The 138,803-nt window shown below is 38.5% G+C and overlaps 5 protein-coding genes across 5 annotated transcripts; 4 read left to right on the forward strand and 1 right to left on the reverse strand.

The window, feature by feature from the left end:
* Positions 1-12,660: 12,660 nt before the first annotated feature.
* On the reverse strand, positions 12,661-91,364 carry LOC140161139 (uncharacterized). Its single transcript, XM_072184570.1, has 17 exons — positions 91,329-91,364; positions 89,135-89,402; positions 55,297-55,413; positions 51,001-51,155; positions 45,498-45,600; positions 43,897-44,056; positions 37,211-37,321; positions 36,152-36,283; positions 35,389-35,508; positions 33,780-33,916; positions 32,499-32,625; positions 27,793-27,885; positions 26,689-26,895; positions 26,043-26,181; positions 24,626-24,812; positions 17,921-23,009; positions 12,661-16,898 (listed from the first exon to the last, which is right to left on the reverse strand). Exons 2-17 carry the CDS (start codon positions 89,230-89,232, stop codon positions 16,734-16,736), a joined length of 7,140 nt encoding a protein of 2,379 aa, XP_072040671.1. The 5' UTR covers positions 89,233-89,402; positions 91,329-91,364; the 3' UTR covers positions 12,661-16,733.
* Positions 91,365-93,300: 1,936 nt separating this feature from the next.
* On the forward strand, positions 93,301-98,820 carry LOC140160356 (fatty acid hydroxylase domain-containing protein 2-like). The gene is made up of 5 exons (XM_072183602.1): positions 93,301-93,403; positions 95,502-95,614; positions 96,240-96,442; positions 97,635-97,907; positions 98,623-98,820. The coding sequence occupies exons 1-5, from the start codon at positions 93,301-93,303 to the stop codon at positions 98,783-98,785; spliced, it is 855 nt and encodes a 284-aa protein (XP_072039703.1). The 3' UTR covers positions 98,786-98,820.
* A 2,029-nt stretch (positions 98,821-100,849) lies between these two features.
* Positions 100,850-106,334, forward strand: LOC140160355 (fatty acid hydroxylase domain-containing protein 2-like). Its single transcript, XM_072183601.1, has 5 exons — positions 100,850-100,958; positions 102,628-102,743; positions 103,225-103,427; positions 105,360-105,632; positions 106,153-106,334. Exons 1-5 carry the CDS (start codon positions 100,856-100,858, stop codon positions 106,313-106,315), a joined length of 858 nt encoding a protein of 285 aa, XP_072039702.1. The 5' UTR covers positions 100,850-100,855; the 3' UTR covers positions 106,316-106,334.
* A 2,125-nt stretch (positions 106,335-108,459) lies between these two features.
* LOC140161140 (fatty acid hydroxylase domain-containing protein 2-like) lies at positions 108,460-117,585 on the forward strand. The gene is made up of 5 exons (XM_072184572.1): positions 108,460-108,803; positions 113,439-113,551; positions 114,629-114,831; positions 115,522-115,794; positions 116,340-117,585. Exons 1-5 carry the CDS (start codon positions 108,701-108,703, stop codon positions 116,500-116,502), a joined length of 855 nt encoding a protein of 284 aa, XP_072040673.1. The 5' UTR covers positions 108,460-108,700; the 3' UTR covers positions 116,503-117,585.
* A 2,117-nt stretch (positions 117,586-119,702) lies between these two features.
* LOC140160357 (fatty acid hydroxylase domain-containing protein 2-like) lies at positions 119,703-122,727 on the forward strand. The gene is made up of 5 exons (XM_072183603.1): positions 119,703-119,871; positions 120,286-120,398; positions 121,176-121,378; positions 121,708-121,980; positions 122,436-122,727. Exons 1-5 carry the CDS (start codon positions 119,766-119,768, stop codon positions 122,593-122,595), a joined length of 855 nt encoding a protein of 284 aa, XP_072039704.1. The 5' UTR covers positions 119,703-119,765; the 3' UTR covers positions 122,596-122,727.
* The last annotated feature ends 16,076 nt before the right edge of the window (positions 122,728-138,803 follow it).

Here is a 138,803-nt window from a genome sequence, read left to right on the forward strand (position 1 = left end):
TCGACATGGCAACACTGCCAGGAAGAAGAAAAAACCTCCGTAGTTTGTAGTCATTCGCCTGATGATCGTTTAGCAACGTGAAACACAGTGTAGCGAGTCCAATACATACTGTATTGATATACGTGTAATATATATATATATATATCACTAGTTTGCATTTTACTGTCTATTGAAGATAGCACTAGTTTGCATTTATACTGTCTACTGAAAATAACACTAGTTTGTATTTAGACTGTCTAGTGAAGATAGCACTAGTATGCATTTTACTGTCCACTGAAGATAGCACTAGTTTGCATTGATACTGCCTACTGAAGATAGTACTAGTTATGGTTCAAACTGTCTACTGAAGGTAGCAATAGTTTGGATTTAGACTGTCTACTGAAGATAGCCCTTGTTTACATTGATACTGTCTACTGAAGATTGCACTAGTTTGTATTTTTACTATCTACTGAAGCTAGCACTAGATTGCATTTATACTGTCTACTGAAGATAGCACTAGATTGTATTTGTACTGTCTACTAAAGATAGCACTAGTTTACATTTATACTGTCTACTGAAGATAGCACTAGTTTACATTTTTACTGTCTACTGAAGATAGCACCAGATTGCATTTATACTATCTACTGAAGTTAGTACTGTGTTAGTTTACGTTAGTACTGTCTACTGAAGATAACACTAATTTGCTTTAAAAGTGTATACTGAAGATAGTACTAGTTAACTGTCTACTGAATATAGCACTATTTAGATTTTTTACTGTCTACTGAAGATAACACTAGTTTGCCTTAAAAGTGTATACTGAAGATAGTACTAGTTAACTGTCTACTGAATATAGCACTAGATTGCATTTATACTATCTACTGAAGATAGTACTCAGTGCTAGCTTATGTTAGTACTGTCTACTGACGATAGCACTATAGTTACATTATACTGAATATTGAAGACAGCACTAGCATTTATACTGAATGTTGATATAGCACAAGTTAACCTTCAAACTGTCTACCGAATATAGCATTAGTTTGCATTATTTCTGGCTACTGAAGATAGCACTAGCTTGTATTTATACTATATACTGAAGATAGCACTAGGTTGCCTTATATTGTCTACTGAAGATAGCACTTGTTTGCATTTTTACTGTCTACTGAAGATAGCACTAGTTTGCATTTTTACTGTCTACTGAAGATAGCACTTGTTTGCATTTTTACTGTCTACTGAAAATAGCATCGGTTTGCATTTTTACTGTCTACTGAATATAACACTAGTATGCATTTATAGTTGTGGATTTTGTGAAATTAACTGCACAATGTCAGGAACTTGTTTGTGGGTTTGGGATATTCTGATTAGAACCGATTGATGAAAACACACTGGTTGTTCAAAATCGATTCTGGTTTTTTAATAACGATACGGCTTTCAAAGTATATTGAATACAATATTATTATTTCCACTGAGGTTTTCTTCAGAATTAACTACCGTTTCTTTTTGGATTATATTTGATTGAATTCAGGAATCAATGACATGTCAGGATAATATAGCATTTGTGTATTCGAACTCGGCGCAGCAGGAAAGTGCACACTTATTGCCATAAAAATAGTCTTCATCGAGTACTCAGCTTCTAATATTGGCCTTCAGAATTTACTAATTGGGTCATTCTATTTGAAATTCACACCCCCACTGAGGACAAATTTGGAATTACAACCATATTCAACAGTTGAAGTAAGTCTAAATCCAACCATTTCCATCCATTTAAATTGGAAAAGGTGTTGAAGACTTTGGAATTCAAAACAAAATTAGGTAATTTGAGGCCAAATGGTGCACAAAATAATTCAAACGGATAATTTCTAACTGAAATTTAACATAAAAGGAGCAAAGATTTCCAGCTGTATTGACCATAACATGCAACTGGAATTGGCAGTGAAATCTTCCACAGGGGGTGTGTAGATTTTAAAAGGAAGAGCCTAAATGCAGAGGAGGTCAGTAATGGAAATGAATGACACGAGTTCACTAAATACATGTACAGTCTTATACTCATTTTGTCCTGTAAAGTAGAAATTTTTAATAATGGCACACAAAATAAGACATTAAATCCCTTTCAAAATATGAAGCAATTTATACACATGGTCATTACATCTGGACGGAAATATACATACTCAATACCATATTCCACAATAACTACTATTTACACATTTTCTTGCATTCTGTACATATTTTTTAAATGACTATATTACATAAATTATATTTTGGTTCTTATTTCATTTTAAATATTAGATACATTCATTGGTAGTAATTCTTAAAACATGATCTAACATGATATTTTGGTTACATAATAACAAACATACAAAAGATAAAATTACAAAACAATTACATGATAATTTGTTAAAATTATTTTGTCTGCAATGTTAGGAACAAAGAACAAATCAATATTTATTCCTGGGAGGATGAGGAACACAACATTCTGTATACTTCCCCTGCCTTGCATATCTTAAATGTTTTTTCCTCTCATTTTACCTCACATTTCTGTACTTTATTTAAAAAAATTGTGTAATCTCCAGTTTCCTGAAACAAATGGGTTTCTCTTCAATTCTGAAAAAGAAATGTGATCCCCACAAAAACTTACATTTCTCCCTGCATAAAAACTGATAAGCCCATTAAAATGGTAGTTTCTCTAACTTCTTACAGTTTAGAAACACCACTAAACAAGCCTCAACCATTGTTTAGTCCAATTTACGCATCTTAAGGCCATATAAAATATATGTTTTGGTTCTCGTCCAGAGGATTTTCTTGAATTGATGAGGAAAGGAGGGTTTTTGTTTTGTTTTCCCTATGTAAAATTAGCATTGTTAGTATATTTCAGTCTTTTCCAACAGTGCTCAAGGAAAGGAGGATGCCCTCCTTTTTTTAATGTGGGATTCTGAGTTATTAACCCCCTAGAGTACCACAACAAATCTAGGAAGTGATCCAAGTATTCCAAAGTCTAATCAATTTTGAAAAATCTGAAAAAAATCAAAATCTGACAAATTGAGGGAGGGGACAAAAACCAAACCATAAATTTTATACGGCTTGATATACCAATTTGAAATTCATTTCTTGAAGTCGCTTTTGCATCCACTTTTTTATGACTGGTTATTACAAAGAGTTAATTGTAATACAAAAAGAATGTTACTTTAACACATCTGTTTATCAAATCACTATGATAAAAGACTTACATTAATGATGTAGAAATACAAATAGAAATTGAAATTGTATGTGATAACATACTGTAAAAGTAGAAATTTTCGCGAGGTTTTTATTTTCGCAAATTTCGCAAGTGGACATAAAATCGCGAAAATAAAAACTCGCGAAAATAACCTTTTGCATTAGGTTTCTATTGTATCAATATCAAAACCACGAAATTTAATTCTCGCGCAATTGAAAATATTGACTTTTACAGTACAGTTGAAACTCATAAAAGACATACTATGCAACAGTGAGCCGCATCATATTTGGAGAAACATTTCATTACTCATGGTGACTATGATAGAACGGGCTTAATATTACTTTCCCTCTTTGATCTATTCCAGTTGAAATCCATACACCCCCCATGGAAGACATGACCTTAATCTCCATACAGGGGGTGTAGATTTCAAATGGGGTTACCTGAATGGGTGACTCCATTTGAAATCTACTCCAATTGAAATCTACACCCTGTGTGGGAGATAAGGTCATGTCTTCCATGGGGGTGTGTGGATTTAATCTAGAATAACCCAATCCATCTGATTTTATTGTATGTGTCATCTAAGTGATGTGGGCAATCAACTGTTCAGCCATACTCATGCCAAACATTAATGTTACACACTGACATTAAAGAATCACCTTACATTTTGTTCATTATGACTGTTATCTGTTTATTATGCGATACCAAACCTTAATTTTCTAATTCTTTTTTGACATCAGCAGGCCGAAGCAGGAAGGACCCAAATAAGCTGACTCCCATGAGCATTTCTATTCACTTATACAGAAACTTGACACCACTTAAGCTACGGTTTAGTGGGATATTTTTGCTGGGTAATTTTTGTGATTTTATACATTCTAGACAGTTTAGTGGGTGTTTAGTTTGTGTTTCCAAATATATTCACAGTAAATACTATGAGTAATAAATAATTTTGCTGGGGCTAAAAATATGTGGATGACTGTTCGACCGTGAAAATTAAACCTCCGTGAAAATTTCCCACTTTACAGTACTGTATTCTAGCTGGAAATTTTCCCAAGGTGTTTATTTTCATGCTTTTCATGATTAAATTTAGACCACAAATTTAAAAACCAACAAAAATTTGTTTAACCCATTCTCTTCAACTACAGCTTCTGAAACGAAAAAAAAAAGGAACTGCAAATCTGTTCCGAACATTAAAAATCATAAACATTTAATAATGATTAAAAGGTTCAAAAACACACAACTGCTTCAACAATACGAATAAATTTCACTAAAATTGTATAAAAGATCTGAGTGAGAGCTATCAAAACATCACTTTGACTACCAAGGCCATGTTTGCTCTTAGTTCAAATAAATTGGCTACTGAGGTTATGTTTGCTATCAGCAGGTATTCAAGTATTCATGACTATATCATCAAAAGAGGAGCCCATTGCCAGATACGACACCTCAAAGCATTTTTATTGACTTTGTAAGTCAAAAATTGGTATTTTTCATCCAATTGCAGATTTTCTTGATTGTGATAATTACAAATGGTGGACTTGTTTTCACAACATTTCAATCTCCTTCGCCGGGCCCCCTGGTTATCCTCGAAATGGCCCCTTTAAAATCAGTGATCTGTGCCATCATAACATACACACTGTATATATTTGCACCGACTTTGTCTTCTGTAAGGAGATACATCACACTACATCACACTTCTGGCATAGTCCAAACTGCAATAAATTACACTCACTTTTCACAACATAAAAAAATCTCAGTTAAATTTGCACAATTCTTGTATTGCTTTATCCTCCAAGGATAATATTTTAACAATTTTGGTCATATCTCCATGGGCTGGTGAGTGACCCTAAAAAGTGTTAAAATAAACCACACTGAACATGCACTTTTAAAGTTTATTTTCAAGATATAAATATTTGCTTGTATTTAATGTGTTTTTCTAAATGTTTGACATGTTTTTAAAGTGCAATATATATTCTTGCACCAGGGAGGCTGGGAAGTAAGTGGAATGTATCTGTACATGTGCCTAGCTGTGAGTATTTTTGGTGTGATTTATTAGGCGACTGCTTACTGCATCAAGTATGCTTGTGAGTGCACAGATTCATTCTATAAGGCTAATGTAATGAAATTATTAGTTTCCCATCACCCACCCACCATCACCTTTTCAATTTGACCAAAACTTTCATTATTTTCATAAAAAAGTCAATTATCTGAAAATTGAGATGGAAATAATCAAAATTGAAACTCTCAAAATGTCTGACATCCCCTGCTGATCATAAATCAGCAGTTTTTCTTAGTTGTAGGGGTAGAGGATGTGATAAATAATGAAAATTTAAGGATAACCTCTTCATGTCTCTAGTGATTACAAAAATTACAAATTTCTTTTCATTTTAATAAAAACAAATTCAAATCTTTACTCAATCTGTTGCAAAATGTCTGTAATGATTATCTAAGCATTAATACCTGTTTTGAGATGGTCTTTCATCAACAATATAGGTAACAGCCATGTAAATGAAAGTTTTGACAATAATCAAATTGTCCAGAATAATGAAATCATGACCTCATATTTCACTGACAAAAAAGTGACGGGAAACTAATCATTTCATTTCATTAGCCTAATCTGTGGTGAGTGTAATTATGTATGTTGCTCGTTTGCCTGTAGGTAGTAGTGCTTGAGTTATGTAAGTGAGGATTTCTAATTTTTTTTTTTTTTTGCGGCGTGAATAATTTTAAATAGTTAGGTGTTGCGGCAATTATAGTGCTTGAGTCTTGTGCAATATCTTTTTTTATTTATGTTATAAGTAAGTGTTTTTCTATTCCCGTTGTAATTTTGTATGTTTTATAGCATGTAAAAGAATACGCAATTCGGCCTTAGGGCCACAAGGTTATTCTTAATTAAATTGAATTGAAAATGTTCTCAGGAAAATAAAATCTATTGTTGTCTGCTGTTAGATTGTATTTTAATTTAGCCAAAGTTCAAGACCAGATCTGCATATAACCATGGATTTACAAGCTGCATAAGTGCTTTCAAATAAGCATACCTTAAAGTAACACAAAAGTTTAATAGACCCGCAAATGTCTACAAGTATGCAATTCATTAAGTGATTACACTAAGCAAAGTCCTACCAAAGACCACTCATTACATTCTTAGGGAGAGCTGGCTGGGCTAAATATATTTCAATTTAATAGGGGCCTACATCAATGTGATTTTTACTTCATCTGGCTCAGTACCAATGAGAGAAGGTCAGTTTGGTTAATTATATAAAAATAGTTTCATTGAATGGGTTTCACTGATCTTTGGATTGCCCCTAATCCAACCAAACACACCTAAATGAAGCTATGCGAGCAAAAATCTCAAAAATTTCTCAATTAAATAACTTAAAATTGGTAGACTATTACTTCCATACGGTTTTTCCCTTTTCTTTTAGCATTGTGGATTTTATTTGATACATATGAAAATATATTTTTTGAAATATTCTACATTAGGCATTTAACCCTTGTTCAACAAGTTTGTTCACATATCAAAATGAAATTGCAGCATTGTGCTTCATTTACTTATGCTTGGTTCCAAATCTTTGCATGTTATTTGTATCAGACTCAAGATCATTACCAACATTTAGTAACATATTCATTTCAATGAACACAGCTGCCCTTTGTTTGTTATTTGACACATACTTATGTTTAAACATCAAATGCCCCCATGGGTTTTGTGACAAAAGTGTCTTGAGTGAATTATTTTCCTAAGTCAGGCACTTTTTGAAATCTCTTTGCTGTCTATGGTTCAGTCATCACTAACAAGCGTAACATACATGTATTAATAACATGAGCAGTTGACAAAGGGTGCAACCTAGCATGCATCACCGTACGTGATATTATGTGTGTGTTTAAAGTAACAATTTGAATAAACAGATATGGAAATGCGAGTATAAACCAACCAATAGTAGATACCAGTTATAGTCCTACTAATGCATGGCATATTGGATGGTCTAGGGGAAAGCTAGCCTATAACCCAGCCTATAAAGACTATCTAAGCCTTCAAAGTTAAATAAACCTACTCATGTTACTATCTGGCCATGGTCATGCCTGCTGTTTTCCTGGGTAACAATGATTTTCAATGTGTGGCTTTAAGTAAAAACAGTATTTCTCTATTGACATTCTGCAAAACAATTTTAAATAAATATATCATCAATATGGCTCTACAATGTATACCATGCCCATACAATGCCAACTCTAGTGTAGTATATCACAATGGGATCCCATTAATTCTAATTCTAAGGCCGTATAAAATTAATGTTTTGGTTCTAGTCCAGAGCATTTTCATGAAATGACGAGGGAGGAAAGTTTTTTTTCAATGTAATATGTGCCCATCCACCACAAACTGGTCGTAAAGTCGGCATTATCCATTTTGAGATACAATCAAAAACAGTATATGGATTTATATGTAAAATATACAAGAAAGTTGATGTTTGATGAACCATAACTTCACTTCCATATGTCTGATGAAGCTGGTTGAGGTGTCATTTTAAAGCTGAAAGTGCATTCTTTCAAAATCTGCAATGAACAGAAAATGATCTAGAGCCGACTTTACTACCACTTCGTGGTGGATGGTCACATATTAGCATTGTTAATAGTTTTCAGTCCAATGTGCTTAAGAAAAAAGAAGCGACCCTCTTTCTTTTCTTTTTAATGTGAGATTCTGAGGGATAAACCCCCTAGAGTACCACAAAAAGACTTAGATGTGATCTTTGATCTATAACCTTATTTATCTCTATTAAGTTTTCCTAAAGCATTTTTGACAAATCTATAAAAAAAAACCTCAAAAATCCCAGGGGACGAGAACCAAAACATTAATTTTATCGGGCCTAATGGTAAAATTACAGTCTGAAACAGATGGTGGAAATGTACCCTAATTACACCCAAGATGAATCTCCCTAGTAGGGTTCACCTATTAACTTCACCAGCATTAGGCTAATAAAAAGCATGTTTCTGGTAGGCTGTGCCCATTTAGGTTGAATTTTATCCCATTTTATTTTTTTATTTAAGTTGAGAAATCCAGAAAAAAAACCATATTTTGATTTTTTTCTTGTACATTTTATTTTACAATTACCGTAAGCAATATAAGAATCTCTAAAAATCAATCTCTCGTTTTGATTTTCAGGTCACCCCCCAGAAACATAATTATCTGGTTTTTTTAATAGCCTTCTATAATAAGACGGTAAAAGGAATGGTAATGCAGCTTTCCTCTAATACCAATATTGTGGTTACTCAAGGTCATAGCAGTGTTTAATGAGATTTTGCGGAGAGTAAAATTGTACAATTGATTTGTTGGGAGTGGCCTTTCTTTTTCCTCAATCCTGTTTTTTTTCTCTTCATAGGGCCAGCATGCTTGTATAAGTTTTTAAGGCTTGGCTTGAGCATTTTGCTTGAGCCTGGTCCCATCAGGACCCAAGTGTGTGTCCACCCGAACTGACCGGTTAAACAGACAAATACAAATTGAATGATAAATCAATACAAAGTGGATGTTTTTCACAAAAATATGGACAAAGACAGCATACATAAATCTCAACTTCTAACCCAATGATTATATTGTCATTGCCAAAATACCAGTAAACATTGATTCATTCACTACTTTGTCCTTTTTATAAACTCTATGACAGTGGTGACAATACTAAGTGTATTAAACTTTGTCCCTTATTCTAAACTCTACAACAGTGGGGTTGTGATGAATTACAGACCATTCCCCAACAGGCTATGTCAGTAAGCATGGTGCAGCTTTAATCATACACCTTGATGTTTTGAGATACAGAAAAAGAAAATGTGGAAGGGGGAATGATTTGTATAGATTTCCGAAAGGCATTCGATACAATTAAAAGAGATTTTTATTAAATTTACACTTGAGAAATTTATTTTTGGTTTGCAATTAAGAAATGGATAACTACTAAGTTGACAAAAATTACAATGTTAAAATGAAAACCACACAAGAAGATGTTATTTTTTGCTATTACCATGCAGGAAAAATTCACCAAAATGACTTGGAATACATATATTTATTAGGATCACTTCTTTTTTACATGTGAAGGCATGTTTATGCATAAATAGCATGAAAAATATGGACAGGGCGTATGAAATTATATTAGAGGTTAATGGATGGAGCCATGTTCTAGTTCTACTAGACAGATAGTAATTTTTGCCAACATTAATAATGCTATGTAGGCAGTGACAAAGAGTTTCCCTTGCGCTACCTTTTAGTGGCTAATCAGTCCGAGTAGGCTCAATACATTAAAATGTTTTGATAGAGAACCATTCAATAATTACGCCAGGGGGAGTAGAGTTTTCCCACAAAAAAATCAACAACAAATTTAGCATTCCCCATTGCATCTGTAAAAAATTTTCGGATTTCCCCTTGTTTTCCATTTTTCTCCATCCCCCCTCATCAAGTAGAAAATTCAGATTCTCCCCTCAAGACTAAAAAAAAATTGGCGTAAATATTGTAAAGCCTCCCAAAAAGTGACATTTTACTAGATAAAAATAATACTGACTAGAAGGTACAAAATAGAAGTGAATACATACTAGACAGTCATGTTCACATGGTGGTTATATCTTAAGATTTAAAATGATTTCAGATTTCTTTTTGGGTGTAGGATCATGAAGTACATTACACCAGTACAATATCTATTACACCAACTCATCTCATCTAAAACAGGGAATCCATCATCCTCTATTTATTTGTTTGTTTAAACCAGTGGCGTAGCGTCATAGGGGCACTGAGGAATGTGCCCCCCAATTGCAAAATTTAGAAAACCCCATAGGAAAATTGCCAAAACACGGCTTGTGCCCCCAATCAGACCCGGTGCCCCCCAATCATGGTCGGTGCCCCTCCCCCCACCCCAATATGATGGCCCACGCTAAGCCACTGGTTTAACGGTCGCTCCGTGAGGAGACACGTTTGGGTCCTGGGTTATCACCATAATCTTAAATTTGGTGAAATCTCAAGATATGGCACCCCTATGAACATGGCTAGTCTGATATCAAGGTGAAATATTGAAAAAGAGGCACCAATAAATATTGCATTGAAAGAACTACAATAAAATTTATCAAACAAATTAAAAAACCGAATATATACATAAATAACAAATATTTGGATTATTTAATTTTACATGAACAGGTGAATGTTTTGCCATAAGATATCTGTACATATATATTGGTATTTTTATACAAAAATAGTTTACCTAAGCAGAAGACAGTATATGGCCTAAGGAACTGTTGATTTGATGGTACTGTCAATATTTATTTTCACTCCTGTGCTTATTTTCATGCTTTTAACACTCTTCTCAATAAATGTGAAATTACTCATTTACCATATCAATCTATTATGCAAGAAACTGATATTAACAACATTGAAAACAAGTAAAGTTTGACACTTGTCACAACGTGAAAATAAATTACATAAAAAATTACCACTTTTACAAAATTGAATGCAATCATGGAAAATATGTTAAATATCATGAACATCTATTTCAGATAGAGCCAAGCAAAGTGCATATTGCTTGGCTGCTCCACATGTACACATCTCAAAACAGTCTAAAATTAAGCATACCACATAAATTTAATAATTGCATCATATATTATGCTGAACATGAGAAAAAAAATCTCACAATTTTTAAATAAAATTATATTGACTAAGCTTCCCTATGAATCAAGCAACTTGAACCACATGATATACACTGTATATTGTAAATGCTGCATGCAAATCACATCTGGGATTACCTATTTGAGGTCCAATACAGAAGCACTTATTGTTTGGCTCAAAAACAACATGGCATAACAGGTTGATACAATTGAATTAAGTCAAAGCCAAAATGTTGAAATACTACCCAGATGACATATGGCTAACAAAATCACAAAAAACAAGGATTTCTTTTGTGTAAAACACAATATCTCACAATGGCATAACAGGTCACCTTCATTAAAATTGAATTTACAAAGCCAATTGTTGGTTATAGTCCAAGTGACACCTGACACAATTTACATGTTAAAAAAGCAAGCTATTTTTAACTTAAACGATTTACATATTCAAGGCAATTCATTTATAATTCTTGTCCATTAAGGCTACAATATGCTGCAAACCTTGCTAATGTTAGATCTGGGGCTCCTGAGATAACAATAATATAGGCCCAACTGAAAACATTAAAATGCGGGAACAAATTAATTTATCATTTGGGATTTATTTCAAAATTAAATTTGATTCAGTTTGCTTCATTGCATCTCATATCTGGTTCCATTGTATTATACACTACCAAAAGTAATAATATAGGCCTATATAGGAAATGAGGGAATAAATTTATGTTAATTTTTATGATTCCTTTCTCCAGCTGTCATCCCATATGGCCGGCTGACACACCAGATTTTGGGCTTGGGAGGGCAACACAACAATTATTTTTTTGGTTTAATACGACCAATATTCCTTTTGTTACTACATGCAAGTAATTTTTATTGTAATTGTCTCATATATGAAATGAATGAATAAATTTGTTTTAATTTTATGATTTCTTTCTCCAGCTGTTTAAGTAAATGTTCACAAAATTATACAATTCTCAGACATTCATCATATTTGTCAGAATTAAAAACAGAAATGCAAAAATAAATCCATCTCACTAATGACCAGATATTCTATTTCAATAGTAAGAATGGTTCTATATTTAGAAGAATCAATGCATCTTGCAACTTATTAGATTTTGATCACAGCCCCTTTTTTTCTGGGATCTGTGTTTTGATGGATTACAGCAAAGTCAATTCTAAAAAGGAAAGCTTGGATGTAATGAGTTGACAATAACCATTGTATAACATGTAGCTAATGGGTTACGTTTTTTTCTTCCAAGCACGCTGTTCCAGTTGAAATTCATACACCCTATGAAAGACACAACCTTAATCTCCCACTATTACATGGGGTGTAGATTTAAAATGATGTCACCCATTCAGGTATTAAACCCAATGAAATTCATGTATGGATTCTAACTGGAATAGCCTCAGATTTTGACCTATGATAATTTTAAAAATCCATCAATACATAAGGACATGGAAAAAACCTCAATTTGGAGCATATTTACAATTTTTTCAAAAAATGAGTATATAATTTTTTAAGATTAAAAACATCTTGTTATTGCATTAAATTGCCTATGCGATCAAGCTAAGTGAGTCTGATGTCCATCAAAATTAAAATTCAGTTTTCAATTTCATTACACATTTACATGAGTCATTCATTCTCAGAGCTGTATTTTGCTGAAAATCTCATTATGGTTAGACTTGCATGCAGTTCCACAGATATATGGACATTTTAGTGTTGCTCAGAACATTAAAATACAAAGTTGAATACTATTATTGGCTAAATTCAGTGGCGGTACCACAGGGGGATGCCCCAGTCAGAACTCTTTCCCCTGAAATTCACTTTTCCCCCTAATGCCCCCCGAAAATTTTTTCCTAAATTTCAAAATCAATATTCCCGACATCCGACTCATTTTGCCTGATCACAGCACTATAATTACTAGTGTCATTTGTGGTACTTAATTTTTTTTAAATACGTACACCTAATTGTGTGATTTTTGACATTTTAATTTCACTTTTGCTAAATTAACTGTCCAACTATAGTCTGCTACCAATTAGATGAATTTTGACATGTTAATTTCTTTTTTGCTATTGTCACTCCAAATTTGAGGGGGCTGTTTGCATGTTTGGACTAGAACATACCTGGGAGAACATATGGAGGTGTATCAAATTTACTAAAATCAGGGCCTTTTCCTTTGTCTGCTGTGTAATTGAATTAGATTATATTGGAACTTTCAAATGCTCACAAAATCACAACACAAAGTAGTATGTAAATAAATGATGTTATTACAATCTAAAACTATTGGGTTTGACAATGAACCCCACTAACTTGGCTTCATATGAATTCAATATGATAAGAATGTTAATTATTACACGTTAAATGATGCTTTAGCAGTTTTCCTAAGCAGTCGTTTCAAAATTTGATTGAATATTGAATACGGGGTAAACACAATCAAGGGCAAATTCAGAGTTAATTCTTGTAATTCTATTCTGAAATGGACTTAAATTTGTGTTTCATCTGAACAGGAAAGTATTTTTGTTCTATATATTCTGCATTTAAATTTGAATAAATTTCTGAGCATCTGATATCACAAAGATTTAACATTTTTGGATTTTGCATCAAATTCTATCCCTAAATGAACACATTTGATTACATCAACCACAATGAGGATGGAACTTTCCACGATTGCTGTTTATGTTGTAAATGAACCCGCATCTTGGCCTTGTAATATGCAAGCATTAGTGGAGTGGCCAGGATGGACGTTATTATTGTTTGTGGCACACTGCCTGGACTATAAGTAGAAGCAAGGCTCTACTTATATAGCTGCCGGATGCCACAACACGTTCCAAGTCAACCACACTGTACTTAATAATACAGTAGCAGCACTTATATACAAATGTTTGCTCTAGGCATACTAGCCTGTTTGTCATATGCAGAGTGACATTCACAAATCCGACAGCTTATTTGATTTTGGATTTTTCAATTCATTGGGTCAGTCGCACGGTCGCACCATACTATTGAAATGAAAATGAGGTCTCTTGCCTAAGTAGAGAGACTTGGTTTCCCAACATGCTTTCATCTAGTGTTTCTAGAAACTAGTGTATAACAAGTAATTTTGATAAATTAAGGGCTCTGCTAGCAATGTTTGGACACTTTTTATGGGACATGGAAGCAAATCAGACATCAAATTGCATTCTGAATATGACGTATGACGAAAATAATTTTCATTTTTTGAAATTCGCGATATAATTTATACATTTTATGGCAAATGATTAAAAATTGATATTTTTGATATTATTTTAACAGATATTTTTTCCTCAAAACATCAAAAAAATATAGGTCTTATATGACAGATTTTGCATTTTGGGAGATTAAAAAAAAATTGTGCTAGAATCATGTAAAATCAGCCATTTTTTGGCCAAAATTGATAGATTTTGGCTTAATTTTTTTTTTTAAAATCATCAACTTTTTGCCAGGATTTTCAAGCTTTCGGTGATATTTTAGGGTTATTTTGACCTTCAGCAAAAATCCAGACCAACCAAACCATATTGAAAGTCCATCCACCCATAAAACAGAGTTTTTTGTCACCTAAGGTCATTTTTGAAAGTCAATACACACATATGCTAATTTCATACATGAGTGCACTCCCAAGGTAATGACCATCCTATTCCTTGTATGATTCAGCATAATTCAACAATGCATCATGGGAAGGCTAAATTCCACTGTAGTCTCTTGCAAACAGTTTGCCTGCCAAACAGTAGATCCAGGTCAGGTGTCTGTGTTACTTTCCATTTGCATTCAAGGCACATTCTCTGAATTTTTTGGACAAATTTTACTTTACATAATACGTACTAATACCTCCCTCTTATAAACAACCTCATCACTCAAATAAAACACCACTGATGAATTTATTGATATTTACATGCCATAGCATATAAGAATGGTAAGTATAAGCTTAAAACTGCACAAATTTACAGTTATTATTATTTCATGAATATTCATAAGCTATGATTCTTTGAGAGGGTGGTGCATCGATTGACAATACTAGACAAGAATACTATCAAGGCGTATAATATTATTACTTGGAAGTGCTTTTTCTGCAGTCCAAAACCTTTAAATCAAGTTTCACTTTTCACACAAAAGATTACATAAACTTCTTTTTTTAGATTTCTTTGAATTTGCTTCTGATAAAAAAATCAGGGGAACAGCTACACAAGATTGCAAATTGACTTAGTGTTCTTGGTTGCAAATGTAGGTCATGCTGATGAAATCAATAGATTCTTATCAACATTTTTTATAGAAGATTTTTTATAGTCAATGTAGAACTATAGAGGGAGTACTTATAGATTTCTGGCAGAACTCTATTACTTTCCTGTAATTTAGTGCAGGCAATAAAATGCATATTTGGTTGCATAGGCTCTGCATACTGGAGGGTATTCAATACAATGCCATAATGATGTTAGAAATATAGTAAGTAAACAGGTGTATACTTTTTATCTTAAACAGATTTGTGAAAATAGATACAAAGTTTAAAAAGGTGTGATACAACACATAAAACATTGACACAGAACCACAATATATTCATAGGATGCATATCTCTGGGCCTAAGATCACCACATATATGATAAAGTGTAAAACTGATGGTTTGAACCCAAAATACAAATATACAGTATTCAACATTCAGTACAATTATATACTCTTTCCCCTTTTTTGGATAATACATAATGCAATATATATATAGATCTCTAGCAGAATATTTGTAAATCATTTGAACAAAGAAAGCACAGTACAACAAAGAAAAAATACATTTTACAGATGGTTTACACAGAGCCTGGAGTCAACTTTAAACTTGACTCTCTTTGTGTGTAAACAGGGTCGCCGCATTTTGAACTTGACTTCAGAAGCCGACTTCTGATGACGACTCATAACAACTTTTGCCGAATTCAAACTTGACTTCAAACTTGACTTTTGCAGTGTAAACGAACACGCAATTAAAAGTCGACTTCATAATGGTTATTTGAAGCATGAGCAAATGATGGCATACAAGTCATATTCACAATTTGTTTTGAAGTCAACTACCATGTAAACACCCTGTCAAGAAATAATTTATGCTAATCCTTACTTGTAACCTGAATTTGATGTCGCAATTGAAGTCCGACTTTTCTCTGTGTAAACAGGGTCTAAGTCTTTCATAGCTCAAATCAACTTAAAACAATATCAGTGGTTCAATCAAACTCTGTGATTAATGTACATTTCATTGTGGTTCATAATGCCAAGTATAATAAGATGCAAATAAAATGTCAAGTTTCAAATGAAACTGTTTAAAATAATTGAAACTGTTTAAAATAATTGAAACTTATTATGTTCAAACATTTCAAAAGAATACATTTTTAGGGTCTTGTGCAGGGTTCAATTTTTCATTTACATACCAATTTTTAGCCAAAATATTATTTAGGTGATGTTCTTACGATACCAGCATGTTTACATTTTAAAAAATTGCTATACAATTTGATATTGGTGCAGCAGGTGGTCCAAAATGGGGAGCATTTTGCTCTGCTACACCAGGTAAATCGAATGCTGGATTCCTGTGTATTTTTCTATGGACTTTTTCCAGTGACATTACTGTATATTGATTAATAACTTCAATACTGAACATACAAACTATTTTATTGTTATTCCTATGTCACAATACCTTCCCACAATGCAATTCCAAGTGAACCATCAACAGTGTAGGATCCTGAATGTTGTCGTAAGGGCAGATAGCATGATAGTCTGAGCTTGCCAAAGTAACAATATCTTGGGAAGACGTCAATCCATTTCAAGAATACCATCAACTGCATAATATCATTAATGTTCTCATAAGGGCAGACAACATGATAGCCATACTCTGTGCTTGTTGTAGTAACAAATGCATCTTGGGAAGACGTCAATCCATTTCCAAATACACCATCAACAGTGTAATATCCTTAATGTTCTCATAAGTGCAGACAACATGATAGCCATAGTCTGAGCTTGCCGTAGTAACAACTGCATCTTGGCATCTTGTAAGACCTTCCCATGAGCCTCTGCTGCAACCTGTAGTGTTATGCTGAAGTTTGATGCAATTTCCTTGATCTGTTAAATGACAAATGTTGAAGGGAAATTATGACAACAAAAAACAAAATAAAATGAAAAATTTCTAGAAATTTACCTCAAATGTTCTATTCAGTTACCAATTTGACTTGATATGATAAAGGGTCACTCAATATCGTGGTTAGATTATTTGTTCCCAATTAAGGGTCCGTTTTGGCTATTTCAACACTAGCAGTCTTGTTTTTAACCATAAGCACCCAAGCTGAAGCTTTGTCATTTAAGTTAACACAATTTAGGGTATAGTTATGCCATTTAGGGTTGCAAAGTTGGTACCATCAGTTACGTCATTTACTGCCTCTTGTGAGGGTTGATTATTGATCATGAGTAGCACTTTTATATTTGAGTGACCTTCCCTCTGAGGTTACGTCTTCCTGTAAATCTACCATTACAATAAAAGTAACCTTTGTGTTATAAAAGATTTCATTGAAACAAAACCAAAAGTAAACTCACTATTGACGGTTTCGCCTATCATGGTCGGTAGGCATCATCAGAATGATGGTTGCAGATCCATACTTCCGGTTGGACGTATCCCGACTGAAGAGGGTGTTTTATCAGCCAGGAGAGGATCATACATGTGACTAAGGAAGTGGGCCCCCTTGTCTCTGTTCATAACGTTCGGACCTTGTCTCCTGATCCAAATGCATTCTTTAATTCTTCTTGTGTTGGCCCACTTCCTTAGTCACGTGTATGATCCTCTCCTGGCTGATAAAACACCCTCTTCAGTCGGGATACGTCCAACCGGAAGTATGGATCTACAACCATCATTCTGATGATGCCTACCGACCATGATAGGCGAAACCGTCAATAGTGAGTTTACTTTTGGTTTTGTTTCAATGAAATCTTTTATAATGTTTATCTACAAACCTGATGAATTTATTTAGTAACCTTTGTGTTTTCGTTCAATATTTTAATCAAGAATGGAATTGCACATACAGGTTTGTGCACATATCTGGCTACATCAAAACTCAAGATAGCTAAATCAAACTTTGTAAATTCAAACCTACCTTGTTTCCTAAGTTCTTGGCTTGGTTGATAGATGGAATAGCTCTCATAAACTGCTGTGTAGCTGAACATAACCTAGCCAAAGTGTGCATGCTGCTGTTCAGACAGCTAACGAGTTGCTCGGCTGACTGCCCCGCACTACTCACAAACATCTTTGTATTACTTGTGAACTCTCTTGCTTCTGACAACACTAACTGCTTACACTGTCTGAATTGAGCTATGCTTGGGGTAGATGGCTTAAGCTTTACCATTGATTCTTCGAGTTCACTTAAAATTGTGTCAATGTCAGCTGCTGCATTCAGAATGCTTTTATTTCCAGCATACTCTTTGCTTTCAATTTCAAGAGTTAAATTTGGAGAGTGTCTTTGATTATTAGTAATTTGTGCAACAAATTCTGTTTCTGCTGTGGACGATGTAGTGGATGGTTCTACAGGAGTAGTGGATGGTATACCAGGAGGAAGTGATGATGGAAGAGGAGGTGCAGAAGTGGGTAATGGAGGAGGAGATGTTACATCGGAACAGATGGAAGAATCTATGTCATCTGGCGGAACAGGACTTGGCAGTGGAATTGGAGATAATGCATCACGAAGATCTTCTTCAGAACTGATCATGGGTGGAGAACCAAGGTCAAATCTTCGCTCAGCTCGTGGTGTTGGTGGAGTCCGGGTTCCAGATGAATCTGATGATATTGATCCACTAAATGAGTTGACTCTTTGGATGGGCCTTGGTTCTTCTGCTCTTGGTGTTGGGGGTGTGTTAGGTTGGGATGATATAGATCCTCTTGGAGGGGCTCTTGGTCTGGGAGGAGGTGGTCTTTTGGGAAGCTCTATATGATTGTGAGATGGAGAGCAAGGCATAGATTGTGGTCTCTCCTTATGTGACTGAATTGGTCCTTCTCGTGGTGATGGTGATGAAATATCTACGCTTTGAGTTCTATGCACAGCAGGTGGACTAGTAATTTGCCCTGAATGTCTTGGAGAATAAACTACTGAAGTTCTTGGAAGAGTTCTAGGTGATCTTAAAGATATTGATCTATTAACTGCTTTTGATGAATCTGGGGATGAATCATTTGCACTACTAGCTTGTTGCATTCTCTCTGCTAGGTCTAGGACTGATGGTCTTTTCAGACCTGATACAGCGCGCAATGATGGGGGATCAATCACTTTTTTATTTCCACGAGGAGAATCACCCCGTCCAAGGGAATGTTTTGCTTTACTAGCTTCCTTACGAGTCCAAGTATAGAACATTTTATGAGGCAAACTTGTTTTCCTTTCTTTGGTTGGTGATTTCACATCTGGTTCTGGATTGAACTCCTTCTCTTTATCTTTACGAGCAAAAGGTAATGGTCCCCTTGTCCATGGCTTAGAGCGAGTTGGTGACAGTACCTTACGAATCGATGGTGGGTTGGCTGAGGCCGGTAGGGTGGTACTTCTCGCTGACCAAGTACCTGAAACTCCCATTCGAATATTCTTAAGTTTTGGTTTCGGCATAGGTGGTGGAGGCGCTTTTCGTGCAGGGTACAATACACCAGCTTCTCGTTCTGAAGGCGGGACAGATATTGTGTTGCTCCTTTTGACAGGACTACGTTGCTTCTCTTGCTCGTTTCTTGTTGATTCATCATCTGTAGTCTGCAAGTCTTCAGTTGAAGTTTGACTATTGTCAATAGCTTTGGATCTCACTAAAGGATGCCTAGATGATATAGACATTGCGGAACGTATCACAGGCTTGTGAGAATCAGCAAGATCATTAGAACTATAAACTTGCATTGATTCCGACCTGTGTAAATTCATTGTTTCTGACTCAAGTTTATTGACAGACGAAGAGGAATCATCTACCATTTTGGGTGGAGGTCCTGGTGCCGGATATTTCTTCTCATTTGAATTCAGTTTAACAGCTCCTAGTCTTGAGTCAAGACTCTGTCTCCTGTTAAACATAAATGGCCTGGCTGGCTTAGGAGGGACTACTGGTTTAGGCTTCATTAGTTTGGGTTTCTCAATGGTCCTATCATCTTTGATAGAGCTTCTGCTCTCAGATGATTTGGTTGAGCTAATACTCTCTATTGAAAGACTTGATGCAATTGACACATTATCCAGCGATATTGTGAGGGCATCTAACAGTTCCACAGCTTCAGCCTCTTGGTTTCTAATAACAGCATCACTATTCACTTTAGTCTCCTCTATACACACAGGTTCAACATCACAACCGCCCTCTCTGGACATAGAATGAGTAATTTCCGCAGTGTTTGACACATCAGGTATTTCTGCATCGATTTTCAACATTGCCACATGAGTCGATTGCTCCGTATCACTCTCTACATTATGTTCTACTATTGCTTTAGTTTCTTTATTACACATTTCTTGGTCTTCTTTGGTTATCTCAATATTTAGTATTGAAGCAGCTGCTGATGGTTCTTCCTGATATGATCCATCATCAAGTTCTTCTGTCTTTGCACACTCAACACCACTGACTGTCTTTTCTTTTATAAACTGTCCTTCCTGAAGTGAATTGAAACATGAGGACAGACTATCAAGATCACAGCTATCCGACTGATGAAATCCACTATCTAAACTTTCTCCTACGCTCCCTGCGGATACACGGAATTTGCGCGGACTAATTCTTGTTACTCCGTCATGTTTAATGTCAAGATGATTTGATACATTTTGTTGGGATGCACCATCGTTTTCTTTTGTGAGAGCTTTTAATGAATTAATATATTTTGTGAGTGGTGATTCAGGCTCAGTCACAGTAGCCTCAATTGACACACTAACTGTTTCAGGTTCTTCTGGTGCTAGACCATCTATAACACAATCTGGCATTTCTTCTGAATCATGTGAAGTCAATTCAACTGGTGCATCATCTTTGATGTCGACTATTTCATGGTCAGTCTGGTCTTCATCTAGATTCTCAACATCAACATCGTCAACAGATCCAAAATCAAAATCATCCACAGGAGGTGGAGGAATAATCGTTCCAAGGAGCTCCTCATCGACATGTGATACCAAAGGAGGAGGAGCAGTTATCAATGATGCTATTAGCTCATCAATAGCATCATTTGTTTCCCCTTCATTATCATCCGTCATGGAGAAGTCTGCACTTGGATCCTCTGAAAGTTCTTCAGTTGACTCCAGAGAGGTCAAATTGGACACACTTCCTCGCAGTGTGGATGTACAACTATCGCTATCAGATCCATGAGTTACTGATAGACTGCTTGTGGGAGTCTGTCTTTGATCTTCACCTGCAACTTTGATTTCAATATTTTCATTTATGTCACATTCATTTATCTCATCTATGTCACAAGTAACATCAACTTGGTCCTCTATTTCTCTTGAACTTAAATTCAAATCTTCAACATCTGCAAGCTCATCATCACTCATATCCGGTATGATGGAAACATTTTGTGTACTATCAAGAGCAAAAAGTTCATCTAAATCTTGATCAGTTATTTGAACTTCATCATCCTGCTTTGTATATTCTTCTACACATTCACTCACTTCATCTACTGATTCATCAGCGGCACTTGTTACTGAAATATTTTGGACGGATTCAGATATTGCTGTCTTCCCGCAGGGTGAATCTTCTTTAAAAAGTCTATTTAATGTTGTGTTACCGACGGATTCAAAGGAAGAATCTACATGATTGTCATCGTTATTATTATTATTTGTATATTTGGTTTCTTGCATTGCACTATCATATGTAGTTGGATCATGATGGTCTTCTGAGTCATCAAGCAATGACCCAACAAGAGTAGAAGTATCTAGTGTGGAGTCACTTGTGGTGTTATCACCATCATCTGATGATCTTCTGGAGTCATTTGTCGTGTTATCACCACCATCATCTGATGATCTTCTGGGCGATGTCTTATGAATATGGAAGTAATCTGTAGGAGAATGGCTAAAACCAACTTGGTCAATTGGATTTTCAATTGTCTCTGATGATATTGTTTCATTTCCAGAATCAGATTCACATTCTGGTTCAGGTCTTGCATCATGATTTGCTGCTGCTTCATCAACAGCTATACTTGCATTGAGGGCATCTATTGCTGCCATTTGGATGCCGTAAGCTTGATCTGATAATTCTTGAGATTCCTCTGAATCTGGAGAAGGCATATCTATCATAGACACTGGGAGTTCTTCCTCTTCTTCCTGTTTTAAGTCTTCAACATTTTCTTCTGGTGATGTAGAAGTATCACGCTCTTGTGCTCTTTCGGTGAGCATTAGACCATCTTCTCCATCTTCCAACAAGCCAACATCATTCAAGTCAAAATCAATTGATATATCAATATCCGCTACAGAGGCATCATTGGGGTGTACAGTTAAATCAATGATATCACTTTCAGCACCGTTCACAATTGAATCTTGGAGTGCTTCCTTAACTGGTGAATTACAAGTTGTGTCTCGCATTCCTTGAGCACTACTATCCAAATCATAATCCTCATCACTGCTATATTGCTCTGGGTTAGGACTATAACGACCGCTATAGTTCACTTTAGACCGTATCAGATATATTGAATCTCTGGATTTTAGTGCTGCCTTAATATTGTTCCCGGTTTTCTTTCTCCTTGGAACAGAATCCATGATAAAGTCGCCATGACCATCACTGTCGGAAGAGTCTGAATCTTGTTTGGCATTGTTACGGAGCATGTCCTCATGGAAACTTGAATAATGCACCAGTTTCACACTTCCATGGATATCATCGTTACTTGTTGCAAGTGAATCGCTTGCATTATATTTCATGCTCCTCAGCGAAATTTTTCTCTTTGGTCGGACAGCTCCGCTAAAAGAAAACCTCTTCTTTTCAGTAGACTGTTTCTTTGCCCCCTTTGAGGATGAACTCTTGGTGTCAGTTTCATCAGTTGGTCTCTCAGGGGTTGTGTTAAACATTGAGTCAACCAAATCAGTGAGTGCATTCAAGTCCATCAACGATCCTCCCTTTTTGCTACTGTCAGAACTTGTGTCCAGGAATGAGTTGTTGAAATTCCTGTTAGGGGTCACTTCAGAGTCGGACTCAGATTCAGACTCGGACTCAAAGCTCTGAGCACCATCCGTCTGATCGAGATTTTCCTTAGAATGAAAACGTTTCTCGTCCTTTAACCTGGAACAAGAAACAAAAATAAAAGGAAAAATTCATTAGCATGTGATATTTGTAGAAGTTTTGAAAAGTTGTATCATTTATTTCAAAAAGGTGAATTTTGATCCAAGTATGTTCTTGGATTGTAATACTCCACTAAAATTATTCATCAATATATGTGTTACAATACCTTAAGTTGACCATGAAATTCACATTCTGTTGTTTGGGCCATTAAAAATATTTTAATCATACCATAAATCCTAAATTAGAAATGGATTATTGGGCTATTCCAGAAATTAATGGCACCTACCCTAAATAAGACATGGGATTCCCATGTCTTCTTTAGGGGTAAATGTCGTTAGCAATTACGAGCACCAACATGCTATATAGGGGGGTCTACACCTCCAAAAATCAAACTTTTGAACATGAGTACTCTACATACTGCTGGTTACATTTTTTTTTGTCTTATGATTTACGAGGTCAGATGTGTCAAATCTGTCTCCTTTAGGGGTAGGGGCAAAAATTCTGGAAGCGCCCATAATCCGAGACCAAATTAAAAAGACTAGTTTGCGAATGACGTCCTGTCACCTAAACCGAAAATGTTGTACTGCGCAGATCAGCAACCAATCACGTCACGCCTAGTCTTTTTAATTCAGTCTTATAGGTTGGACCTAATTCTTGAAATGTTGCATCTTTGAATTTTTGCCTTGCCTACACCTACTGGGGTGGTAATTTGAAAAGTGCAGCATTTTGCCCCAGTTATATATATGAATATATGAATACAAAAGCCACCCAAGTCCATACTTTGGCCAAATTGAGTTTAGCATGGGAAATTGTTGCTATACATAGGCCTGTCATATGTTTGAAAGAACAACTCAAATTCATCCTCTGTCTATTGAGCATGTGAAAAATAGCATGTATGAAAGAATCAACCCAAGTCCATGATTTGAGTCTTGTAACACATTGATTGAAATCCAGTATGTATAAAAGTCCATTTGTAACATCTTTATTGCTGGAGAGTGACTTTTGAAAAAAAATGGGTTTAATCAAAGAAAGTGTGTGGTTTATATTACATGGCAGAATGCTTATCAACATTATACATAACTGTGCTTTATTTTGTATTATCTTACTAGTGGTAATATCATTCCAACATTATTGTCTTTGTATATGATTCAAAAAACCACCAGAATTTAAAATGAACCCCACGAAGTCCTTGAAATGCTAATCGTCATACCTAATACAGTTTAACCCACCCATCTGCACGTACAACTTACCATATTGACCAGGTAAATCTAACTGAAGGAATTAAAATGATACACAGGTTTTTTTCTCAAAATCACTTCCCATGGACTTGGGTGGGTTTTGGATTCATGTATTCATATGCCTGTTACTTGTTGCAAATAGCTACTACAACAATAGCAACCAAACTTAATGTCAACCAAAGTATAGGTATTGCATGGTACTTTTGGTAATAATTGAAATCTAATTATAATTGAAAAAGAAAATACTGATATTGAGAAACAAAATTGTATCAAATTATAAAAGAGTATACTGTTTCTTAATAAATTTTGGTAGTTTTAAAATGGAAAAAAATAACACAAACGAAAAGGCAAAACAAAGCATATAACATGTTAACGTACTTTGAAATAAAAGCAGCATCATACACATATGCCGGTGGCCCTGATGATAGATCTACTATATGCTCGCCATCCTGCATAAGACGCCCTCCTGTGTCAAGATTTTCTGTTGCAACTATCTCGGATACAAGGTCTGCTGGGTAATTCCATCCTTCTGCTATCACTCTATGCTTGCCCCTGTATGTGGGAGCTATGACATAAAAACACAAATACACAGTGAATTATTGGAAACTGACTGAATTATGAAAGACTCTCCTATCAAAACCAGCAGAGTATCAGTCTCTATTAAGACTGTATAAAGTTTGTAACTTGAGCTGAAATATAATTGAATACCTGAGTGGAAGAAGGGCCCAACTCCATCAAAACTGTTTTTGAGATATTAAGAAAAAACTTAATATTTGGAAAAGTTTTATAGACAGAATGTTTTCATCTTCAGGGGACCTTTAATACAGGAACATACAATATTACATACATTCGAAATTATGTATGATGTTTCCATGGCAACGGTACAGGTCTTAATACGAGATGGAGTTTGGGCCCTTCTTCCACTAATATACTGCAAGTGCTAGTTCCGTAAGCAGATGTGTTATAAATAACTACAGAAATTTGGTAATTATCCATTAATTGCGCCAAGTAGAAGCATGTAATATGTTAGGATTTTTTTTTTATTGTAGTGAAAAGCAGATTTCATGGATGAACAAATTTCCTCTTTAACCCAATTTTGTGGAAGAAGGGCCCAACTCCATGGAGTTAGGCCTTTCTTCCATGAAAACCATGATTAAGTGTACGTGGAAGACTATTTAGAGAGTGGATTTTGGCTCATCTTTCACACACAAGGAAGAACAGTCTGCTGGCAATAAAATGGTGGGTCTAACTCATTTTTGTAAAAAATTGGGAGTTGGGCCCTTCTTCCACTCAGGTATTCAATTACTTACTGAGACACCTTAATAAAAGCTAAGATTCTCATGTGCGATATTGCAGACCCATGTGGCACAGCTCACAACCCTGCTGGACACTGGTGCATGATGGTACAATTTTGTTTGAGCCTCTATTGTATTATTAGTGTGCTCTTGTGACAAAAAAGCTAGCTTGGAATTCTTCAGGACAATGAACTTACTGCTAAAGTGATAGTGTATCTTGTATGATACTCAGGGAGCTGACTGCAAAGATTTATTGTGGTATGTGTAGGGTGTGTGCAAATCCCTAAATTGATAATGGTTTATGATGTGATTTGAGGTCACTGTGGTCACTGACAATATGTATAGTGTGCACAGACCTTGTTGCTTTGGTACAGCACACTAAATTGTGTTTTCTTGTTCAGATTAGTTAATGAAAGTACCATATAGTTGGACTAACACCATTTTAGTCCAGGTCTCATCCATGTTCGTGAATGTTAGTCTAAGTCTAACATCTGACCTACCTTCAGTGTTCATAAGAAAGGTGCGTGTCTCATCATCTGGCAGCAAGGAATGATTGGGATCCTCAAACAGTCTGTAGTATCCATTGATGAGAGTTGCCATGTCTTGTGCATCTTCAGTGTGAAGTAGAAACACTAAAGACTGTAAAACAAAAGAGGAGATTCATTTTGATTGAAACTTTTTCATATGAATGGCAGCATATACTTATTTAGAGAATATACAATAGGAATTTGTGTTTTTATTATCCTCTACCATGTGATAGATGACAGGTAGGTCCAATATTTTATCGTAGTGGACACGTAGAGGATAGTACAAACAAAAATTCCTATTGTTTATTCCTATTATTAGTCTGTTAAAATATTTATTTTAAAAACTAAACACTGTTTTATTATGCAAAAATTAAGTTACCATCATGAAAGCTCCCCTTTTACTGAAATAAACGAAACTTGTTTAATGTTTTAGTTGCGCGTACTGCGATCTCGTTTGCCTATTATTATAGAACATGCTACATACTCGTGGCTTGACAAGTGTCTTCCGTGACAATGAGGTTGCTGCCGTCTACCGCGTGATAGATGGCATGCAGAAACCAATGAAATTCAGTGCTAACAAGCTGAGCCTCAGCCACTGACTAAGAATCCTAATTCTTACCTTATTTTCTTTCCTGCACATCTCCAGCCTGTATATATCATCACAGATTGGTCCTTTACGATGCAGTTTTAATCTACTCAGCTCACTGAAGTTTACTAACGTAGAAAAGGTAGCCTTACTTCTACTAGGGTTTATTACTTGGCTGACAGAACACTTAGGGCCGACAAGAACAGTCATTTGGGTACCAAAATTGCCCTCTGACTCACCCTGTAAGTAAAAGGATAACAACATAATACAAATGTTACTCAATTTGTAAAATTGCTGATTAGAGGGGGAAGTAATCAAACTAATGTTACTCAATTTGTAAAATTGCTGATTAGAGGGGGAAGTAATCAAACTGAAAAATATTACTGATGATTAGAGGTAGGAATGCAATCAAAAAGTCATTGCTACAAAAATATATGAAATGATAATTATGACACCTTGATGTATAATAGGACTTTTAACATTTCTGAGGATAAAGAGTAATTAAATATGTGCACTCTAACAACACGCTGTGCAAAAAATAGAAGGAAAAAAAGTGTGTTGTTTGACTATACATTGGTTCACCTGAAGTTCTGTAGTGATGTAGTTGCATATTCCGCTGGTTGCAGTATCGAATCATGCACATAATTATGTTAATCACACAGAACATAAATGCGCACGTGCAAGTGCAACCACGAAAAAAATTGATGTCATTTCTGAACTTGAGGTGAACCAAAGAATAGCAGCTAAACCCCATCAACAATAGATGCTATAGTGTCCTCAATGGCCACCATCTCCATTGACTTTTAAATAAAACACTTTTTTTACAAAACAGGGCACAACTAAAAATCGCACCTAAATTATTTCATAAAATTTGCACTTGATTTTCAAACATACAAGTATATCGTTAAATAATTGACCTTTTCGGTAAATCCCATAATTCCTTGCGGTTAGACCCAAAATATCATCATTTGACGTCACACCGGCTTGCAATGTGCAGGAACGATATTCACTAAATGATGTGCGCATGGGCGTGACATCAAATGACGACATCTTGGATCTAACCCCACTAATCAGTGGTTTTCTTTTCAAAACTAAAATGTCCGCTCTGTAAACAAAGGTGTTGAATTTGTTACTTACAAAGAGTGTCCCACTGTAGAATTTGCTACCAAATGATTTCAGTTCACTTATCACTTTTAAATAATGTAGCTTTGCCTGGAGTTCAGTCAAGTGCTATAAAAATGAAAAAATAAAAGAAATTTGTAAGTCAAAATTAAAAAGAAAAGATGCGGAAAAAAAAGGAAAACAATACAATATATTCTATTACCTCCACAGTCCATTATTTAAAATTGCACTGTGATTTGTTCAATCACCTCATGTGAAGGCACATTATTCTGCAATAATATGGCCTGATTGCATCTAAAACATAGTAATGCATAACACATTCTACAAATACCATTACGCTTGGTTACACATACAATTTTTCAGTGATACGCGCTGCTACTTAGGCTATGGATAGTTGCAAGTGATCCACCTTGAAGTAAACAACTTTCAAATATTAAGACAAAAGTGATATTTTCTCTAAAAATCACACTCTTTTGTAGTAATAGAATAGTAAATAAAAATGAAAATAATGTGTGTCCTTGGCTATAAAAATATTCAAATAATTGTGCCTCATCAATATTTACATTTTCACTGCTTTGGACACATAATTTATATATAATGGTTACATTAAAATGAAATATGTGCCCAGATTAAGGATTGCTACGAATTTGAGCTCTAAAAAGATTATGTAAATATGATATTAATGGTATATATATATATAGATGTAGATGTATAAATAAAGCCACAAATACTAGTGTTTTATTTGAAATAGTAAATAAGCCTAAACAAAGCATTGTACACTATAATTAAAGACAGAATTAAAAAAGACTAGTTTGCATCGGACATCACTGTCAATCAACCTCCCTACAACCCTTGATTGATTAATAGTGCGTAAAAAGAAGGTCGATTAATCTGGTGCCGATCAGAGAAAAGGAACTGCAGAAAATGGTGAAAAATTAAGTACTTTTACAAGGCAAAAAGCAACTTTTCTAGGCATTGTTGACATGGTGCCTTCACCAAAGAAAGTTTCCTACTATGAATGAAGACCTAACTTTTGAGATGGTTTGTATATTTCAAGGTGCATAATTAACTATAAGGTGCCCTGTTTTACAGCCACATTCAGCAACTCATCATCACGACACTTGTAAACAAACCATGCTCAAGTTTGATTGACAGATAATGTCAGATGCAAACTAGTCTTTTTAATTCTGTCTTTGATTATAGAGTCTATATGAAATATGGTATGTAGATATAAATATAGGTAAAAATACAGCAATGTACAATAAAGCTGGCATAAAGCCATGATACGCATCAGTGCTTTATTTGAAATGGTATAGATCATGTGTATCCTATGCAAACAAACAAATTATTATATACAAACAATTAGCATATTTGAACATTGAGTAAACCCTATTGTAATTAGTAATCAGCAGTAAATCCCTCATCCACTAATTAGTTTTCAGGGAAAAAAGAAAAGAGAAAAATTAAAAAAGAAATCCCTTGCCCACTTTCCATTTTGATCAGAGGAAAAATTACAAGATATAGTAATATTTTACAATTAAAATTAAAAGAAGAAATAATTTATGATACATATGTTTGTAATAGGCAAAGGAAATAGTGATGGTTATGAATGAGGTTCATGACTTTGTAAGCATTTTGCTTTGAACTTGGAATCTATCCCTTTTAATATGGTTGCATCCTCCAGCATATTTCTTGGTGCTAGAAACTAGTTTACTAGTCTGATAACCTATTCATAAGGCCACCAGCTCCTGCTGATAAATGGCAGTAAAACTAGATACCAATGTAGGTAATAGGGGTATACAATACACACTCCGGACGTTACACAAGGACACTAGAACAGGAGACCAGAGACCAGGGTCGAAACAGGCTGTTTTCCTGTTGACCATTAGTTTCTACCAGGCCAGATTTATCACAGGGCCAGATGGGCCCTAGCCCATGGTCCAGCCAAGATCCAGGGGCTCCCAAATTAAGGATACAAAAAGTAAGGTTAGTGAAGCACTGGTTTGGAATGAGAAATAGGTTATAGGTATGGGGTGGGGTAGGGATGTAACTCTTGGATCCGGTTAGCCATAGGCTCTAAGCTGCTCTACATTTTAGCCTGGCACAAGGTCCTGAAAATGGTTAACATGGCATTGGTTTCTCAGGGATGCAAGCTGACCTGAAGGAAAAGGGGCTGAAAATAAAGAAAAGTGCAGGAATTTGGACTTCTTCATGAAAGCAGGAATTCCTGCAAAATCAGGAAATCTTGTATCCCTGTTTCTATAGACCAAGGAATAGCAATCTAAAGTAACAAAGTTAGACTAACAACTTGCTTATTAGTAATAATGTACTAATAGGTTTTATAGTAATCTGTAAGCTTACTGGAAGCCAATTACAGCCCCTCAGAATTTGAAATCCTGGATACACCAATGCATAATCGACTTGTTTAACAACTTATATAGCACTGAGCTATTGTATCAAAAGGATGCATTTGTAGGCAATAACAGGTAGGCCTGCATCCTTTTGTTACTGCCAACCAAAATACTTTCAATCACTGTCATAGCGCATGTTAGAATATGACCTTTGCTAGGTCAACTGGCTCATGCTTTCTTTGTTACGAACCACTAATTGAAATGATTACACCACAAAGCCTATGGCATATCAAAATTTGGAACAGGTGTGAGCCCATGCTTGGAGCAGTAACCAATGGTTACTAACATGCACTACGACAGCGAATAGAATGGGATTATAACCTAAAATCTTGTTAAGTATTTTAAAAGCATGGTGTTTTGTCTCAATAACCACACAAACTATTATATCTGTCCCAATTGTATGGCATTCTGCCAAACAAATGCATCCTCTTTATATGTAATGTGTACATATCACAGAATTATGATATACATAATGCAGCAAATATGCTATGCAATATAGTATTAATCTGCTTTTTTGATTCAAATATTAGCTCTTGATAAGGTGGGCAATCTATGTTGAATAAATTTTCTATTTGATTGATCAAATACATGACAGGAAAGTAGAATGACTGCCATATTTACTCTATTAAACACTACCGCTAGACCAAATGTCTCCTCACACATAAATTTTTCCATGAAAAAGTGACCAAAATACCAAAAATTTCCATGCCATATCATGTGACAAAGCTTAAATCTGTTTGCTGGACATCCAAATTGCAAAATTACATGGACAAAACTTCAACGTAAATCCATTTTTATCCAAATTATAGTAGAATTTTCATTTGAAGCACTATTCTTGAATGAAAGTCACTTACAATTGCAATTTTGGAACGATAATGTGCCACATCCTACCGATAAACCACTTTGAACAAACACTGTTAACAGTCTTTTCATTTTTTGGCATTACAAATTTGTCTGCAATAAATGCCTCCCATCAGTGTTCAATACAGTAAATACGGTCAGTATGTTATGAACTAACTATTTATATATCTGCTAACAACTGAAAGAAAGAGTTTCTACAACAGATTTACAAAAGATTGTATTAATAGTACCACATGTTATGCCTGTGACTGTAAGAAATAGAAAAGGAGCCTATTTATATGTGGTTAAATACAAAGTTATGACTGCAGTAACTGGTGGGAAGCTGTAGCTTATATATGTCTGCTACTATATGGCAGTAGTCTTACCACTTTTTTATGTGACAATGATAATCTCTTTCGCTGAAATAAGTGTGAGAAACAATAACTTTTCAGAAACATCAGTTATGTAACTAGCAAATAATTATATTCACCAAATTACACATCTCTCTTACATTTCTATAAAACCCAATCACTGGTGTCCTGGCACAGCTGGAAGGATTAAAGGAGTATTTTGTGATCCTAGCATCCTCTTTTTATGACATTTTTCAGTACATATCCACGAAAAAAGTATATTCCCAAAATTTCAGTTGATTCCGATATTGCGTTTGCGAGTTATGCATGATTATGTGTATTACACTGCTCCATAGACAATACGTTGTAATTTTGTTCTGGTGCACCAGAACAAAATTCAAATTTCATGATATCTTTGCTAAACGAATTAATCGGCAAGAAATATTTTGTACATAAACATTATGTAGCCAGAGGTTTCCAGTGATATAAAAATCTCAACTTTTTTTGAGAAAAGTGGGGGGGATGAGGCTGTGGATCACGATATGCCCTTTTAACCATGCTCTATTGTTCTAAACAATAGAAACAAGATCCAACTACCAGTCCTGCATAAGTGTCAACAGTCAAACAGCAGTTGGATTTTGGAGATATCCCTTATTGTAAATGTTCAATGCAGATATAATTTGGTTCACCTCAAGTTTGGTAGTGACGTATGTGCATATTTTGCTCGCCACAGTATCGAATCGCGCACGGAAAGTTAAGCGCACGGAAAGTTAAACGCGCTGAGTGAACACACGCGTGCAGAGGCGGCTTGTTGTCACGCTTACGACGCAACCGCGAAAAAGCATTGATGTCACTACCAAACTTGAGGTCAACCAAAATATAGATAGATAGATAGATACTCAAATGGAGGATAACCAGTGAAACCATTCATTTTCCACAATATAAGTTCAGAGGTATGTGTGATTTGATCAATATAAGCATAAATATAAGTTGTAAATAGTTTTAAAATTATACACAACTCTAATACACTGTTTCTGCTTCAAGACTTAAACACAGGTAATGATCACATTAAAACCTTGAAACAATTAAAACACAAAACAATCAAACAAATAAACACTACCTTTTGTCCCGGTGCAGTAAGATGCTGGTTCTGTTTGATGTGTTGACCAATAATCTTTCTCAATTCTTTGCTTTTGTATTTTTCAGTGATACATTTAGGAAGGAATCTCTCCAATCCATCATCTTTCCTGTTACAAAAATTAAAAACAAACAAATCAAATTGAGTACAATATTGACTAAGTGTATTTGTAGCAGTCAAGTTAGCTCAATCGATAAGGCGTTCGACTATGGTGCAAGAGGTTGCGAGTTCGAACCCTGGTGGTGCCTAGTATGCTCTCGTGGAAAAATTGAGTTAGCTTGAAATTCCCTTGGACAAGGAACTCACTGCTAATTTGTCTCGTTGTAACCCGTACGAAACTCGGGGAGCTGATCCTGGTTGCGGTGGGGATTTGTGGAATGTCTTAGGGGGTGCGCTCTTGAAGCAGCAAAGTCCCTGAATTGTTGTTTAATGGTTTATGGAATGATGTGGGGCTATAGTGGTCAGCGACAACCTGTAAAGTGTGCTGAGGCTTGTGGATTAACGTCTAGGCATTGTGCCTGTGCGTAGCGCACTATAAATCACTGCACTTTTTTTAAATTTAACATACAGCCATGTAGCTTTCACATGCTTGCTCCTTCCAGGGATATCATAAGAGTAGGGTGAAAAGGAGACAAATTGCTGGGGGTCAGTCAAATCCAGGAAGCAGTTGTACATATTATGCCAACTATACTATGATCAGCTCTTAATAAGCAGGAATTATTCGGTTTTTGTTACTGTGAGAGTCAATAAAGTTCCAACTTATGTACGCGTAAATTCACAAAAGCACACATCATTCACGCAATATGCAAATTAGTGCAGTTTGCGTAGTTGCTGCGCCCCCAGTTGTGTGTACGCCATTATATATCAATCCACGAATCTACGATGTGATGACTCCGACTGATTACGAGCTGATCAGAGTATATGACTGTCTCTTAGATCAGTTGTGGCCAAGATTTATTTGGCCATGGGCTAGGGCCCATCTGGCCCTGTGATAAATCTGGCCTGGTAGAAACTAATGGTCAACAGGAAAACAGTGACTTTTCGACCCTGGTCTCTGGTCTCCTGTTCTAGTGTCCTTGTGTAACGTCCGTCCGAAGTGTGTATTGTATACCCCTATTACCTACATTGGTATCTAGTTTTACTGCCATTTTTCAGCAGGAGCTGGTGGCCTTATGAATATGAATATACAGACATGTACATGCTAGAACACTTGGAAGTCATGCCAGTCGTTGTAATATTTGAAGAAAAAAAATAGCCACTTACTGCACAGCTTTGATTGACACCTTTGCCTTGTGTTTATTGCATAATACATGTTGTTGTATGTGTAATGCTGCAAGTTTTATCGCCATATCATCCTTGAGTTCATCGCCAAATCTTCCAGTAGTGACATCATTGCAACACTGTTAAAGAAAAAGAGGATTTGATTTGATTAAGTTTAAGCATGAACAGTTGTATACAGGTTATCTCAGGTAAGTCTTGTTTAGTACTAAAATGGCCAGCTACTTGCAACAAGTTTTGATTCACACCTGTAAAACATATATGTTTTTCTACAAATCTAAAAAAGGGTTTATAATGGGAGAGTGTGTGTGACCTAGGTTAGAGTAATCGCTTCTGGTGTATGAGGATCAGGGTTCAATAGAGGTTATCCGTGTTCTATAAGTTGCATATCCTATCAGGGACTGCTATACCTTGTTTAGGTCTTTCAAAAGAAGTACCTGCATGTGCAACCATGACTGCTTCAAAATACCCCCCAAAGTCATGCAGGTAATTCTGAAGTCGTGCATTGAATTGGTTTGAATGAGGAATACTACGGGAACCAGCGCTTTTTGTTAGAAGTCGCACATGAGTAAACTAGATAACCTCTATTTCTGGTAGCTTGCTGGGTATTAACTTGGGAACAAATTTGAATTTAATCACCAACATCTGTAAATTAAATTCAGACTTTTTCTCTCCAAACAATGCATTCAGAATTGAGTAAATGAATCATGAGAGTACTCTGTTCTTCGGAGGGGATGTTACGCTGTCGGTCCTGTATATAAAGGGCTATACCTGCACATGTATCACAAGTCATTTTGTTTAGATTTTTGTGTGACAAATCCAATAAAATATACTCACTGACTTGAGCTTTCGCCATCCAGGCTGATGGCTTGATCACAAGCCATCTTGATCCTTCATGATATAAGGGCCATTACGTGCCTGGATGGCGAAAGCTCAAGTCAGTGAGTATATTTTACTGGATTTGTCACACAAAAATCTAAACAATTTGATCTACAATCCTACCGATGCATCTGTTTACGGTATCACAAGTCAGTTTCAAAAAGAGTAGGGTGTTAACCCCTGACTGTCTCAATCTATCCTGGTGCTGTTTGGATATTCACAATCTAAGTACACGTGTGACATGATCAAAGGGAATGAGTCAGATGTCGATAATATTGTTTTTGAGATGTTTATAAAAACAGTTTTCAAATTCTTTTGATTTATATTGTTTTCAGCCATTGATAAATTGCTCATAACTCAGTAACCAGATGTCAGATTTTGATGGAGTTTGCAACAAAATGCAGCAATCGTAAACTGCCAGAAAATGATGTTAAAAACTTCTATTTGAAAATTGCTGACATGTGACTCTATCATTCCCCTTGATCATGTCACATATGTGCACCTTTGGGCCTTACTGAGGCTGTCGATTTGTGGAAGAAGTGAACTGATTTGATGTCCACCATAAACAGGAGCACTTTTAGACTGGTAAAAAAGGCCTTTAAAATCAAATTATGTACATTATGTACAATGCAACACATGACCTATCCTGGCCTGAAAATTGATTTATGCCCCTGTTTAATAAAATCCTTTCTCAGTGCTGCAGACCATTGTTTACCTGAAGATAGAAGTAGTCAAATGCAGTTGGGTCTCTACTAAGAAGATCATAGGCATCCTTAGGCACAAAGGTTACACGAAGAAGACATTTCAAATGTTGACTTCCTGGTCTTGCTGCAGTCTAAATGAGAGAAAAAGGATGCCATTATTAGTATTAATATTTACCAGCACCAAATAACATAAAACAACAAACAGTTTCATTCATAATTTGATTCTTTGGAATTTAAAAGTGAAGCACACATAAACCAAGGATTTCCAGAATGGTGACTATTGATCGCTTTATCCACGTGAGCAGAACCCCACCAAAGGGTATAGACCACTTGACATTGGACGTCATTGCCCGGTAGTATGCGCACGAAATATGACAATTTCCATTTTTCTTTGCCCTGCAGTGTGCGTATGCATCATAGTTTGCCACCACATTTTATATAGTACAAGAAAGCCATTGAACAATGTAGCGGTTCGTTCAAGCATATTGATAGATCAGTCCCTCACACAATGATGCCAAGTGGTCTATAGAAGGTAATGTAACATCACTCTAGATAATCTACTGGATAAACAAAAGAGGACTTAACACACAAAACCATATGGCCCATGAACCTGCTCAGATGCTTTTTATGATCCTTTTATGGCTGACAGTAAAGCATTCTCTACAACAGGGATTTGTAATCTTCATTCTGGGGATACTTTTAGCACATAAATAAGTATTTATGAAAAATCTTCTTTCCCATGAAATGATTCTGAACATATTTCTCACAACCCACCTGCCTAACAAGCTCATCATCCTGTAGTATGGTTAACTGTTGGTTAGTTGGGCTGCGTATGTCATGTACTCCTAGTGAGAAATATTCCATGCATTTGATGCCTAGCTTCTCCTGTATATTATGCAGCACATCCTATGGAATAATTAACATATGAATAAAGTGAGTTGAAAGTTGAAGTTATATGCCAATCGCTGGCATTAGGTGGCTAAGATTTGTCATTATTCGCTGTCGTAGTGCACGTTAGTAACCACTGGTTACTGCTCCAAGCCTGAGCTCATACACCTGTTCCGAAATTTGATATGCCATAGGCTTTGTGTTGTGATCATTTCGATCAGTGGGTCGTAAAAAATAAAGCGTGATCCATTTGGTTGACCTAGCACCAGTCATATTCTAACATGCACTACGACAGCGAATTATAACTTAATTGGTAAGCATTACCCTGTTCACTACTCAAAAAGTTAACAATTATCATGTCAGATCATTAAACTGGATATGTGTATCATTAACAACTTTAACAAAGCAGTTACGGTTAATTAGCCTAAATTGTAATAATGCCATTGAATTATGCAAATACAAAACTTTGTCAAATCCGATTCAAAATTTTAACATGTTACCAAGAAATTTTTTCTCATTCTAAACCTGTTCTGAAATGTTTTGCATGGCATTAAAGTCAAAATACATAACCATCACGATCTTAGATGTTGCCACATTGACTAGGGCTGCCGGCTTGGCCTACATAGTCTATACTGTGTCTTGTCTCAAGTTGAGAGTATCGCCATCTTGGATTTTGTAGTGGCAGACTCGAATCAGTGCTTTTACGTGGTTGTGTCGCCAGCGTATGGACAAATCACTCGTCTACAAATGTGTATATGCCCCATGGGATAAGGTTAGCATGCACAATTTGAATCTGTCACTACGAAATCTAACATGGCGTTACTCTCAGCTTGAGATGAGACACAGTATACATGTTTGGCATGGCTTCAGAACCAAGGATGCAACCACATGTTTTTAAAATAGGTGATTTAGGTTCTTAAAAACCTTACTCATTTTTTCTTTTACCTTAACAGTGGTCTTGTTGTCAAATTTGAAGGATTTGGTCTGTCCATTTTCAAGGTAGACTTTCAGTACATTTGGAAGATACACAAGGCTTGGAGGCACTTTTGTATTTTGCTGTTTAAAATAGAAATAAAACAAAAACATCAAACAATAAGTATTTTGTTGATTTACATCATTTATAAGGTACATAAATAGAATCTGGATATCAAAGTGACTGTAAAAAGTGGTTATTTCCACATGTGTAATTTCCTGCAATTTGCAACTGCTTTGCTTGTTTTTAATTTCACCAAGTTTCTTACATTGGCCTGTACATAAAAGAACATTATTTGCCCTTTTATTTTCATGGTAGCTTTGTTGAGCATAAAAAGCACTAAAATTAATGTTCTGTGAAAAATTCCACCTTTACACTACATTTTTTTTAAAATTATTCCTTATTAAAGTTGACTTACAAGTCATGGACAGAACAGACAGGTGGAAATTATAAAAGATGTTATTAAAGTTATTACACTTCAGAAATAATGAAGTCAGAAAAGATTCATGTTCTCTTCCATTTCTCTGCCCTTAAAGTCTTGAAGTGCAAGCAAGGTCATACATATATGAAAAACCTTGGTTATCACTTGCTAACAAAATGAACAAAACACAGGCCACCTATAATAGATGTATATTTTTTATATTACATAAAATGAAAAAATAATGCTTGTTGCATAAGAAGAGTGATGGAGTGTACGCAAAGCCGTCCACCTCTATACTGCCTCAAGACAAGGATGTGCATGATATCTATGGGAGGAAAGGGAAGGGGACTGGAACAAAACACACCCCTCTATATGCCCTCAAGACAAGGATGAACAGGATATCTATGGGAGAAAAGGGAAGAAGAAGAAGAGGAACAAACCACACCTTGCATTCCTATCCACAGGCAGTTCTCGCTCCACGGGAGGCTGTTATGCAAGATTTATTTCCTGTACTTCATAAATATTTATTTATTTATTGATACCATTTACTAACATGGATTTCCCATTATCTGATTCATTTTAACATTGTCTTTATTAATAATAAAGAAACAATTTTGTCATGCAATCATTTAAACCATCAAAAAAGAATAAATAAATCATGGATTTATTTGTTGCTGTTGCAATTTGTTTCCAGCACATTAATTTCCACCTGCTTATCAAGGATATTTATAAAGGTTGATACAATATACAAGAGGTATGTAATATTGATTGCAATGCTTTATATCAACTAGACAGAGAGATATTATCTTTGCATTTGAATGCAGCAAAGATGTACATATTAAGATATGCAATGGCTGCTATTTATAATAGATCATGCTTTTTATAAATTTCACATAAGCAAAAATTCAAATAAATGGTATATTCTCCCTCCAGTCTTATGCAAAATGCTATGGGATGTCTGCTATATTGGATTGTCATTCTGGCAGCTTTTGATATGGAATAATATTTGGTGTATAAACTTAAAATATAATAAAAATAATAAATTTTAGATTTATATCTAGCACCTTTTTATCAGATCTAAGAGGATTCAAAGCACTGTAATTTTGCTGCACTGGTGACATCACAATCAGATCACATCAACTAGGCCGGTTGCAGCCAAACCTTGCGGAAGCCTATACGCACTTAGATTGTAACATCTATCATTTATGCAGCTCCCTAAATCCCATTAGGTGAAGGATGTTTTTGATAACCCAACAACTAATCACTGATTTTTGAAAGCAGGAGGAAACCAGAGAAAACCTGTGAGAGCGAGCATTGATCTGGATAAACCAAGTGCACATACAGGGAACAACCTTTGCGCCAACTCGAAAAGTGCTCATTGGATCACAATCCTATCCTAAGTAGAGTGGTGTTGTTTCCACATGCATTGACTCTTTAATTTGATTGCCTCACCCAACTCAGGTGTAATAGGGAGCTGTTGAGGAAATCAAAATGATGAGGACTAATGTCATTTGTAGTCAACTGACTATAAATCAATCTTCCTTTTACGCACTACTAACCAATCAAGGATCATAGGGAATTTACTTGACAGTGACATCCGATGCACACTAGTCTTTTTTAAGGTTAGCAACTATTTTAAACTGTTGTGATTTGGTAGTTCACAGCGTCTTGCGAATGATAGTGAGCTTTGGCAAAAATTACATTGATCATTTCATAGCGATTGTGTAGAAGAATTCAAATATCACAGATTTACTTACAACACTTTTGTAAAACGTACATAACTCATTAAAAACAATAAATTAAGCAAGTTTTCAAAGTACCGTATATGATTGGTAAAATGAACTTATGCAAAACATGAAAGTGATATTTTTCAATAATATATTGATTTAGACTACCCTTAAAAGACTAGTTTAATTAAAATTAAAATTAATTTTTAATTAAAATTCTGTCTCAGATTATAGTAGTCAGTTGTAAAGAAAGTTTTCCACATGCCAAGGAACATTTACTTCAAATCATTTCCCACACATAGCCAATCATCAATGACATGAAATCAAGTTACTCCCATCTAATTAATCTGGCAAACAATGAAAAAAAGACAATTTGGTGTTGATTGAGAGAAAGCAGTGTAAATGAGTACAAATGTATCGCATCTAGTCAATTAAGTAAATATGCCTCATTAAAGACAAGCCTCCAATAATTGTCTCATTAGAGGCAAGTCTCCAATAATTGTCTCATTAAAAGCAAGTCTCCAGTCTCACAGCTATTATTACCACTGTTACATACATGTTTTTTATAATGTAAATTATTACCAGTTTATTTTGGCCTCTGATGAAAAATGAAAGTTTGACAATTTGGCATTGATTGGGATAAAGAGCAAAGTAGATGCTATCAAGTAACATGTTTACCTCATAGTCTTTAAAAAATACATGTTTATACCATGACATATCAAGATTTGAACTTGGCTTCATTTAAGGTAATTTCAACATTGAGTCAAAAATTGAGCTGAATAATTACAAATCCAAGGCAAGGTCATAGCTAGACTTGACAAAGATGCTCCAAATCTACTCAAAGTAAATAATTAGAGTTTATGCCATCAATGCCATACCACTAACAGACACATTTGCCAAATATAGATCAAGACCTTCATAGCACATTTTATCACTCTAAAAGGTTCTTGACCCGACCATCAGCCTCATCCCCCATTTTTCTTCATCAAATTGGAATTTTGGTATCAGAAGAAAGGTCATAGTGATTTGGGGAAACCCATACCCAAACATGTACTATCTTATGGGCATTGTTATACCTGTTTTTGCTTCCCATATCAAAACTGCAGGAGCAACACAACTCAAAATTTGTTTTAATGGTAGGCCTCAATCTAAGATACAAAAACATGAAACATGCACACTACGCCTCTTTAATTGTCAAAAACATCAATCCCGCTGGATCTGGATCTGAGTAGTAATTGAAGATGAGGTTGTTTCATTTACTAGTGATAGCAATTACAGTTATTGTCATTATGTGACAGCAATGTTGCCTGATTGAACATTAAGAACATTCATCCACAAATATGTATCTCTGCTGATAAGCTAAGAATTTTTACATGCACTTGAATCAAGCAAGTTACATCCCATCCTTTCATTTGGCAAAAGACTAATAATATTCCCTTTTACCTCAAATTTGGCCCAAAAACATGCCTATTCAGTTACAACCTTGAGTAAACTAAATGACAAGTATGATATTGAAACCTATAACAATGCCAAATCAAAGCAAATGGGACCGAGTCAATCTTCTTCAAAAATATGATTAAGAAAGAGTCGCAATAGAGGTGTATGGTGAGTGAGAGAGGCAGCCCAGGGAAGAGGCCACTGGGGTAGTGACAGCTTTGAATATTTCAGCAGATGAAGAGGCCCATATGCTTAATTCCACCAAGTTTTGCTACCATATGCATTACCATTTCAGAGAAATCATGCTCACAAGTTTTGATTTATACAAATGAGCTACTTAATTATAGCATATTCAACCCAACGTTGGATGTTTTTCAAACAAATCCAGGCTACCTGGTGATCATGTATATCACGCTATGCATGACTGACAGATGATTGACCGGCAGCATGGATTTGTTGGAAAAATATCCAATGATGGGTTGAATATGCTATACCATATTTTGTAATAAAAATGCAATGGAATTTGAAGACCAATTGCCACCCCTAAACCAAGTCACACTACCACACACCTTAGTAGTTCTGAGAAATCACTCTCACAAGCTGAAACGGACAGTTAGTAGCATAAAGGCATTAAAAATGATGAAAGTGGAGTGGAGGGTCTGTGATGGTATCCTGAATAGTAAAGGCATTTGTTAAGAAGAATAGCCACATTGATTCTTGTTATGAAACAATAACATATTGTCAAGGACAAGTTCACAGTCTCCAACTTCCTTAACCCACCCACAGGAGATGATTCTTGTGCAGGCCTACATGTAGCATGTGACTAATTGCTATCTACTATGCCAAGGCCAATTATAAAATGTCCTCTAGTTAAGTCAATACCTATATATTATTTATGACAAACAACTAATACACAAGAAAGTAACAACTTGCAGATTATTTTTTTTTCCTTCAAAAATTGCCACTGGCTAGCCACTGTATAACACATCAATTATTATAGACAAGGTATTCAGAATGCTATTCCAATTGAAATTCATACACCCCCTGTGGAAAACATGACCTTAATCTCCCACATACTGGGGGTAGATTTCAAATGAAGTGACATCACCATTCAGGTAACCCCATTTGATATTCATATACTCCCTAGATGGAAGATTAAGGTCGTGTCTTCAAATGAGGGTGTATGGATTTTAACTACAATAGCCCAATTTAGGGGTGAAATCTTGATGGAAATAACAACTTATAATTGATCTTTCAGGTGGCATGTAGATCAGGAACCTACTAAAGAATGAGTCTGTCCATAGTCTATGGTCTGTCTATGTGCAGACAAATTGCTGTAAGGTATATCACTACCAGGTGTTTATGTTATATAGACTTGCCATTGGCAAGTGCAATACTCATGAATCAAGTATCAAGGACAATATATTCACAACTTCTGATTAACACTTATTAAGACATGAATGATGGCAAAATCAGTGCACGGGGATGCTACTAGTAACTTGAGGCCCTGTTGGGATATTCGAAATGTGCAGAATCAGCTTTGCAGAATCGTTTGGCCATCGTGTGATTGCTTTGAAGCACCAAGTGGAAAGTCCACTAGGATCTCCTGATCTTACACCTATGGATTTCTTCTTGTGGGGCTATCTGAAATCAAGGGTTTTCAAAAGTCCTCCTGCAGACCTTGATGAACTCCAGAGACACATAATTGCACAAGTTGACATCCAAGAAGGACAGACCTCTCATAAGACATGGTGTGAATGCCACATTGAGGAGAGTTGAAATCTGCATAGAGAGGAACGGTGGCCATATCCAGGTGGCCATGTGGAAGACCAAGATTTTCAATTACTATAAATAAAGTGGTCAAACATGGGATTTTCTTGTTGCTTTGATTTAAATTGACTTTGCGCAACTGCATTTTCACTCAGCTCACAAAAATAGCTACTGACTCCTTATTAATGGTCACACACCAGTGATTTTACAGTTGTGGGAGGACAAAATTTGCCAACACTACCAACATGTAGTGTTGGGTCAATTGCAAACAAAGTTTATGGAAAAAGGTTCCCCTGAAATAAAATGTCAAGGGTTTGGAAAAGAATGAAAAAGTATCACAATACCAATCAATCAATCAATCAATACATGTTGTCAATGAAGACATACATTTTGCCACACCCAACCTTTTTCCTAAACTCCCATTCTGTCATCTAGTCATTATCATGATCGAGACACAATTCCAGATAATATCCATACACCCCATATGGAAGACCTGACCTTAATTTCCCACACAGGGAGTGCAGATATCAAATGTAGTCACCCATTCAGGTAACCCCAATTTGGAATTCACACTCCCTGTGTGGAATATTAGGTCTAAGGTCATGCCTCCCATACAGGGTGTATGGACTTCAACTAGAATAGCACAGTATGTAACAGGATCAAGTAAAAATGAGACCAATGTTAACCATATTATATTAGACTTATACGCTATCAATTGACACATTTTCAACTCGCCATTTTGCTGTACAGTGCATCATAATTGAATTAGTGTATGTAGTTACTAAGATACAATGAATTATAACCGGTAGTTTTCCTATACAATAGAAGTTTAAGTGGGAGGGGGAACCTGTCATTATCATATTTCAATTTTGATTTTTACATCATTGCATTCATTTTTGCTGGTATGCATAACAATTTTCATGTATGCAAACATTTCATGGTTTATAGTAACACTAAAATCAAAGTTTGCAGATGGCATGGTGATGCAATGCAGAGATTGCACTATTTTCCCTTCTATCTCTATGTGCAACATGCAAACATGATGGAGTTGGCCTTTCCTGATATCATTTATATTCTATTATCAAGCCCGAACATGGGTCCAGATGCATCCATACTTAAGTAGATAGGATTCAACATTATACTATAATAGCCATTTACATTTATAAATATTCATGATGATCATTATTATTTGCACTTACTGGTGATTATAGTTGAAATTCTCATTCTCAGCCAACCTTAACATTATACTAGCCATTACATAAATATTCATGAGGCTCATGTATATATTCGCAATTCCACTTACTGGTGATATAGTTGCAATACTCTCATTCTCAGCAAATCTAACCCTGGTAGGCTTGGCTTTTAATTTCTGTTTCTTGGTAGCACTTAAAAAGGAAGACTTGAGTCCGGTTTTATCGATGTACGGTTGAATTACTGTCAGACGTATCAACTCCTGAGATTGTCTAAGACAAATAATAGGAAAAAACAATATAACTAATCATTAGAGTGCATGCATGACTTGATTTCAATTTGTTTTTCTGATTCTGTTAATTGATTTACCCAATTTACATAAGGCTATAAGCTGAATTTATACTATGAGTGATGGGTTTCTAGCCAATGAAGTAAAATGCTGTTAGTTTGGGTTGGGGAAAGCGTACTACCTCATTGATCAAATTGGTACCAATCACTAGTCGCTCTCATCAATGGGGGTAATAATAAGTTCAGCTTAATGCTCTGCAACCATCACTAGCTATGTGATTGATGATCATGAACGCTTATTTGCAATCAGGATTATATGAGCCTTTCACTTTTTAAAACAGCAATGGCAGGGCATTTTATCTGCAATTATCAAAAATTACAAATTCATTTTTGTCAAAACGAAGTGAGCAATTTATATTATGTATATGTTAATTTGTTGAAATCATCAATTTATTTGCAAATTCAAATAACAGAATTATATGTGTGTTGGGTTGAAATATTAAACTTGAACACTTGAACTGCTTCCAGCCATTTATAAATTCAAAATCTGGACATGATACTCAATTGTTTATTATAATTTACCAGCTAGGTCTAGATAAAGAATATATATTTTTTTTCCAAACCATAATACATTTTCTGTAAAAAATAACTATTATCTGTAATTATGTGTCTGTCGCTTTGCAACATGCAAGTGCACACACTGAATATAAGTAATAAAACTTTATTATGATGATGACATATTTGCAGAGTGCTCTAACGAAAGTGCCTAAAAGCAATATATAACAGCTTTTAGGTTGCATAACTGTTGAAATTTGCACACAATTTGCTCAATAATATGAGCCTGATTACACCCAGACTTGCAATAAATGACAACACATATTGATATAGCACTTTACCATAGTCCAAATCATTTGCTGTGTTTCCACATTCAGCTTACATTATCATGGTTATAATCCAGATATTTTAAGTTCTTTAAAACAAACATTGTGAATTACATGAAATTTCTTGGATATTTTATATTTTTTGGATATGATGTGAAAATCATTAAAAATATTTTTCATTAAACTTAATTAGATGCAGAGTAGCCAGGAGTTCAAATTTGGACCCTTTTAACCAAAAAAAACACTTTAAAATACCTTGTTTTGTTTGCTTGAAACACTCGCAAAGTGGACCTTGTTGGGCTTTCATGAATTTTTTTTGGGGGGGTAAATTGCTCCAGCAGTGTGGTTTCTAGAAGCCAACATGTGTATCAGTGACCCATACAACAGTACATAACTTTGGGTGGGACACCACCAAACTACCATGTTTTTATTCAAACGAAACATATATCAGGCCTAAAATGTCACTAGGATTATGAGAAAAATATGAACTTTCATCTGATACTAAAATCTGCATTTTGATGGTAAAGTGTGTTTTGATTGTCACCTTATTCTTTCAATGATGAACTGTCCTTCCTTTTTAGACACATCTTCACCATTTATCTTCAAGATCTTGTCACCTGGAAGCAGCTTCCCAATGGATGGCCCACCTAAGAATGAAGAAAATAGAAAGAAAATCTATAGAGACTGACAAGTACTAAAATATATGTAGCATAACAAATTGAGAGAGGGCATTTCCATTAGTAAGATTAAAACACATGCAGAGTTACATGACTTGATTGACTGCCGCATTCTCACTCTCACTGATGAAAGACAATTTTTGTGTGCTTGATGCAAAAACATTAATTCCAAACATGCAGAATCGGTTTATTTATGAATGTGGAAAAGGAGAAATAAAAAGTGAAGATGCTAATGCTACACAGAAGAACTGGTAATTCTTGTGGCGCAACCATCAGCTGTGAGGGCGCCCCTCCCCCTTATGGCGCAACCATCAGCTGTGAGGGCGCCCTTCCCCTCCTTATGATTTCAGACAAGATCAGATCCTATTTTAATCTCTTGATTTTTGGTTTCTGAACAAAAGAGAACTAAAACTACTCAGAATTATCTTAATTAATTTTGTTCCTGTATATTACCACCTAATTGGCCTACCTCAAACTACTGCTGTATTCAGATTTAAAAAATCTACAATCTATCTTCACCATTTGGCAAAGCAATTTGAAAATTTCAGCTGGAAATAGGCTTGTCTCATGGGTCAATGTATACACAGTTCAGTATCAAAGGAGAAAAGAAGTCACTTACATCACAGAAATGATGGGCTAATGATAAGAGCAAATATCAAATCACATAATTATAAAAAGACTGGCATCTTATCTCAAGGGTCTCTGATACGGTTACTTGGTATATCAGATAGTGCCACTTGATAGGTACGTGCTTCATATCAATTTATGTAAGCTTACTTTTCAAGAGGCCTACGATGCTTTTCTATACTGGTACGTGGAATTTGCTCTTTTAGAGTTAGTGATAACCAGAGATTATGCCAAAGTTTCCCTACTCAGATTTGCCCTGTGTTTAATGCTATGGTAAATCCGACATTGGATTGTCACGAATGGAGACTAAAATTGTGTACCTCTAGGCATTTATCAGTAAAAGCCTGAGATCGAACGATAATTTGTGTCTTCAACTTTGAGCATTACATAGGTTTGCTCACATAGCAGTTAGCACTGCCAACAGCACAACACATAATACACACAAATGCAATCAAGTCTGTACTCTTATTGGAATGAGTAACACAAACATATCCAAGATGGTACTGTTTGGGACTAATCCCTATCTTAATAACAGACATACATTCCTTCTTACCAGCTGTACTAGCATTTGAAAGTACACATTTCGCATTTCTACATCTGTACTTTATATTTTTTGCAAATGGAGGGTAGGGATGTATTCAAGTTTGATTTGGATGGGGATGTGCCTCTGAGAATCTGCAAGAAAATCCATATTTTTCAGGAAAATGTATCCATTTTTATACTTGTGGCCCTGATTTTTGGCCAATTTTTAGCACAATTTTTACAAAATTTCAAATAAAAAAAATTAAAATTTTGGCACCACTTCAAAGGTATATTCCAAATTACCCAATTTAAAAACAAAACTGACCTACAACAGGGGGCTATTATACCAGAGTCCCAAAGAGGCACCTTGTTTTGAGATATCTGCCTTTCTCTTTCTCTAACTCATTTTATTTTAAATTTCTCACTTTACTGTTTATCTCTCTTTCTCATCATCTCGAACGTGCTTCCTCCTCCCTCTCATCATCTATATAACTCCCACCTTCCACCCACGTGTGTAAATCACATTACAGAAAAACATTCCCATTAGGATGGAAAAAAATTAGAACTTTGTTTTTCATTAAGTTCTATTCATGCCACTTTTAGACAGCAATCATACATGTCACAACATGTAAAAGGACATCCTGGTTAATAAGCCTAGAAAATCATAAATTCTCCTTTTTCATTTTTGCCGCACATGATTAAATCCGCTAGGACTCAAAACTATTATTCATAGTCACATTTCATGGATTCACAACACTGCGCAAATGATTGTTACCCTTTCCCTGACAATGCAAGCATCTCACATGCGCCAACTTAAAGGAACTAGAAGTGATTCTCTTGAAAGTATCACATGTTTTTGATAGTTTCGGACGGGTCTGTAACCAGGGGGGCTGGGGGCTGTAACCAGGGGGAGTGGATGCCCCCTCCCCCAATAAGTCCCCTTTTTTGATCCAAAAAATCCCATTTGCAAGTGTAGCGAGCAAAACAAAAGGGTTTTTTATGCTTTTTTGGTTAAAAAAGGTCCAAATTTGGCGAAACAAACTCCACTTTTAAAAAATCCGACCTAGTCCAAAAAGGTCCAAATTTTGGAAAAAGGTCGACTTTTTCAAAATCAGCCCCCCTCCCAATAAATCCTGGTTATGGGCCTGGTTTCGGAATAGCTTAAAAGTGAAGGACAAATTGGAAGAAAATCTCATTATGCACTCTTTCATCTAATAAATGCCCCCTTTTGGAAATGCAAAGCACCTGGGGCATTTCAATGAAGATACCATATACCCCTTATTTGGTGGATTCCTGATACTTGTATTTGGCCACAGGTATAAATAGCCTATACTGTGACATACCTCAAAGGTCCATTCACTGAGTGAATATGTTTACAAAGCCCAACACAAGGATCATTATAGGGGGTTAAGTCAATTCTGACATGCTTGCCATTTTTAAGACCATAATTTTGGAAATCCAAAACCATCAAAGTATACCTTTTTGGTTTACAAAATTGTAAACCAGAAATGCTAAAGGACATATGTGACGTGTCATGTCAAAAGGAGACACTTTTGGGCAGGTTATCAATTTTGAGGTTTTTACATATTTGAAATATGGAGATATTTTGCTCCACAACGCCATTTACCGCAATGAAATCAGACATTCCTAAGCGAATATAGTGAGTTCGTAAGTTATGGTATTATAAAATTGGAAATTGAGATATCAGCCTTTAAAATTATTATTGACAATGTTGAGAGTAGGAATTACCTCGAAAAATATCTCAAAAAAAACAAGATGCCAGTTATATTCCGGTCTGAAACTATCAGACAATATTTTTAACATTAATAACATTACAAATTCGCAACAAATTCAAATAGTGAAAAAATCACACTGGGGAGATTTTTGGCTATTTCTCCATTTATGATCCTGCCCAAAAGTGTCTCCTTTTGACATGACGCGTCACATATTATAATGTAACACTTAAATGCTGTGTTAAATTTCTTTCACAAATTTCATGAATATACACATTCTTTTATAACACCCACTTACATTATTTTTTATATTGTAATCAAACATTTCTTTAAAAAAAATTTATTTGCAAAATGACTTTACTTGTAAGTTTCACATTCCTTTCATTAAAAGTTGACATTCAAATTGATTCATATCCTTGCAACATTTTTACTCTTTTCATTACAACATATGGATTCCCAATATTGAGCAAAATATCAATTTAACTGCACTTTATAAGCGCAATTATTAAATCATAGGAGAAGCATTTTATATTAACACTTACATAGCAACCGTTTATCAAATATTGAGTTCAAATTGAAATAGCGGGCTGAGTTAAGATGATGATCGAATGCATTTATTTCCACATGAACACCATCGCTTAGTTTTATTATGGAGCATTTTTCCATTTTCAACAACATCTTACTACCAATTAACTGGTTTATACAGTTCATATCAGAAAAAAGTTTGAACTTCACAGGTACCATGACAGTATTTGAAAACTTGTAATGTCAAGGTGATATGCCGGCTTCAAGCCAGTGAATTGAAAATGAAGCAATTGTATTGCATGACACATGTATAATGATATTAATTACTAATTGTTGCAAGTCGCATACTAATTAAACTAATTAATGTACCCTTCAAATTACCAGCTTGTGTGAGTTGTGTTGAAGTAATAATGCAACAAGGAAGCAGGCAACATTTTAGATTAATTTGCAAAATTAGTCAATTACAAATGTAACTTGTTTCATTTTTATCTTTAGTTTCTTGGTAACATTTTTGAACATTTAGGCCAACATGGTGTCAACAAATTTGACTCCTGTGGGTGCCTGAAGACCTAATTTATGCTAAATGCATTTTGTCTTTAATTTTTAGAATCATAACGTATGGTAACGATAACAATATGCCTCAAATTACTCAGTGCAGAGTATAATAGATATGAAAATTGATAGTTTTAGGAAAATTATAGACTGATTTACATAAGATATTAAGTGATTTCATATTACTTGTAAACCACAAAGTTATCTTAGTCATCATTTTTTGCTTGAAAATATCATTTTTCTGGATTTCTCAAATAAAAAAATGAAATGTGGTAAAATGTGTGCTTTTTTTAGCCTTATGTTTACACATGCTGAAATAGGCTGACATTTTGATTCAATAGGACTTCTAATAATTCTCCAGATATGATCAAGTTGCAGAAACTGGTGAAATTTAAAATTACAAGGTGACCATGGCAACACAACACTTATTTTGCTCAATCATGCAACAAATATCCAATATATACTGATTTTTTTGACAATGAATTTTAATAACTGTACCAGTATCATTACTGCTAAGTACAGGAGCGAGTTTCCAATTAATTTTTCCAACATACTCTGTAGAAATGGAGCAAACACTGTTATATAAACCTTTTTGGAAGTGACCTTTTCCTTTCCTCGATGTGACGACCAACTACGTGGTCATCTCCCTCTCTAAGTTAATTATCTGCTAATTGTGACCACAAACGCTCTGTCAAACGTGGAAGAAAGAAGTGATCACCATGTTATTTTGGTGCTGTCACAATTTTTGTTAGATATACAACAATTTGATTGCATTTTGAGCCTGAGTTTGATATCAGTGACAGATCGTAATCACAAAAACTGCTATAATCGATATTGGCATAAAGGGCATGTTATTTACTGTATGAAATTGGTCTGTAAAAATATGAATATAATATTATTGAAATTTGATCACTTTTCAGTATTGTAAAAGCTTCTTTGTTACTTTTATGAAGGCAAATGCAAAGCTGTCAATTTTTACATCTTTGTCAAATTTACAGCAATTTGTAAAAAATAACTGCTTTTGCTGTATCTACATTTCATACACTTCTACATGTACATAGCAAGCAATCAAAACAATAGCACAAAAATACATGGAGTGTATTGATAGTGTATAATTGCACTTCTGCATACTCTGCATACTATGCAGTACTTTGGAATGTGTTCAGGCCACATAGGATGGATATATTTTCCTTGCAGTTGGATGTATTTATAGAGCTTACATACAAGCAAACAAATATACATTACCTCTATCTTCTAGATCAGAAAAAATAATCATGTTTCTCATGGCTGACTGGAATGCCAAACCTAAGCGGAGACTGAAGCAAGCAAGCAAGCAAGCAAGCAAGCAAGCAAGCAAACAAGCAAACAAACAAACAAGGAAACAAACAAACAACTTTTTATCATCATATACCTTCTGTTACAGAGCGAATGACAACAGGTTTCTCACTACCAGCGATAAAGCCAAACCCAAGCACAGAATCTCTGGCGAGAACCACATCTCTCTCCACTGGAGGGACATCTTCAATTTCAAATGGATCTTCACGAGTTGTTGTACTAGTTATATGACTGAAATAAAAAAATAAAACACACACAAATTTGAGACTCAATGGCTGTTATTCACAATAGGAAATGATTGCTGCGGTCACGTGGCAGATTTGACATTGTGTGTCAAATGTGGTGCTACAGGTGAATTCTTGGAGAGTGTCTTGGCAAAATAGAAGGACTAACATATGGGTGTTGGAAAAATTGTATCAGATCTGATATTAGAGACAAAAAGTTTGCTATTTCAGTCACACAATTAAGGAAACAGGACAGCATTGAAATATAGATTATTTAGTAGGGTGGGGGACTCTTGTGTTACCTCATTCTGTGGTTTTTATGATTGACATCAAATTTGGTTTAGCCCTCATAATTTCCCCAAGTAAGACCCTTCTTGTTGGTCTACACACATTACTGACACACTTCTGCTGTTTAGTTTGCCTGTTTATACATCAGATCATTTCCAGAAACGAGGTTCCCCTGACCTATCATGGTGGTAATGGGTCCCCTAGTGGTTTACCCATAGAAGCATCTTGCTGTGTAGAGAGCTTGACAGTATCGAATGATCAATCTGTTCAGTCCTGGGTTGAGATGTGATATACTGAATGATAACATCCCTGGAATATCACTTAGGACCTATTAAGATATAATGTCTGTCATTTCACCTCATCGTCTAATACTTTTCTTGTATCCTGTTACAGAAAGTACAAATAGAGAAAGTGCTTTAATAGCCACAATACTTTGTGACATGATGTAGAGGTTGGGATATAGACATCTGTTCTGAACACTGGAGTAGATTTCTTTTTGACATTGGGTGGTGGGTTGGAAAAAAATTCTTGAAATATAGTGAATCTAGCACCTTATGGCAACAGAATAAGTTTATCGCATGCCAATTTCTTTTCCACATTGAAGCTAAAAATGGTGAAATATAGTGCAAAATTGGAACAAATGGGCACAAAAAGTGCAAAAATGAATACTTTTTAGGCTAAAATAGCCAAATATGAAGTTAATTTGGTCAGAAACCCACATATAAGCATTAACGTGGGGGGATTGTATGGACCATTGGGGGGGGTACTCATTCATTCCCCATCCCTGGGATCTATGCCCATGGCTCTAAATCAGTTTTCTAAGACCCTTCTCATTTCTAATTGGATTACCTCTTTGCAGTTTCAATACCCGAGGGGATCTTCGAAAAATTTTGTACGGGGATGTGCTACGCAGACTTTCAGATGCCAACTTTCTCCATACCTAATATTTGCTGTTTTTTCCACCCATCAGTGTGCCAATTTTTCACAAAAAGCACCCAAATTTGCCCGAATTGAGCGCAGTTAAGGACACTTTTGCCCAATGGGTGCATTGGTCTCCACTGAAAACCCACCCATCATTATACCAAAATCGCTGAAAAGGTACCTCAAAACAGTAGCACATACCCGTATACCTGCAACCCCCTCCCCCAGGGTTTCAAGTCAGAATCCCTTGGATTCGGTGCCTCCTCTACCAAACACCCAGAGGGTAGCGTGAAATATTATTGAGGGGTTGGTGCCAAAGGCCTCATCTGCAATAGCTGCCAGCAGTCATATGTACAAAATATAGAAATGAAGAAATTGGCCTTTTTGGTCATTTCACGTCACACTGTAGTGCACATCGTTCAGCGAACATCGTTACGGCGCATTTCAAAGCCATGAAGTGCGCAGTACTGATGTGCGCATCGGCGAGCTGACATCTGAGGTCTACCCGCAAAAGGTTATGGAATTTACCGATAAGGTCAACTGTCAAATGTTTAAGGCAGCTATAGTTTGATCAGCTTATAATTGGTGGGAAGTGTTAGGCTTTTACCACTATGCCGAATGTAGACCCATGTTAAGAGTGATATACAGTAAGCCAAAAAATTAAGGTACCAGTTGTGTTCACCCCTGTATATCCTAAATAAAAACAAGCAGTTGATGCCTGTACTCTTTAGCTCTAATTCAAGACCTTATTTGTTGAAATTGGTTGAGAATTAAAGAAACGGTAGACCAAAACCTGATGAAGATACAAAATAAAAAGTTGGCACTTTTGTGTTCTAATCAATGAAAGCACGTCGCTCGTTTTTCGTGCTAATCAATGAAAGCACAGCGCTAGTTATCTTGTTCGCAAACGCTTTGGGTACAAATCAATAGGGCATGCAATGTGGCAAACTGCAACTTTTAAATTAGCATCTTCCTTGGGTTTTTGGATCGTTGTGTCTTTATTTTTTAAACAATGTCAACAAATGAGGTCTTAAATTCGAGCTAAAAGATGTAGCTATTGGCTGTTGGTTCCAATTATTACATATCTGCCTTTCTTTAGGATATACAGGGGGTGAACGTAACTGGTACCTTAATTTTTTGGCTTACTGTAGTTGGCCTATCTGATCTATTTTGTGCGTATAAAAATAAAGTAGATAGAGTATGGACTTCAAATTAATAATTTGTGATACTTCTGGCCATGTTATACGCGCTGATCAAATTATATTACAGATATCCTTTGATTTATAGCTTATATGAAAATTATAGGGAAACTGCAAGAATATTAGGTCCAGGAAATTGGAACTGCTGAAGCATATATTTTCTGCCTCATGGTTTGAGTAAAATGGGGAGGATAGTAAACAAGCACATTTTTTCCATTTTTTAGAATGAAAAATATGATAAATTGTATTCTGGAAATTATTCCAGGGGCATGAGAGGCCACAGACCAAAAAAGAGGGAAATTACTAAAAACGCTGAAGAACACGTAAAATCGGGCTAAAAACACCAAATATAGGCTGAAAATAAAAGAAAAGGCGTCAATTTTGGCAACAAAAAAAGAGGAAATCAGCTAAAAAGAGCAACTCTCACACCCTGTTATTCAGAAAATAATGTCCACACTTTTTCATATGTTTTAAACCAATGGCTGTCACCAATAATAATTTGGTATAAATTGCACCATTTTAACCTGTCACCGTGGACACACAGAAAGTGTTAAACTGCAAATTGGACTTTGAGATTGATTTACAAAGATGAAATGACTTCATGATCTCTGCATTGAGTGCATTGCCACATACCCGATGTCATAAGCAGTTTTTTGCTTTGAAAAAAAGCCATTAGACTTTGATCGGAAAGGGATTGACATATCTAATTTCTTCCCATACATGAGACAGAGGTTCAATCAAAAAAAAAAGAAGAGGAAAAGCACCAAAAAGGAAGAAAACTAATTAATCTCCTATACTTTTGTACAGGGAAGAAAAACTCAAAATGGAGGGATTCCTCTAATCAGAGGAAGAATCCCATCTCTGTCTTCCTTTTAATTTAACAAAATGCCTCTGGTGGAACTGCTTTGCCTTGACAACCTTTTGACATAAAAGAAAGGAATTTTGCATTTTTATGAATTGGTCAGTGTGGTCTTGTAAAAATCCTTTGTAAGTTGTCTGATGTGAAGATAAAGAATTCCTGGTGGGCATTGGGCAACATTTTGGATGTGATAAACTGTGTGCGAAGCACAGATTGTTCACTATTTTAGCCCAATTGTTAAGGTGAAATTTTGTGTTTACCAAGCTAATTTTCGATTTTACACTATTTTTGCCCAAAATCAGTAAAGGCATAATTTTGTGTTTAGGCGACAAAAAACCCTGTTCTACGTGCCCAACCGACCCAGAATTTGCATTTTGGGGATTTCTTTTTAATTTTGCTAAATCATGTAAAATCAGCTGTTTGGGGACCAAAATTGATTAATTTTGGCTGAACATTTTTAGGAAATACCGTACTGACGCGAGTATAGTCCCACCCCGTTTTTGGGTGAACATTTTTTATTTTTTCGGTTTTGTAGGGTCCCTGGACCTAGACCTAAATGCTAGGATCATTCATGGTTGACCTAAAAAAAATTTCTGAAATTTTTCGAAAATTTGGGGGTGGGACTTTACTCGAAGGTGGGACTATACTCGCGTCAGTACGGTATATTTGCAGATTTGTTTTCAGATTTTTGTGAAATTTTAGGATAATTTTAGTGTCCCGATCCTACTTGAAAGGTCCGTCCGCCCGTAGAACAGGGTTGGGTGGTTGAAATTTGTTTTCTTTTGGTGGGGTGGTTTTAGGGGGGGTTGGGCCTTTTTTTGGGGGGGGGAGTGAGTTAGCAAACCATCTCATGGGGTGGGGCACAACCCACATGCACCTACTTGATGTAATAAGGTTTTCCATTCTTATCCATAGCACCTTCCCATCCATACGGCAAGTCGGCTTTATCAGACCAGCTGGTTGGTGGCGGTAACCAATGAGATGTCTTGGTGTTGTGACTAGAATCAAGAAAAATAGAGAAAGAATCAAGTTACTTTCCATTACAAACTTAACATCAAACATCATAAGGCATGATCACACGGGAGCTTACCTCCGTGTTACCGTAACACGGAGGTAGTGCAAGGTCATAACTTAACACGGATACTTGTCCACACGATCCTTCCTCGTGGTCTTTAACTCTAAGCACTCCGTGTTAGCTGCACGGCTCGGTCTTTACTTCGTGGTAAATATAGGAATTTCCTGGAAGTTATAGGGCCGTTTGCTATACTGCAAGTACACTGTGGAAGCCGATGTTTCAGGGCAATTATGCATCCTACACATGTTTTTAGCTGTTATTTTCTTCTCCACTCAATTTCTTTGTCTTTCAAGACACTTATCAGCTCTTCCGTTTCTTCTTTTGACCAGTTTAATGTTTTGTTTTGTTAGTTTGTTTTTTTCGTTCATGTTCATTCTCGGTGAGAAACGGAGATAAATTATTGTGAATTTATGCTACAGAAATTTAAAATACTGCGAAATTGTAAGTGTTGTATCCATAAGGTCAAGCTTACCCCGGAGCTTACCCCGGAATCTTGTTCATACGGGCACTAACACGGAACGATCGGTTCGTGTTAGCGCGCTACCACAGAGATTTCTCTGTGGTAAATATTCCGTGTTAAGCTTCGAGGTAGTTAACACGATACTTGTTCAGACGGGCGCTAACACGAAGCTACCTCAGAGGTAGCTTCGTGTTAGCTTAACACGAACTTACCCCAAAGCCCGTCTGAACACGGCTATAGATATTTGAATCCAGATATATATATAGTGGCTACATGGCCTGAGGTGTAAAGAGAACAGTTTATAGCAACCCCACAAAGTTTCACCTCAAAGTCCTTTATCTCCCAATACCGTAAGCGTTCGCCCAGATCTTTCAAGATGGATATTTTGGAAATGTGGCAACATATTGATACAGATCAGTATTTAGTGTTTATAATACGGACACAATCTAAAAGTGCCCTCCCATAAAAATCCCACCAGCAAATAACGGCATGTACCCTTAATTCTTATTGGGATTTTCAGAGGCAAAGGAGCACATGTGCGCCATTAGGTGAACGTTTACGGTAACTATGAGAATTCATGCACAGTTTATAACACCAATGGCTGGGCTAAATGGAGAAAACATGGATACGTAAGTTTCCCTCTAATTCCCTCTACATGTATGTAAAAGAGTGAAAACTCGCTCTCCAAAAGAGTGAGAAGAGTGACAATCACACCAAAAGAGTAAAAATCACTCTTTTTCTAATAATGTCCCTTCTGTGATACTTTAAAAGAGTGGTTTTCACTCAATAGGAGGAGTCATTTTCACTCTTTTTAGGAGTGATTGGAAATTGAAATATCGTGGGTAAAAAGCTGAAAAGACAAATAAAACCAGAACAGAACAATTTAGAGAACAATAATGAATTAATAATAATGAACAATAATGAATTAAAGAGTTGACAGGAGATTAGGAGTTAATGTTTTCTGCAGTTTCAGTTTACATCTTCTCACCGTTGATGGTTTGGTGGACTGTCATGTAACATGGATGTAGTAAGTCGTGATCCTAAAAATGCCTTTCACATTGACCAAAACTAATTACAAGACCTCTTCTACATTGAGGCTGGCTTTCCCTTTTAGAGGGAATTTTTATTAGGAGTTATTTTCATTCTTCTCACTCCTTTGGAGTGTGTTATTCACCCATTTTGCAGCACAGACAGATGGTTGCAGACGTCACTACAATGTCCTAAATTATATACATTGTATTCTATCTAATGCATAATGCACAATATTATAGATGTAAATTTAAACTCAGTGCACAAATTGTGCACATGGAATTCTACCATGATTGCAATTATCAATACTCAATCCTTGACCTGAAATTTTCACATCAATAGTAGCAATTTAACTGTCATGATCGTCAGGTAAGACTAATATACTTGTCCTGATAGGAAGGTTTAAAGTATTGGATTTCTTTATATCCCTAAATGCCAGGAGAAAGTTCGTTAATGACAGTCAGATACTGGTAATTAAGTACCTTGAGTGGGGATGAATTACAATTTCTTGTTAGACTCTTGACATACCACATACACATAAACCATCCACATAAACCAACAACAGCAAAAACTGGGCAAAGACTTTAAAAGTTTTTATAATTTTAATTTCTAGGATTAGTAAGATTATTTTTTTAATTTTTCAAAACTTTTAAGATTTTGGAATGCTTTAGGAAAACTTTATACTGCTAAATAAGTTTTAGAGAACAAGGATCACTTTCACATCTTTTTGTGATAAAAGCACCTCCTTGTTTTCCTCAAGCATAAAGACCAAAAACTACTAACAATGCTGATTTTACATAAATTTGATGTGGCCTTACAAAGAAACTATATGTACGTATTCCATAAAACTTTTAAACCCAATTAAATCTTTGTATTCCACAAAACTTTTAAAACCCCATTAAAATGTACCTTGCTTGTATTTGACAGTTGTGCTCAATATACTGCCCCTTGATACCTCTGCCTTGATACCAAAGAGCTTTTAATAGAAATAGAGTCGCAATATAAAATGCTTTGTTCCTTTGATGCCGATTAGAAGTTGCGAAATGTGAGATTCATTTTATGTCTGCGTTCAATAATTCTCAAATTAATAAGACAACATTAATTCACTTGGTTATACAGATACACACTACTGTACACCTGTTCACATTTTATATCTAGTGCATAGAGTGTGTTAAAACTTACAAGTACACCATTGTAAAACAACTGACAAATTTATGTCCTTCATTTAATTTTGCAAATCAAAAATTCCATGTTACTTTCAAACTTGTCAAAATACCTATTTTGTATAAATTTCAATTTGCAAAACTCTGCATGAAATTTGGCAAATTAAATACCGTACAAAATTAAAGTACTTGCACAGTTTGGAATTGGTTAAATTTTCATGCAAGTTCACATGATTCCATGTTCAAATGTGTTCACAGCATCAGGCTGGCAGCAGGCATAAAGAAATTTTGACACCTCAATAAGTTGTATGTGACAAATCAACTCGCTTCAATGACGTCAAGTTTACATTGTTCATGAGGTTGCCTGACATACGAAAATCTAATCATCAATATTTTGTCTGCTAAATTTGCTTTGTGCTAACTTATGCTTACAGCATTTTATATTGATTGGGTATTGATTGAAAATAAATAATACAATGTAAAGTCCTGATTATTATTACTGACCAAGGTAAATAACAGTACATGTAAGAGTACACTGTATGCTAACTAATGTTGTTACCAAAATCTTACAACACTTGCTTTAATACAATATAGCATAACCTTATTGATACTTTTTTTTAAAGCACACAACATAAATGGTAATTAACGGTGACTGACAAGTACCAAAAAAGTCAAAATAAGAGTGCATACTTAGTCAGAATAACAGCATAAATACATGTAGAGTGCCAACTCCATTAGGCGACAAAAAAACTAGTCCCAAACAGAAATGTTTGGTAGACTCATAACCGGTGCGATCTTACCTTTCCGATGTTGATTAAGATACTTCTTGCATCGATCCCGAGATGCGGAAAAAACCAATAGTCATTTTGTCCCACATAAATGAATAAATAACAAAAGCCCCCCGATCCCCCTGTGGACCACCCAACAGGTGACGTCACACCATATGATCGTCCCTTATCCGACTTGGGATCCCCTACTCGGACCAAACTTGTAGGGGTGGCGGGGTCTGGGATAATCAACATCGGAAAGGTAAGATCGCATCGGTTATGAGTCTACCAAACATTTCTGTTTGGGACTAGACTCAGTACACCGGTCGATCTTACCGTTCCGATGTTGATTGCGATGCTCCTTGCGGCAACATCTGAGCGATCGATCTAGCCAGTAACCGACGGATGGAGGTACAAGATTGGTCAGCATCTGATCAGGGATCGGGAGCGGTAACGATGGTTTCGCGAGGTCAGAAAATATTTTCCCCAGCGGTCGGAAACAAAAAGACCACGCGATCACAGACATAAACCTCCTTACTTAATAAGTTTGGTGGTTAAGAATAGCGACACTGGTTCTTACCATGCTGAGTATTCTGTATAGTCTGAAAACCTGGTACCCGTACACCACCGTATTATGATCGCCGAACAATGTCCCGGTAAACCTCCCGCCCGTCTCTGATTACTAACGTAAACGGAAGTATCGAGAGAAGGCGAAGGTGGCTTCCGGGACACCGCCTGCTAGATCTCCTCAAGGGACAACCGAACGGTATACCCAAGATGATGAGATAGCTTCGTGTCGAGTGGGTCGTGGGACGCGAAACCCGCGATCCCCCGGACCCCACCAACACCTGGACCAGCCATTGCGACAGCGGCTGGACCGAAAGGCGCTGTAAGGGTGATGAATGCGGTCGTGAGTCCTCGCAAGGCTTGTGTTCGGAAGAAATAGTGCTGCAGCGCCTTATCGGACACCCCAGCCTATCTTTGGCTTCAGCGAACCTTGCCCAACCCTGGGGATTGGAGAGGGACGAATGTCGGTATGCACGCGCCCGTTCAGTAGTCACGAGAACAGAGCGCCGAAACAGTGTCGCTCCAGTGTTTGTGAACACGGAAGCTAACCTCGAGACCGTGTGCAACTCAGCACCGCCGTCCCGAAGCCAACGCCAAACCGGAAAGCCATCTTGAGAGTTACGTATTTAAGCGTCGCTTTTGACGGAAGGTCAAAAGGGTGACCCTTAAAGTAATCTAAGACTGTGTTGGGATCCCTTAGGAGGATCACTTTCCTTTTTGTAGAGACACTCGTTGAACATACCGTCGAGGCGAGACTAATAAGGTAACCATCGGCTATGATAGTCTAACCGCCTCGAAACCTCGGTGAATGGAGAGGACAGCTGACTTATAGCTGGCCCCAGTGGCCCGCTGAAGTCTTGCTTGGAACTTTTCTGTCAGAAACTCCGGAACTAGCAGCACAGAGGTTCTAGCGGGAGAGCTATTTGTCTCATTGCACCAAGCGTAGTATGGAGCCAGACTCTGGCTATACGTGCACGGAGGGTAGACTTCCGTCTAGCCCGGCGATGAGAAAAACAGCTTCTGATGAAAAGTATCCCTCCGCTGCGTGTTCCTGGTAAGGGCCATGCAGCTAACTGCAGGTGCTCTAGTGATAGACTGGGTACCTCCGCTCCGGGCATCCGGAGTAGATCTGGTACCTCGGGGAGTGCCAGCGGCCTTGCCGCTAGCAGAATGACAATGCAGTCCTCCCACCCGATCTTGGCCACCACCCTCATGAGTAGTGAGATCGGAGGGACTGCATAAGCTGTCATCCTCCCCAGTCTATGGACAGAGCGTCCACAGTGAATGCTTGGGGTCCGCGACCCTTGAGCAGTACACCGGCAGTGGATGATTGCGATGAGATGCTGCGAACAGATCTTTCGAGGGTGGTACATCCCCTTGAAGATCGTCTGAGCGACCTGCGAGCAAGGGACCATTCTGCTGGTCCCGACACCCTTCCTCGTGACAGATTGTGCGGCGAGGATGCTGGTGACGCCCGCGCGATGTGTATCGCTCTCATCGTAATCTGCCTGAACTTGCACCACCCTATCAGGTGTCGTGCATGCAGGCTCAATCGTGGTGGCCCGGAGTCCCCTTGTCTGTTGGGGTAGGCTACCACGGTTGTGTTATCCGTCAGGACAACGGTATGTGATTCCACGATCACCTCCTCGTAAGCGAGGGAGGTTGATGTGAAACCCTGTCTCTATGGCCCCATAGGCCGAGACGGAGTCTCGTGGATGTGGACCCCCAGCCCCGTTTGGCTATGGTCGTCACTACGTGACATACCGGGGTGCAGGAAACCTGACACCCTGGGTCAAATTGGGCTGATGGGTCCACCACCAGAGTTCCTCTCGCGCGATCTCCGACAACGGAACCGCGAGGGATAGTGGGTGACGACTGGGCCTGCAAGCAGGCTAGAAGGTGTAGTTGGGTAAGCCCTAACGTAGAAACGGCAGTACAGTACGCGGTCTACCATACTGGCCATTAGGCCTACCACCCTCATCCATGCCACAGCGGGTTTTGCCCGCGACTCGGCCAAGAGTCAGGCACACCGCACCATGTTAAATCACCCGCCGGGTGAGAGCACCCGAACCCCTCCGTGAGGGTGATCTGGGCCCCTACAAATAGTGGTGTGTGCGTCGGGACCACGCTGGACTTTTTTGAGCTGATCAAAAAATCCAGGGTCCCGCACCCTACGGACTATCAACCCCATGAGACCCGTAGTCTTCAGTGGAGTGCGTCCGTATATGAGCCAAACGTCCAGGTAGCAACTGATGTTGACACCCCTGTGCTTCAGGTACGCTGCCACCGCTCTGACCAAGAGTGTTAAACACCCTGGGAGAGATGGACAGGCGGATGGCGGTATCAAAACTGGTCATTTTGATCCTGTACCTAGAAGCGCAGATGCCTCCGATCTTGAGAGGCGATTGGCATATGCAGATAGGCGTCCGAGAGATCTAGCGATGGTGTTCCCATGCCCCTGATGGGGCAGGCTAGCACCGAGGCGAGAGTCCCCATTCTGAACCTCTTGGGCCTGAAGAACGTGTTCAACAGCCTGCGGTTCCGGATGGGGCTCCCTGTCGCCGGTCTTCCTTGGAGCCAATGGCTCCAAGATCACCCGTAGAACGGGGGGGGCACCGGGACAATCGCCCGCTTCGTGAGAAGCTGTGTGATCCCTGTCAGTAGTGCCCGACGCTGGGGGCCGTCTGACGGCACTACTGTGGACCTCTGAAATGTGCAGACGAATGTGGGGAGACTGGGTTGCCAGTCTGTAACCCCACTCACCACTGACCATACCCAGGCGCTCAAAGAGATGGTTTCCCACCTCTGGGTGAAAGCCATAAGCGGTCGTCCACTGGGAGATCCTCCTGTGGAAAAACCGCTGAGCCCCTCAGGAATGCTCTGCCTAGCTTCCCTTGGAAGAGCGCTTGCTCTTCTTCGGGGCTTGCCAGCTGTTCCTGTGCTACCCTTGCGCCTCCCAGAAATGGGTGCTGCAGAGGTAGTGGGCTCGGGTACTGTTGGTGGTGCACGGCCTGCTGAAGTCGGAGCTCCTACCCATGGTAAGGGCAGTTTCCGACCTCTTCAGAGTGCTCCCGTTGGTAGCTTCTTTGCACGGTCCTCCACCGTAGCGCAGAAGCATCCAAAGAGAGAAAGGACCCTGCCTTTCCATCGCGTTGAGCGATTGGAGTGGCAGGCCCCTCCCCCCGGCACTGAGTGGACACCCTATGGGCTAGGCCCATGGAGCTCTCGTTGAGGCTAGCTGTTAGCACCGCTAATAGGCTCACCTCGCGGAAGAGCTCAGATGTTGTCTGAGCGTGATACGCTTGCGACATCTGGGTCCCTCTCGGATCCCCTCAGGTAGGTCCGTGGTCCTCCCGCGTTACACGCAGAGAAGCGTGCAAGCACGCAGCGGCGTCATAGCTCTACTGAGCTCGACAGCCCCACGATATCTACCCGTGAGGTTTGCGGGAATGAGAGTGCAGGCGCCCCTGTGAGGAAGCAGCAGCTGAGCATCCTACTGAAAGGATCCCTGGTCCTCCTCCATGGACTCCCCCTTAGGGGGTGTCCGGAGGAAGATCAGTGCTGTTGCTCCCCTCGGCGGGGCAGCGGGGAAGGAGATTGTAGTGATGTCACTACCGGACTCAGCTTCCGACTCCTTTCCCTCGCCCACAGTATCCGTGATCATGCTCCGATGATGACGGTAACTGAGGACGGGCATCTGAAAGCGGGTAAGAAGGCATAACCACTGTGTGGCTCGCCGACTACCTGCCAGCAGAAGAGGGAGTACTCCCGCAAGACCCTGAGGTATCCGCCATGGCACCACTGGGTCCGCATGCTCTCGCAGCCGCCGCCCTAGCGCTAGCCGCACGGGGCCTACCCTGATCAAGATCGGGGTTAGCCCCATGCCGGCGGGCCTGGTCAACAGCTGATGTTGGTACTGCGTGGCCATCGCTAGGCGACACTTGCCACGGTGCTAGGGCGTGGAAGAAACACCCTGCGGCGGGTACCACGGGGCATACCCAGCCGGCAGCTGACCCTGAAAGGATCCGCCACCAGGGTAACCCCATGGTACTGCAGTACCAGCACCGCCTCCCCTTGTTGCCACAGAGACTGTGGCGACTAAAGCGGTGCTGCGGTACCGGTGCGGTATCAGCGTGGGTACCCGTGAGGGTTCCCAACTGTGGACCGCTGTACCCTCGCCACACTGCGTTCCCTGTTTGGGGATCAAGTTGTGTGCTGGCGTGGTACAGGGGTGGTACTAGCATGGGTACCCGTGAGGGTTCCCGGTTGTGCACCGCTGTATGCGTGGTTCCAGCGTAGGTGCCCGTGAGGGCTCCCGGCTGTGTACCACTGTACCCATGCCTCACCGCGTTCCCCGCAAGGGATCAAGCCGTGTGTATGGGTACCCGCTATACCGCTGTCCCTTGGCTAGAGGGAGCTTGCCTAGTACCACGGGTAGCTGAGCGTGCATACGCCCGATCAATCACCTCGCCACCTGAATAGGCAGCGTCAATCAATGGAGCTATGCCCTGTTGATTTGACAGTGATCGATCAAGAGAGGGTAATTGACCCATTGACGGTAATGGATCACCCACGCTCCGCTGGCTCTCGAGGACATAAGTGGGTTGTTGATCAGCTAGGCTGTTCAAGCTACTTACTGTACCCTCTAGAGCTTCGCCCAAGGTCGCTGTGTGTGGCGGACCACTCACGGCAGCTATGGCGGGTGCATAGCGGCTACCACTGAAGTCAAGCCGTAGCTCGTCTTTGTAGCTGCCACCGAATGCACCTGGGTCGCTGTCCCGTGAGAGACTGCGAGCCCAACCCCTGAATAATCGCCAGCCAGTCCCTGTGGACAGCCAGCAGCTATTCTAGGGACCAGGGTATCACTCGGCGGTCCCGCAATGGAACGCTGCCGTGTGACAACCCCAGTTGGTTCTGCTAAGACTACACCCACAGCGTTAGCCGCGGTATCGTCTCTGCTGAACCCATGCATGCTAGGGTTCAACCCAGGCAAGCCCGGGGAACCTTGTATGCTGCCCGTCGCGGGCTACTACTGTGGCTGTTTGAGCCCGTAGATATGCCTGCAACAGACGGGTGTCCTCCGGCTAAAAACCCGTGAGGATTTTCGCTAGAGGACTGGTATCCTCCTGCTACAAAACCGCTAGGGTTTTCGCTGGTGGTTACCGCTCTGCTGCCTGCTACTTTGCTCCGGACGTATAGTCAGTGCTTTTCGCTGGCTGCTGAGCCTTTGGACGCGCTTAGCAGTCCCGAAGGAACCGCCTGCTTGTCCGGGGACGGAGCCCCTTAAGCAGACCTGCCATGACCCATAGGGGCTGTCACAGCAGAATCTACCGTGTCGACTGGTATCCTCCTGCTGCAAAACCCGCTAGGGTTTTCGCTGGTGGTTACCGCTCTGCTGCCTGCTACTTTGCTCCGACGTATAGTCAGTGCTTTCGCTGGCTGCTGAGCCTTTGGACGCGCTTAGCAGTCCCGAAGGAACCGCCTGCTTGTCCGGGGACCGAGCCCCTTAAGCAGACCTGCCATGACCCATAGGGGCTGTCACAGCAGAATCCACCGATCGACCTTACCAGTGCCCTTGGTAGATTTCTTCTTCGTCTTATGGCGATGACGGAGCCTATCCCAATCGTCAAGCTGGAACTCGGAGAGTCCTAAGCAAAAGAAAGACATCTAGAAGATCGTGAGCACTCCCTGTGGGTGAAACAGAGCGGGTGTGGGTCCCGCTCCGTCACCAGGGAAGGGCAAGCCCGACAGGGCAGGCGAAGCGAGGAGAAAGGGGGGCACTACCCCCAACACGCGACTCAAGCCCAGTAAGCAAACCTGAGCACGGAGGCTGGTCGCTAACGTTAGTGGTAAAAGTAAGGACTGGCTAACTTTATTACTAAAATGTCAGACGGTCCCTACCAATCCCCACCGTATGAATATCTGATTAACTCCGTCTTTATTGGACGGTAATGAAGACATAACGATAGAGTAATCACCCTAACATAGCAACAATAACCTACCGTACATGAAATACAATGTGTATGTACAAACATCTATTGTAACTTACAGGCTGCAATGGTTGTTTTACGTGGGAAACAAAATGAATGGCGCCAACGAAAGCGGCCATTTTGAATTGCTCGTGTGTCCCGTATACAAACGGAGGCACGATATGTAGCTAAGTTTTGGATCGCGTTTTTTGTCACTTTTTCGCCAGAAAATGCCGTCAAAACTATCCTCAGCCGAACAATACCGGTTTGGTTTTACCTAAGGTGTGAAACTACAACCGTATATATCTCGCCTTTGGTCGAGAAATTGATACACAGTGCTATGAACAATCGATAGGCACGCGTCTGTGTCAGTCGGAGACCAAGGAGGATAAGGGACGATCATATGGTGTGACGTCACCTTTTGGGTGAGTCCACCGGGGATCGGGGTTTTTGTTATTTATTCATTTATGTGGGACAAAATGACTATTGGTTTTTTCCGCATCTCGGGATCGATGCAAGAAGTATCTTAATCAACATCGGAAACGGTAAGATCGACCGGTGTACTGAGTCAATACTGTTCTACAGGCCCGACCAACCCAGAACTTGCGTTTGAGATTTTTTGGAAAAATTTAGCTAAAATCATATTAAAATTAGCCCTTTGGGCGCTAAAATTTATCAATTTTGGCTGAACATTTTAAGAATATGTTTGCAAATCAGATTTTGGTGAAATTTTAGGGTAATTTTAGCCTGGAAGAAAAAATAAACACCACACAGACCAACCCTATTTGAAAGGTCCATCCACCCATAGAACATGGTTTTTTTTTTTTGTTCATTGATGAGTCCCAATTGGTTTCTATGGGGTAGGAAACTACAGAAAGTCACCCAATTTCCATGGGACAAAAAGTGGTCAAAATGGCACTGAAAGTCAGCCAACAAATTTAGCAACCAAATAAGTGGTTTGGTGAGCCTGGAGAAAACTACAGGAAAACTACCATGCTAAAACTCATCAGTCAGATTAGTCATACCAAAATAGCAAAAAAAAAGCAACCAATAAAATTTTAGAACTTTCATCGAAACTGAAGGCAATAAATATTTACAATGTACCTGCTTATATTTTCAGCAACTATACTATCCTCAGGCAGTAATGACAAGCTGACTGTCTTCTTCACACTTGGATAATTTAGGAGGTGTTTCAAGAAGCCAGTTGTAAATTCTCAGAAGATCCCGGCCCCGTCTCTGTTTAGCTTGACTTATTTCTCCTGTCTGATGCTATGGACTCCTGTATCTTCCTATTGAGGAACTTGTTTTCCTTCTTTACTATCTTAATATTGTCCAATTTGTGACCACTGTTCTTGAGATGCATGCAACAACAGAACTCCTCTGAAAATATGTATACAACTGTCTTCTAGAAACACCATTCAAGTGTGAAGCCACACTTTGATTTTAAGACAATGTCTGTCAATCATTCTCTTAAGCACTTTTAAGCAATTTTATTAAGCACTTTTGATATCACTTACAGCTGTCACTTATAGTTTTTCCCTCCTACTAGGTATTCAGGATTGGCAGAAATATAAACTAATATATAAATTAAGAGGCCAAAAGTGGTCCATCTTTTGTCCACTCATCATTTATTTTGATCTAATTTGATGTTATAACTGTCCACATCACCAGTTCCCTCCATGGGTTATTGATTTTCAATCAATACATCCAGTACTGTATTTTCTCATTTCATTCAATTATGTTTATGAAAATTGCCTGTATTCCATGTTCATACTTCATTGATCAGCATGGTGGTTATATTAGCTTGTAAATGGAATTCAATTGGCCATGCACTGTTCCTAAGTAACCAATGCTCTAGTCATTTTAATATTAACTCCTCAGTTCTAAATAGAAGACACATTACCATGATTACCATTAGTACCAGTGAATATATCACATACATTACACTTGGAAAAATGATCTAGTGTGTACTGCATGTTTAGTATTACCAGAGAAGATCTCTGGTATTACCAATGGCATAACCAGGATAAGTGGGGAAGTAAATGTATTTCAAGTTTCAGGGGAGAAACATTTGGTGAAAATGGGCAAAAAAATCTAAAATATCCTGGTGGTTAGGATCCCCATTGAGTAGACAAAAAACTGGTGTTGTTTTTTAACATTTTTTTCCAAATAAAGTGCAGATTTGTCACTGTTTTTTATCTAAATTTACAGACAGAAATTTACCATACTTCTGAACATAAATAATTCAAAATTAGTATAATTTGGGGTCTCCTTTTGGTCAATTTGGTATATTATTGGAGTATGTTTTCAGAATCCCAGCTGCACATAAAATCTATACCTCCCGGTCACAAACAACACAATTCTTAACATTCAAATGTTTGATATTTTGTTTATGTTTTTGCAATATGGTGTATCAACCATACTGTTATTTCAAGACAAAATATAACTATCTTTGCTCTATATGCAGACAGAGAAGTGAGAGTTCTATTAAAATGTACCCATGCATAGCTCAGTAATCAACAATTGACTATACCTATTGTAATCCATTGTACTTCAGTGTGCCAAATGAAGCAAAATCATAGGCCACACACAATGGGATCGCGAGTAAAGGAAAGTTCAACTCTAGTAGTGCAGAAAAAAGTTTTGCTATTGTTTAGGTAAGGTGGCCCATGGGAGCACATTGATAGCATGTATGAATCGTTGCTGGGCTACCTATTATTACTATGTACATAGTGTGATATTATTGCCAAAACATTACATTATGTTACAACGGTTTCTGCTGTACAGTGCCAGACTGCTGTATCTCCTTCAACAACTGAATCATTATTATTTTATAGTAAAAAAAATCAAGCTCTGTATTAGTATATTTAATGTGATCATATTTTATACACAATAAAATGACTAAAAATTTGATTTATCTTGAATCATTCCGATATCATACGATTGTGGATTGCACCCAGGGCACACCCGTAGCTTTCATAGTAATAGTATCAAATTGCAGACCTCCACTAGGAGTTTAATAAAAGGGAAACAATGTTTATTTTAGAGCATAAACAGTATACCAACTTGATGTGGGGAAGTTCCAGGAAAGAAGTAAAACAGAGAGTATGTAGAGTGGTAAAAGTAACAAGAAATGTTGGCACAGAAGTAGGTAAAGTGGCTGTGATGGCCAAAAAATGTTGTTTCCTGTACATTTGTTGTTTCTTGTCCCCCTCTGTATACTGCTTGTGTTTTTAAAAATAAAAACAAAGGTTTCGGGCATTATCCCACCCCTTCTCCTTCATAACAGAACCCATACCATTCCTCTTGTGTGTCAGATTTATTTGTCTCAATATTCATGTGCAAACATCGGTAAGTCATGCTCCCCTCCGAACTCTCCTAAAGAAATGGAATGCCCATTTATGGGCTTCTTTTTCATGTTAACAATCAATTTTTAAAATGCTTTAAAAGTAAGTCAAGAAAGGGCAACAAAAGTTGACCATGGCTGGCCTTAAAATTGAAATTCATAAGAGAGCCATATTTTTACCACTTGTATTAACTAAGGCTTGGTGGCGGTAAAAATTTAGACAGACTTATCACCAGCGATGCAATAAAGGGACACCGTCCGTCCACATAAAGCAAATTGACAACCACTTGACTGAGTAGTGTGAAATGATTATATTCTAATCTACGCTTTGTGTACATTTATCATTGTCATGTTTGCTTACTTGATAGTGGGTAAATCAATTGTGGATTGTACATTTGGCAAAGAGAATTTCATTTCAATTTATTCAATAATAGTCCCAAACAAAAATGTTTGGTAGACTCATAACCGGTGCGATCTTACCTTTCCGATGTTGATTAAGATACTTCTTGCATCGATAAAAAAAAAAAAAAAAACCAATAGTCATTTTGTCCCACATAAATGAATAAATAACAAAACCCCGATCCCCGGTGGACTCACCCAAAAGGTGACGTCACACCATATGATAAATCCCTTATCCGACTTGGGATCCCCTACCGGACCAAACTTGTAGGGGTGGCGGGGTCGGGATAATCAACATCGGAAAGGTAAGATCGCATCGGTTATGAGTCTACCAAACATTTTTTGTTTGGGACTAGACTCAGTACACCGGTCGATCTTACCGCTTCGATGTTGATTAAGATACTTCTTGCATCAACATCTGAAAGATCGATCTAGCAAGTAACCGACGGATGGAGGTACAAGATTGGTCAGCATCTGATCAGGGATCGGGAGCGGGTAACGATGGTTTTCGCGAGGTCAGAAATATTTTCCCCCAACGGTCTGGAAAACAAAAAAGACCACGCGATCACAGACATAAACCTCCTTACTTAATAAGTTTGGTGGTTAAGAATAGCGACACTGGTTCTTACCATGCTGAGTATTCTGTATAGTCTGAAAACCTGGTACCCGTACACCACCGTATTATGATCGCCGAACAATGTCCCGGTAAACCTCCCGCCCGTCTCTGATTACTAACGTAAGCGGAAGTATCGTAGAGAAGGCGAAGGTGGCTTCCGGGACACCGCCTGCTAGATCTCCTCAAGGGACAACCGACGGTATACCCAAGATGATGAGATAGCTCGTGTCGAGTGGGTCGTGGGACGCGAAACCTTGGAGATCCCCCGGACCCCACCAACACCTGGACCAGCCATTGCGACAGCGGCTGGACCGAAAGGCTCTGTAAGGGTGATGAATGCGGTCGTGAGTCCCTCGCAAGGCTTGTGTTCGGAAGAAAAAGTGCTGCAGCGCCTTATCGGACACCCCAGCCTATCTTTGGCTTCAGCCGAACCTTGCCCAACCCTGGGGATTGGAGAGGGACGAATGTCGGTATGCACCGCGCCCGTTCGTAGTCACGAGAACAGAGCGCCGAAACAGTGTCGCTCCAGTGTTTGTGAACACGGAAGCTAACCTCGAGACCGTGTGCAACTCAGCACCGCCGTCGAAGCCAACGCCAAACCGGAAAGCCATCTTGAGAGTTACGTATTTAAGCCGCTTTTGACGGAAGGTCAAAAGGGTGACCCTTAAAGTAATCTAAGACTGTGTTGGGATCCCTTAGGAGGATCACTTTCCTTTATGGTAGACACTCGTTGAACATACCGTCGAAGCGTAGACTAATAAGGTAACCATCGGTTATGATAGTCGCCCCGTCTCGAAACCTCGGTGAATGGAGAGGACAGCTGACTTATAGCTGGCCCCAGTGGCCCGCTGAAGTCTTGCTTGGAACTTTTCTGTCAGAAACTCCGGAACTAGCAGCACAGAGGCTCTAGCGGGAGAGCTATTTGTCTCATTGCACCAAGCGTAGTATGGAGCCAGACTCTGGCTATACGTCACGGAGGGTAGACTTCCGTCTAGCCCGGCGATGAGAAAAACAGCTTCTGATGAAAAGTATCCCTCCGCTGCGCGTTCCTGGTAAGGGCCATGCAGCTAACTGCAGGTGCTCTAGTGATAGACTGGTACCTCCGCTCCGGGCATCCGGAGTAGATCTGGTACCTCGGGGAGCGCCAGCGGCCTTGCCGCTAGCAGAATGACAATGCAGTCTTCCCACCCGATCTTGGTCACCACCCTCATGAGTAGTGAGATCGGAGGACTGCATAAGCTGTCATCCTCCCCAGTCTATGGACAGAGCGCCCACGGTGAATGCTTGGGGTCCGCGACCCTTGAGCAGTACACCGGCAGTGGATGATTGCGATGAGATGCGAACAGATCTTTCGAGGGTGGTACATCCCTTGAAGATCGTCTGAGCAACCTGCGAACAAGGGACCATTCTGCTGGTCCCGACACCCTTCCTCGTGACAGATTGTGCGCGAGGATGCTGGTGACGCCAGCGATGTGTATCGCTCTCATCGTAATCTGCCTGAACTTGCACCACCCTATCAGGTGTCGTGCATGCAGGCTCAATCGTGGTGGCCCGGAGTCCCCTTGTCTGTTGGGGTAGGCTACCACGGTTGTGTTATCCGTCAGGGCAGCGGTATGTGATTCCACGATCACCTCCTCGTGAGCGAGGGAGGTTGATGTGAAACTCTGTCTCTATGGCCCCATAGGCCGAGACAGAGTCTCCGTCAGGATGTGGACCCCCAGCCCCGTTTTGGCGCTATGGTCGTCACTACGTGACATACCGGGGTGCAGGAAACCTGACACCCTGGGTCAAATTGGGCTGATGGGTCCACCACCAGAGTTCCTCTCGCGCGATCTCCGACAACGGAACCGCGAGGGATATTGGTGACGACTGGGCCTGCAAGCAGGCTAGAAGGTGTAGTTGGGTAAGCCCTAGCGTAGAAAGCGGCAGTACAGTACGAGGTCTACCATACTGGCCATTAGGCCTACCACCTTCATCCATGCCACAGCGGGTTTTGCCGAGACTCGGCCAAGAGTCAGGCACACCGCACCATGTTAAATCACCCGCTCGGGTGAGAGCACCGCGAACCCCTCCGTGAGGGTGATCTGGGCCCCTACAAATAGTGGTGTCTGCGTCGGGACCACGCTGGACTTTTTTGAGCTGATCAAAAAATCCAGGGTCCCGCACCCTACGGACTATCAACCCCATGAGACCCGTAGTCTTCAGTGGAGTGCGTCCGTATATGAGCCAAACGTCCAGGTAGCAACTGATGTTGACACCCCTGTGCTTCAGGTGCGCTGCCACCGCTCTGACCAAGAGTGTTAAGCACCCTGGGAGAGATGGACAGGCGGATGGCGGTATCAAAACTGGTAATTTTGATCCTGTACCTAGAAGCGCAGATGCCTCTGATCTTGAGAGGCGATTGGCATATGCAGATAGGCGTCCGAGAGATCTAGCGATGCTGTTCCCATGCCCCTGATGGGGCAGGCGAGCACCGAGGCGAGAGTCCCCATTCTGAACCTCTTGGGCCTGAAGAACGTGTTCAACAGCCTGCGGTTCCGGATGGGGCTCCCGTCGCCGGTCTTCCTTGGAGCCAATGGCTCCAAGATCACCCGTAGAACGGGGGTAGACCGGGACAATCGCCCGCTTCGTGAGAAGCTGTGTGATCCCTGTCAGTAGTGCCCGACGCTGGGGGCCGTCTGGCGGCACTACTGTGGACCTCTGAAATGTGCAGGCAGAATGTGGGGAGACTGGGTTGCCAGTCTGTAACCCCCACTCACCACTGACCATACCCAGGCGCTCAAAGAGATGGTTTCCCACCTCTGGGTGAAAGCCAATAAGCGGTCGTCCACTGGGAGATCCCCTGTGGAAAAACGCTGAGCCCCCCAGGAATGCTCTGCCTAGCTTCCCTTGGAAGAGCGCTTGCTCTTCTTTGGGGCTTGCCAGCTGTTCCTGTGCTACCCTTGCGCCTCCCAGAAATGGGTGCTACAGAGGTAGTGGGCTCGGGTACTGTTGGTGGTGGACGGCCTGCGGAAGTCGGAGCTCCTACCCATGGTGAGGGCGGTTTCCGACTTCTTCAGAGTGATCCCGTTGGTAACTTCTTTGCACGGTCCTCCACCGTAGCGCAGAAGCATCCAAAGAGAAAAAGGACCCTGCCTTTCCATCGCGTTGAGCGATTGGAGTGGCAGGCCCCGCCCCCCGGCGCTGAGTGGACACCCTATGGGCTAGGCCCATGGAGCTCTCGTTGAGGCTAGCTGTTAGCACCGCTAATAGGCTCACCTCGGAAGAGCTCAGATGTTGTCTGGCGTGATACGCTTGCGACATCTGGGTCCCTCTCGGATCCCCTCAGGTAGGTCCGTGGTCCTCCGCGTTACACGCAGAGGAAGCGTGCAACGCGGGAGGACCACGGGACCTACGATATGAGTGGGTTTCCGGGAATGAGAGTGCAGGCGTCCCCTGTGAGGAAGCAGCAGCTGAGCATCCTACTGAAAGGATCCCCTGGTCCTCCTCCATGGACTCCCGTAGAAGTGTCCGGAGGAAGATCAGTGCTGTTGCTCCCCTCGCGGGGCAGCGGGGGAAGGAGATTGTAGTGATGTCACTACCGGACTCAGCTTCCGACTCCTTTCCCTCGCCCACAGTATCCGTATCATGCTCCGATGATGACGGTAACTGAGGACGGGCATCTGACAGCGGGTAAGAAGGCATAACCACTGTGTGGCTCGCCGACTACCTGCCAGCAGAAGAGGGCGTACTCCCGCAAGACCCTGAGGTATCCGCCATGGCACCACTGGGTCCGCATGCTCTCGCAGCCGTCGTCCTAGCGCTAGCAGCACGGGGCCTACCCTGATCAAGATCTGGGTTAGCCCCATGCCGGCTGGCCATGTCAACAGCTGATGTTGGTACTGCGTGGCCATCGCTAGGCGACACTTGCCACGGTGCTAGGCCGTGGAAGAAACACGCTGCGGCGGGTACCACGGGGCATACCCGCCGGCAGCGGACCCTGAAAGGATCCGCCACCAGGGTAACCCCATGGTACTGCAGTACCAGCACCGCCTCCCCCTTGTTGCCACAGAGACTGTGGCGACTAAAGCGGAGTGCTGCGGTACCGGTCGCGGTATCAGCGTGGGTACCCTTGAGGGTTCCCAACTGTGGACCGCTGTACCCTCGCACACTGCGTTCCCTGTTGGGGGATCAAGCTGTGTGCTGGCGTGGTACCGGCGCGGTACTAGCATGGGTACCCGTGAGGGTTCCGGCTGTGTACCGCTGGCGCGTGGTTCCAGCGTAGGTGCCCGTGAGGGCTCCGGTTGTGTACCACTGTACCCATGCCCGCAAGATCAACCGTGTGTATGGGTACCCGCTATACCGGCTGTCCCTTGGCTAGAGGGAGCTTGCCTAGTACCACGGGTAGCTGGCGTGCATACCCCGATCAATCACCTGCGCCACCTGAATAGGCAGGCGGCGTCAATCAATGGAGCTATGCCCTGTTGATTTGACAGTGATCGATCAAGAGAGGGTAATTGACCCATTGACGATAATGGATCACCCACGCTCCGCTGGCTCTCGAGGACATAAGTGGGTTGTTGATCAGCTAGGCTGTTCAAGCTACTTACTGTACCCTCTAGAGCTTCGCCCAAGGTCGCTGTGTGTGGCGGACCACTCACGGCAGCTATGGGCGGGTGCATAGCGGCTACCACTGAAGTCAAGCCGTAGCTGTTCTTTGTAGCTGCCACCGAATGCACCTGGGTCGCTGTCCCGTGAGAGACTGCGAGCCCAACCCCTGAATAATCGCCAGCCAGTCCCTGTGGACAGCCAGCAGCTATTCTAGGGCCCAGGGTATCACTCGGCGGTCCCGCCATGGGCGCTGCCGTGTGACAACCCCAGTTGGTTCTGCTAAGACTACACCCACAGCGTTAGCCGCGGTATCGTCTCTGCTGAACCCATGCATGCTAGGGTTCACCCCAGGCAAGCCCGGGGTACCCTTGCATGCTGCCCGTCGCTGGCTACTACTGTGGCTGTTTGAGCCCGTAGATATGCCTGCAACAGACGGGTGTCCTCCTGCTAAAAACCCGTGAGGATTTTTGGCTAGAGGACTGGTATCCTCCTGCTACAAAACCCGCTAGGGTTTTCGCTGGTGGTTACCGCTCTGCTGCCTGCTACTTTGCTCCGGACGTATAGTCAGTGCTTTCGCTGGCTGCTGAGCCTTTGGACGCGCTTAGCAGTCCCGAAGGAACCGCCTGCTTGTCCGGGGACGGAGCCCCTTAAGCAGACCTGCCATGACCCATAGGGGCTGTCACAGCAGAATCTACCGTGTCGACTGGTATCCTCCTGCTGCAAAACCCGCTAGGGTTCTGCGCTGGTGGTTACCGCTCTGCTGCCTGCTACTTTGCTCCGACGTATAGTCAGTGCTTTCGCTGGCTGCTGAGCCTTTGGACGCGCTAGCAGTCCCGAAGTAACCGCCTGCTTGTCCGGGGACCGGAGCCCCTTAAGCAGACCTGCCATGACCCATAGGGGCTGTCACAGCAGAATCCACCGTGTCGACCTTACCAGTGCCCTTGGTAGATTTCTTCTTCGTCTTATGGCGATGATGGAGCCTATCCCAATCGTCAAGCTGGAACTCGGAGAGTCCTAATAGTTGAATCATTTTTTTACGATCCGTGACCATTCATAGCATACCTTTGTTTCTCTGTGGATTTGACTAAATGGACATATTCTAAGAAAAAAGAGCTCCTATGTCCCTCCCAAAAATGGCGGGAAAATCTATTTATAGCTCATTTTTCAAAATGGCCGCCGGTGACATTTTGAAAAACATGAATATCTATATACCATGTTCTGGATAGGCTATAATGACAAATAATATGTCCTTTTCGACTATCTTTGGCATGCCCAACCTTATAAGATAAAATTCAAAGTGTTGAGAGGTCATTTTGACCCCTAAATCCAAGATGGCCGCCAGTTCCATATTGAAAAACATGAAAATCGATATATCATGATTGAGATCATTAAGGACAAATTTTTACAATGGAAGGGCCTTGATAAATTTCAACATGTCAATACAACAGTTGAATGGGATAAAGGCCCTAAGGGTTATCATATGCATGTTACTTGTTGTACCACAATGTCTAACACACACGCTCACTGCCAAGCCACAAAACGCAAGCACAAATCTGAGAAATAAAAAAAAAGGCTGGGATGTCCGGTCAGCAATCATCTTTCTCAGGACCTCCTCCCAAGAAACTTCGTTCAAGTATAGGTGTTCTGCATGATATGGCATTGTGCGTCCACAAAAGTCTGGTAACCGGGACAAAACACTGTTGTTACTTTTGACACAAGATGCATGGAGAAAATTCAAGGCACACACTGCAGATGAGGATACAAGAGAGCGGTTAGATACGTTTATAACGTCAATCCCAGACAGGCAAACAGCCTTTGGCTTGGAAATCAGATACCACGGTCATTGCTGGCGTCAATATGTCAGCAATCAAGCGAGAGATAATCTCAGTAAAAATGCAGAGCATCTACAGCATGTTAACGGGAGGCTCAAGCTTTGTTTTTTCAACATATCCAACAAGTCATATTTAAAGATCGTGAAATACGCACCCTTGAAGGACTGCTCCAAGATTACATTCGCATTACATCAAACTACGGGCACTTTTCCCAATTAAGGTCCAGCTACCTCAGAGAACTTCTGATCAAAGAATTTGGAAAAGGCATAGGATTTCACGTACGTATTCAGTTAGTGAGCTTATGTATGATACAAGCACTTCCGATACATACATCGAGGCCCCGCTGTTATCACTGGAAGTAACAGATGACCAGTTGGTCAACAATGTCGCAACACGACTTAGAGAACAGGTCATCAAAACAACCACTGTTCCTTGGCCTCCGTAAATACATGAGGTGGAGCAAGCTGAAAACTTGAGTGAGCTCCAACTAAAGTTCATTACCTGGTTGAAAAAACCTAACACAGGTCTAACTGATGACAACCCAAAGGTCCCATCGATTGCGTCAATCTTAGGGAGAGATCGATCGTTATTTCGACAGGGGAATGGGCATTTTGAGGGGAACCGATTTTTTTTTTTTTTTTTTTTTGATCTTGAGGTGCAAACGAAAAATTGTTTGTTGAACCAGGAGAGTTGTTAAGTTTAAAGGGGAATCTGACAATTTTGAGTGGGCCAGCGAGAGAAAGCAAATTTTCAAATTCATGCCCTTGTTTTCACTGAATTTCTCCATTTAAAACTTAACAATCCCCCTCCTAGTTCAACCAAAAATTTGACCCCTTCAATATAAAAAAATATCAGGTTCCCCCTTCAAAATGCCCATTCCCCATTCCCTTGATTGCTCTCTAAGATTGACGAAATTGATCAGACCTTTGAGTTGTCATCAGCTGAACCTAGTTTAGGAAGTAATGATGTAGGAGCTCACTAAAGTTTTCATCTGGAGCAGTTGTCAAGCGAATCAGCGATCTTTAAATATGACTGGTTGATATGTTGAAAGAACAAAGCTTGAGCCTCATACACAAGGTTCTTCATGCTGTAGATGCTCTGCATTTTCACTGAGATTATTTCGCTTGATTACTGACATATTGACGCCAGCAATGACTGTGGTATCTGATTTCCAAGAAAAAGGCTGTTTGCCTGTTCTGGGATTGACGTTATAAACGTATTAACCGCCTCTTGTATCCTCATCTGCAATGTAGATACTGATCTTTTCCATGCATCTTGTGTCAAAAGTAACAACAGTGTGTGTATCTGATTTCCGTAAAGATCTTTAAAATCTTTCCATGCATCTTGTGTCAAAAGTAACATAGTGTGTGTTTTTCCATGCATCTTGTGTCAGTAACAACTTTTTGTCCGTTACCAGACTTTGTGGCGCACAATGCATTATCATGCAGAACACCTATAATACTTAAACAAAGTTTCTTGGGAGGAGGTCCTGAGAAAGATGATTGCTGACCGGACATCCCAGCCTTTTTTTTTTTTTGTTTTTTTTTTTATTTCTCAGATTTGTGCTTGCGTTTTGTGGCTTGGCAGTGAGCGTGTGTGTTAGACATCGTGGTACAACAAGTAGCATGCATATGACAACCCTTAGGTCTTTATCCCATTCCACTGTTGTATTGAGATGTTGAAATTTATCAAGGCCCTTCCATTGTAAAAATTTGTCCTTAATGTTCTCCCATTTCTCTACTTTTCTAAACTGTCTTTTACAGGGCAATGATCATTCAGCATGCATTCTAGTTTATCAGTCTCTTGGTTGGTCTGTAGCTCTTCAGTGTCTGTTCTGTTCTCCATCACATGCTCTTAACGTGCAACTTTTCTGAAAGAACAAAGGTAACACTTTCAAAATCTATAGTATAAGTAATTGAGTAAAAATAAGCATTGGCCTCCTGTGTGTCACATCTTAAATATCGATGTTCATGTTTTTCGACATGGCTTAGACAGTCATCTTGGATTTAGGGGTCAAGATGCCCCCAAACACTTTGAATACGACATGAAAAGGTTTGGCATGCCAAAAATAGTGGAATATTTGTCAGTATAGACTATCCACTTCATGTTTTGTCAATATGGTGCTGGCGGCCATCTTGGATTTAGGAGTCAAGGTGACCCCAAACTCTTTGAATATGATCTTAAATGGTTTTGCATGCCCAAAATAGTTGAAAACGACACATTGTTGGTTATTATAGTCAATCCACTTCATGATATATCAATTTTCATATTTTTCAATATGGCGCTGGCGGCCATCTTGGATTTAGGGTTTAAGATGACCCCCAAACACTTTGAATATGAAAAAAAAAGATTTGGCATGCCAAAAATAGTGGAAAAGCGACACATTGTTTGTCAGTATAGCCTATCCACTTCATGGTATATAGATTTTCATGTTTTTGTCAATATGGCGCTGGCGGCCATCTTGGATATAGGGGTCAATGTGACCCCAAACTCTTTGAATATGATCTTAAACGGGGTTTCATGCTAAATATAGTTAAAAACGACACATCGTTTGCTATTATAGCCTATCCACTTCATGATATATCGATTTTCATGTTTTTCAATATGGAACTGGCGGCCATCTTGGATTTAGGGGTCAAGATGACCTTTCAACACTTTGAATTTTATCTTAAAAGGTTGGGCATGCCAAAGATAGTGGAAAAGGACATATTATTTGTCATTATAGCTTATCCAGAACATGGTATATAGATATTCATGTTTTTCAAAATGTCACCGGTGCCATTTTGAAAAATGAGCTATAAATAGATTTTCCCGCCATTTTGGGAGGGACATAGGAGCTATTTTTTCTTAGAATATGTCCGTCTAGTCAAATCCACAGAGAAACAAAGGTATGCTATGAATGGTCACGGATCGTAAGAAAATGATTCAACTATAAGCAAAAGAAAGACATCTAGAAGATCGTGAGCACTCCCTGAGGGTGAAACAGAGCGGGTGTGGGTCCCGCTCCGTCACCAGGGAGGGCAAGCCCGACAGGGCCGAGGCGAAGCGAGGAGAAAAGGGAGGGGGCACTACCCCCCAACACGCGACTCAAGCCCAGTAAGCAAACCTGAGCACGGAGGCTGGTCGCTAACGTTAGTGGTAAAGTAAGGACTGGCTAACTTTATTACTAAAATGTCAGACGGGTCCCTACCAATCCCCACCGTATGAATATCTAATTAACTCGTCTCATCGGCCGGTAATGAAGACATAACGATAGAGTAATCACCCTAACATAGCAACAATAACCTACCGTACATGAAATACAATGTGTATGTACAAACATCTATTGTAACTTACAGGCTGCAATGGTTGTTTTACGTGGGAAACAAAATGAATGGCGTCAACGAGCGGCCATTTTGAATTGCTCGTGTGTCCCGTATACAAACGGAGGCACGATATGTAGCTAAGTTTTGGATCGTTTTTTGTCACTTTTCGCCAGAAAATGCCGTCAAAACTATCCTCAGCCGAACAATACCGGTTTGGTTTTACCTAAGGTGTGAAACTACAACCGTATATCTCGCCTTGGTCGAGAAATTGATACACAGTGCTATGAACAATCGATAGGCACGCGTCTGTGTCAGTCGGAGACCAAGGAGGATAAGGGACGATCATATGGTGTGACGTCACCTTTTGGGTGAGTCCACCGGGGGGTCGGGGGGTTTTTGTTATTTATTCATTTATGTGGGACAAAATGACTATTGGTTTTTCTGCATCTCGGGATCGATGCAAGAAGTATCTTAATCAACATCGGAAACGGTAAGATCGACCGGTGTACTGAGTCAATTTAAACGCTTCTATAGGATGATTGCTACGGAGTGTACAGTTATGCGAATAGCCACATTTTATGCTGTTTTTAAAATGAAATTAAAGTATTTAACAGTGAAAAAAGAAACAATATGGAAAGAGACTCAGCATCATAAAAAATAATTATGATGGTTGCAAATAATTTACAAAAGCAGACAAAAATAACAACATTTTGTCTGATATCATCAGCTATTTCATAGTATTTGTGGTGATCAATGGAAGCCACACATTTATGCACCTGTCAATTGCAATCCCTTCCCCCCGGAACCAGGGTAATAGCAGGGATTTAGCTGAGACTTAGCCTGGAATGTTACAGCTTATTGTGTACCCGGACATAGCCGGGACTTATACAGGGATGTGATGAATCTCAAAAGGGCCGGGGATCTACCCAGGACATTATAAAAGAGTACTTTTAACTGTGCAGAGTCCAAAGTAGGGGAAACACTGATCTGTTCTATCAATCCAGGTGCTTTGATATTATTATTTGAGTCTCAGAATTCATGCCAGTTTTGTAATCTTTCCGGTGGTTGCCCCGGGGTTAGGGGGAAGGGACTTGCCCGGGGATGTTCAAGAAAATATTGCCCTACCCTGCCGGGACTGTTACATGTTTGTAACAGTTTCCAAAATTACTTCCCCGCCTAACTCCCGCTATCCCCTGGTCTGGGGGGGGGGCAGGGACTGCAACTGACAGCCTCATTATTACCTTAGTGACATTTTCAATGGGGACCCTGTGTGAAATGAGGGGAACTACATGTAATAAGTTTCCTTTCTTGAGAAAAGTAAAAAAAATATTATCATGGAGAGCTATGGAAGTTTATACCCGAGTTTATAACTGTTACGGATTGACAATCAATTTGAGTCTGATATGTGTACTGATGTAAAATTTATCGAAGAATCAGCATATTGATACAAAATGCTTTAGTGGAAGCTCACTCTAGGGACCTCGCTATATCGCCATCATCTTTGTTGATATCCTTCCTCTTGAGGAAGCACCACAAAAGCATCAGTGAATTTTATAATGTCCGATTCTTGAGGTAAGTTCAGATTGTCAAGCATCAATGTTCTAAACCAAAACCTATATGAAAAGCATAAACATTTCATTTTTCTTTCTTGTTTCATTTCTGAGAAAGCTGAACCAGCTGAGCACAGTAAGGTGCCTAATAATATACTAGTAATATTATGCTCATTGTATTGTGTCTCAGTCATAAGTAGGCCTACATGTAGTTGGTTTGTACACTGAGATATGACATTTTTGAACAAAGGACTATTGTTTAACAAAACTACCAAGCACTGGAATCTAAAATCAAAATATTTTAGCCTATTCATTTGGGTATAAATCAAACACTTTTGATTTCATATAAATGGTATAATACCTGGGTATAATCATTTTAAGTAAGGGATAGAAATAAAATGCATTGAATCAGACTAAGCCCTAAAGTAATCACACATGAAGGAAGGAAAGTTATTCATGAAGTCACCATCAATGTTTACAAATCTGTCCTTAATCGGGACAATGTTCCTTCAGGGTTGCCAAAAATATTCAACCCAAATTGCAGCGCTAAATCACAAAATAATTCTCTTTAAAAACCACTGATTTCTACATGTATGAAACAGGGAACAATATTTTTTTTTGGCAAACAGTTCACAGTAACCAATTCAATGATATCAAAATTGGCCCACTCTTTTTTACCATCAATTTTTATGAGACAGGAAAAGGTCACAATGTAGAAAAAACACCTAATTGGGCTACTAATTCACCAGTTTTGCATTCCTGTGCTTCTGCAATGTTTGTGGAACCATGGATGGCTCTTGAACATGTTGAAGGAGAGGATGGAATGTTCATGCATGGTATTAAACAATGGTAAGAAAGTGGTATTAGTTACGATGAAGGGGTCTGATTAAAAATGTTCAGCATATCAGGGCAGGGCGGTAGCAAGGTTGAAAAATGTGGGGCGACCATCTCAAATGTGGGGCGGCCAAATTACAAATATGCCCATATTGAAATAAAGATATAAAGAAATTTCTCAAACGGCGTGTTTATACTGAGCACCTCGCATTACCGCGAATTCACCTTCACCCGCATTTCAATCCTCTCGCATTCACTGGGTCGTTTCTACTGCGCTGTTAATGCAGGGTAACAATTCACTACCCACATAGTTAGTAGGGAAGGCGGAAGTCCAGCAAATAGTTTTGTGACCTTTCAAGGTCAAATTTTGAATGCTCACACTGTATTGTGATAGGCTAACTTCCGGTGTCACCCATAAAATCGTCACCCGTACTGTTTCTACTGCTAACGTTACGGCGTATTAACCACTATTAACCACCTCAATAGGTGGTTGGCGGATTCACTCGCATTACGCGCATTAACCTTCACCCGATCTGTTTCTGCTGGGGCAGTTACCGCGTATTCCTCGCAGCACCCCGAATTCACTCGAATTAACCCGCAACCGTCTGCTCAGTAGAAACACGCTAAAAGTGGGGCGGCCATGGCCTCCCCGCTTGCTACGGCCCTGTAGTCATTGTTTTCATGTCTGTTGGCAGCCCAATAACCATGTTTATCATGATGATAGGACAACACCCACCCACTGGGAGTACTCATTACAAATGACCATATGGGGACGTGCTGCAAATATGGGTAGTAATTGGGGCCTTTTGGAATACCAACAGCCCTTTTTCTAGGCTAATTCGTCGGCTGTATTCCATAGTGGCGTATAGTGATTTTTGGTCATTTTTTTGAAAATTGGCACATATGTTTTTAATGATGTTCTCTTTCATTTTTTGTAAGTCTCATCAGTCGTAATTAGTTAATTAATTAGTAATTAATTAATTAAATGTGGCGTATAGTTACAAAGTGACATTTTTTGTATTCCATAGTGGCGTATCGACCATACGCCACTTTGTATACACATTTTATAGTTAAAAAATATCGGCAAAAATGAAAAACTTTGTATGTCATAGTGGCGTACACCTCGCTACATGTCATAGTGACGTATCGTGACCTATACGCCACTATGGAATGAAGATGACGAAAAGTAACGCCATAGGGATTACACAGGGAACGAGGTGGCGTAAGGTTAACATTAGGTTAGGGTATTGCGTTTTGCGTGTTTTCCATAGTGACGTATAGTTTTATACTTATTGTTGTCAGTTTGCCAACAATATGTGACGTGTCATGTCAAAAGGAGACACTTTTGGGCAGGTTATCAATTTTGAGGTTTTTACATATCTTACATATAGAGATATTTTGCCCCACAACGCCGTTTTCCCCAATGAAATCGGACATTCCTAAGCGAAGATCTTGAGTTCGTAAGTTATGGTATTACAAAATTAGAAATTAAGGTATCGGCCTTTAAAAATAATATTGACAATGCTGAGAGTAGGAATTACCTTGAAAAATGTCTCAAAATATACAAGATGCCAGTTATATTCCGGTCTGAAACTATCAGACAATAATTTTAACATTAATAACATCACAAATTCGCAACAAACCCAAATTGTGAAAAATCACCCCGGCAGAATTTTGGCCATTTCTCCATTTACGATCCTGCCCAAAAGTGTCTCCTTTTGACATGACACGTCACATATTATGTATTTATTTACTTTGAAAAATATATAGAAATAAACTCTATTTAGTTAACTACCGAAATTTCACATCATTTACAAAATATGATGAATGTCTGATTTACACAACTTGATTTTAAATTGGTATTTCTTCAAACTCGATTTTCTCGAAAAGTTGTTTATTCGCGATGCCTCACTATACGCCACTATGGAATACAGCCGCCGAATTTTGGTATATATGAATGGGGTCCTTTTTTCAAAATTTTCTCATTTTTGCGGAAAAAGTTATAAAAACTACAATAATTTTAGTTAAATTTGGCCAAATTGGTATATTGATGGGCCCTATTTCAAATTCTCAGCGACGCACCCCTACCCAAACCAAACTTGAGTACCCCTCTGGTATCCACCTCTCCCAATGTGTACAATTCAGGCTGCAAACATTATTACACACACACTACCCACATATAACAATTGATGAAGGGAAATTTTAGCACTACTGGAGTACTGGTGGATATTGGCTTCAAACTAGATGAATGTTAAAGATACGCACGCTTACTATTTAAATTTCTGGTTTAAGTTATTCTTTTCAAGTGATAAAGTGACCGTAGCAATTTAACCACTCCAGAACACCTGGTAGAATATGATTCAAATTGAGCAACCTACAAAATATTCCAGATAACTCTTATCCAAGACCTAATGCTAACAGAGAAATTGTGTTTATTGGTTTTGCCATTTCAAAAATGAATTGAAGATATTTGCAAAGTTGGCTTAAACAAATAACCCATAGGTTGCTTAACATCACAACTTTCTTAAAGTACTAAGTATAGATCATATTTCACTGGTTACACTTTTACAACAGACTTATGTCTGGAAATATGTGACCATCCAGCACAACTGAGCCCTGAAGTTGCCAATCATCATTTTTGAGATATTCAACCAAAATATTCTGCTTGAAATTAGCTTTAAAATAAATGATGTATATCATGTCTATAGTACTTGACATTTAAGTAGTGAAAAATCAATAAAACAGTCAATAAATCCTTTGTTTCCTATTGTTTATTTTTAAGTTCAATGTAGCATATCTCAATAGTGGCACTAGCGACATCCAGGCTCAGTTGTGGTGGATAGTCACATATATGACAAGTAAGGTAAATGGGACGAATGTATGTCCAAGAGGCCTGAGTGCATATCTCTCCTTCAAAGTGATTGGGCCAAACTCCTCCATGAATTATTAATGCTGGGAGATCACTACACCTCCTCCACATCAAATCTGTTGAATGTTACCTTCCCGAAGTTCCCGGTATAAAGCCTGTACCCAATTTTTACACCTGGGTGGGGAGCAGCAATAGGGGTGAAGAGACTTACCTAAGTGCACAAGAAGTTGGTGTCCCCATAGTTACCCGCATCAACAGGTAAATGTATCAGTTTACTTAGTAGTTTGATTTGGATGTATTATATTTTGAAACACATTGGTCACTCCTTTTGCAAGTAAAGCCAAACATCGAAAAGATTCATTTTAGTGTACTGTATTTTGTGTTTCTTCATTGCTCTAAATTAACCTAATAAAACCGGACCTGAGAAAACCTGTACTGCACAAAGGGACTGGAAGAGCAAGAATCCCACAAAATTTCATTAATTATAAAGCAATCATCCACCCCTAGATGATGTACACAACAAAATGCTGGCGGGCCGGGCTAACACTTGAGGCTTGCTACCCGACTTGCTATCACTGGTCGTGTCTTCCACACCCGGTACCTGAGGGGTCTGTGGTTCTTAACTGGACCAAAGTAAACAAATTTTCTCTTCATCATCTTTCTTCCATCCTTATTTCCCTTTGCTGAAATAACAGAAAAGGAGCTACATAGTACATAGGCCTATAGTTTAAAAAATTGTCAATGGTCAATTTATTGAACAAGTACCCGACAGGAGGGTAGTTTCTATTCATTTTTCTAACTATTGTATGCAGGTATAAAATACATTGCATAGATGTACGATGTTGAGTTTATGCCACATACAAAACCTTCATGAAAAGCATACAGTTCGTAGCTCTAAGCAACTTTGCCTACTTGATCACTGAAATGGCGCGCCCCTAAATAAAACCTTCTCTTGTGAGTTTTAGTTTAAGAGGCTAGGGACAAGATTAACATGAAAAAGAAAAGCAAATAAAGGAAGCAAAGGACTCTGTAAATAGCAGACTCTATATTTGTTCCTTCATTGTTATAATGTTATGACTGGCATTATGTGCTCAGCAAATAAGAACAGGATTTGCTTTCAAGCAAGGCTACCAACATGACTTGCCTTTGATTATGTCATGTTGTAAGACCCCAAAATAAATAGCATGATATGGAATTTTATATAATTTTTGCATCCAATTATTAAGATCAGGACTATTTACAGTATTACATTCTGTTTAGTAGAGTGAATAAAGCATTAGCTGTAATACTTTTAAATGCAGTACTTAATTTTTAGACTTAATGCATTATTTTTACAAGGGATATTATTTGTGCCACAATAGAGCAAGGTAAACATGATTTTTTTTCACAAATTTTCACAAAAAGACTACAACAAATTTCAGTTAAAAAATCTGGCCTTGCATAGCAGACCTCTTGAGGAAAAGTTTTGGAAGAGGCAGATGCAGCACATGCCCCCTCTCTACTGCTTTTCATGTATGTAAACACAAACTGTTGCCTGCCATTGACAAAGAATCTATAATAGAAACACGCTATCACCCCCTAAAAGGGTTGGAACACCCTTAGAAATGTTTGATGACATCTTATTTATAAACAAAAGTCCGTTTCAGGATGCTGACCCCCACCCCCCACCCTCCTTCCCTATATTGAAAAAGTGACTGAAATACTAGTATTGAAATTCCCCAGAGAAAATTTGAACTTCAAAAGATCAATTTTTATCTTCAATATTTAAATAGTTTATTACAAATACAATCACGACTATTTGACCTCCCCCTTACGAACTTTTGCTTTGTTCCCTTACACTTGTAAACAAAGTCAACAATGAAAGTCATATCTTTGAAAAATGCTTATTCAATCCACATATATAATATGTCTGTCATTTGATCATACCCAAGTCAGATGTCAAGAAGAATCACTTCAAGTAAATATCATTATGCCACCTTTCTTGTTTTTGTTACATTTTTTTTTATTTGACTACCGGTACCATACATATGTTTGAAACTGATAAAATTAACAGCAACTGTTGATTTTAATTTTGATCCGAGTTTCAACAAAATGTAGCAACTCGAGGAGCTAGTAAACAGAGGGAGTACAGTGACTGAAAAGAATAGATGTGGAAATGGAAAATCTACCAATTTTGCACAAAAATACAAATCTGAGTTTTATATATTTACATTTATACAAGCAGCTAGAGTATGTACAATAATGGGCAAATGAACTGCAGAGAAGTGTAGCATAACCTTTAAATTAAAGGCTACATTTTTTTTAAAAGTTAAAACTGAATGCATCACCATCCAACTCCTTTCGGTTGATCACATCACATTTGTGCGACGCCGATGAGGAGGAGGAGTGAACTTTGGATTATAAAAATTTTATAAAAAATAATGTATAGTGAGTCAGTATGCAGTGATAGTTGATGCATAACTGTACCTTCCCTTTGTCAACAAAAGAGGCCTACTGCACCATTGACTTTGTTCACATGCATACTTTACTACAGCGCATTCCTGACAACTTGAAATGTGGACATTAATGATGTCTCCCCCCCCCCCGGCATGCTGGAGGGGGTCAATCGCATACCAAAATGGTGTGTATGCTCGTCCCAGCACCTCAAAAATGGACCCTAAATGGCGTAGTCAGTGTAGAAAAATTCATCCCTTATTGGCGTAAGGCTCTGTAAATCTTACCCCTAAAATATAGCGTAATTCAGCGTAAGAAACTAAAATGGACCCCTAAATGGCGTAAACTGTAAAACAAACCCATTGACGTTAAAAAAGGATACCCTAAATGTCAAAACTTTACCTGAAAAGGGCCCTTTTTTCTAAAAACGTTGACGTAGCCACAAGGCCAAAAATCTACCCTTTTTGGGGACGAGCATGCATACTACTTTGGTATGTTCAATTTTAATATCTTGTTTTAAAGCCCTTATCTTGTTTTAAAGCACCTTATCTTTTTTTACAATGCTCATGCAAAATATATCAGCATTAAAATGCTTGTTTTTTGTTTCTTTAAAGGTTGCTCCATACAGAGACATGTTGGGTCCTGTCGGGACCAGGCTCAAAAAAATTCTTAAGCATGCTGGCTATGTGGAAAGAAAAGAGATATGTCCGCTTTAGATTAGGATAAAAATGATACTCCAAATTTAAAAAAATTTGATATTGGTTGTAATAGTTGATGGGAGAGTAATATATCCACTTATTTGCTAATTTCTATATGATGAACTTCAAGAGGAATGTGGGAAACCTCCCACACAAAAAGATGGCAAGGACATTGTTTGTGAACCTGCTTGCAATGCCTGACTGAAAAATGGGAACCAAGTTTCAAAATGCAGCCAGAATAAACATAAGCCTTAAAATATATGAAGGATTTGAATATATTATGATTTCATACTTGCTCAAATCTTGAAATGAACAAAAAAATCACCTTGAAAGAATAATTTATTCAGATATTTCTAGTGTTTTGCAATGAGGTCAGAAATATTGCAGAGTACTTGCAACATGTTGTTAAACACTTTACTTCATGTGCTTTCTTACTTAGATGAATAATTGTTTCACAGCTATTTTTAGTTTTTGATTTACTTCCACCCGGACATTGTGAAATTACTTTGTCAAAATTAGTAAAAGTAGCCGTTTCAATTGATAAATTCATGCTAAAGAAAAAATTGAAAGCATGGGAGATCTGGAGAAAAAAAAAGTGTCTGAGTTAGTGAATTTAATTTGTACTTGATTCAAATTCAAACTTTTTCCCCCAAGCTAAAAATACCCCCCAAGTCACTGCCATTGGGAGATTGAACACAATACCTTGTGCACAGTTTGTCTTATCACAATTTACTTGTCAAGGAAATAATTATTTTATATACCGTAACCACTCAGGTATAAGCCCACCCCCCTAGATGGCAGATTTCATAACCGGGGAAGGGCTAGTGCATGAATTTAAAAATAAGAACAATCATCCCCCATTTGTATATTCCCAATGTACCAGTAGTCCAGTAATTGCTATCATCTATGTCAATTTCTTAAAGTGTGGAATGTTAGTTATCAACTGATATTTTTTATATTTGTTCTTAAATATGAGAGCAAAGCATGGTTTGATTTAAGAACTTGGCCAAAATTTAGTACTGGGCTTATATCTGAGTGCACCCTTGTTCCCAGAATGTTTTGAAAAATAGGGGGTGGGCTTATAGCCGAAGGTGGGCTTATACCCGGGTGGTTACGGTACTTCAACAGATACCATAACAGATGATTATTATGCGTATCATCTTAACAAAAACAGAATGTAAAAGAAAAGCAATCAAATCTTAAGGCATAATACTTACTTGAGATAATAAAGGCGTCCATCTTGGTTGATTTTAGATTGCCATCCATCTTGTAGTGAAATCTTGCTTTGTGTCAGTTGGGCACCTCTGGTCTCCATGACAACAGAGACTGGATAACTGATGATGAAGATAGGCTATATCACTGATAAGCTTGATCATCAACATGAATTGATGTCAACTTGCAGGTAATGTTGACAAGAATGTTTCAATTCCATGGTTCTTGCAGTAGCATCAAATGGTTTGCAGTGTCATAGCTAAATTATGAAACCTGGTAGATGAAAAATGATGAAATATGGTAAATTTAATTAAAATATTTACAAAATTCAATTTGATTTTAGTTGTAACAGTTCCTCATTTTATTATCATTTTTTTAAACAGTCCTTCACAAACGTCATGAATTCAGCATTCCTCTGCATTTCTGCTGCGCTGCGAATACAGGGTAACGATTCACTACCCACATTTATTAGTGAGGAGGGTGGAAGTCCAGAAAAACTTTTTGTGACCTAAGGTCAGATTTTGATCGTACACGCCAAACAGGCGCACAGAAAAAGAAGTTCCAATGTGTAACAGACATCTGGCTTAATCAGGGGCGTGAGAGGCCACGGACCAAAAAAAGAGGAAAACTACAAAAAACAGCATAACATCAGGGTAAAAACGCCAAATATGGGCTGAAATAAAAGAAAACAAGAAAATTTTGGCCAAAAAAAAAAGAAATCAGCTGAAAAGAGGAACTCTCACACCCCTGCATAATGTTTATATGACAAAAATCACTTAATTTCAAGAGTACTAAAGAGAATACACTGAAACTACAGGTTTATTACTTGTGTACCTGAGTACCATCTCCAGAAGCATCATCTAATTCATCTTACGATACTATCGTCGAAGACGGATTGAAATTACAAGCCTAAAACATCAAAAATTACCCTTAAAAAGTATGGCATCGGGTATTCCTTTTCCTAAAGACATCGTCAATCCTAGCAGGTCAAAATTCGACCCTTTTTCAAAGTTTTTTGTGATGAAGCATGCATACTAAATAATATCCATTGAAGTGAACACCCAGGGAACTTTTGCACTGTTAATTGTGGACAGGGCCGTAGCAAGCGGGCGGCCTGGGATGCCATGGCCGCCCCACTGTTAACTGTGGATGAGAGATAGCGAGCAACACGTTACCCCACCTTCACGTCCTTTATCAAAGTCCATGTGATCTCATTTTCGAGTCATTTCTGATGATTTTTGAATGGGGTTTGAAAGGTCTATATATTATAATATGCTGTATGCACATTGCAGATTGCTGACTTTAAGGCCTACAGGAAAAAAAAATGATAAAGGTGACTAACTTTGGTATTATGTCAAACTTGACAAACTTGACAAAAAGAGTATGCTCTTCAAGGCGTGAGCTACCTGTAAATCAAGACAAAATTAAAAAGCATCTCCGCCCGCGCCCGTAGTACTGTTACCCTAAGCCTTAATATAGACTAGCGTTTTCTTAAAACATGTTAAGGGGGTACTACACCCCTCAATAAATTTGTGACTATTTTTGCATTTTTCTTAAAAACTAATAACACACTGGTTTCCAAATTTATGTATATCATAGGGCAAGGAATCAATTACTACACTGGAATTTCAGTGACCCAAGACATGCGGTTCGCTACTTATGATATAAAATGCGTTACCGCTATGATGTAACTCATTTCCTATCATATTTACTGAACGTTTGTCTTGAGTCACTGAAATTTCAGTGTAGTAATTGGATTCCTTGCCCCAATAATATACATAACTTTTGTTACCAGTGTGTTATTAATTTTTGAGAAAAATGCAAAAATAGTCACAAATTTACCACAGGGGTGTAGTACCCCCTTAAAGGCACCCCATGAATGTATGCCAAAATTAAATCGCTTGCCACCCCTCCACTGCCCTCTGCTCTCCCCCCCCCCACCGCTGACCAATTCTTGCCCCTCCCCCAGGGCTTATAATCATTTCACAGCCCCTAATTATGATGAAAGTAGAATGGTAAACTGAAGTCGATTTGAATTGTTGCTCAGCTGCTCAGCCTCAGACTAGTCTCATACTAAAGTCATAGGCCTAAAACGAGAGGTCCGTGTTAGCCAACACTGTGACCGGCCGACGTATTTTAATAGCACCAGTAATTACAGGACATCGCTACACTACATTTAAAGTACATTTCAAGACTTACCTCTCCTTTGTGTTAAAAATTCAGCTTACTTTCATTTACCATGTTTACTATCAACTGTATTATCATCCACTATACTCGCGAATCTGCTTCCATCGTTACCAATGTCGCATCCTGTATACATGGTATATACCACTTGAATTATACTCTCATCTCATGACACAGATGATTGTAATCCACCTGTTCGCCTATACTGCACTGTATAGTTGTTCGTAATTGATTGATTCGTGGAGTCGAGGCTGTCAATTGTAAATAGAGCGTTGCCGTTTGATTGACCGTGTTGCCTTGTAATGACCTAAATCAACCTTATTGAAAATCGCTAGAAGATTAGAGGGCGTGATTGCATTACTTAGCATTACTGTCCGTCTGCCTGGACCAGGTCTGCCACTCTGGCCTGGACCTGCCCTGGCCTGCAAAGGCCTGCATAGACTTCTCCGTAGTCCACTTGCCCATTTTGTCAGTACTCTGGCCAAAACATAAAACTCTGATTTGTATTAATTTGTGTGTAATTGATTTTCACATCTGATCTTTTCAGTCACCGTACCGTAAAATGGGGTAACTTCGGTCAGCGGGGTAACTTTTGTCGGTCAAATATATTTTTTCAAATGGTCATATTTTTGTACAGCAATATTGTTTTTAGTCATATTTGGTGTCAATTTGTTAAGAAATATATTTGGAAGAAATAATAGTCGCTCATGTCCAATTTCCTCGAAATTTACGAAAAAATCGGAATTCATTTTGACCAAAAATGAGCATTTTTGTTACATTTTTTTCAGAAGAATTAAAAATCGATATTTGTGAGCAAGGATGCGTGCTTGATTAATTTTGCAAGGTGTCAAATGTCACAAAAAACAACAATTACTTGCCCATATACAGCGAAAATCAATTTTTGTTGATTTTTTTTCTTGGAATGTAATACTCTGACCAAAGTTGCCCCAAACGCGGGGTAACTTTGGTCGGGCTATTTTTAACCCCTAGGGCACCCTTACAAAATTATTAAAAAATCTTTTTCAACTTCAAGGTGTAGAACGGAACCCTAATGTCATAAAGAAGAGATAATTGGAAATATAATTTGTTTTGTTTGGAAGCAGTGGTTTAAAAACTCTGAAAAGTGACCAATGATTTTACGGGTACTCCCTGTTTGTTAGCTTCCCGAGTGAATTTTACTTGGGCTTTACTTTACTGTTACTAATTAAAGGAGGATTTCGTGATCCTAGCATCCTCTTTTTATGACATTTTTCAGTAGATATCCACGAAAAAAGCTTATTTCCAAAATTTCAGTTGATTCCGATTTTGCGTTTGCGAGTTATGCATGAATCATGATTATTACACTGCTCCATAGACAATGTGTTGTAATTTCTTTCTGGTGCACCAGAACGAAATTCAAATTTGGCGATATTTTTGCTAAACGAATTAATCTGCAAGAAATATTTGGTACATAAACATTATGTAGCCAGAGGTATCCAGTGGTGTAAAAATCTCAACTTGTTTTGAGAAAAGTTGGGGGATGAGGCTGTGGATCACGAAATGCCCCTTTAAATAAACTCTTTATAACCATTTACTATTGAAAGCTATTGAACACTTGATATGATCAGTATAATGCGTACATCATTATTAATAATTTTTATTTATCAAAATTCGACTAGGGCCCTATGGCATGGTCTTGGCCTGCACTGCCTGACCATTAACAAGGGACACTGGCACAGTGCCAGAAGCCGGTCAAGCACAACTTTGACCCAACGACAAAGTGAAAGTCAACTAGGCTCTTGATGAACGCAGAAAAATCATTCAGACCGGATTCAGTGCAGGTTGTTACCCGATTTATACTATGATACTCCCGGGTCATCTGTTTTGAGCTCTTTTGACCACCTGAACCTCCTGATCACGAACATAAGTTCACGAGCATGCTCTCTTTCTTAAGTTGGACGTATCGAGACTAATAGGCTATAATAGGACACTTCTGAAGAATACAAAAATGCATTTGAACGCAACTCCCGTACTACAACAATACTGGGGCCAGCTCTTTGACTACACCAATGAAATATATGGAGACGAGGGAGCTTTTCTCAGACGCACAGGTGAGTCTCGACCCGGGGTCTCGACCTCGATTTTGATGATCGAGAACTTGAGTAGGACAGTGGCTAGTGGATCATAGGCTATTTTTGACAATTTTTAACAAAGCCCCCCCCCCCCCGAAAGTCACGTGTCCCCAAATCGATTTTGAACATGTAGAAAATCACATAGGAAAATTGCCAAAACACAGCTTGCCCCCCCCCCCCAAGACCGGTACCCGTCATGATCGTCCACCACCCCCGCCAAAGATGACTCGCACTGGGGGACGATGTCAAAAGGTGGCCGAAAGCTAAATTCCAAAATGGGTCACCCATGATTGGAACTAGCCATACCGATACCGGCGTTTAATTAAAGTTCCTTGTTTTTACAGCCAGTCCAACGCTTGCGCTGAACGCCATGTATTTTGTTTTCAAATAACAAACGGCATTCATAAAATTGCACGCCAAGCAGTGGCGTAACTTTGGTTCAGGGTGCCCGGGGGCGAAAGTAGATCGGGTGCCCCTAACCAATGGTGTGCATGGTGCAAAGCCCCCCCACCCGGACAAAAAAATGAAAGAGAAAAGTGCTCTTCCGACAAAAATTGAAAGAGAAAATCGGGAACGCAAAGAAAAAGAAAAGGGACAAGAAGCCCGTTTTCCACCAAAATTCATCCCGATCATGGGCCAAAATAGTGCAAAATACAAAAGATTTGCGCGCTGCTCGCTCACACAATGTCCCTATTATACTTTGATCAGCTCGTAATAGGCGGGACTTGTTAGGCTTTTACCACTACGCCAAAAGTAGGCCCACGTTAAGAGAGCCATTATTTGACCTGTCCGGCCTATATTTTGTGTGTTAACGAAAGTAGACAAAGTATATGACTTGCATTAGTAAATTGTGATGCTTCTGGAGAGGTGTGACAAAACAATTCTCAAAGTAAAATATTTTGATATTAATCCGCGATGTTATAAGGCCCGCCGATTAGGAGCTGATCAAAGTATAAGCCCTTTCCACCCAGATCATGGGCCCAAATAGCGTAAAATACAAACATTTTGCTCGCTACGCCCGCACATTGTCTCAATAAAGCCTTTTTGGGAAGATCAAAGACTTAAATGTACATACTCTCTCTAAGAAAACCGGTATATGTGTAATTCCCTCTGAAAATACCGGGTCAAAATTATGCAAGCGCAAAATTGCTTTCGTTTTTGCCCTCAAATATTACCCCCCCCCGACCAAGAAAGCTTGCTATATATGCCCTTGATTGAAAGCCATATATACCTACCGAATAACTTATAAAAAAGTAGTGTTTCCGATCAAATTAATTTCATCTTTCAATGAACTTCATGTTAACAAAAAAATGTTTTCATCTCCTCCAATGGCTTTACTTTTCAAGATTTATCCCTAGCTGCAGTGACGTAGCTAGAGGTTGTGGCGCCCGGGAGCAAGAGTACAAAATACCCCTTCTTCCTAAAACAATTGCGCGCGGGCACGCGAAATGTCAGGCTTAAATACCACTAATTTGGTATAATCAAGTTGAATTTCGGTCTTTCAAATGACAAGTTAAGGTGCACCGCGCGCGAAGCGAGCGAAAATTTTGTGTTGAGGGGGGCAGCCAAATGAAGATTAATTCTCTCCATGGTAGGTAAAGGTGTCCACTTCGTTCCTATAACAAAGTATTATCGTGTCGAAATGCATGTGTATCCAGGCCTGGCCAGGGTGCCCCTTAGCCCGGGTGCCCGGGGGCGCGGCCCCCCAGAGCCCATAGGAGTTACGCCACTGACGCCAAGAAAGACTGTTTTTAACAAATCCTTTTTTTTTTCTACGCACCATTGCCGAATTGCAACTACATTCCGAAGCATTTAGTAGATATTTAAATTCAGCAGAAACATCAAAAGACCAAGTTAGGCCTACATACCACCAAGACCTTGCCAAAAAACCAGAGCCAAAAAACTATGCTAGAATCTAATTTGCGCACTATACCTCTGCGGATGACCTCAGCTGGTGTTGCAAAGTATAACCGTCAAAGTCAGAGTATCTGTTTGGGCTATGGTCTCCCAATCCTCTGGAATCATATTTATAGGTATATAGTTAACTAATTTCAACTTCAATATTACCTTGGTCTAGGAATATCATTCATCCAGTTCGTTGTGTTGTGGAGTGTTGGTGGTCTTTTTCTTCTATCTGATGTGCTGCAACCAGCATGGCTCATAAAATACAAGGTGCAACCATTTGAAGAGGTACATAAATCATGGACGTACTATGATAATGATGAATACCAACTGATGATGATGGTGATGATGATGATGATGATGATGATGATGATGGTGATGATGATGATGATGATGGTGATGATGATGATGATGATGATGATGATGACGATGATGATGATGATGATGATGATGATGATGATGATGATGGTGATGATGTTGATGATGATGATGATGCTGATGATGTTGATTGATGGAGATGGTGATGATGACGATGATGTTGATGTGATGATGATGATGATGATGATTGATGGTGATGATGACGATGATGTTGATGTGATGATGATAACGACGACGCGACGATGACAGATTGGAAATTTTAAACACCTACTTTTTGTGAGTGTATCCATCGCAACCAGAAAGATAACCTTGTAGTGTCGTATAATATGCCAATATATCTACATTTATTTCGCACATTTCGTTTTAGGGTGCAAATTTTTTAACGCATTTCATTTCGTTCTGAAACCAAATCGGCAGTTTTCTTTGAACTTATTTTTCTGCTTACTTGGTTACTAATTTTATCATACGTCAGGGCTATTTTGTGATTTGAACAATCATTGTACTTCCTTCTTTTTTCTACATCTGCCGATATTAGCTTCCGACTCATCGTGTAAAACAACTTTTGCGTGTGATCGCTTTCAACCATCTCATAGCTATACCTGCTGCATATGTAGTGAACTGGCTTGAGGTACTTCGAGGCAGTGACATGGGAAGAGAGCTTCCTACGATTCCAGTTTTCTTCAGGGATCTTATTAGCCTCATACTCTGCCATGAAATTGTCTTTTATTACACTCACAGGTACGTATGTGTCAGGTTCACTCTAAGAAATAAAGGTTCTATAGATAGAATTTTTTTCTCCTCTCAGGAGAACCCTCACTCTTGAACCTCTCAAAAAGGCTCTTTAATTTTAGAGAACCCTTAAAGGTTCTCTAAAGAACCGGTATCACATTTTGGGTCCATTTTCGATGGTTTTGGAACCATATTTGGTTCTTTAGAGAACCTCTAAGGTTCTCCTAAGAGGACAAGTTTAGAACCTTTATTTCTTGTAACTCCGTAGATGACTTGACACCGCGCCGTCATCATTAAAAACAATGCCTAGAAATCGCGGGTTTATCCTGGGGGCGTCTCCATTAGATAAACACATTATGATAATGAAATCTTCACAAACAATTATTCTAAATGTATTATGTGGTGTCAGAGCAAAATTATGCTATGGGGCACAAGTGCCCCACTGTTAGTATGGTTTGCCATTAGGACACGAAAAAACCCTGTTTTACGAACCCGACCGACTCAGATTTTCCAGCTTTTGGTGAAGTATACGTACAATTGGATCACGCTTTCTTTGTTACTAACCACTGATCGAAATGATCACAACACAGATACAATGGCGTACCATAATCCAGAATGTATAGTGGTTACGTTACTCCCTGGTAACTGCAGTGGCGTAGATTTCATTTTGACATGGGATGGGGTGGGGATATTTGAAATATAGTGAATCCGGTACCTTTTGGCAACAGGCTAAGTTTGTGTTACAAATGCGCGCTTAAATTTGCCATTTTGAAACTGATGAAATATTGTGCAAAAGTGGAATAAATTCGCGCGTAGCGCAAAAAACTAAAATGGCCAAATATGAAATTAATTTGGTCAGAAACCCACATACAGGCGTCAATGATTGTATGGACCACCACCCCCCCCCCCCCAGATCTACACCTATGGGTAACTGGATCACGCACCTTTTCGAATACACGCCATAGACTTTGTGTTGCGATCATTTCGATCGTGGTGTAGACCTCAAAAGCGTGATCCAGTTGACATGGTGATAATTTGATTATACGTAACACTTCGCTGGCGCTGGCGAATAGGCTTGAACCAGTACCCACAATTGATACGTGTACTACGCCATGTCAGTGTCTTTTTGACCATCGATCAAATTACCCGTATTAAAATCAAGACCAAAATTACGTTGTTTTGTCTCGGTGTTTTTATGCAGACTTCTCCATCATCCACGCATTTTCAAATATATTCACAAGAGGCATCATGAATGGACGGCACCTGTTGCCCTCAGCGCCATATACGTACATCCAATCGAGTTCTGCTTCTCCAGCATATTGAGTTTTGCGAGTGGTCATTTGATAACGGGATGTCATTCAACGGTGGTATTTGCCTGGGCTGTCATTCTCCCATTGGAGACTTTGTTTAGTCACAGTGGATACCATCTGCCATTTTCTTGGCCGCCAGAATTTCATGATTTCCATCATTACAAGTAAGTATATAGAAAAACTTTATTATTATTATCATAGTCTTTGCCATTTTCTTTAGATACCATATAATTATAAAAGAATTATAAAAGGGCCAACCCAAACAGAAAAGTCGGAAAATGGTGTAGGCCTGTAGTCGAGGAGGCTGATGCAACGTTTCTTGTATTGTGTACCCATAACAGCTCATAACCGAAAATTATCCGTGTCGCCACAAAATGTGCCGATTTAGTCATTTACCGACCTGTTTCAAAAGTGTTGTGTGAACTTGTTTTGGTAGTCCTACATTTATCAAAGTGAAGTAGATCTAGCCTAGGCATATTATTCACTTTCTTAAAAAAGAAAACCACTCCTGTAGACGAATCCAATTTCACGCATTCCTACACCTCAGTGGTAGCCATGGCTGGATCCCCGCTGTGTATATCTCACCTGAAATGTGAAATGATGCGTCCTTGGCGGGAATTTTAAACTGCATATGCATCACCCGTGTTATACGTATAGACAAAAGAATGATGACAGTTTATACAACACAATACAATATAACATCGATTTTTTAAGCGGCTTTAATCCACCCAATTGGGCAGTCACATCACCAGCTTGGTGCGCTGGGGACCCAGTATAATGGCCGACCAAATCCTGACCATGGCTTGGCTCGTTGGATTCGTCTATATAGGCCTAACCCAAAAAAGTTACACACGTTACACACTTTTTGTTTCTTTGCAGGTTCGTCAACAATTTCGGCGCTTATGGCATCTTGGACTACTTACACGGCACAGACACATTATATCGTAAAACCAAGCATTTTGAGCGACGCAGATGGATGTTTGGCTGTACTCCTGTTCAAAAGCTTATTCCTGATGAAAAAGAAGAAAAGAAAAGAAAATGAGACTATTATAGGCCCATTTACCGACATAATAATGATCAAATTTGTTATATCATTTTATAATTATGGTGGTTCGTCCTGTGGAGAAACTGATGCTTACAAAGATGACACCTTTAAGGAATCATGCACCACCAGGTTCCGTAGGACTAACCATATTTATAACATTTATAACACAGATTATAGAAGGAATAGTCTGTGTTTACACACAGTGTTTAATTTTCATGAATGCCAAGGAACTTACGTTTTCCTCGTTTATGGTTGGATGCTATATCATTTGGATGAAGAGCGGTCGCAAATTTTGAGCCATATTGCATAGTGTGAACTCAATCATGCCACCCCGCCCTAGACTGTCCTTCGGCCCCTCAAGTTGCAACCAGAATGGACGGGCATATCAAACCAATATATATATAATTATCTTTATAGATGAACTGCTTTTTTTGTGTTTGTATTGTGTTGTATGAGGATTTAATATTATAATGAGAACAGAACATTAAAAAAAGGGACAGCACACGGTGACCTATATTTAGCTCTACAGATTCCTATAATTCTAGGAATTCTAACTCTATATAACTCTAGCCCTTATCCTATAGGATATATCCCCGGCCTATATCCTATTATTCTAATCCTTATTCTACCCTTACCAGAAATTGACACTTTTGTATGTTGGGTCCATGTGCAGACATATTTGCCTTTTCCAGTAAAAAATTGATTTAACCCATCTCTCAATTGCCAGAGAAGACAATTTATTTAAAGAAATTAAAAACCCATTGTGATCACGGATTGTGAACGTCGTGTATTGCAAAGCAAAAGTGATAGCATTGTTGACTTTCCTGTTTATGGTGCTTCACGTAGGCCCCTATTTCACAAAAGCCGACACAAAAACAGATCAAACGGTAGTGAAACAGTTGTTTTCCACAACTGCTCAATTAGTGGAATTCCAATGGGCAATTCCAAGCAAACAGGGACATGATCCAAAACATGAAAAATACTTAGTACTCAGAACTTTAAAACTACAAGTGCTAATAGCAAGTTGTGTATCAAAATAATGTAAGTTGCAGGTACGCTGCACTGGTACATGGTGCATATATACACACACCTGTTTTTGGCCAAATTTCTTACTTTTTTGAGTGAATAAAGACCTACATTTTGGATCTCCTTTGCACATCTTCATTAAGGTTCTATTTCATGTTTTTTTTTAATTGCTCAAGCAATATTTAAGTTACATATTCTATGATGTTTTGCATGTTTTTGTTTTAAAATTTTGTTAATGTTTTTGTTAATCGTTTCTATATTTCTGTGCGGACAAACTGTAGTACGGCGAGTTCGTTTTTTACCGTAGCACGAGTTATCATGAACAAAATGTAAAACTATGAAGGGTAAATCTGAATTAAAGGTATATCAAGATAAACCTTAACATAGTAAGTTACTTATACAATAAATTCTTAAGTGTTTTTTTTTGTTATAGGACACCTAAGTCTATCAAAATATACATGAGTGATTTTTAGCATGTCCTCTGCTCGTAGTACGGTTGATATCTTCATTTAGCAATACTATGAGGATCTAGCCTTGAATGTTTGTTATTAAAATAGAAAAAAAACCAAGATGCCACTTAAACTAGGCCTAGTTTAAAAGCTGGAGCATGAAGTTTGTAAAAAGACGTCCAAAAGCAGTGCGGGCGCGGAACATGCATGGAATTGCCCCGATTCCATTTAGAGGGCGTGATTGGTGCTGCACTCACCTCACCTGCCTGGCCTGCACTGACTGATCAGATAAGGGACCCTGGCACGGTGCCAGAAGCCGGTCAAGCAGTTACACTTTGACCCAACGACAAGGTGAAGTTCAGCCAGGCTCTTGAATTGAATGAACGAAGAAAAATACAGACCGGATTCAGAGCAAGTTGCGGGGCAAGTTGTACCCGATATATACCACCGGCATCTGTTTGGCTCACCTGCACCCCGGGCCTGCACCTCTTGATCACGAATAGGTTCAAGTTCATGTGTCCATGCATGCTTTCTTTCTCATACATGTATAAAGGTTGGGCATATCGGACACTTGTAGTCGTAGAGAATAAAAATGCATTTCAACGCAACTCCCGTACTACAACAATATTGGGGCCAGCTCTTTGACTACACCAATGAAATATATGGAGACGAGGGAGCTTTTCTCAGGGGTACAGGTGAGTCTCGACCTCGATTTTCAATGATCGAGAATTTTGGAGTAGGGCAGTGGATAGCTGTGGATCATAGGCTATTTTTGATAATTTTCGTATTAAAGTTCCCCCTCATGAAAGTCACGTGTCCCCAATCGATTTGAACATGCAGAAAATCCCACTGGAAATTGCCAAATAACCCCCCCCAATCAGGACCGGTAGCCTATAGGCCTATCCTTCCCCCGTCATACCCCCACCCCCATGACTCACGCTAGGAAACTGGGGGACAATCGACCTGAATTTTCAAAAAGTGGCCGAAAACTAAAATAAAAAATGGGTTATTTTGCCAAAAGGTCCCCCTGCAGGATTGACGCCCATGATCTGATGTGTCATACCGGCGTCTAAAAGTTCCATACTGCAGTTACTGTCCGTTTTCCTATACACAATACACAGTGCTCTCACCATTGACGCGCGACCTTTACAAATAGTGTATGTTAGAAGTATATTGCATTTGCCTAGTTAACATCACTGTGTGAAAAATAACCGGCCAATATTTAAACTATTCTCCAAACTTCTAGCAAATATATTTCTCTAACATGACCTAAAATTACAGCTAGGTTAGATGTTCAGAAATAGTCGCACTTTCGTAGAATATGAATGAGGGCAAAGCATAGCTAGCTCATAGCCAACTCCCCGTGTTAATTGAATGGAGATTTGACCGAAAATATTGAACTATATTGGTAACGGACCGCTCCGTTCTGAAGGATGCCACAAAAAAACGGTACAAGCTACATTTAAACTATTCTATGAAATTCTAGAAAATATAGTTTTGTAACATGTCCTAAATTTTTAGCTAATTTAGGTGTTTGGAAATAGTCGCACTTTTGTGTTTTAGGAAGGATATGTAAACGACAGATAACACCAAAATATGAAGAAATTATTTCCAAACCGTGTTAAGTCAACAATCATTATGTTGCTCATTTTCAAGAATGCTGGTTAACAAAAAGCAGGCCATTGTCTCATACTCTCATTTCGTGAACAAAGGTCCACATATACCATTGTTTCCTTGCGTTTCCTTTATAATCAGTTACCCAACTGAAGCTGTATTATAGCACCTCATAGCGATACCACACATATAAAACAGACACGTGTGCACAACCAGAGAAGATCCGATTTAATCAGTTGAGCTGTTTCAATGAGTGTTATCTTGGTATAATAGCTTTTAATGGGGTTTTATCCTGCAAAGGTCGAGATGAATTCTAATGTAGACATGACTGCATCATGCCTTGTTTTTACAGCCAGTCCAACGCCCATTTTTGTCTTCAAATAAACAGGTATTCATAAAACAACAAGTCAAGAAAGACTGTTTTAATAAATCCTTTTTTCTACGCACCATTGCCGAATTGCAACTATATACATTCCAAAACATTTGATTGAACAGAAACATTAAAAGAAATCTTTGTTGTATCTAAGATACCTCTGCGGATGGCCTCATTCTAAGGCTCTGCTCTGTGCCCCTGTCTGCGGGTGTTGCAGAGCATAACCGTCGAACCCCGGGCCGTCGAAGTCAAAGTATCTTTTTGGTTTCCTAAACCTCTGGAATCATATTTATAGGACATAGTTAAATGATATTACTTCAGTTTACCCACCTTAGTTTACGTATCAGTTTAACATGTTGACATTATTTTAATTCTAGGAATATCATTGATCCAGTTCGTTGTGTTGTGGAGTGTTGGTGGTCTTTTTCTTCTATCTGATGTGCTGCAACCAGCATGGCTTATGATAAAATACAAGGTGCAACCATTTGAAGAGGTACAAAAATCATGGACGTACTATATGATAATGATGATGATATTACTGGATGATGATACAGACGAATGATGATGATGTTTGATGGTGGTGATGATGAGCTATGATGATGATGACGATGATGATGATGTGATGATAATGATGACGACGGCGCGACGATAACTTAAAGATTGGTTATTTTAAAAACGGTACTTTTTGTGAGTGTATCCAGCAACAGGAAAGATAACCTTATACAGTGGCCTGTACGTGCTATATCCTTTAGGGCATGCATTTCACGCATTTTGTTTTTAAATAGGGTGCAAATATTTTTAACGCATTTCATCTGTTTATTTGAGATAATGAAGATCAAAAAGAGTCGTTCTTTACGGTGAAATCAAATCTGCAGTTTTCTTTGAAATTATTTTGCTACTGATTTTATCATACGTATTTGTGATTTGAAACAATTTTTGTACTTTCTTCTTTTTTCTATATCTGCCGATATTAGCTTCCGAGTCATCGTATAAAACAACTTTTGCGTGTGATAGCTTTTAACCAACTCATATCTGTACCTGCTGCATATGTAGTGAACTGGCTTGAGGTACTTCGAGGCAGTGACATGGGAAGAGAGCTTCCTACGATTCCAGTTTTCTTCAGGGATCTTATTAGCCTCATACTCAGCTATGAAATTGTCTTTTATTACACTCACAGGTATATGATTGTAACTCCAATATAGATGACTTGATACATCATCATTTCTAAAAAAAATAATGCCTAAGACAGATTACGAGTTTATCGGGGGGGGTCCTATGCGATATCGCCATTTTTGACATCGCCTTTGGATAAACACGTAATAATGAAATCTTCGCAAACAATTCTAAATGTGTTACTGATCACAAATCTTTTATGACGTTGATTTAGATCAACTTATGATTTGTGATAAATGGGGGACGTTTTACTTCCTGGAAACCCAAACCAGGCGTCCTCTACCCATCAGATGGGTAAAGGCTTAACTTCAATCACAAGTCCCGACCGACTGACCCTACTTGAAAAGTCCACCCTTCCGTAAAATAGGGGGAGGGGGTTGTCGCCTTGTGGCCTTGGTCCTTTTTTTTTTATCACAGACACAGCTACTCGTATATCGTGATATACGACGGTTCCTTTATATAATTTACAGAGCGTGAACATATTCGCTGGTGGAGTGCACGTTATTATCAACTGGATCACGTTTTCTTTTTTTACGAACCACTGATCGAAATGATCACAACGCAAAGATTATGGCATACCATGAGCCTAGTATTAGGCATGTCCACTAAAAATTGAAGTACTTTTAAATTGATTCAGACCTAACTTATTGGATGGGAATTGATGAAAGAAACATTTTGGCGTTTAAATAATCTTAATCGGACGTTTCATTCCAGAGATATGGCCTTTCGAGTGTCACGGTTTTATATAGGGCTGCTAGAACATGTTAAAAAGTTAAAGTCCAAAAAGGAATACTAACAGAAAGTGCAACTTTAAGGTACTTTTTCTTAATGTATTTATTAAATATCTGATCTGGAACATTATATTTGCTTATAACAACATGAAAATAAGATCATCCTGAAAATTTTATCGATTTTGTTGACATACAACAAAAAATATAAGACCTCAAAACCCATGGTTTGTTTGGTGAAACCTCAAGCATGATCATAGATGGCCGCCATGGAAAATATCTCCAGAGATGAACAATAAGTGCATTATTTCAAATGAAAAGCGGTAGTCTTAAACATTGTTCAATCTTTTAAGGTCAGCACATTTTATCTTCAAAAATTATTATATTTCATCATGGCATAAGTTTGGTAACATTAATCACTACCAATTTTGAGAAATTTGCTCCAACTCAAAGGTTATCTTTACTACATTGAGCAATACTGTGTGTGCATGGAAGACATGATGGTCCCCGGTTTTTATACTCCCTATGAAATGGACATGGTAGTGAGAAGTGCACGGGAAGTGCATGATTTGAGATAGGCCGCAGTAGGCTTAAACATTCTTAAATTTCTTAACATCCTACACATTTTGTCTTCATAAATAGTTAAATTTTATGAGTATGTAAGTTTGCTTGTCTGATTCACTCCAAATTCGGAGATAATTGCGTTTGAACACCTGATGCACGGAATGGTGTCACTTCAACCTGTTGTAGTTCTCATCTCATTAAATTTTTCATTAAAAAAGTTGATCTCTTCATGCAGGAAGGTCCTCTCTATTTACTGACCAAACAGGAAAAAGTTTGGTTAATGTTTTCTGGTGGAATCAGGAATTTCTTGAAACACCCTGATATAGGCCTACATTTGGATCAAAACAAGTATGTACGCCATTTAACAGGCCTGGGATTTCTTGTATCGATCAGTTTCTCCATAGACAATACGTGTGTGAGAGCACGCACACAGTAAATGAAAAATCGTTCTAGTGGAAACTGTATTGAGAGTGGGCATCCCTACTAGTATATAGGCTTGAACCAGTAACCAATGGATACCAACTCGCACTACGTCAGCGAATAGACAGTCAGTGTCTTTTTGACCATCGATCAAATAACTCATATTAAAATCAAGATCAAAATTACGCTGTTTTGTCCCGATGTTTTGTATTAAACTCATGCAGACTTCTTCATCATCCACGCATGTTCAAATACATTCACAAGAAGCATCATGAATGGACGGCACCTGTCGCCCTCAGCGCCATATACGCACATCCAATCGAGTTCTGCTTCTCCAACATATTGAGTTTTACGAGTGGTCAATTGATAACGGGATGTCATTCAACGGTAGTATTTGCCTGGGCTGTCATTCTCCCATTGGAAACATTGCTTAGTCACAGTGGATACCATCTGCCATTTTCTTGGCCGCCAGAATTTCACGATTTTCATCATTACAAGTAAGCAGAAAAACTTCATTATTATTTTCATTTTAGTCTTTGCCGTTTTTCTTCCGATATCCTGTTCTTGACGAGTCTAGTAGTATAATGCAGGTTCATAAACTTTCCTATTCGCAAATCGTTTGAAATGTAAACAAGCGCTTTTAAATAATTTCCACCTGATCCACTTTTAATTCGCCAGAGGAGAGAGGACGACATGATTTTTTTTTGTCAGAGACGCCCAACAATCTATGTATGCACTACCTATTTGGGAAGTTAACTCAGATTTATCATTTATGGGAAAACACACGGAAATTTAGCGCAGTAGTAGTTAAAAACGATTCAAGAATACACTGATAAAGAGTTGTGTCAAACTTGTTTTGGTTTAGTCCTACTTTTATCAAAGTGAAGTAGGCATATTCACTTTCATAATTAGTTAAAAGAAAACCGTCCACTCATATCATGATATAACCAGAAAAAGTTACGGAGGACATTAGTTATATATGCTCACGTTACATACTTTTTGTTTTTTATATTGCAGGTTCGTCAACAATTTCGGCGCTTGGGGCATCTTGGACTATTTACATGGCACAGACACATTATATCGTAAAACCAAACATTTTGAGCGACGCAGATGGATGTTTGGCTTTACTCCTGTTCAAAAGCTTATCCCGGATGAAAAAGAAGAAAAGAAAAGAAAATGAGACTATAGGCCTATTTACCGACATACACCTGACGTTGAATCAACGTTGATACAACGCGTCGAAATCCTAGTAACCTCTGCCTACTGGGTATAATAATGATCATTTTATAATTATTCGTGATCATGTGGATAAACTGATGCTTACTAGTATCCCCAGGTGCTTATCTCATTTTGGATGGCGAGCGGTCACAAATTTTGAGCTATATTGCCAGTGGCGGCGCCAGGAATTTTTTTCGGGGGGTGTTAAAGTGAATTTCAGGGGGGGGCAAAATCAACAAATTTTGCGCAAAATTACCGCAAAAAGTGGACATTTTCGTAATTTTGGGTTTTTTTCTGGGGGGCAACAGGGGCAAGAGTTCTGACTGGGGCATTTGCCCCCTCGTGGCACCGCCACTGTATATTGCATTTTGTGAATTCAATCATGCCACACTGTGCTTCAGCCCCTCAAGCTGCAACTGGAATGTATATGGGCATATCAGTCAAACCAATACCGTATATCCAATATAATTATCTTTTAAATATATATGAACTGTTTTAATGTGTTTGTATCGTCCGACGATAGTATTAAGGGACACTATTGTGCTGTATGAGATTTTACGAAACCTAGTGAAACAGTTGTTTTTCCACAACTCAATTAGTGGGCAAACACTCTTATTATAATGAGAACAGAACTTATAAACAAAAAATAATAAAGGACAGTACACAGTAGCGTGTCCAGGGGGGCTTTGGGTGCTGAAGCCCCCCGCACTTTGTTAAAAATCATGTAAAATCAGCCGTTTTTTGGCGATTTTAGCCATACAGCCCCCCGAAAAAAAAAAAAAAAGGGGCTTAGCCCCCCGCAGGAAAAGATCCTGGACACGCCGGTGGTACACTTTGACCTATATTTAGCTATACAGATTCCTATAATTCTAGGAATTCTAACTCTATATAACTCTAACCCCTATCGTATAGGATATATCCCCGGCCTATATCCTTATAATGCTAGTCCTTATTCTACCCTTACCAGAAATTGACACTTTTGTATGTGGATGGGTCCATGTGCAGACATATTTTCCTTTCCCAGTAAAAAAAATAATTTAACATTTCTCGCAAATTGCCAGAGAAAACCCGTTGTGATCACGGAACAGTAATGAAATGAGCTATTATATCTTATGATTAGGAACGTCGTGTATTGCAAAGCAAAAGTGATAGCATTGTTGACTTTCCTGTTTATGGTGCTTCACGTATCTCACAAAATCACACACAAAATAGTCTACTTTAGTAGACTCATTTTATATCATACCTCTATCCTCTGACCATGGCTCCACCAATCCTGTTATGATCCAACAGTTAGCTATCCACCTTTTTGTCTCTGGGTCTCTGGGTCACTGGGTATGTGTTGTGTTTTGATGATGGAATGGTATGAATATCAAAAACGGAATGCAAAGCACAAAAAGGATCAAACGGCATCGGGCATAGTGAAAACAAAGTAGGCCTAGTGATACAGTTGTTTTTCCACAGCTCAATTAGTGGGCATTTCCAAGCAAACAGGGACATGACCCAAACCATGAAAAAACTTAGTACTGAGAACTTTAAAACTAAAGAGATTAACATGCTCTTTAAATTAAGTTGTATGTTTTTGGCCAAATGTGTTACTTTTTTGAGTGAAAAAAGACCTGCACAGCTCAGTTTGAACTCCTTTGCACATCTTCATTTTATTTTATGTTTTTTTCTTTTAAATTGCTCAAAGAATATTTAAATTGACATTATTCTATAATGTTTTTCATGTTTTTTGTTTGTTTTTTTTTTTTGTTTTTTTGTTAATGTATTTATTGCTATAGTTCGTTTATATTCCATCAAAAGTCTTATCAAAATATAGACCTTCATGAGTGATTTTTTAGCATGTCCTCTGCTCGTAGCACGAATTACCGTTTTTCCGTCCCTGGTTTTTCACAGCTGCCCCATACGTACAAATGAGTTTAAAAAGCTGGAGCATAAAGTTGGTAACACTATAACAGGACGAAAGTGTAGTACGAGCATGAGTCTGGAATTGCCCCGATATTATTATACTAAAGTCTAGAGGGCGCTATTACTACACCTGACATAACCCACCACCAGGCACCTGCGAAGTCGAATGTACTTTGACCCTAAGAGGTCGATCAACTAAATGGACGAAGAAAGACATACAATGATACTACATGTAATGGTAATAGCATAGTCTACAGTCTACACTGCAAGTGTTTAGCATTAAAACACTTTTCTAAAGACGGCATTTTGCCTTCACTTTGTAAACGTGGTTAACTTTTAAATACTTGTCAGAGTAATGATGCTTAATGTTTAGGCCTAGCAGTAACAGGTACGGTACCGGTACGTCGTCGCGTCATATTAAGACTTCTGAAGAATAAAAATGCATTACAACGCAACTCCCGTACTACAACAATACTGGGGCCAGCTGTTTGACTACACAAATGAAATATATGAAGACGAGGGAGCTTTTCTCAGACGCACAGGTGAGTCTCGACCCAGGTCTCGACTTCGTGAATTTTGTTCATTTATTTGGAGAACTTTGGAGTAACTTGTTGAGGGACCGTTCACAAACACTTGTGGGGGTGGTCGATGCAAACACACACTGTTGGGGGGGGGCTGGTGCAAAATGGGGGGCTTAGAAGTTTGAACCCTCCTAAGGGGGGCCCTGACAAAATTGACCACAACTTTTCCCGGAAAATTGAGTTTATATGCTTTTCTATGGGGTTGACTCATAATTTTCATGTCAAAAAAAGGGGGGGGGGCCTGAAATTTTTGAGACCTGAAAAAAGGGGGGGGGGGGCGAAAAATTTTCGTGATGAAATTTTCATGCCCCCCTAACAAGCGTTTGTGAACGGTCCCTAATAGTACTTCATAAATTAGATATTGCCTTTTAAGTGAAACTAACAACAGGACACAACAAAAAACAAATACTTTTTTCAAATAACTTCGTGCTGAATGGTTAGTAATTCAACAGGTTGTTTTGCCAAACTTGAAATTCACCATTTGTACGCAATATCCTAGCTGTAACTCCTATTAGAAACGTCCAATTTGTAAAATCTATAATTCCCAAGAAAGTTAAAATAATATAGAACTTAGAATTTAAAACAATAGTAGGCTAATGATGTTCATACCTAAAAAATTCAACTTTCTTGGTATAGATCATTCTGGGACACCCTGTATTGCATCATATGCACACGGCAAATGCTCAACAGACTAGAGCGGTTCTCGGGTTGCGCGGTTTTCGGCATACGCGGTTGGTGTGTAAGGTTGTTGGGTGATGGTATGGTAGTGGTTGTGTTTAGATGTGAGTTTCTTTTCAGAACCCTGTATGGGCGAAGCCTGGATGGTGGATGGGGAGTGTGGGGTGATTAAAGAAGGAAATAATATGGAAATGTAATAGGCCGCACGGCTGTGTAATGTTTATGTTTTACAAGATGCCCAGAGCACGGGTTGGGATATGGGATATCCCCTCGTGGTGTCGAGTTCACAACAGGTGTTGGTATTGCTTTACCAAAACAACCCGAGCCGTGTGGTGGAAGTTCAGTTTGTATGAATAGACAGTTTCCTAGCAATATTGACCGTACCCACCAAGTTTCATGCCCATACGACAGATGTTAGTCATTTGACCTCAGATGACCCCTAAGTGACCTTGGAATACCCCCAAAATGACCTTCCAAACATTTGACTCTTAATGTTGACTGTACTCACCAAATTTCATGCTGTTATGTCAGTTTTTAGTAATTTGACATCAGATGACCCTGGGTGACCTCGGATGACACCGAAATGACCTTCCAATAATTTGAATCTAAATGTTGACTATACCCACCAAGTTTCGAGCCCATATAACAGTTTTTAGTAATTTGACCTCAAATGCCTCTGGGTGACCTCGGATGACCCCAAAATGACCTTCCAAAAATTTTACTCTAAGTGTTGACTATACCCACCAAGTTTCGTGCCATTATGACAGTTTTTTAGTCATTTGACCTCAGATGAACCCTGTGTGACCTTGGAATCTTGTGACCCCGAAATCTATTCAGCTCTACAAATACAACTGACCAAGTTTAGGCGATACACCATGTTGTTAAAACCCCTGTAGACCCTATAAGGGAACAAACCAAAAGATCGATGACGTCCTATAAACGTAACTAGTTTCATTTCTCAGCCGACACCCTCCCTCCCTGCCAGAAACGTAATAATGAAATGTTGAAAATGTTGAATTAATAATAATAATGACACATTCTTCAGACCGATGGTTTTGTACAAACGTAATCGAGTATTTTTACCCCCTCACCCCTAAACAAAACTAGTTTCGTTTATAGGACGTCATTGATCTTTTGGTTTGTTCCCTAATACTCGGCATCATCGCACATGTTGACTGCCAAACTTCATCACAACATAAACTTCGAAAACGATCCATTCATACTGTCCCATTTATTGATACCTTCTGTTTGTATCAATTGCCAGTGAGCAAAATACACGTGCTCTGTTCACTATACACAGCAAGGTATAGTTAGCTATGTGCACGATATTACAACCTCTACCTTGCTGCATTTGATTTGCAGTTCTGACATCTGGCCTGCGCCGGTTTAACCACCAGGTCAGACCTTTGGAGCGGGGCTAGACAGGGATGACAAAATGCTGTGTCGTCATCAATTAAATAAAATTTATAACTTTTGGTAAACAAGGGTTGTCTGAGAAGAAAAAATGTGGAAAGGTGAAAAGCAAAATGAAAAAAAAGAGAAGAAAAACAGAAGGGGAAAATGGGGAGAAACGGGAGGAAATTATGATTTCCTTTCTCCATGCTCAAAATTAAATGTTGAGATTAAAGTTTTCATTTTTCGTTGGAAAGGGTGTGCCTGAGTGATTGCGTATTAAAACAAACGTTAACAAACAAAAACAAAATTCCCTGAATTGTTATTTCAAAATAAAAAATTTAATCTTGTAAATTTTTGGCTCTATGTAAAGTTTGGAAGGATTTTTGTTTCTCAAAAAAGAAAAAAAATCTGGGGTCATAATGAGTCAAAAGATGTGTTTTATACAGTAAATGAAGTAAAAATTATGATGCGCAGTGATTATGCCACGTTATTAAATTTCTAATCTTAATATTTCGTCTTTTGTCAAAATTCAAAAGTATTTAGTTTTGTTTTAGTGGCGTTAAAATACCCAAACAATTAAGTTTCTGACGAAACAGTTCTTTCAGGGACACCCTGTATATAGCATGTTTGTACTACAGTATCGATTTTATTGAAGGTCAATAAACACTTGATAGTCTGTGCCTCGGGCCAGACTGTATGTAACTATCACGATGTTTGTTCGGATCGCCCGACACAAATTGGCTGTGTAGGAGACTAGGTCTGTGCAAACAAATTAACGACTTTATAGCGGGTGCGAGTGTTTCCAAAAAGCAACACAAAAGCAAACAAAAAATACACCCATTGCCCGCTATTTACCGTACGAAATGAACGACTCTAATCATGTACCGCACGAAATGAACGACTCTAATCAGCTGCGGCAATTCCCCAATGGTGGATAGGCCTATACTGTACACGTATTCTTATTCGTGCATTTGACGGACTTGTGTGTTTTTGTTTTTGTTAAATATCTCCTCTCCTGAACACATATTATTATAGAAAATCTATCTACTTCTTCATTCGATTACATACTATATACCCTGCAACTTTCAATCTATACAGTGGCTAGATAAACCCTTAAACGTGCGAACAAATATTGCAAAACAAAATTAAAGTATGGCTCTCCGCCTATGGCTCCGCCCATACAATAAATAACGGTCAGTTCCGGTTCTGCCGATGTAACTTTTTACATAGATGAACTCCTGGATGGGGCAGCTTTAATTAGCATGAGGCCGCATTGATATGTAAATAGCGTATTGTTATTTAAATTTGCGCCCAGACGTATTGAGGGCGACAGTCATGTTATCCAGACGGAGAATGGCTGCATATGCCGGGCATGTCATTTGCTGAGTGAAGGCTGATAATCACCTTTCTGTATAGGTAATAAGCTAGTATATTTCGTGTACCAGTTGGTTATAACAAAAAATTTGTATCATATTAAATATATTAAATGTATAAACTTTGAAATTTACATGAATTTGAAGAGCAGAGCTTCGAAATGTAGCTAAGTCAGGTGATGTGAAATTCTGCTGCGTGACCCCCTCTGCTTGGTAGAATTATATTCATAAAACATTGAATTTAACAGATATCATGGGTAGCCAACCACGATTTATCAGCATTTAAAATATATGTTAATTAACAAAGATAAATAATAAAAGAGTACAAATGGCAATTAACTAGTAAACAAGCCTGAAATCTTAAAATGTTGCCACGTGATTTCCCGAGCACATGATATGTTAACATGTGACCACTATTCAGATTTACCGTAAATATTTGGAGTATGCTTGCACATCATGCACATACACTGTGCATTTCTTTACTTCCGTATAAAATCAATAATTCATGCTGGGAGCCAAGTAACATTGTCTGCACAGAGCAGAGTGGTATTTTATTTTACTTGAGAGCATAATAGAAATACATAAAGACGAATAAGGCGCCATGATGGAAGGTCAGGTCGGGTATCAAAGGTTATTATAACTTAAATACTAGGCCTACTTGTATTTCCCACCTTGCCTCTGTCACATATTTCCTTCATATTATTGACAGCAAGTCCTAATTTCGACTTTGCTATTGCAAAATGTCATTTCATATCAAATTAGTAGACTTTCTTTGAAAAAACATATCACTGGTGCCTGATGGGAATACCCGTCCGCCATTTCATTAAACTGGATCGTTTTCGCCTGTTTTGTGCCCAGATGTATTGGGGGCGCGCTATACTCTCATTGAACAGGCAAAGTTCGCAAAACTAACAACGTTGTTATTTGCCAAACTCAATTAACATGATCCAAGGGGTCGAACATGAATTATTCATAACGAGCTATAACGGATCGATAACTGGCCTCACTTTCTAGCTAGTAAACCAGCTGAATTTTTCATAGATTTTGCGTTGCTAATAGAACAACCGTGAATTTAGTGTCACCCCCTTGCTATTTATTACCCATCTTGTGTTACTTACCATTTTAACATGTTGACATTATTTTAATATAGGAGTATCATTGATCCAGTTCGTTGTGCTGTGGAGTGTTGGTGGTCTTTTTCTTCTATCTGATGTGCTGAAACCAGCATGGCTCATAAAATACAAAGTGCAGCCATTTGAAGAGGTACGAAGATTTACATCATGAGGCCTACGGTATATTACGAGTACAAGTGAAGAATGATGATGATGATGTCATGACGGATTAATGATGAAGAAGATGATGATGATGATGATGATGATGACATGATGATAAGGGCGGTGATGAATGATGATATGTAGGCCCTACTTAAAAGTACATAATCATTTAAGATTACTTTGAGCACTGTTAAATGTCAAAAATATCAATAATAATTTGTCATAAAATTCGTATTATATCTCGAATTTCAAAAAATCAAAAAATATTTAAAATCAGAAGGACATTCCTCGTATTCAGAATGCAATTTGATATGCTCTCGTGTCCCACAAAAATACTGTGCAAACTTTGCTATTCGATCCCGTATTTTTGTGAGCGCATTCAACGACAGGAAAGATAACCTCGTTACATGTTAGTTTTCAGTGCTATGCTATTTCTCGCATTTCGTTTGTGGGTGCAATTTTACCGGATTTCATTTGTTTATAATACAGAAAAAAACAGAATGTTGAAATCAAATCTGTTTTCATTGAAGCCCTATTTTTTAATCTACTTGCCAACTAATTTGACCATAATGCACTTGTATTCGAAACAATTAGGCCGAGTAAAAAAAATACGTGTTTCTCGTCCGCGCCCTCCTCCTTTTTTGAAGATTTTTCAAATTTCTGTTTATTTTGTAAACATGGTAAACTTTCAATTATAATTTGTTGAAAAAGATGTTTCAGAGGTTGAAACTTATTTTACGGCTTTGCAAATGCATAATGCATCATTTAAGAAGAGTTTTGTGATCACTAGAGGGGCCTACCTCTCAAAACAATAAAATAAAAAGGGCCTCCTCCTTTTTCTCAGATATCAATCTGTATGTCGAATACCCAAAATATGGTGCCAAATACAGGTATTTAGCGTCGTTTTCCAATAAAAATAGAAAATAAAAAGCCCTCATCCTCCTAATTTTTAAAAAAACCCAGACGAGAAACATATTTTTATTTTTACTTGGCATTATCATTTTGTAACGTTTCCTTTTTCTGCTTCTGCTGATGCTCTGCCATTCCTCCTCTGATCCTGCTTTAGCTTCCGAGTCATCGTATAAAACAACTTTTGCGTGTGATAGCTTTCAATCATCTCATATCTGTGCCTGCGGGGTTTCTATGGAACTGGTTTGAGGTACTTCGAGGCAGTGACATGGGAAGAGAGCTTCCTACGATTCCAGTTTTCTTCAGGGATCTTATTAGCCTCATACTCAGCTATGAAGTTTTCTTTTATTACACTCACAGGTAGGTATGGTTGTTACTCAAAACAAACAAAAATTAAATTATGCATTTCATAAAGCTTCGTAAATGTTTGTCTAATTAAGAATTCAAGAAATCACAGGTTTATCCAGGTTTTATCATCAGTATGGTCCGCATCAAAAATGCATTGCCGGCCTCTCTGAAATTGGCGGATGAGAGTCCACCATTGTAGGTTCCCCATTGTATTCTGGGATATGTTTACGTGCTTTGTTTGTTTGTTTTGTCTGTTTTTTGTTTTGTTTTGTTTTTGTTTTTTGTTTTTGTTGTTTTTGTTTATATTGGAGAACGTTTTCGACACTCAAACTCCGCAAAAAGCATAGCTCCGGTATACCGTTGATGGCTGGACGTACGTAGTCCCAGAGCCCGTCTTGAATGGATCCTGGCGCAGTGACGCTATCCACATGATACAGTTGATGGGATTCCGTCAAGAACGTCTTTTTGTCCAAGTCAGACTGACCATTGTCACGTAATGTTGTCTTGTCGTCCTATAGGGACTCTTCCAGTAAAGGATGGGATGGATGTGCATGCCATACAGTGCCTGTAATGACGACATTTCCTTTGTTACATAATTGCTAGATCACGAAACATTAAGATTGTGTCTATTTGACCTTCGATCAAATTATATTAAAATGAAGACAAATAATTGGTTTGTGTTAATTTTTTATCATTTTGCAGACTTCTCCATCACCCACGCATCTACAAGTACATTCACAAGAAGCACCATGAATGGACCGCACCTGTCGCCCTTAGCGCAATGTACGCACACCCATTTGAGTTTTACTTCTCCAACGTTATGCCCGTATTGAGTGGTCAATTGATAACGGGATGTCATTCAACGGTGGCATTCGCATGGTCTGTCATTCTCCCATTGGAGACTTTGTTTAGTCACAGTGGATACCATCTGCCATTTTGTTTGCCGCCAGAATTTCACGATTACCATCATTTAAAGTAAGAATTCAGAAGACAAACGTCATTATTTAATTGTTTTCTTGCTGTTATCCAGTCCTAGACGAATCTCCAATGCATGTTAGTAAACTTGCCTTCCCTAACCGTTTGAACACCTTTGCAAAAACCTTTAAATAATTCACTTTCGAAGGATAACATTCGCAAAAAGAAAAAGAAAAGGGATATGGGCGCAAATCGCTCATCCAGTAGAGCTTCTGATGAGCATAATTTATAACTTCTGGGAAAGCTCACATAAACGTTAACAAATGTATCGCTATTATCATTTGCACCGTGTACGACGGTTAATTTGTAAATGTAAAGTTCATTTATATGCCCATTTATTTATATTTATTTATTTATTTATTTATTTATTTATTTATTTATTTATTTATTTATTTATTTATTTATTTATTTATTTATTTATTTATTTATTATTATTATTATTATTATTATTATTATTATTATTATTATTATTATTATTATTATTATTATTATTATTATTATTATTATTATTATTATTATTATTATTATTTTTATTTTGCATGCAGGTTCGTCAACAATTTCGGTGTTCTTGGCATCTTGGACCGTTTACACGGCACAGACACATTATTTCGTAAAACCAAGTATTTTGAGCGACGCAGATGGGTGTTTAGCTTTACTCCTGTGCAAGAGCTTATCCCGGATGAAAAGGAAGAAAAGAAACGAAAATGAGATTGTTCTCCGAAATATCAACATGATCAAATTTCTGATATATTATTTTTGTATATCCTGTTTTCATGAGACAATTATGTACATGAGAACTATTATAATTAAAGGCATATTCAGTAATTTGCTCATTAGGAAAATCGCACAAATCATAAAACATGAATTTCGTTTTTTGCACCTTTGTTAGTGTCATAGACGTGCTGACATATAGTCTACTATAGTGGTTATATAGCCAAAAGCTGTAAATTAAAAACAAATAGGGCATTTTACATGAAAGTGTAATTTGGCTATATTTGAATGGGACTTTAACTTTTGTCAATACTGCTATTTCCACGTTTTTTGCCAAATTTTTCATTTCCAAAATCCCTAATGACAATTTTAATGACTAATCCTTCACTTTTAAGCAATTTATACACAATTATTATTTGTTTACACTTTGGCTATGATCACTGAAAAGGTACGTGTTTAACAATGATTATTAGAGCTTTTTGTTGGATTGATTCGTCCCATGAAGAACATGCTAGCACATATGAAATCAATGTACAGCTCGGGTCAAGAATCATTCATTTTAGTCCCCATATGCACGTTCACACCTGCATGGATGCCTTAACCAGATACTTAAAGCCTTAATATACTATTTTGGTCAAATTTTAATTTGGTTATTTTTAACCAAATATTATAAAATATTATTAGTAACAACTGACAGTAAAGTATACTGGCCATTTTAAGTCAAACTAATGAGGTAAAGTGAAAGAAAACGCACTATCTTATCCGTGGTATAGTGTTCTTTAGTGGATTTAAAGTCATAATTATGATTTTATTCAAACTTGCTCTGTTGTACTAAAACAATGAATTTGGCTACGTGTAGTGCTGTAGATAAAGTGATAAAATAGAATACAGGCCTACAGCTAGCTCTTATTTATGATTGTAAACGTCACTATAGCAAGGCAAAAAGAAAATAGCAATGTTGATTTGCCTGTTTATGGTGCACCGCGTGAAATTGCCATAGCTCACCCATTCCCCATGTTCCCCGTAAAGCGGAGTTCTAATACTGATTGAATTATATTCGTCAGAAATAAAAGCTAATAAATACCTACACATTTTGTTGTCATTTCTGTATTTACTTTGATAAATGTTTTTATTTGTTTGTTTGTTTATTATGCTTTTCCCTTTTTTTGAGGTGGGCGTTTTTAGCGCGCAATATTTACCACTTTTTGTGAACATAACACTAAATGACCAACAAAGACTCAAAAAGTCCACTGGTGATGAGCTTAGGAAGTTTATATTTCAAGATGTTAATAATGATAGATACCGGTACTTGTCCAAGATAAATTCTTTCAGAAACGGCTCGATCCTGCCTTTACCCTAAGAGCAAAACACAAACAAAAAGTGTATTGGCCTGAAATAATTTTTATAAAAGAAAACCAGATAAGAACGGCAAGGACTGTTATAAAAGAAAAACAGATAAAAACGGCAAGGACTGTTATTGTTAATCTGCGAACAAAGGTCCCTGCACTTAAAATTTCTAATCAGGAGTTTAGATTATTTCGAACTTTGATCTCGTGAGTGCTTTATATACATGTTATTTGTTTAATTTGGAAACCCCTGAAAATTTTATGGGGTGTTAAACAGAGTAGTTGAAAGAAATAGTGGTATAGTTGAGAGCACTAAATGCACATTATAAATAATTGATATGAATACATACAAACACACTACGAAAGTAACTACCTTCAGAAATCACCCCTTGTTTAATATTGGAAGATCATAAGTCAAAATAATAAACTTACAAACTTAAATAGCAAAATGAAAAATGACTGGAAATAGAATGAAAATAGATTGAATAACGAATATGAACCGGGCCTTAATAGGAATAACGAATATGAACCGGGCCTTAGGAATAACGAATATGAACCGGGCCTTAGGAATAACGAATATGATCCGGGCCTTAGGAATAACGAATATGAACCGGGCCTTAGGAATAAGGAATATGAACCGGGCCTTGGGAATAAGGAATATGAACCGGGCCTTGGGAATAAGGAATATGAACCGGGCCTTGGGAATAACGAATATGAACCGGGCCTTGGGAATAACGAATATGAACCGGGCCTTGGGAATAACGAATATGAACCGGGCCTTAGGAATAACGAATATGAACCGGGCCTTGGGAATAAGGAATATGAACCGGGCCTTGGGAATAACGAATATGAACCGGGCCTTGGGAATAACGAATATGAACCGGGCCTTGGGAATAACGAATATGAACCGGGCCTTGGGAATAACGAATATGAACCGGGCTTTGGGAATAACGAATATGAACCGGGCATTAGGTATCAAATGGTACAGATACTACAGAACATAATTATTGGGCTTTTTTTTTCAGTTTGAAAATGAATCACAGTTATGTTCTGCAAGTTTAAATACTTCATTTATCTCAATAGCCCCGAATTTATTGCTATGGTGGCCGTTTGAATGAAATAGATGCAGATTCAAAAGTTGCACTTGAAAACTACATAAACCCAAAGTAACATTTGAAATGGTCAATAATGAGCTGGCATGGGAACCACTGTCAATTATCATGGTGGAAATGTATTCTCGATTTTACGTCAACAAAACTTTAAAAGTGAAAAATGACTGGAAATAGATTGAATAACGAATATGAACCGGGCCTTAGGAATAACGAATATGAACCGGGTCTTATAGGAATAACGAATATGAACCGGGCCTTAGGAATAGGCCTAACGAATATGAACCGGGCCTTGGGAATAACCAGGCCCGTACGCAAAAGTATACAAAAAGTCCCAAAATGTCAGAATTTGCGAGCGTAGCGAGCCAAAAAATCAGGTTTTTTACGTTTTTTGGGTCAAAAAAGGTCCAAATTTGGGGAAGAAAGTCCACTTTTCACAAAATCGCCCCCTTGGAAAAAAAGTCCACCTTTTCAAAATCAGCACCCCCCCCAAAAAAAATCCTGCGTACGGGCCTGGGAATAACGAATATGAACCGGGCCTTGGGTATCAAATGGTACAGAACATAATTACTGGGCTTCTTTTTTCAGTTTGAAAATTGCTAGAAGTATTGGGGTTTGTACCACCCTATATGTTTATTATTTGTTGGACGTGGTTCAAGTTGAATGAACTATAGCACTGATCGTGAAAGATGAAAGATTATTAATAGGCCTATTATGTATTTGTGTTATCGGCTGACTTTGGTTCACAGGCACAATACTTGGCTATAATTGTGCATGGTTCTTACAATTTCCAAAAGGATACAAAATGGATACCAACTTCAGTTCTAATATATCCGGAACGATACTGAATCATCAATGGAATAAGCTTCATGATTGGTATGAAGGAGACGGCGAACACATCAGATTTATCGGTAAGTAACATGGGTGCCATGTGCGGAACTGGCTTAGAGATCTTTTTCATGCCCCGCTCAGTAGCGTATAATAGTGGGAGGGGGAAAAGCCAAATTGTCCCCATTTGACATTTTGTTGTCCCGCTTTTAGTCATTTTAAGGACACATTACTCTTTGCCGACCCCATATTCTCCCTAAAATTGCCCCTTCTCATCCTGGCTACGTCCATGGCCCCGCTTCGCATTTATTTCTCCGGGCCAATGAATGCCGAAAAGTTTATTCAAACAAACATCACAAGCCTGCATTACTGATATTGAGATTTCGGCTCTTTTTCACTCGCTATATTGTTTTGATATGGAGCATAATACTTGTTATGCCTTCACAACTCGTCATATTTATATATTTTTCTATTCTTTACCTTATTTGTCTCTCTAGGTCGTTTCTTAGCACCATTGACAGCCTATTGGTTGGTTGGTGGATTCTTCATGATTGTGGACACCTTTAAACCAAACTTTCTCACGAAATATAAAGTACAACCAGATGAAGAGGTATAGACGATGATATGATTGTATTCAATTCTTCTCTTCAAATAAACAAAAATCATATAGAGGTGTTAAATCTTTTTTCCAGTTTTGAAAAAGACCCATTGATACACTATTTAAATTAAGATATTAAAATTGGGGTTTGGTACTTCTGATCCTCCCTCCTAATGCCCTCATCAGATGTTCAAATGAAACGAAAAGGATCTTTGTTGACATTATACGAGTATTTCGTGTTTAACATCGGATGACGTGGGTTTGTTTTAACAAATCGTGGGCACGGCCTCGATTCACTCGACTGGCGCGACTGCTACCAATAACTAAAGCTAAACTGTATACCATTGTGGGTTTGTCAGGATTTTTATAGGATTTGAACATAGGCTAGATTGTAGTGTCACGTATCGTTCGAGGCCGGACTCGGACTGATTCCGGAAGCCCGAGTCCGGTCTCGAGTCCACGTCGGACTTAGAGACTCGGCTTAGACTCAGACAAAAAAGACTCGGCTTCAGATCGGACTCGGGAAAAGAAAAGGATCATATGCATAGGACTCAAAATCAAGTTCGGCCCAATTGTTAATTGTGAAAGAATGTACCGTAGCTAAAATGTTGGGTCGGATATCTCTACCCGGACTGTGACACAATATGACTCGAACTCGGCTAGAACTCCAATACAAATGGACTTCAATCTACTCAGACTCTGATGACGTTGACTCGGGTATGTCCCACAAGTCTGCTAGATTGTCAAATCATTTCATGCTTCATATTTGTGACGATATTCCTTTTGCAGGTGACCATGCCCCGTTTGTTGGGTGCGCTTCGCGTTGTCCTGATAAATCATATCATTTCTGTACCAGTCGTGCTGCTTTTTCATTGGATTGAAATTTGGCGCGGCTGTGACATGGGTAGAGATCTTCCATCGATTCCCAGATTCTTAATTGACGCACTGGGCATTGTTTTGTGCGAAGAGATTGCCTTCTACTATAGCCACAGGTAAGAAGGGATTGGTCTAATTTGAGGGTTTAGAACCAGAAGGCCCTATCTGCACTGAGCATGGTGAATAGCTGACCCATAGACATTAATTTTGATTCTGTATTCTCTATTGTACACATCTAAAAATATTACACCTGTCAGTTATATAATTGCAGATGGGGCTTCTTATCCCAAAACCTTTATATAACGAGGGTTTAGGGAAAGAATGCCCTATCCGAAACCATACCAAAACATGCTGTAGTGTTATCATGATATACTTGAATTTCACGTTTTGATTTTGACAACTTATACATGCTCTATCCCAATCTGTGTCATTCTCTTTTTCTTAGATTGCTCCACCATCCTCGGCTTTATAAACATATCCATAAGAAACACCACGAGTGGACAGCTCCATGTAGCATCACAGCAATTTATTGTCATCCAGTAGAGCAGATCTTCTCCAACCTCATTCCCGTGTACCTTGGGCCATTGGTAACAGGCTGTCACACGTCTGTACAGATGGTCTGGTTTTTCATCGGCTTGGTCGAAACCTGCTTCAGTCACAGTGGTTATCATTTACCGTTTTGCCCTCCTCCAGAGTTTCACGACTTTCATCATATGAAGTGAGTTGACTGTTTGCGATATTTCTTCTTTTGAACCCAAACATGCCAACTGGTTCGAGTGCAACTCCTAAAGATGTTCATCAGAACCGTTTGTTTTATAGTGATTAGAGAACCAATTATTGTCTAGAATTACATAGTCTGAAATCCTTGCAAATATTACCTAACACGCATAATCGACATTCTGCAATCGCATATAGGATGTAATCTATGACGCGTATATGATTTGAATAATTTATCTGTCCATGGTAGAGTTTTCGTTGGTGCCGTGGTAACAAAAGTGCCCTGCTCATTGGTGTCTTACCGGTACAAAGTGATGATTTAATGGTGTACTGCCTGGCAAAATGGGTCTTTGGATGACAAGCCAAGACTGCAAAATAATTACTAGGCTGTAAACATCATTGAAGACTGTTCATAAGCAATGTAATAAATTATTCTTAACATCTCCATTTTTACAGATTTGTTAACAACTTCGGCGCAATTGGTCTATTAGATCGTCTGCATAACACGGATAATTTGTTCAAGAATAGCGTCTACAGTAAGCGTCGAAGGCTCCTGTTAAGGTTTACACCAATACTAGAACTGTACCCAGAGGACCGAGAGAAAAAGACGAAATAATCATGTTAGGATGATATTATTTATGACAAGCCGTACCGGACAAAACCCGTCATTTAACAGGAGTCTATTGCCCAACAAACACAAAACGTTTTTGACATTATTCGCAAAGGGTTAGCAGAAAACCAATGTCGGGTTATACCGTAGAAACCCGTCTATAAGGAATAGAAGCGACTGTGATGATAGCATATTTCACGCTAGCGCCCTCCACAATATTATATCATTATGGAATTTGAGCAAATCATTTACCGACACAAGCAGGTATACAATGTATTATTTTATCTTTATTTCGCATCTCACGAGCATAGCTCACTCAGTCTAAACGCAGGACAACCGATTCTTTTGTTCTGCTTAGTCGCGCTAAAAGTCGATCGATACATGTTAAAATCAGCACAATTCCGAGATGCACCTTTTGCTATGAAATTTATTTTCTCGGTCAAATATAAAGCAAAATTTTTTTTTTCTTCAGTAATGTCAAATAAAAACATAGTGCTTGGATGAACATTTTTTTTTTAAATCCTGGTGTTAAAATTAAGCATTAAATTGTGTCTTTTAGTGTGATATTTTTGATTTTTATAGGCCTTTAGTTCGCCCGTGAGCTTTTTACAGAATTCATTTTTTAGCGTCTCAAACTAATATAGCTTGCTAAAGAAAGATATTTCCCACCTCTGTAAAGCACATCGTGTGGGTCTATATATTATAGTTTTGTCAGAATTTCCGTTTTTATTTTACCCTTTTCCCTTCATCCTCCGAAAATGTCAAAATCAGTACTTTATCTCGAGAGCAACCAGCTGAATTAATCGATATTTCAATTGTTGTCAACCAGGTCCCTTTTCCATTGAAAACCAGGATTGCCTGACCAGCGATTTGGTAGCCCAAATCCCCAATTCTGGTAAATGAGGTGAATTTTGGAAATTTGCTCCCGTGATAGCCTGCAATTTCAATTTATAGGGGCTATCGATTCCATGATTATGAAAACCATTTTGTCTGTTTGTTTGTTTGTTTATTTACCAAGGATGAGGTCCATGGGAAAATCCACTGTCCAAACCTAGAAAAATTCGCGTGTTATTAGAGGGGATTTTAATTTTCTGTCCCTCCTATCTCCAGGTGAATTTTGAATGACCCCCCCATCGGGCATCGCGGGTTGGCATTTTCATTACACCCTTCAGACTTGCGTTCGGGTTTGTGTAGGCCTATTTGTCATAATTTAGCGCTATAGGACCTACTTTATAAATGTATAGCTATAGCCGTGCTATATAAATATTATAAGGTACCGGTATGTAATATTATGTAGGCCTATGGGGGTGGGGTGGGTACTCAACACATTTTAACCATGACTTACAATGCAAGGCTCATTGTTGCCATAAATGATTTTTCCTTTAGGTCATTATAATAGGTTGTTATAAACTTCCATGTTTAACCTTGTATTGTTTTGGCTGCTTCATTATGACTTTCGGTGGGTTTAAGCAATTTCAAACAAACACAAACTAAAGGCACTATACCCAGTCACCTTCATGACAATTGAAACACCAGGTAATTTCTTTGCTATATTGAAGTTCTGGCAACACTCTATCCAGGCCGGGCACCCAGAGATATCGATCCACAATGCTAGTATTAGCCGAAGATTTCACGCGTGGATTTGAAAATATTTCAGCTGGTAGTCAAAAATTATGGAATCAAAACGGAAATTCTGACAAAACTATAATATATAGACCCACACGATGTGCTTTACAGAGGTGGGAAATATCTTTCTTTAGCAAACTATATTAGTTTGAGACGCTAAAAATGAATTCTGTAAAAAGCTCACGGGCGAACTAAAGGCCTATAAAAATCAAAAAATATCACACTAAAAGACACAATTTGATGCTTAATTTTAACACCAGGATTTAAAAATAAAAATGTTCATCCAAGCACTATGTTTTTATTTGACATTACTGAAGAAAAAAAAAAATTTGCTTTATATTTGACCGAGAAAATAAATTTCATAGCAAAAAGGTGCATCTCGGAATTGTGCTGATTTTAACATGTATCGATCGACTTTTAGCGCGACTAAGCAGAACAAAAGAATCGGTTGTCCTGCGTTTAGACTGCACTTGGCAAGGCATAAGACTTTGGTTCTTTAGATCGGAAGATGGTGAGTTCGAGCCTCATCACGGTCACACAAACTTTTATAAACAAAATATTGTTCAAACTTTTCATTTATATTTTCTTGCATTTTCTAAAGACTCCTTTCGTGATCATTTTTTTTCATATTTAGTTTAATTTATTCTATTGTTTTTCTTTTATTGTTTCTTTTCTTTGTCTTTTTTTCTTGTTTAATTTTATTTTTTCTTTATTTTTCTTTGATTCATATAATATTGGCAGGATAAGGAGAGGAGGAACTAAAGACCCATTCAGTGATTTGCTCATCCGGACGATCGTAAAAATCATCAAAATTCACCTTTGTCATTGTCATAGATGTGGTAACATAGCCTGCTAGTGGTTCAGCAGAAAACCGTGTGACACATAATATACATTTGGCTACATTTTATTATACGATAAATACGAATTTATTAAACATGGTAACAAATATTCTCTAGCAGATCGGTTATACGATGGAACTGGTAGGCATAGGCCTATTATAAATTCGGGATATTAAATATCTTCCTGACGAGACAGATCTGCGCATGTGGTCAAAGACGATTCCTTACTAGCCACAGACCGTCCGCTGGAATTAGTTGAATCGCTATGGCTGTTGGTCGGACCTCTCATCTCTCCACATCGATTGTGACCTATCCCCGACATTGCCCTTATGAACTCACATCCTCCTGTTTTATTCCAATACGCTGGCGAAGTTACGTAATAATCGGATTAACTACCATAGCAATAGGTGAAAACAATTTTTGAATATACCGCGTTATACATTGATACGTTCAGGCGGTACCTCTTCATTGAACCATATCATGCTGCACCTGTAAGATCTTTGAAAAGACCAGTATTGTATTCAATCTATATGATTGCAGACATACACAGTACAGGTGATGAGTGTAACCTGCTTGTAGCGCAGCGCGATATGTTCAAAATTGTTTTCACCTATTGCTATGGTAATTAATCCGATTAATTACGCAATTTCACCAGCGTATAATGGCCGAATAAATTCTGACCATCACTTGGCTTGTTGGATTCGTCTATACTACAATTCGCTGTCGAAGTGACGTAATAATCGCAATAACTACCATCAAGCAGATTGCACTAATCACCCGCGTATGTCACCAAACATAGATTGAATACCACTCTTTTCATAAATACTAATCTTACATGGCGAGTGATTAGCATTTCTTTGACAACTATGGTTTAATGCATAGGTACCACATAAACTATGAAGTGCAGGGCTATATATTCGAAATTGTATTCATCAATTGCTATGGTAGTTAATCCGATTAATTACGTCACATCGACAGCGAATAGCCTATAGTATGGGTTCAAGTGGAACAAAAAATAGTGTATGTCCATTGCTAGCTATGGTAATTAATCATGTTAGTGTTTACATCACTACTTCGGTGAAGACAAGAGAAGTGTGCCTTCTCTATATACCAACGCCTGTGATATAACAGGTACAAGCGAAACAAAATTGAATGACCAGAATAGTTTCCTTTGTCAGATGAATTGATTGAAGTTTTTGAAGACACTCTATTCTTGATGGGACAATAGATTCAAATATGGAATAATTATTATTCCTCATCTATTTTTTTTTATTGAAAAAACTGCAATTGTGGCAACAGAACAATATTTATTTTGATTTAATTTCAAGTAGAAACAAAATCGTGCTTAAGCCAAAAACGCACCCTACCTCAAGAATTGGGATGGCACAAAGGTGCAACATAGGTTTTTATTGCAAAGACGAGGACAGACAAGTAGTTACAACACATCTGTCTAACCGTGGGTTTCGCTATTATTTAGAATAAATGCTTTTACTAGTTTCTATAAAACTACAAAATTACTAAAATAAACTATAAAAAAACTAAAAAAAAAAAAAAAAAAAAACGCACCTAAAATTAAAAGTAGAAAGGTAGATTTGAAGAAAGATAAAAAGAACATGTCAAAAAGTTAAAATAAAACGAGAATGAAAAAACGGAACCGGTGCCCGGACCATGCTCTCTTCAGCATGTCTTCAGTTCCAAAGTCTGACGCTCTATCAATTGAGCTATACGATCCTGATATACGAAACAGTCGTTATTATGTCAATACAATTGATTGCTGTTACAACATACTTAGATGGAATGCATAGCCACCCAGTGCCAGTATATATTTGCTCAAACTCCAAATACAACAAGCAACCAATTTTATTGAGGGCGTTTCTTGGGTATATCCTTGTAGACGGGGTTTTACGGTATAAAAGGTATATAAGGTTTTCATAATATTCAAACACAGTTTTGTAAAACTTACTGCAAAATATTCTAACATAGTGTTATCTAAATGTTACGGAGCCCCTCAGCCCCTATGTTGACAAATTACTTGGCAAAAAATGTTTGCAAAATTATTTTACAATAACAGTTTGATAACATTTTAAAAATGCTGTTGCAATGTGTTTTCATTTTAAAAAACAAAAGAAATAACCAACAACAACAACAAAGAAAACACGTTTTAAAAGGTTTTCATGACCTTTTTAGTGTTTTTAATGTTATTTAAACGTCTTTATCAAAACCAAAAGCCAAAATATATGTTTCGCTGAGTGTTTATATCTGACTTGAATATCAATGTCAATATCAGTAGATGACCACTTCATCAACGCTGACTGTAGTAAATAAAGACTTAATCAATGCCGATATCAACAGTATACAAGTACTTCATCAATTATAGTTTACATATCTGAGCTCAATCAATGCTATCAGCAGTAATTTGATATTTTATCAATATCATCGGTATAGATGAACTGAAACTGAAAATTGCATGGAAAATTCATCAATGCTGCATGATTTCAGCAGTAGATGGTTTTAAAATTCATCACTGCTGGCAGCAGCCGTATAAACATTGACTTCATCAATGCTGATCAGCAGTGGATTAGTTCATCATATCAATACTGATATCAAAACTGAAATGAAGTACTAGAAGTATCATAAGAAGAAACAATGCGTGTTAACTATGCTAGGTAAATAAAAACCAAATAAATGTGGATTTGAACTTGTATTGAATTGTTTTGAATCTCAATTTGTTATCTGGTTATTATTTCCACACGTCCAGTACGTCAGCAATACCGATATCAGCGACATAAAGTTACTTAATACTTGTATCAATAGTGTATAGACCTAGATATAGATACTTATCAACATGGTAGCAAGTAGAGACTTCGTCAATACTGTTATCTTCCGCGCAATTAGATATGTACTTTTTCAATTCTTATCCTCGGCGTGTAATTAATACCGATATCAGCAGGAGATAATGACTTCGTCAATACTGGTATCAGCAGTAGATAGTGATTTCATCAATACTGATATCAGCAGTAGATAATGACTTCATCAATACTGATATCAGTAGTAGATAGTAACTTCATCAATACCGATATCAGCAGTAGATAGTGACTTCATCAATATTAATATCAGCAGTAGATAGTAACTTCATCAATACTGATATCAGCAGTAGATAGTGACTTCATCAATACCGATTTCAGCAGTAGACACTATCTATTGCTGATAACAGTATTGATGAAGACACTAGACAGTATCTACTGCTATGATGAAGTCACTTTCTACTGCTGTTATCATCATTGATGAAGTTACTATATATATACTGCTGATATTATTAATGAAGTCACTAGCTAGCTACTGCTGATATCAGTATTGATAAAGTCACTATCTACTGCTGATATCAGTATTGATGAAGACACTATCTATTGCTGATAACAGTATTGATTAAGTTACTATCGACTGCTGATTTCAGTATTAATGAAGTAACTACTGCTGATATTATTATTGAAGTCACTACTGCTGATATCGGTATTGATGAAGTCACTACCTACTGCTGATAACAGCAGTAGATAGTCGATTCATCAATACTGTTAAAGAGTAGATACTGGTTAGTGTTGATATTAGTATTGATGAAGTCACTATCTACTGCTGATATCAGTATTGATGAAGACACTATCTACGGATACCAGTATAGATGGAGTCGTTATCTACTGCTGATATCAGTATTGATGAAGTCACTATCTACTGATGATATCAGTATTGATGAAGTGACTATCGACTGCTGATGAAGTGACTATATTTTATATTAATATCAGCAATAGCTTTGCGTCTATCTCCTACTGATATTGTTATTAACGCCGAGGATCAACATTGTAGAAGAACCTATAACAATAATTATACTGCAGATATCAGTATTGATGAAGTCACTATCTACTGCTGATATCAGTATTGATGAAGTCATTATCTACTGCTGATATCAGTATTGATGAAGACACTATCTACTGCTGATATCAGTATTGATGAAGTCACTATCTACTGCTGATATCAGTATTGATGAAGTCATTATCTACTGCTGATATTAGTATTGATGAAGACACTATCTACTGCTGATATCAGTATTGATGACGTCATTATCTACTGCTGATATTAGTATTAATGAAGACACTATCTACTGCTGATAACCGTATTGATGAAGTCATTATCTACTGTTAATATTAGTATTGATGAAGACACTATCTACTGCTGATATAAGTATTGATGAAGACACTATCTACTGCTGATATAAGTATTTATGAAGACACAGGCCAGTGTCTACTGCTAGCAGTATAGATTAAGTCGATATCTACTGCTGATATCAGTATTGATGAAATCACTATTTTGCTGCTGATATCAGTTTTGATGAAGACACTGACCAGTATCTACTGTATCTACTGCTAGCAGTATAGATGAAGTCAATATCTAATGTTGATATCAGTATTGATGAAGTCACTATCTACTGCTGATATCGGTATTGATGACGTCACTATCTACTGCTGATATCAGTATTGATGACACCATCTATTGCTGATAATAGTATTGATGAAGACACTAACCAATACTGATATCAGCAGTAGATAGTGTCTTCATCAATACTGTTATCAGCAATAGATAGTGTCTTAATCAATACTGATATCAGTAGTAGATAGTGATTTCATCAATACCGATATCAGCAGTAGATAGTGACTTCATCAATACTGATATCAGCAGTATATAGTGACTTCATCTATACTGGTAACAGCAGTAGATAGTGACTTCATCAATACTGATATCAGCAGTAGCTAGTGACTTCATCAATACTGATATCAGCAGTAGCTAGTGGCTTCATCAATACTGATATCAGCAGTAGATAGTGACTTCATCAATCAGCAGTAGACAGTGACTTCATCAATACCGATATCAGCAGTAGAAAGTGACTTCAATAATAATATCAGCAGTAGGTACTTCATCAATTCTGATATCAGCAGTAGATAGTGACGTCATCAATACTGATATCAGCTGTAGATAGTAACGTCATCAATACTGATATCAGCAGTATATAGTGACTTCATCTATACTGATAATAACAGTAGATATTGCCTTCATCTATATAGACTGATATCAACAGTAGATACTGATATCAGCAGTAGCTAGTGATTTCATCAATACTGATATCAGCAGTAGATAGTGACTTCATCAATCAGCAGTAGACAGTGACTTCATCAATACCGATATCAGCAGTAGAAAGTGACTTCAATAATAATATTAGACTTCTCCGTAGTCCACTTGCCCATTTTGCATACTCTGGCCATTACATTTAAGCATAAATCTCTGATTTATATTGATTTGTGTGCAACTGATAGATTTTCACATCTGTATCTGATCTTTTCAGTCACCGCACTCCCTCTGTTTGTTAGCTTCCCAAGTGGACTACTGACTTTGCCTTGCGGTTAAGATTTTTAACACGGGACTCTATGGAGAGTTAGGCCAATTTCCGGCCTAACTAAAATTGGCCATGATGTAATGCATCTTTAAATGGATCTGCCTTGTGATTGGTCGCCCATATCTCGCTATTGTTTAAATCTTCCGGGCCCGCGCCATTACCATTAACTACACCGTACACAACTATCTGTGGTATTTGCGGCGCTTTTGTGTTGACGCGAAAGTTAATCTCTCATCAAACATCTAGCGCGTCTTGTACTATACCATGCTTAGTACTTGTGGTTAATGGACTGATAAACAAGTATGCTTGACTGTGTGTTTTAGAGAGCAAAGTCCGGGGTAAAGTTCTGCTTAAAATTCAAAGTCCATAGTCGGATTTTCGGTGTTCGCTATCAATAAACTGGTAGATTCCAAAATCAGAATTGTTCAGTATTAAAGTGAGCCATTATAATTATGCAAGATAATGTTGTATTCAGTTACTTTTATTGTCACTAATTATCTGATATTTTTAACTCTTTATGATCATTTTACTATTGAATACTTTAATTTTAATAAACATCAGTATAATTTTGAGTTCAACGAAATGGGTTCATCATGACTAATAATAACATATTTTTAATAAAATTCGACTATGGCATAGTCTATAATGATATCAGCATCAATGCTGATAACAGCAGCAGATAGTGACTTCATATCTACTGCTAGCAGTAGATACCCGGTACTGGCTAGTGTCTTCATCAATACTATCATCAGCAATAGATAGGGTCTTCATCAATACTGATATCAGCAGTAGATAGTGACTTCATCAATACTGATATTAGCAGTAGCTAGAGACTTAATCAATAATAATATCAGCAGTATATATATAGTAACTTCATCAACGCTGATAACAGCAGTAGATAGCGATTCATCATTGCACTAGATACTGTTTAGTGTCTTCATCAATACTGATATCAGCAGTAGATAGTGTCTTCATCAATACTGTTATCAGCAGTAGATAGTGTCTTCATCAATACTGATATCAGCAGTAGATAGTAACTTCATCAATACCGATATCAGCAGTAGATAGTGACTTCATCAATACTGATATCAGTAGTAGATAATGACTTCATCAATACTGATATCAGCAGTAGATAGGGTCTTCATCAATACTGATATCAGCAGTAGATAGTAACTTCATCAATACCGATATCAGCAGTAGATAATGACTTCATCAATACTGATATCAGCAGTAGATAGGGTCTTCATCAATACTGATATCAGTAGTAGATAATGACTTCATCAATACTGATATCAGCAGTAGATAGTGACTTAATCAATACCGATATCAGCAGTAGATAGCAGAGTTGTAACGAGTCACGTCATTTCATGGTCGAGTCGAGTCATTTCTTGCAATATCTCGAGTCGAGTCGAGTCAAATGACTCGAGTCACTGTACAATCTCTATGGGGAAAATTTGAAAATCCGAGTCGAGTCATTTCATTTTTGAAAAGTCGAGTCTCGAGTCGTGACTCGTTACAAGTCTGGTAGATAGTGTCTTCATCAATACTGATATCAGCAGTCGATAGTAACTTCATCAATGCTGATAACAGCAGCAGATAGTGACTTCATATCTACTGCTAGCAGTAGATACCCGGTACTGGCTAGTGTCTTCATCAATACTATCATCAGCAATAGATAGGGTCTTCATCAATACTGATATCAGCAGTAGATAGTGACTTCATCAATACTGATATTAGCAGTAGCTAGAGACTTAATCAATAATAATATCAGCAGTATATATAGTAACTTCATCAACGCTGATAACAGCAGTAGATAGCGATTCATCATTGCACTAGATACTGTTTAGTGTCTTCATCAATACTGATATCAGCAGTAGATAGTGTCTTCATCAATACTGTTATCAGCAGTAGATAGTGTCTTCATCAATACTGATATCAGCAGTAGATAGTAACTTCATCAATACCGATATCAGCAGTAGATAGTGACTTCATCAATACTGATATCAGTAGTAGATAATGACTTCATCAATACTGATATCAGCAGTAGATAGTGTCTTCATCAATACTGATATCAGCAGTAGATAGTGACTTCATCAATACCGATTCAGCAGTAGATAGTGACTTAATCAATACCGATATCAGCAGTAGATAGTGATAGTGATTCTGATTCATCATAGCAATAGATACTGTCTAGTGTCTTCATGATGACGTCATTATCTACTGCTGATATTAGTATTAACTAGATTTCGCGGTTCTCGGGTTAGGCGGTTCTCGTGATAGGCCTATCTCTAATTACCCAACGCCCGTTACCTATAATACTTGTCCTGACCTTTCAAACTACTATACCATATACGTCTCTCAATGATTAAGACACAACTATCAACTCTGTTTTGTAGCTGTGACGCTTACTTCGGAACCTAGGCCTATAATCTGAAAACCCATCGTTCGCCTCTTCCAAACCCTGTCCTGCAACCACATCGGAGGACCCAAAAATACCCCAAAATTTTAGTAGTGTCTGGATGTAGGCCGTCAATTCAATCGGGAGAAATGTGAACGCAAACGGGTTACATAGGCCTTACCATAACTGATGATTTTTATGTTAATCATGTCTTTAAAATAGGCCTATTGGTCCGATGAGATGCACCTGTTAGTCACTGTAATGCTTTCCGATGCTCGCACTGCGCCCGTCGGTACTCCGCGCACTATGCGATAGCGCGATACGCACCGCGAGCTGGCGTCACGCGTTAGCGAGCCACGCGCACGCGATAGCGCGCGGACAGAGAGACGGACGGACACGCCATAATTAGTATTAAGTATCTTCATGATGACGTCATTATCTACTGCTGATATTAGTATTAACTAGATTTCGCGGTTCTCGGGTTAGGCGGTTCTCGTGATAGGCCTATCTCTAATTACCCAACGCCCGTTACCTATAATACTTGTCCTGACCTTTCAAACTACTTAGAGAATAAACGATAGGAATTTTTATTTTGCCTATCCTCTACCGTGTGATAGACGACAGGCAGGTCCAATATTTTGAGTAGTGGATGCCGGCGCAGCCGGTATCCACTACGATAAAAATATTGGACCTGCCTGTTGTCTATCATAGGTAGAGGATAGGCAAAATAAAAATTCCTATCGTTTATTCTCATTCTTAGTCAGTTAAATATTATTTTAATAACTGTAAACAATTTTTTTAAAGCAAAAACTAAGTTACCGTCATAAAAACTCCCCTCATCATAAAATGAACGAAACTTGTTTACAACTTCACGTATTCTGTTGCGCGTACTGCTAGCGCGTCGCGTATTCCGCACTAGTCTACGCATTACAGCGCAATACATACGCGCACCTCTACAAGCGTGTAAGGCATTATCAAGACGCATGATGACGTGGGGTCGTCTACGGCCTGATAAACGGCACCCGAAATCTTGCGATTGTCCAATCAAAAATGTGTCTACGAACTAGACCACTCCCACTGACTAAGAATATACCATATACGTCTCTCAATGATTAAGACACAACTATCAACTCTGTTTTGTAGCTGTGACGCTTACTTCGGAACCTATAATCTGAAAACCCCATGATGCAGTCATGGTCCATGGCAAAGGCGATTCGACCTTTGTGGCATTAAACCCAGTTAACAGGAAATTAATCCAGTAAATCGATTCAGTAAAGCAAATAAGCTCATGCATTCGATCACTAACGGCAACAAGCTTCGGTCGATTACCCCAGCTGCAGCGTGTGTAAACTCTAATTTGCATAGAGGCTGTACGTGAAATTATTGATTGGCTCCAAACAAAGGATTTGAACCGGTGCACGTAATCATGGCGCAGTGCAGTCCATTCAATCAAATGTTGTCATCAACCTATTTGATCGCAGGGCATTGTTATGTGTGTGAGACGAACTGTCGCGGTTGATTGCAATCAAACAAACGATGTCTTATGTATTACTTTGTTCCGTGATGAAAATCGTGATGTTTTATTCAATCACTCTTGAAAAATATATTTCTTTTGTAGGCCTATTACTTTGTTTTGTGATGAAAATCGTGATGTTTTATTTCATCACGCTTTAAAACAAACGATTTCTCATGTATTACTTTGTTTCGTGATGACAATGTTGATGTTTTATTTCGAAAAATTGATTTCTTATGTATTACTTTGTTTCGGGATGAAAATCGTGATGTTTTATTTCATCATCACGCTCTAAAACAAACGATTTCTTATGCATTATATTTGTTTTGTGATGAAAATCGTGATGTTTTATTTCATCACGCTCTAAACAATAATTATAGTTACATGCATTTCAAGAAAAAAATCTTATTAAAACGGTAGGCCCTATGTTGTTTAGAAAAAAATGTAGAAAGTGATGATGATGATGATGTCAATGATGATGATGATGATGATGATGATGATGATGATGATGATGATGATGATGATGATGATGATGATGATGATGATGATGTCTCCAAAAGTGTCCCGGTTTGTTTTTCTTGCCCTAAATCGTGCGTATCTATTAATAAGGCACTTCAATAATCAATAATCAGTCCCGTGACGGCCTCCACTAACTAGCTACTAACTTGGGTTTATGGGCGCTGATATTTCATGTTCACTGTCACTTATTTATCAGAAAAGTGCGACCCTTTGTCAATCACCTACAGTACCCAATTTCGGCATACTATATAAAGAAACTCATCATGATGATTGCCAGAGAATACCTAAAATGTAGCTTGTACCGTTTTTTTTGTGGCATCCTTCAGAAGTGAGCGGTCCGATACCAATATTTTCGGTCAAATCTCCATTCAATTAACACGGGAGTTGGCTAGCTATGCCTTGCCCTCACTCATATTTTACAAAAGTGCGACTATTTCTGAACATCTAACCTAGCTGTAATTTTAGGTCATGTTAGAAAAATATATTTGCTAGAAGTTTGGAGAATACCTTAGATATTGACTGGTTATTTTTCACACAGTGATGTTAACCAGGCAAGTGCCCATTCTTACAACGTACATCATTTGTAGGGGTCACGCGTCAATGGTGAGAGCACTGTGTATTGTGTATAGGAAAACGGACAGTAACTGCAGTATGCATCGTTCGCCTCTTCCAAACCCTGTCCTGCAACCACATCGGAGGACCCAAAAATACCCCAAAATTTTAGTAGTGTCTGGATGTAGGCCGTCAATTCAATCGGGAGAAATGTGAACGCAAACGGGTTACATAGGCCTTACCATAACTGATGATTTTTATGTTAATCATGTCTTTAAAATAGGCCTATTGGTCCGATGAGATGCACCTGTTAGTCACTGTAATGCTTTCCGATGCTCGCACTGCGCCCGTCGGTACACCGCGCACTATGCGATAGCGCGATACGCACCGCGAGCTGGTGTCACGCGTTAGCGAGCCACGCGCACGCGATAGCGCGCGGACAGAGAGACGGACGGACACGCCATAATTAGTATTAAGATGAAGACACTATCTACTGCTGATATCCGTATTGATGAAGTCATTATCTACTGTTAATATTAGTATTGATGAAGACACTATCTACTGCTGATATAAGTATTGATGAAGACACAAGCCAGTGTCTACTGCTAGCAGTATAGATTAGTTAGGTACTTCATCAATATCTAGTGTCTTCATCAAATTACTGTTAATGTTATCAGCAATAGATAGTGTCTTCATCAATACTGATATCAGCAGTAGATAGTGTCTTCATCAATACTGATATCAGCAATAGATAGTGTCTTCATCAATACTGATATCAGCAGTAGATAGTGACTTCATCAATACTGATATCAGCAGTAGATAGTGACTTCATCAATACTGATATCAGCAGTAGATAGTGTCTTCATCAATACTGATATCAGCAGTAGATAGTGACTTCATCAATACTGATATCAGCAGTAGATAGTGACTTCATCAATACTGATATCAGCAGTAGATAGTGACTTCATCAATACTGATATCAGCAGTAGATAGTGTCTTCATCAATACTGATATCAGCAGTAGATAGTGACTTCATCAATACTGATATCAGCAGTAGATAGTGACTTCATCAATACTGATATCAGCAGTAGATAGTGACTTCATCAATACTGATATCAGCAGTAGATAGTGACTTCATCAATACTGATATCAGCAATAGATAGTGTCTTCATCAATACTGATATCAGCAGTAGATAGTGACTTCATCAATACTGATATCAGCAGTAGATAGTGACTTCATCAATACTGATATCAGCAGTAGATAGTGACTTCATCAATACTGATATCAGCAGTAGATAGTGACTTCATCAATACTGATATCAGCAATAGATAGTGTCTTCATCAATACTGATATCAGCAGTAGATAGTGATTTCATCAATACTGATATCAGCAGTAGATAGTGACTTCATCAATACTGATATCAGCAGTAGATAGTGACTTCATCAATACTGATATCAGCAGTAGATAGTGACTTCATCAATACTGATATCAGCAATAGATAGTGTCTTCATCAATACTGATATCAGCAGTAGATAGTGATTTCATCAATACTGATATCAGCAGTAGATAGTGACTTCATCAATACTGATATCAGCAGTAGATAGTGACTTCATCAATACTGATATCAGCAATAGATAGTGACTTCATAAATACCGATTTCAGCAGTAGATAGTGACTTTATCAATACTGATATCAGCAGTAGATAGTGTCTTTATCAATACTGATATCAGCAGTAGATAGGCCTAGTAACGTCATCAATACTGATATCAGCTGCAGTATATAGTGTCTTTATCAATACTGATATCAGCAGTAAATACGGTAGTAACGTCATCAATAGGCCTACTGATAGCAGCTGCGGAATATAGTGACTTCATCAATACTGATATCAGCAGTAGAACTGATATCAGCAGTATATAGTGACTTCATCTATACTGATAGTGATAACAGCAGTAGATAGTGACTTCATCTGATAACAGCAGTAGATAGTGACTTCATCTATACTGATATCAACAGTAGATAGTGACTTCATCAATACCGATTTCAGCAGTATAGATAGTGACTTAATCAATACTGATATCAGCAGTAGATTGTGACTTAATCAATACTGATATCAGCAGTAGATAGTGTCTTCATTAATACTGATATCAACAGTAGATAGGCTCTAGTAACTTCATCGATAGGCCTACTGATATCAGCAGTAGAAGTTCATCAATACTGATATCAGCAGTAGATGGTAACTTCATCGATACTGATATCAACAGTAGCTAGTGACTTCATCAATACCGATATCAGCAGTAGATAGTGACTTCATCAATACCGATATCAGCAGTAGCAGAGGATGTTTAAAGGCATTCCCACAACCCAATGGGGTTTCTGACCTTGTATGTCTGGCTTTTGTACACATGTGGTACAGCTGATCATACCTTGCATTGGGATTGTGTGCAAATATCTGGTGTTTTCATCCTATTATTTAACATTCAAAACATCGAGACTTATGAATAAAATTAATGCAGTGGGACAATATGAATGTTTCCTGTAAGAAAATCAAATATCAGTCATAAGTCTCAACTATTAGCTTGTTGGCTGCAGTTTTAAAATTACCATTTTGTGTGTGTGGCAATGGGGACTTTGCCTTTAAAATTAGGTTATATTGATCAAATTTCCCAATCATAGTGCATTGTAGGAATGCCTTTAAGGAGGTTCTGCACCCTGGCCAATTTTGTGCCTATTTTTGCATTTTTCTCAAAAATTATAGAGCATTGGTGACAAGAAAAATATGTATATTATAGGGGCAAGGACTACAACTATATACTGCACTGAAAATTCAGCAACTCAAGGCAAGATCAAATAGTTTCCCTCATTTTTGACTGTAACTCCACAACTGTCGTCTGTGCTGAAATAAAATTTCCAGTGCAGTAGTTGTAGTCCTTGCCCTTATAATATGCATATAGGGCCTACTTGTCACCAATGCGCTATAATTTTTGAGAAAAATGCAAAAATAGGCACAAAATTGGGCAAGGGTGTGTAGTACCCCCTTAAGCCTCCTCTGCAGCAGTAGATAGTGTCTTCATCAATACTGATCAAAAAGAACACTTGGTCTATTTTAAAATTCCATAATATTTTAGGCGCGCAGCCTGACGAGAAGCGGCGAGTAGCGCCAAAATTAAAACACACTTTTGTTTTCACACTTTTGTTTACTAAAATTGTAGGCCTATTATATAAGCTTTTTATTTTATTTTACTCTGAAAATAGATTTTTTGAACAATTTAGGGGATGTCATTTTCTTCGGCAGGGGGGGTCATGAAGAGTCAATTTTTTATGACCCC

Source organism: Amphiura filiformis, chromosome 9 (assembly GCF_039555335.1).
Source record: "Amphiura filiformis chromosome 9, Afil_fr2py, whole genome shotgun sequence".
Lineage (NCBI taxonomy): Eukaryota > Metazoa > Echinodermata > Ophiuroidea > Amphilepidida > Amphiuridae > Amphiura > Amphiura filiformis.

Excerpts from the sequence above, each read along its gene's own strand:
- LOC140161139 (XM_072184570.1), bottom strand. The coding sequence starts at position 89,232 with ATGGAGACCAGAGGTGCCCAACTGACACAAAGCAAGATTTCACTACAA. Across the intron at positions 32,626-33,779 it reads GTGTCAATCAAAGCTGTGCA|GAAAGATGATGGATTGGAGA; the intron begins GTAAGTGGCTAT and ends TTTTTGTAACAG. Across the intron at positions 16,899-17,920 it reads CCAAGAACTTAGGAAACAAG|ATCAAGGAAATTGCATCAAA; the intron begins GTAGGTTTGAAT and ends GTCATTTAACAG.
- LOC140160356 (XM_072183602.1), top strand. The coding sequence starts at position 93,301 with ATGCATTTGAACGCAACTCCCGTACTACAACAATACTGGGGCCAGCTC. Across the intron at positions 93,404-95,501 it reads AGCTTTTCTCAGACGCACAG|GAATATCATTCATCCAGTTC; the intron begins GTGAGTCTCGAC and ends ACCTTGGTCTAG. Across the intron at positions 97,908-98,622 it reads CATGATTTCCATCATTACAA|GTTCGTCAACAATTTCGGCG; the intron begins GTAAGTATATAG and ends GTTTCTTTGCAG.
- LOC140160355 (XM_072183601.1), top strand. The coding sequence starts at position 100,856 with ATGCATTTCAACGCAACTCCCGTACTACAACAATATTGGGGCCAGCTC. Across the intron at positions 103,428-105,359 it reads GTCTTTTATTACACTCACAG|ACTTCTTCATCATCCACGCA; the intron begins GTATATGATTGT and ends AAACTCATGCAG. Across the intron at positions 105,633-106,152 it reads CACGATTTTCATCATTACAA|GTTCGTCAACAATTTCGGCG; the intron begins GTAAGCAGAAAA and ends TTTATATTGCAG.
- LOC140161140 (XM_072184572.1), top strand. The coding sequence starts at position 108,701 with ATGCATTACAACGCAACTCCCGTACTACAACAATACTGGGGCCAGCTG. Across the intron at positions 108,804-113,438 it reads AGCTTTTCTCAGACGCACAG|GAGTATCATTGATCCAGTTC; the intron begins GTGAGTCTCGAC and ends ATTTTAATATAG. Across the intron at positions 114,832-115,521 it reads TTCTTTTATTACACTCACAG|ACTTCTCCATCACCCACGCA; the intron begins GTAGGTATGGTT and ends ATCATTTTGCAG.
- LOC140160357 (XM_072183603.1), top strand. The coding sequence starts at position 119,766 with ATGGATACCAACTTCAGTTCTAATATATCCGGAACGATACTGAATCAT. Across the intron at positions 119,872-120,285 it reads CGAACACATCAGATTTATCG|GTCGTTTCTTAGCACCATTG; the intron begins GTAAGTAACATG and ends TTGTCTCTCTAG. Across the intron at positions 120,399-121,175 it reads AAGTACAACCAGATGAAGAG|GTGACCATGCCCCGTTTGTT; the intron begins GTATAGACGATG and ends TTCCTTTTGCAG.